At 42.2% G+C, this 121,896-nt stretch overlaps 1 protein-coding gene across 10 annotated transcripts; it reads left to right on the top strand.

The window, feature by feature from the left end:
* The first annotated feature begins 3,820 nt into the window (after window positions 1–3,820).
* On the top strand, window positions 3,821–101,322 carry LOC114644082 (NACHT, LRR and PYD domains-containing protein 3-like). 10 transcript variants are annotated; one of them, XM_051921930.1, is made up of 11 exons: window positions 3,821–3,901; window positions 32,764–32,934; window positions 39,634–39,800; window positions 40,001–40,175; window positions 41,018–41,083; window positions 55,188–56,913; window positions 65,532–65,708; window positions 87,903–88,076; window positions 91,587–91,763; window positions 98,722–98,895; window positions 100,401–101,322. In XM_051921930.1, exons 2-11 carry the CDS (start codon window positions 32,850–32,852, stop codon window positions 100,507–100,509), a joined length of 3,030 nt encoding a protein of 1,009 aa, XP_051777890.1. In that variant the 5' UTR covers window positions 3,821–3,901; window positions 32,764–32,849; the 3' UTR covers window positions 100,510–101,322. The 10 variants fall into 10 exon arrangements, with proteins under 10 accessions (XP_051777890.1, XP_051777894.1, XP_051777889.1 ...); XM_051921929.1 differs by lacking the exon at window positions 3,821–3,901 and adding an exon at window positions 22,464–23,576; XM_051921932.1 differs by lacking the exons at window positions 3,821–3,901; window positions 65,532–65,708 and adding an exon at window positions 22,464–23,576.
* Window positions 101,323–121,896: the final 20,574 nt, after the last annotated feature.

The raw sequence follows: 121,896 nt of genomic DNA, 5'->3' as shown, positions 1-121,896 counted from the left end.
TCAAAACTTAACCCAGGAATATTGTGGTAGTTATGTGTGAAAGGGCCTACAGTGTAAGTGAAGGTGTGTCTCGCAAGTGATGGTCTACAGATAGCTACAGATACATACATCATCATCCTCTGCTTCAGACCCTCAGCCTCTGACTGCAATTCAGCCTCCCTGATTTTTCTCCATCTCTGCTCAGAATTATCTGTTGTAAAAAAATTTTGTGATATAACATGCATACAGACATCATCAGATACAATTATGAATGAAGTTCAAGTTTTAGGAATTCAAACATGTGGCATACACTCCACTGCCTCCAGAGGGTCAGGCAGCATGGCCTGCTTGATGGCATTCACTTGTTGCTTTCCTCTGAATGGCGGCCACCAGCACACACCATCTTTCACTCACACACCACACATTTGCGTCCTCAAATTCCACCCCTGTAAACTTACTGCTCTAAAAAAGCAGAGAACAAACTGACCATAGCCCCATGTCAACGAGTATCAATGGCAGCCTTTCTAACAAACACTTCCAGAATTCAGATTTTCATGTGCTAAAATGGTGGAGGGGCAGAACATCATCATCATCATCTTTATATGACAATCTAGCACACCTTATGTATATTTTCATCCAGGTCAACAGTTTTTCAAGTTGATGAAAGATTACATACTCTATGGATTCCAAAATTGCATGAATTTATGGAGTACTCAAAAATATGTCTTTTCTTTTCTATTCTCTATTCACAATGTTCACTTTGCCTTGTGAGCTCAGGATGTTTACTATTAATGCAATGCTTTCGCCAGTCTCCATACAGTCATCTTCCTCATTCCGTGTTTTAAATATCATGGATTTGCCATCCATGTCTCCTTAATGAAACTAACAAACTCTATGGGGTTGAAAAGGAGAAGTTGGGTGTCCGTCACAGTGTTCTTTTGTCGAGATTGGATTTCCCTCTGTGAGCTCATGACTTGGTGTCATATTCACTTCAGAAATTCACCGTATGATCTGTGCTAATGGACTACGGGGTGCTCTGATCATCTTCTTAATGTGACCCAAGTAATCTTCATTGGGAAATCCAGATATTGAGTCCAAATTGCCAGGCAACATGACATCCTCACACAGACGAGTCGCCGGACACATTGTAGACTACATTTTCAGGACCATATACGTAACTGATTGAAGTGCTCCACAAATTAAGTCAAAGGAATACTGAAGGTCTGTGCAGACCTGTTTAAGAACTATGTGCAGGTTGATTCCTCTTAAATGAAAATACACACACATACAAAATCAATCAAGATTAAGCCCCTAGTTTTGAGCCTTTACTAATCAATAATCTGTGATATTTTAGGTTAAATTGCTCATTATAAGAGTTCTCTTACTAATTTCAAGATGTGTGTTATTTTCATACTTAAGTCTTACCAAGTGTAGTTTCTATTCTTCCACTGGCAATTTTTTTTCATTTACTTTGATTAGAATAAGTTCAAATTAGATTTGTAACTTCATTGCTTATTTTTTGAGTATCATTTTTTGCTGTGCATGGAGTCCACCACTTCATGCTACTTTGGTCCACGTAACACAGCACAGCTACTGACATTTCTCATTGACCTTAGAGATGTGCTGATGGTGTTGGAACAACAGCAGCAGGATCAGCCATGGCAGTCCTGTGTGATTACCTGGGATATGTCAGTTTTCATCGGAGTATTCAAGTCTGTGGATTGTTAAACACTAATGACAGATTCATACTTGTGCTCCTTCCTCCTTATCCTCCATTCTTCAACTCTATTGAGAGACTTTTCTTGGCATGGCAGTGGAAGGAGTATGACAGACATCCCATGAACAGGAAAATCTTCTTCTGACAATGGCGATGGTTTAAAAGACACATCCTTAGAGTCCTTCGAGGGGGGGATTCACCACAGCAGGGGGGATTTTGCATGATGTCTTATGTCACACACACATGATTAGGGGACAACTAAAGGGCTTAAATAAACGTAATTCCACGCCTGACCAGTGGGTGGCAAAGTGCACCGATTCTCTCTCTCAATTCCTTGCAGACCATTCTCGGGAAGTCCCGTCCAGTTCTGGGGCAACCAATGACATCACTTCCAGTTCCAGCCCTGATTTCATCACTTCCTCTACTTGCATTCAAAAGCTGCCATCTTAAGGCAGCAGTCAGTTCTGTTTTGGACTCAGTCGTGTGAATATGTCTGTTCTATTTAATCATTTTTGCAGCCAGTAAATATTATATGGGTGGCTGCCCCAAACCTTACCAATGACTCTTTGTCATTCTTGTGACACTTACTAAGGAGGACACAGCATGGGGGAGATCAATGATGCATTTTGGCCTGACCCAGAGTGACAACATGATGCAAAATTACTCAAATTCTTTTTTGGTACTATTTTTGTATGTTTACTTTTACTTTTGTGATTTTTTTTCTTTATAATTTACTTAATTTACTTTTGTCATATTCTATTGTTTTTTATTTGCTTCTTTCTTCTTATTGCAATAAAAAGAGATGTGTATTCCAAAAACACCTTTACATCTACTGAATAAAAGAGAAACCATTGATGTTTGCCTTCATTGTGTTCCTTCTTCATTCTCATTTTACATCCACATATGGACTTTCCCTTTGTGCAATTTTTATTAATTCATCGTTTTTGCTTTGGCCACAACATTTTCAAGGGACTACTTTTTTAGTCAAGGTGATAGAAGGAGTTTCCATATATGTTTGGATGACAAGTTTTCATTCTGAGAAGAGTCAACGTGGTTTTGAATCAATTGTTGAGTTTTGACAGATGAGGTGCATTTTGGAGAACAGACTTAGAGCTTTAAGATTGGTGTTTATGGTTTGAAAAAAGGAGACGTATTAACAGAATATGCATTTTAGCAGGTCTAAAGCACTGTAAGTTGACAAATATAATCATTAAGGATAAAAGCTGTCATGGCTTTGTCATCTCTATTCAAATCACTGATCACCAGCCATTACAAGATGAATCACACAGAAAAAGGTTAACCTGCTGAGTTAATGGTGCCAGTAGAACAGCCATGTCAGCAAAGCCAATGAGCTGGGCAGAGTCTTGAAGAAGAAGAAGAAGAAGAAGAAGAAGAAGAAGAAGAAGAAGAAGAAGAAGAAGAAGAAGAAGAAGAAGAAAGCAGAGCACTCCGCTGTCTTAGCTTAAAATGTCTAGAAAGTCACTATCACTGATGTGGGAGCAGTGGGGGCAGTGGGAGCAGCACATCTCACTTACCATCACTCAAAATGACAAAGGGAGGTCCACATGTCTTTATTTGTGCTCACCAGCTTTGAAAAAGCACAGTGGAGTCCATTGAGCGTAGCTTTACTGCAGAACATGATGGTACAAAGTCTACTCAGCTCTACTCAGGCCTAGAAGTGCTACAAAAGATGGTGAAGATGGCACAGAATGGGACTGGAACATGGATCCCTGCTGTTCTGCACATGAACTGTAAGTCAGGCATACCCTCTTATTAAAGACCTCGGCCATTCTGTTCCATCACTTTTCTCCTTCCTCTGTTCAGGACCTTTATATTGACGTTGGTTTTATCCCTCAGAACAAAAGGCTTCTCAAAAGCTGCTCATACTGTAAACAGTGTCTCTTATGTTTTATTGTCTGACCCAAAGAACCTTACAAATGTCACTATTATAAGTGTATGCCTGTGAAAGAGGAGCACTGAGTGGTATAGTGGCACCTGTAGGACTACCAAAGACTCATCAGACTTTCATCTGGTTTATTTTTTACTTTACTTTTCACAAAGCTGAACATTCCTTCTCCCATGTTTGTTGTAATGTAGATGAGTAGCCATGGAGCTGAAAGGCAAGCTGGTCCTAGTGCAGTCTTAAGTGTGGCTTCACAACTGACAACATCTACAGGAGTCGAGGTGCCTGCTGCTGCTGCTGCTGTAAGTCAAGTCTTGTAAAGTTTTTTAAGAGGCTGAATGTTCCTTAATTGTGGTGAGTGTGGCACAGATAAGCCAGTGGGACTGAAAATGAAGTTTGTGGTGAAGGGGATGTAAGCAAATGTCAGAAAAAAGAGACTTTGGGCTGTGCAGGCCCTACTGTGTCAGGCTTTGTTACATGTAAAGCGACATTTCAAGGCTCACAGCTTTATTTATAAGTCATGGATGTTCACCTCAACACTACTTTAAAACAAATTGTGTAATGAGAATGTGAGTCAAATTTACAAACCAAGGCTGACGTTGAAATGAGGGATTAAATGCGACATTAAAACATGGACTCTCAACCTTAGTTTATTGTCATATGTGGAGAGTAAAGTACGGTGAAATTCTATCTTGCATGCTTAATTCCGCTCTCTCCCTCCATGATTAGTGCTGCGTATTCTTATGTGGAGAGTAATTAAGCACATCAGCAGGGGTCTCGAGGTCTGCTCTGTCATGAGGTGATGACAAGGTGTTTAATGCTGTCCTTCAGTGAGGTGATCTGTCGATTACAAGTGAGCAGGCAAACCTCCTCGTGTGGTGTCGCACTCATCATTACTAGGGGCGCCCTGTTGAACACCTTTGGCTACTCGCCATTCTGTAAACTCTATAGATTAGTAAAAGGACTCATCTCAAGTACTGCAGATTTGTTGAACTCCAACCCTCTGCATTCTTTAGTTTAATGAATTACGGAGTCCACCTTTTCCTATCATGCCACAACTTACCTGGTGGACCACTTGACAACATTCTGTCAAGTTGGGGGGACAGGAAAATATTAAAAAGGAGCCCCTTTCTTCATTTTGTGTAGGCTGGTTATTTTGTTGTGGACAGAGAGTTGGGGTCCCTTGAGTTAGTTGTTGAGGGTCCTGCCTGTCCATGTCAACAGTATCTTAGTAAATTAGAGATCTTTCAGATTCATTGAAAAACAGAGAACTCACCCATTTGGACCAAGTTTATATTTTAATGGGAATATTCTGGGAGCAGGGAGTACAATACCCTGGTCTGCTGTCATGCCTGACTTTAAACAGCTTTTCCCAATCAGAGGATTTATAACCCAAACTAGAATTTTGACAAGAGAAGAAAGTTGTTCTCTACATTTGTACATCAGTGAGTTAAGATCACATTGCTGTTCTGCTCCTGACATTGTGAGACACAGGGAGAGGGAGAGGCCCTTTAAATCGATAAAGAGGTTGGGAAGCAAAGGCATATCCTAGCAGATGGTTTCCTTACATCAAACGGTTAAACTTGTTGCGGTGGCTCAGAATAAGTGTGGTAGATCATAAATTCCTCTCTGTAACTTGAGACAAAGCCATTTTTTTTTCTTTACATTAGCCGTGTCTTACCTGTACTTCCAGTTCTTCTGGTCTTTTTTCAGTGCAGTTCTGATCAGATTGTGTGATTTCACCTGAAGCCTGCATGGCTGTTACAGACCACCCTGTGCAGTTCTCCTTTCAGTGTATTTCAAGGCAGGCAGTTTCCATGTTTTATTGGCCTTATGTATCTTGTGAAAAATACAACTGTTACACCACAGTGTACTGTAATCTTGCCTCATACAGACAGCCTAACTACATGGAGATTGATGGAATAAAGTGCCATCTTGGTGCAATCTTTCTTCTTTTTGCATGGTGTCATAATATAATAAACTTTAAAGTCTGACGGGCCTCTCCTCTTGTTTCTTTTAGCTCCCATCGTCTGTAAGTATTGTGTTTTATTTCAGCCAAGGTTCCTTGCCTGGCTTGGGTTCAAATTCTTTTTTTATGCAATTTTTGTTTATTGATTTGCCTTTGATTTGTGTTAAAGTCACTTTTGTTTATTATTTAATATGTTTCATATGATTTTTGTTAGGTTCTTGTGTTTTGGGTGCAATCACATGAGCCACATACTGACATATTTACAATGAGACAAATGTTCCCATGTGACCCTTTGGTCAGCTTTTAGGGCTTCCACAATTCAGGTGGTCATCAGGACTTTATGGTTCAGGTTACTTCATCACAGTAGCTGTTTAGACTCTGTGGCAGATGGCTGGAAGGACAGGGGGAGAAATCATTCACAGGGCATTACCTCCTCAGAGCACTAAAGGGCAGACTCCTGGGTTTGCGGCAGCACTATGGTTTCCCACAGGGCTTCATGAGAATTGGAGTTTTGTGATTCAGCCCTATTGGGTGCTGTGGGTGCTTCCAGAGGGTGCTGCGGGGATTGGGGAGGCCTACTTAGTGGGGCTCCAGCCTTACCTGGAAGTGCTCTTGGGCCAAACCTTCAGGACAACAGAAGTACTTCTGGGGATCACTTAAAAGGAGTCACCAGCTTTCATTCCAAGAACCAGAGTCGGGAGGGACAAGGACAAAGCTTACTGGAGGGTTATGTTCTCTGTACTGTAAATGTATTTAAAGTTGTTTAGGTGGGTTTTATTTGCTTTTCATCTTGCTGTTAGGCTCTTCAACAAATAGTGGGAGATCTATTAACTGTACATGTCACTTTGGTCTCCTGTATGACATTTCTGCTTCAGAATGTGTGGTGTATGAACTTCCATTTCAGTTTTTCAGTAATCATATGTTAAAGGATACGTTTGGTATTTTTCAAGACAAAGTGTTTTCTTCGTACACAAACAAATATATGCATTTGCCATGCAAAACTGTGCTCTAAAGTCAAGTATTTTCAAGAAATATTAAAAAATTCAGACTGTTCTCGCATTTTATAATTAAAGAATAGAAGCTTGACTGGAAATCAAAAGCCTAAAAACTTACCAAATACACTTATTTTTCAAGCCAATACAGTTACTGAGCATTGATACATTTCTTGATTAAACACGCATTGAAAATGACACATATAAGCTATTTTACAAACGAAAAAACACCTATATTATGAGATTCAGAACATTTTTAGAATGTGCTCTGCCTCAGGGCTTGTCTTCCTCAGCAACGGCCATCACTGTTGCCTGAAGACGTTTTTCCTGTTCATTGGGATGTTTGTCATAGATCTTCCACCACAATGATGTCATCCTAGATGATCACATGAGATTGTGTTGACTGCGCCATCAGTGCATCTCTAAGGTCATTGAGAGACGCCAGTAGATGTGATGTGTGGCATGCAAGTTATTTATTTTAATAGAAGAGATCCCAGGAACGTCCCCAGCCTTGGAACGACCCACACACACTCACAACAGAGACAATAAAGCACACTGGGAAAGGCAAACAATTACAAATATAATGACCCAAAAATAATTAATGAAAACAGTAATACCACCCCTAACCCCTTCGGCGATATAAACACAAACATCACACAGCAAAGTCCATATAAACCAAACCAGATGAAGATGAAAAGTGACAAAGTTAAGTCCAGCGATCTGTATGTTGAAAGGGTGAAGGAAAAATACAGTCCTACCGGTAGTTACTGATGATGAGGATGAAATCAGATGGTTGATTCAGGAGCACTCCACTCTTCCGGAAAACCAATGAATCCAACACAGTTCTCAGTGCACAAGTAGACAGACAATCCAGACCCCAATGAACGAATACAGTCCAGGACACAATGATTAATTAAAGTTCCAATAACAGCAGGGAGCAATGACAGATAAACGCAACACACACCGCACCCAAACAAAACAAACTTTTTTCTCTTTTTGCCCTCTTCCCTCTTTTAAACCTCCTTTGACCACCTTTGACCCCAGCAGCCCCTGCAAAGACTGCTGGGAGGTGCAGTTCTTATAAAGTAGCACTGCTACATAGTAAAGCACAGGAATGTGAGTTTATAGATGTCATCAAATGTCATTGATTTACCTTAGTATATGAAAACACCAACTGAAAAGAAGTCTGAATTATCTTAATATTATGTAATAATCAATACAGAATCTAGCTTCAAGGAGAAGCATTCAGTATAGTGGCACCCCAAGGTCAAATTGATAGACACCTGCGTAAATTAAAATGTCAAGTTTAAGAAAAACGCTTGTCGTGCAATCCTTGGTGATGTGATCCTGCCTGTTCTTAAGCCCAACAAACATGCCAAGTCTCAAAAACAAAAGCCAGTGCTCTGCTCCACCACAGGTCTGCACCAACAGACTAGACCTCACCACTAAGGGTCACCTAGACATAAACACTAGTTTCAGGCTTATAGCCTGTACAAACCCAAAAGAAAGACAAAGGCTTAAAAGGCAGCATATATCTTTGAAGGGACAGAGGAAAACTGAAACATATTCCATAGAAAAGGTAGGCAGCAGTCATTTTAAGAAAAAAGTGAATAAATCCGAATTCAACTAACCAGTATAGGACCTTCATTTATTAGCAAGGGGTTAAAACAAAGAAATCCAAAATCAAAATTAAAAAACACAAACCACCAAATAGAAACAAAGTCAGTGCTGAAAGAAGCCATAATAAAGTCAGTGACATCTTAAATGCTATTGGGAGCAGCTCCCCAGAAGTAGTGTCAGGAGGCTGCACCCCCTTGATTCAATGCACAGAACACAAGCAACATAATTTAACGAACTGCACACAATTAAGCTTTTCTGGATTTTGTGCTTGTCATAATAGAAGGCTGATACATCACATCTTGGTTATTTTCATCTATCCAAATAGTGTGTTACTCCTTCTAGGGCTGCTCACTCTTGGTGATGTCTCTCCTAAGCTGCCAACATGGTGGATAAGAAGTGTCTGTCTCTCTGCACCAGGTGTCCTGCATCTACTTCACTCACTTTGAATGAAGTCTATACATTTAAAAGCAAAGCAAAATATATTAAAATGTACAGTACTAATAACAATAAAAGTTAGAAAGCTTACAGAATACTTTCCGTTAAGATATGGAAGCTGAACAGCAGCACCAAAAGAGGGAAGAAGAATGAAAGAGAGCAAGCTTGTCTTTCAGGTGGCTTATCGTCTTACTCTTGCACACTTTGGTCAGTCCATTTTTTTATGCCAAATGGGCCATGTAGGGGTTCCACACCTCATAATTTTACACACAGAATTGTTTGACTAATCTGATGATGTGCAGCTTGTTCCAGAGCCTTTGATCAAAAAAACACTAGGTCTTGTCAAAGGTTTTTATCTACACTATATCCAGTACTTTTGGGAGCAGGTACTACCATCTGGTGTTTGAGTTTTAGTCTGGCCACTGTAACATGAGATTGTAATGACAGTTATACTCTAAAATAACATAAAAAGGAAAATAAACAAAATACACAAAATTAACACACTGTCCCACAGCATTACTTACTATAAAAACTTTGGGTAAAGCTGCAAAGTTCAAATGCAGTTCATCTATCCACCTGAAGCTAAGCTTGTACATGCATGGCCAGAACTGGAATGGTTGACTATACTGGAAACCCAATCTCCTGCCACAAGGCTTTATGAAAATGACACAAAACATTAGGTCTTCTACAATTAACAAATGTTTCCTCAAAATAAACTTTGTTGGCTGCTGTTCATACATGCTTACTGGGTAAATAGATGAGGCCAGCTAGCGGTCATATCAGACTAATGTCTGACCTGTGAGCTTCCACCAGTTCTGCAGGTCTTAAGTTTCTTAATCTGTTCTCTTAAATTTCTTAATCTGTTCTCTTAAGTTTCTTAATCTGTTCTCTTTCCATTTCAGGTTTAACACAGAAGTTTCCTAAAGTAATAAAAACCTTCTCTCATGAGGATCTCCTCAAGATCACAGAGTACTACAAGCCCTACCTGGCCTATGTGATTGAATATGACATCACAAGTATCCTGCAGAACCTGGCCACCAAGAACATCCTCACCAAGGTAGGTGGGTCTCTATGTGGTGCAGGAAACTGAGCAGAAATGGTGAGCTCAGGAGAATTTTCTGAAAGTGCCTTTCCATCCATTTGAGAACTTCCAGATAGATAGATAGATAGATAGATAGATAGATAGATAGATAGATAGATAGATAGATAGATAGATAGATAGATAGATAGATAGATAGATAGATAGATAGATAGATAGATAGATAGATAGATAGATAGATAGATAGATAGATAGATAGATAGATAGATAGATAGATACTTTATTAATCCCAAGGGGAAATTCACAAGTTATTATGAGGTCATCAAACCAGACTGACTGCACTGCTGCTTTCCTCCAGTGGTCATCTCATAACCGATCCTCTAGTCACATGTGTGTCTTTCAGAGATTCAAAGACAAGGAAAAATATGAGGGGCAAGCAGGTGTGATGTCTTTCATCAATGACATCATGAAGATGGACAGTGTGGTACTGGTGAGCTTCTGGGAGGTGCTGGCTAAAGAACTTGTGAGATTTCCATCACCAAACATGACAAGAATACTGAAGGAGGTGACAGAGTGTGGTGAGTTAATGGTCTTACCTGACAGAGAACCATTGAATATGTGGACACAAGGAAAAGAAATGGAAGGGAAGGATAAAGGAACACAAAGCACAATGTTACTTTCTGTGGGCCTTTCAGTACACTGCTGTCGGGTCCACCACTGACACAGAGATGTTTATTTGGTGGCTGTAAACACCAACATTTCCTTTGGTTACTCTGATTCTCTTTTGTATGTTATCACTGCACAATTGTTCCTTTCCCAGAGCTTTACAATGATTATTGTATAAAAGAAAAAAAACCCACAGCAGAAAACGATAGCATCCAAAAAGAAAAACTTCTGAATTTTCCAAATCTACACTAATTCATTAAAATCCCCAAATATACACATACCTTATACATTTACACATATGTTCCTAAACCTGATCCACATATACCACAGATAATGTATACAAAATCATGTCTCACAAACCCAAGAAAAAAAATTTACACAAACACGTCCCAAATAACTTGTACACAAATTCAGTCAGTCAGTCAGTCAGTCAGTCATTGTCCAACCTGCTATATCCTAACACAGGGTCACGGGGGTCTGCTGGAGCCAGTCCCAGCCAGCACAGAGCGCAAGGCAGGAACAAATCCCCAGGTAGGGCGCCAGCCCACCGCAGGACACACACACACACACACACACACACACACACACACACACACACACACACACACAACAAGCACACACTACAATTTAGGATCACCAATGCACCTAACCTGCATGTCTTTGGACTATGAGATGAAACTGGAGCACCCGGAGAAAACCCGCGCAGACACAGGGAGAACATGCAAACTCCACACAGGGAGGACCCAGGAAGCGAAGTCAGGTCTTCTTACTGCGAGGCAGCAGCGCTACCACTGCACCACCGTGCTGCCCACACAAATTCAATAACACTTATTATGATTATGTTAGACACAAATCACAACAATATGCCTCCCAAAAACAGCAGCCTCTAACAATGACTCCAAGCAGCATGTGTCACTGTACACATATCTCTTTATACATTATGGAACAACACTTACACAAAGCACAACACGTAACACAAACCCTGAACCTCAATAACCCTCAGTATTACATCAAAATCCAGTTCCACAATATGCAGCAGATCAAACAAGAAAAACAATCAGCAAAGACATCCAGATGCTAAATGCACAGTCCAGTACCTGCTGAATCCAAATGAGGAAAAAGAATGAACAATGTCATCCACGATGAATGGTCCAGTAAAAAGGAAGATATAAACAGAAAAATAAAGGTGAGTTCACGGACCATTTATATGAACTCCTGTTTGCTGATCATTTCTACCCATGATGTCATTAAGGTTTCAAAAACCTTGCAAAAGATATGTCTTCCTTTGACCATCTGCCGGTATAATTATTCCACTTGGTTGGTTCCTAATATTCCATTATGGCTACTGACACACGGCCATCCGGTTAAAACAATTTGTCTTACTTGTTGCACAGAATGCCTTCCTTCTCTTGTCCTCCTCCTAACTGTGTAACATCATTGCTTTTTAAACACATTAAACAATCACTGCATCCTCTATGGAGGCCCTGACATACCAATAAGGACAGAGTTCAATCTTGCAGCATGGGCACATAGAACCGCTCAGGGCACTAGTAGCCTAAACATGTATTGCAGCAAGAGGCGCGGTGAAAGAAAAGTTAAAACAATATACTTTGGACAATGCAGATTTGTTAAATCTATTAAAAGTTTTTCAAAGGTGTAAGTGGTCCCACCAAACTGATGTAGAAACTGGGATGCCACTGTCATCTAAGTGCCACCTATCATGATCTTCCATTTGACATGGCTACCACTCCATCCTTATGCACTTCATAAGCCAACAGCTTACCTGGATGTTCAGTAATAATATTTTTGTCCTTCTTTATCAGGAAGTTACTGATTTCATTGTTTTATTTTGTTTATTTTTTGAGAGGATTCACCATCAAATTCATATGAAGCTTATCATTTCCATGAGGCCTCAGTGGACAGCTCCTGTTTTCTCCAATTTCATAACACAATATGTCTGCTGTACCTAATGCAGTTTAGTTGAGTATCTCCTGGGTCTTCTTTCCTGGACAATTAACCAAACATGGACACACATTACTGGTCTGCTCCAAACAAAGTCCACATTAGCAGCAGTCTTTTAGATTTTTATGTTGATCTTCTGGTGGTTTACCTCACAGTACATTTACTTATAGATGTGTTCATCTGCCCTGTCACTGCTGTGATTGTCTCCTCTCTCATGTTGTATCTCCAGGACCAGACCTCTTGCTGAACATTAAAGCCTGTCTACAGCCCCCTCCCATTAAGGCTCATATTTGAGGTGACTCACTGGTCTCCTGTTTCTAGTCAGCTGCATGTCCATTCTTCTGCTTCACAGTTTCCTTACTTGTTTTCCTTGTGACTTTCAGGACTCCATGAAACACACAGAGGTGGTGTGTCTGAATCCAGTAGAATTCTGGAGGATCAGGCTTCTCTTGGTGACCCAAACACAAGGGCTGTGGGCTTTGAGACTTGATACACAGAGCTGATGGTCATTGGTCAGTACAGAAGGACATACAATGAGAAGCATCATGAACTTGAGAAGACTGGAAGGATGCATACAGAGCTGATACAGGAGTGGACAAAAGAGAAATGCGAGCAAATCTGAACTGAGCAGACTGAGTTTGACTGGGCCAGAGGTACTCAGTACCAGAGGTTTGCATTTGTGTTTCTGTTTAAATTCAGGGAGCTCAATGTACTAGACACAGAGACGGAACCACAGATGCCTCTGACCAGGCTGATTGTAAGGCACTATAAATATCTCAATGACCCAAAACTGAGGGAAATCCTGCAAAAACCTGAATCTCTCCTCTTTATATTTGATGGACTGGATGAGTACAAACACAAACTGGACTTTACAAAGAGGAAGCTCCCTTCAAATCCAGATGACTACTTCCCTGTCCACACCCTGGTCACCAGCCTGGTCAGAGGGACATTACTGAAGGGCTATACAGATCTGATAATAAAAAGACCAACAGCCCTGGAGACACTGGACATGGAGAGAGTTGATTGATTTGCAGAGATCCTGGGGTTCTTCCCTGAACAAAGACTGATGTACTTTAAGAAGTTCTTTGGTGATGCTGATCAGGGCTCTGAGGCTTTTCAGTACGTGGAGGAGAACGTCATCCTGTACACCATGTGCTCCAACCCCTCATACTGCTAGATTACCTGCTCTGTGTTGAAGAGCCACTTCATGACACCTGAAGAAGAGCGAGGAGCTGCCCCCAGAACTGTCACTGAGCTCTTTGTGATGTTCCTACACAACATCCTCACCAATCACAAGCGAGAAGCTGAGGACCAGCAAGAGATTCAGGTCAAACTAGGAAAGATGGCTTATTATGGGGTGATGAACAGGACTCTTGTGTTTTATGACAAGTTTGAGATGTCCACCTTTGGTCTCCGACCAGTCCTGTCCTCTCCATTCCTCTCAAAGTTCCTCAAAGAAATCCTTCAGCGAGAAAGCACTCTGGAGCACACAACGTACACATTCTACCATCTCACCCTGCAGGAGTTCATAGCTACCTGCTCCTTCCACCTCAATTCATCAGGGGGCATTGAATACCTGCTTATGAACCTGGACTCATGTGAAGATGGCCAGTTTGAGATTCTCACTCGATTCCTGGCAGGACTGGCCAGATATTCTGTGTTTAAAACACTGGGGGGAGTCATGGGGGAGTTTGTGAGGAAGACAGCAAAGCGAATACTTGAGTGGGTGAAGCAGAAAGCTGAAGAGGCACTACAGGGACGAGATAAACGTGGAGCTCTGTGAGTGTGTCAGTGGCTCTATGAGACTCAGAATAAGAGATTAATCTGAGAAGACGAAGAATTTAAAGCTGGACTTTAGTGAGATGAGTAAGATGACTTTCTGTCCTCTGGACTGTGCTGTGCTGGGCTCTATCATCTGCTGCTGTTGAGAACTTGAGGAGGTCAACCTGTCAGACACACGTCTCACCTCAGAGTACATCATGAGACAGGCGCTGGGGCTCATCTGCTGCAGACGTTGCAAGTGAGTAATAAAACCTTCATGAGTTTAGTTTGTTCCTAAGTTCACTGTGTATGAACTCATTAGCTCTTTTAAGCCCCACCCTCCTCTCTAGCCCTCCACCCCCTCCACCCTAGCCCTCCACCCTAGAGGAAGTGATGTCACAGCTGTACTATGTCACATGGATATTTTACTCTGCTATCAGCTGTTCTTTACATCACAGTGACACAGTTAAACTCCACTAAGTCTGAGTCCAGGGTCTTCCTGAGTTGAAGTACTACAGTAATTTCTTGCCTCATTGCTTAAAATGTACAAATTTGTAATGCATTTCAGAAAGACTGAAGCAAACTTTGCTTAATTATTGTTAAGGGTGATCCTACTGGTCATTGTCAGGTATTGGATGTGACCACAAGGACAGTGGCCTTTGTGCTGACTTAGATGGCACTCTGTATGATGTCCTTGAACAAAGAGAGGATTAAATAAAGCATTTAATTGTTCTGTCGAGAGGTCAGCACTGCTGCTAGCTACAATATGATCAGAAGAGAAGTTTAGTAATAGTGGACACTGGTCAGGGTCATGGTGGACAAACAGAAGTGAATGCCATTTAAAAAAAACAATAAAACAGCAATAATGGCTAAATATGGTTAATATAACTTAACAGTTAATCAGCCATATAATCAGACCAATGAAAACAGTTCAGCAGTGCAGAGGCTCTTAAATAGCAAAAGCATTTATTTAAACAACACAACATGATAAACATTTAGAGCCATTAACAACAACACAGTCATTGATGCCTTCTTCAACAAGATAAAATTCACAAACACCTCTTAAAGAAGCCATTAGAGGTGATAAACAGCCGAGTGACAGCCATATCTGATGATAGCAGCAATTCTCAGCGAGGTCACAGAGCAGCCTTATCACGTCACCTGTGTGTGTCCTTCAAAATGGACAGCCAGAGCTGGAGGAGTTACCGGTACTCCAGATGATGGCTGGTCCTTCTTCATAGATTGAGCGGCATCCTTTATCTGTGATGTGCTTTAATTCCTCACTTGGCTGATTGTCTTGTTTAGTGACATCTCTGATTCTTACCTCCATCTTTCTGATATTTGATTATGTCAATTATTTCAGCAACACAACTAACTTATGACACAAACTCTCCCTCTGTCTCCATTCTTGTTTCATTGCTGCTTTGTTCTTGTTTGTAAAGAGCCTGCGATAGATGACAGCTGAGCACCACTACCACTGTCTGTACACCCCTGAGCAACAGGGTGCTTTCGTAAGTTGTCAGAGCAGATCCTCTAAAATATAGTGCCCTCTACTGGTCATAGTGTTTATCTGAAGCTTCTTTAACAGATTTATTGCTGTGAAGACCTGCTAAACCCCACCATACTTCTGTATTTAGTGACATATCAGCATGTCCCCTCTCTAACTCCCCCTATAGTTCCCTGACTGACACAGTGGCTCTTTGCCCACAGAGGAGGTCTGTTCTCATGTTGTCCCCTCTGGCAGTTCCTCAGTCTCTGTCCTGTAGATCTTCTGCTGTATCTTCTGTGTCAAAGTGGAAAGGAAGACCAGCAGACCACTGTCTTTCAATGCCCCAGAACTAGACTAAAATCAAGAAATGGTCAGTGAGAGATATTTGAAATGCTGAAGAAATTGTCTCAAAATGGGACTCCAGACATCATACAAAGGTTTGGGGCAGCCACCCATATATTGTGATCCTGGCTGCAAACAGTTGAGAAATAGCACTGGGTAGTTTACACAACTGAGTCCAAAACAGAACTGTCCTCCAGAGGAGGGGAGTGAGGTTTTATAGGGAGTTTTGCAGAAGTGATGTCGTCCTTGGTGCTGGGACAGGAAGTGACGTTTTCTGAGTTGAGGGAGAAGTGACATCTTTGTGGGCTTCAGAACCTGGTGGGATTTCCTGGGAAAAGTCTGCAGGGAAGTGAAAAAGAAAGTCAGCGCACCCCTCCACCCCCTGGTCGGATGTGTTGTTATGATTATTTAAGCCCTTTAGCTGCCTCCTACTCGCACTTGCGTGACAAAGTGAAAATAGATTGTTACATAAATCTACTTTGTAATGGAAATATTTAGCACAAAAATGTGTGTGTGTGTATGTTCTTTATCTCAGGGTCTTACTACTGGTATCATTTTGAGTGACATTATGTGACATAAAGATTTGCACTGTAGAATTATGGAACTGCAAAAAATTATAAATATAAAGTTCCTTTGCTATCAGGCATCAAAGGTAATACTTTAGATACAGAAAAAATGCATTTATTAGTCATGGACTGCTTGCTCTGTGACAAGACCTTTACAAAGGCGTCTTTCACTTATTCTCACTTACAAAGCCTCAAAAAAGTGGTTATTCATCTCCACAATATGGCCTACTAAAATAACTTCTTTTTGGAATGGTCAGAGGTGTCTTTCTCTGGATGTTGTGTGCTTCAATATCAGACCTGTGAATTCCTCAGATTCAAAGTAAAGTCATTTGACCAGCATATCAAAGCTCTTTCATGGACATCGTTAGAATTTAATGAGATAGTGGTCTCAATCCCACCTCTGATTTTCACTTGTAGAATGATCAAAAATAATAATCAAAGAGTCGGGAGGGGGTTTTTTGCATATTTAAGCCCCTGAGCCCCCCTGCCCACCAAAAAAATACAACGCAACTGGGCTCTTTAATATACCACACCTCACAGAGATGAATGACTCCTTTATTGAGTCTTTGTAAGTGTTATCAAGACAAAAAGAAGCCACTTCTAAGGTCTTATTACATGACAGTATATAAGTCATCGATGCAGTACCTAAAGTAACATTTTCCAGGATTGATTTATTGGATTGTAGTGTCTTTACATATTACATTGACATTCATTCAACAGATGTTTTAATCCAAAGTAATTTAAAAAAGAGCCTTTACTCGGGCAGATTTGTAAGGAGCCCCTCTGCATGTCTTTCTGTCTGTCAGTCCTTCTGTTTACACTTATCTCTCTTCATTTTCACAATCTATACTCCTGTCTTGTCATCTCTGCATATTGTTCAGGTTTCTCCTCAGCTCTCTCTGCTCTATAACCCCCCATAACTGGTCTGAGGCTGAGTGATGATAACATGGAAGACTGAGGAATGGACCAGCTGTGTGAGGGGCTGAGGAGTGAAAAGTATAAATCTGAAACACTGCCTAGCCAATCAGTACCGGTCCTTTTCTCCCTTCTTAGTGTCCAACCTCTGATACAACTCATCATACGCCTTTTCTGTAGCTTTCTCCCCCTCTCTCTTCACCTTGCGCCTTATCTCCTTGTACTCTTGTCTACTTTCTACCATCTCTCAGACTCACTTCTTCTTCGCCATCCTCTTCCTCTGTATACTCTCCTGTACTTCCCTATTCCACCACCAGTTTTCCTTTTCCTCCTTCCTCTGTCCAGATGTCACACCAAGCACTCTTTGCTGTCACCCTTACTACTTCTGCTGTAGTTGCCCAGCTGTCTTCACTGCCACCCAGTGCCTGTCTCACCTCCTCCTTAAACTCAACCTTGCAGTCTTCCTTTTTCAACTTCCACCATTTGATCCTTGGCTCTGCCCTCCCTCTTTTCCTCTTCTTGATCTCCAACATCATCCTACAGACCACCATCTTATGCTGCTTAATTACACGTTCCCCTGCCACCACTTTGCAGTCTTTAACCTCCTTCAGATTGACTCTTCTTCATAGGATGTAATCCACCTGTGTGTATCTTCCTCCACTCTTGTACGTAATGGTATATTTCTCCCTCTTCTTAAAATACTGATTCACTACAGCCATGTCCACCCTTTTGGCAAAATCCACTATCCTCTGACCTTCTTTATTCCTCCCCTTGACACCATACCTACCCATCACCTCCTTATCTCCTCTGTTCCCTTCACCAACATGCCCATTGAAATCCGCTCCAATAACCATTTTATGTCCCTTTAGCACATTGTTCATCACTTCATCCAACTCACTCCAGAAATCTTCATTCTCATCCATTGCACACCCAACTTTTGGGACATATGTATTAACAACATCATCATCACACCTCCAATTTCCAGCTTCATAATTATTACTCTGCCTCCGAAACACTCTTGACATACTGTTCCTTCAGAATAACCTCTACTCCGTTTCTTCTCCCATCCATATGTCCCATTCTGTTCTCATCCATACATCCTCCCATCATGACATAAAAAAACTGAATGGTTAAATTAAAATAATTTCATACATAACAAAATATAATCACAATGGAAAAATAAAGAAGAAATGTCCATAATCAATTGGCTTAAAAAAAACCCTTTAGTTGTCCCCTAATCATGTGTATGTGACATAAGACAGCATGCAAAATCCCCCCTGCTGTGGTGATGTGTCTTTTAAACCATCGCCATTGTCAGAAGAAGATTTTCCTGTTCATGGGATGTCTGTCATACTCCTTCCACTGCCATGCCAAGAAAAGTCTCTCAACAGAGTTGAAGAACGGAGGATAAGGAGGATGGCGCACAAGTATGAATCTGTCATTAGTGTTTAACAATCCACAGACTTGAATACTCCGATGAAAACTGACATATCCCAGGTAATCACACAGGACTGCCATGACTGGTCCTGCTGCTGTTGTTCCAACACCATCAGCACATCTCTAAGGTCAATGAGAAATGTCAGTAGCTGTGCTGTGTTACGTGGACCAAAGTAGCATGAAGTGGTGGACTCCATGCACAACAAGAAATGATACTCAAAAAATAGGCAGTGAAGTTACAAATCTAACTTGAATTTATTCTAATCAAAGTAAATGAAAAAATTTGCCAGTGGAAGAATAGAAACTACACTTGGTAAGACTTAAGTATGAAAATAACACGCATCTTGAAATTAGTAGGAGAACTCTTATAATGAGCAATTTAACCTAAAATATCACAGATTATTGATTAGTAAAGGCTCAAAACTAGGGGCTTAATCTTGATTGATTTTGTATGTGTGTGTATTTTCATTTAAGAGGAATCAACCTGCACATAGTTCTTATATAGGTCTGCATAGACCTTCAGTATTCCTTTGACTTAATTTGTGGAGAACTTCAGTCAGTTATATGGTCCTGAAAATGTAGTCTACAATGTGTCCGGGCGACTCGTCTGTGTGAGGATGTCATGTTGCCTGACAATTTGGACTCAATATCTGGATTTCCCAATGAAGATTACTTGGGTCACATTAAGAAGATGATCAGAGCACCCCGTAGTCCATTAGCACAGATCATATGGTGAATTTCTGAAGTGAATATGACACCAAGTCATGAGCTCACAGAGGGAAATCCAATCTTGACAAAGGAACACTGTGATGGACCCCCAACAGCTTCTTTTCAACACCACAGAGTTTGTTAATTTCATTAAGTAGACTTGGATGGCAAATCCATGATATTTAAAACATGGAATGAGGCAGATGACTGTGTTGTGACTGGCAAAAGCATTACATTAATAGCAAATATCCTGAGCTCACAAGGCAAAGTGCACATTGTGAATAGAGAATAGAAAAGAAAAGACACATTTTTTGAGTACTTCATAAATTTATGCAATTTTGGAATCCATAAAGTATGTAATCTTTCATCAACTTGAAAAACTGTTGACCTGTATGAAAATATACAAAGGTGTGCTAGATTGTCATATAAAGATGATGATGGTGATGTTCTGCCCCTCCACCATTTTAGCACATGAAAATCTGACATCTGGAAGTGTTTGTTAGAAAGGCTGCCATTGATACTCTTTGACATGGGGCTATGGTCAGTTTGTTCTCTGCTTTTTTAGAGCAGTAAGTTTACAGGGGTGGAATTTGACAGCACAAATGTGTGGTGTGTGAGTGAAAGATGGTGTGTGCTGGCGGCCACCATTCAGAGGAAAGCAACAAGTGAATGCCATCAAGCAGGCCCTGCTGCCTGACTCTCTGGACACAGTGGAGTGTACGCCAGATGTTTGAATTCCAAAAAGTTGAACTTCAATCATAATTGTATCTGATGATGTCTGTATGCATGCTGTATCACAAAATTGGTTTACAACAGATAATTCTGAGCAGAGACAGAGAAAAATCATGGAGGCTGAATTGCAGTCAGAGGCTGAGGGTCTGAACCAAAGGAAGCAAAGGAGGATGATGTATGCATCGCGTTTTGAAGCAATCTATAGACCATCACTTGTGAGACACACCTTCACTTACACTGTAGGCCCTTTCACACATAACTACCACAATATTTCTGGGTTAGGTTTTCAGGAAATCATCTCATATTCCCCCTTTCACACTGGACTCATTGCCAGAAGCATCACATTCTCGAAATACAATGAAAATCCCAGGAAGGACATAAGTTACGAATACCGGTGCTGTTAGATTTTTAACAAAAGTGCTATTGTTGGTTTTGTTTTCTTGCTTTTCTAGGCTGAGCAGTCAATTCTTAGTGGCTGCTTACCATTCAGCTGGTGACAGTGGGGATGAAGGAGGAGGCAGCAAGGGTCTTTCAATCATAAATCATTCACAGCCCTAAATATGGCTGGACCACAATATAATCACGGTGTCCTATCAGAATGTGACGTGTACAACTTAGTTGAGGACAAGGGGCAGTTAGTGATTTCTGTCATCACCTCCTCAGTTTACCACGGCATCCATGAGCTTTACTCCTGTAAGTAAAGTTGTTGTAGAAAGGGGAGGCTTCTCAAACTGTGTACACTGAGAAACACTCTCCATTTGTTCATACAATGTTGATTTTCACATCCAAATCACTTTTTCCACCTTTACATTTTCACTTTCAAGTGTAATTTTTCTGCACCCCCCGTTTGTTCCTGTGTTCTGTTGAAGTTGATCTTGCAGATCTGTGACCCCAGGAAACATCTCAACTGAGGCATCCAGCACCACCTGCTAGTAAATTTTTGATGGTCAGAAATTATTATTTTGCTGAAATTCTGTCCCAACATGGATGTCTATTGAGTGGCATCTCACACTGTTTAAACTATGCAAGTGCATTGAGAAATGCTGGCCATTTTTTCATGTTGTTTTATTTTTTTCACTTCAGAATAACATTCCACCCTTAAGTTTTCATCATTTATATATTTGGATGTTGCAAGCTTCAGAATTATTGTCAGATGTAAATGTTTTACTGCATTTTATTTATCTTGTAGACTGTTGGCCCCAACAGACACCCCCACAATGGTAACAGGTGCCACCTGCAGGTGGTTTCTTGACGGTGATGAATTATCTACATGATAGACTTAAATAAGAACTCTTGAGGATGATGTACAGTATATTGATACGTCGCACTTCTAGTAGATGTATGTTCTTACACTTTATGTTCACAAAACTACCTGAATAAGCAGATGCATCATCTGCTGAACTTCAGTGAGCCAATGCGTGTAGACATTATTTAAATGCAGAGAGTACGACTGGAATGGTAAATGCAACATATACAAGTGTTGTCTGGGCAGATATCTCTATTCTGTTATTTAAATTGATTGGTATAACTAGAACTGTTGATTTTGTTTTAGTGATAGTTTGTCGATATCAAGGCCAAAGCCAGTGGTTCCACCATTCTCCACAGCAACTTATAAGGCTACTATCAGATGTGTGAAGATAACTTCATTTTCTGAGGATATCTGTAGTTAAGATATAGCGGGTTGGATAATGGATGGATCATGGCAGTCATGAAGTGGAATGCATTGAGTTTAATGGAGGTTTAAGGTACAGAGTATTGCAGTGTGCTCCTTTTTTTTGTGTTTATGTGTTAACATGGCGTTAATTGTTTCTATGAAAAATGACTCAAGGGTTGACTCTATTACTGTGTTTCTTTTAAAAAAATAAAAATAGAATAGGGCAGTGGTAGCCTAAAGTTTAGAGATGCATGCGTTTGGACAGAAGGTCTCTTGGTCGAATACTAGATTAGTGCCCTTCCACTCTCAATCATCCTTGTCCATCCCTCATTATTACAACTGAGGTACGCTTAAGTAAGCACTGAGCCCCCCAAACTGCTCCCTGGGTGCTGCACAACAGCTACTCACTGCTCCTACACTGAGGAGGTGAAATGCAGATGTCACATTTCATTGTAGTGTGCTGTGGTGTGTTTACAATGACCAGTAAAGGATTTCTAATTCTCTGCTATTTAGGGATTATTGTTGTAAAACTGCACTCGAGTTTGACATTTGTTATGCGTCTTACTTCATTTTTTTCTCTTTCAGCTCTGATTAGTGAGATCCTCATTCAGCAGGAAATAATCCTTGAGCAGCAGTCACTCATTCTAAACTGATGCAAGCACAACAGCAGACCTCCACTGACAACACTGAAGAGGGGCTTCTGAAACTAAACTACCTGAAAGCTCTGCACACTCAGGAAGGTCAACTGCACCGTCCAGACATGAAAGGAAAATTGTTCAGTCATCTAGTTTTCATCAAACAGCTTTTCATGCAACTGAGATCAAGTGATGTTCACCTTTACACGCACACAGCCTGCCTATACTGTACATTGGCCACAATCACGTCTCTTCAGATTAATCATTCAGGTCTGACTGGAGGAGTGTGAATGGGGTGTTTTTGGTATCAAACATAATGTTGTACACGGTGGTTTAACAATGGTGCAGTTGTCCTCAACAACACGGAGGCATTCATGAAACGGAATAAAATCAGAAAAATAAAATAACAAGAATAATAAATCACAAGTTAGGACACTTCAAGCAGGATAATTATTAATGGTAAAATAATAACTGTATTGAACCGTGAACACAGCAAACCCAGACCTGTACTGACAGAGTCCTAAGAAATTCTTGGCAATTTGTGACTCACTGAAAAATAATAAATTTCAATAAGAAATAAGCTACTTACTGTAGTTTGAACAAAACATGTCACTCATCTCTGCTTTTTTAATGTGTGTGCTCAGAAGCAATGAATAAGAGAAAATGGACCTGTGAGGGTAAAGAGACAGACGCTGAGTCACAGTGGCCACCACTCTGTGTGTAATCTGAAGAAAGGCCCACACGTCAGTATTGTAATTGTGTCTGTTAACATCTGTTAGTAATGAGCACCGGGTGGTAAAGTGGCCCCCTTGACTGATGAAGACTCACCAGACAGCATTCCTGTTTGTTACTTTATTCACAAACCTGCACTTCCTCATTTCAGTGTGTTTGTAATGTAGAAGATCAGCCAGAGAGCTGACATTAGACACACCGAGTCCTGCTGCAGTCTCAGGTTTGGCCTCACAACTGACAACGTCTGCTGAAGTTGAGGGGCCGCAGCGGCATATTGAATAAAGTCACGTCGTCAGTTCATGGGTCATCAAGGACATAAACAGGTAGGAGAACAGAACTAATAAACTGCTCAGAGTAACTTGTGATATTCTACTCACTCAGGACACTGGAGGGGCTGCAGGTGACTTTCAGAATCTCGTATTTGACTGTAGGTAACAAAGACGTTAAATTATACTGAGCTGGCAGAGCAGGACAGAGTTGCCTGGCCTGGATGTTTTAAAAAACTACGAAATTAATTTCATTCTGTAGCGCAGTTTAAAACCTATGTTTGTGTTTTACAAATAGAAAAAAGAAAAATGAAATTAATGATAGATGTAAAATGTAAACATCCTTGCTTTGTCTGTTTAGTGTAAGTGTACAGGTGCTGGTCATAAAATTAGAATATCATGACAAAGTTGATTTATTTCAGTAATTCCATTCAAAAAGTGAAACTTGTATATTAGATTCATTCATTACACAGACTGATGTATTTCAGATGTTTATTTCTTTTAATGTTGATGATTATAACTGACAACTAATGAAAGTCCCAAATTCAGTATCTCGGAAAATTAGAATATCAATTAAGACCAATGCAAAAAAAGGATTTTTAGAAATGTTGGCCAACTGAAAGGTATGAACATGAAAAGTATGAGCATGTACAGCACTCAATATTTAGTTGGGGCTCCTTTGGCCTGGATTACTGCAGCAATGCGGTGTGGCATGGAGTCGATCAGTCTGTGGCACTGCTCAGGTGTTATGAGAGCCCATGTTGCTCTGATAGTGGTCTTCAGCTCTTCTGATTTGTTGGGTCTGGTGTATTGCATCTTCCTCTTCACAATACCCCATAGATTTTCTATGGGGTTAAGGTCAGGCGAGTTTGCTGGCCAATCAAGAACAGGGATACCATGGTCCTTAAACCAGGTACTGGTAGCTTTGGCACTGTGTACAGGTGCCAGGTCCTGTTGGAAAATGAAATCTGCATCTCCATAAAGTTCGTCAGCAGCAGGAAGCATGAAGTGCTCTAAAACTTCCTGGTAGACGGCTGCATTGACCTTGGACCTCAGAAAACACAATGGACCAACATCAGCAGATGACATGGCACCCCAAACCATCACTGATTGTGGAAACTTTACACTGGACCTCAAGCAACGTGGATTCTGTGCCTCTCCTCTCTTACTCCAGACTCTGGGACCTTGATTTCCAAAGGAAATGCAAAATTTGCTTTCATCAGAGAACATAACTTTGGACCACTCAGCAGCAGTCCAGTCCTTTTTGTCTTTAGCCCAGGCAAGACGCTTCTGACGCTGTCTCTTGTTCAAGAGTGGCTTGACACAAGGAATGCGACAGCTGAAACCCATGTCTTGCATACGTCTGTGCTGGTGGTTCTTGAAGCACTGACTCCAGCTGCAGTCCACTCTTTGTGAATCTCCCCCACATTTTTGAATGGGTTTTATTTCACAATCCTCTCCAGGGTGTGGTTATCCCTATTGCTTGTACACTTTTTTCTACCACATCTTGTCCTTCCCTTCGCCTCTCTATTAATGTGCTTGGACACAGAGCTCTGTGCACAGCCAGCCTCTTTAGCAATGACCTTTTGTGTCTTGCCCTCCTTGTGCAAGGTGTCAATGGTCGTCTTTTGGACAACTGTCAAGTCAGCAGTCTTCCCCATGATTGTGTAGCCTACAGAACTCGACTGAGAGACCATTTAAAGGCTTTTGCAGGTGTTTTGAGTTAATTAGCTGATTAGAGTGTGGCACCAGGTGTCTTCAATATTGAACCTTTTCACAATATTCTAATTTTCAGAGATACTGAATTTGGGACTTTCATTAGTTGTCAGTTATAATCATCAACATTAAAAGAAATAAACATTTGAAATACATCAGTCTGTGTGTAATGAATGCATCTAATATACAAGTTTCATTTTTTGAATGGAATTACTGAAATAAATCAACTTTGTCATGATATTCTAATTTTATGACCAGAACCTGTATGTCACACATACACAGCAGAGTGAAATTCTCATTTTCATGTTTCGTCGTTGCTCTCGGCTGCCATGCTCAGTGTTTCTTTATTTTACTGTTTCTTGTCAGTCCTGATAGCAGTGCATTAAGTCTAAGGACTAATGTGTGATATAAAATTAAATTCGGAATCTCCATCAAGTCAGATTGAGTTTTATCTCATGATTTTCACTTTGTTTACTGCTGCCATAAATTTAAGTTTTATTTTTTCTTGTTTCATTTAAGGCAATTTCTGCTCTTGCATTCTATGTTGCTGGTTGTTAGGATTTGATTTTATTTTGATTTTCTTTGACCCATTTATGTCTTTTTCAGGCCTTTTTACTTGTTTTTTGGTGTGTTGGTCTGTGTATCGCTGAATACACGTCTGCCCTTTTCACTTTTTATTTTAAACATATTTAATGATGTGCCTCTTGGTTCACCTCTTGGCAGGTTTCACATTTTCTTGTTATACAACATTGGATCATAGAGGATTTAATTTGGCTTTTTTGGCAAACACTACCATTTTGTGTTATTTTCATAATTGTGACAGCCATATTGGTTATGGTTATGATATTATTTCTGTCATGTGTCATCATTTAATGGCCTTCTTTAAGATGGCGGCCCAGTGTGCCCTCTGTACTAGGTTAGGGATACATTGCTAGGTGCTTCTTGTTTGATTTGGCAAAGATTTTGTGATGGAAACAAACTTCTCTTTTATTAGGGCTTGTTTGATCAGCTGCATTTTGACACGTGTTTCAGATTTTTAACTGAGAATCTTGGATTTCGTTTTGATCTCTGAAAGCAGATCATTGGCCTTCCAGGGGATTGGTGCAGAGGTCACTAGTAGTTTGTTCTCTTGTTGCCTGTTCATGTTGGTGATTCACTGGACAGATTGGCCTTTATTGAGTGAAGATCAGCAGAGAATCATCAAATTGTAACAAATCTACATAAGTAAAAGTGTGGTATTTTATTTTTATTTCTCTGCACCACTTGCTGAATAACTCGTACCCTGATAGTTTCTATTGCCTACATGGCATGTCAGGGCCACCAGAGAACATCCTGTGATTGAGTGGCATGTTTTAAAAATGGATATTGTTTCATAATCAAAAAAGGGAAAATGAGAGGCGGAAGGCTTACAACTCAACCAGCATCTTGAATTAATCCTGAGGGCAGATTGTCAGATAGCATACGCTGTGGGCTAACTGGAGCAGTTATACTGGTGGGCCTTGAGGGACTGTGTATCTGTGGGAAAGATCTAACTTACCTGCATTAACATTGTGTATTTAATTCATTTGGGTTCAGTTTGTTTTGCATATTTTTGTTTGTTTTGCATATTTTGATCTTTTGTATTTTCAGGGACTGGATTTCTGATGCAATAAAGAGGAGGGTTGAGGTTCTTGGTATGTGTGACATGTTCCTGTGGCTTTATGTATTATGATTCGTGTGTGGGGGGTTTTGTAAAGTATGTGCTGTGAATTGTGATATGTGATTTTTTAAAACTCCTCTATGGTATTCCATGATTTAGCTGAGTAAACTCTGCTTGATTTAAAGTGTTTTCCAATTAATTGTGAGTCAGCTACACGAACACCACGTGTTTGACGTTAACTCAAGGTGGGCCTCGGCAATCCACGATTATGTGAGCACTGTAACTGATAACATCAATCAGAGATCAGAGGAGGGAGAAACATCAGCTTTAAGCCGACTTTAAGTGTGATGTAGTGTATGTATGGTCTATTAGGGGACAGCTCTGAAAACATGAAGAGTTTATTTAATTGTCATAAAACAGAAGAAAAGGTAACAGAGACAATGGCAGTCTTTCCAGCAGTTGATAAGGAAATAATTATTGATAAATAGTAACACAAATTGGAAACACGAAAGAGGACACAAGGCCATCCAGCTCAATGCCTAAGTACATTACAGGTCTGAATCTGTGCACTGCATAATTAAATATTAATGGCATTATTCACATCAAAAAATGTAAACCTATTATTTTATGACCGTCTAACTTGAAACACTTAAAACATGTAACTATTCAATAGCAACATGAAAATCTATTGGCAACATTGCACACGCTTTTTATTTGTCGGCCACTTTTTGCCAGCTGTCTTTTTTGGTTTGGGCTGCTTTTGCAGTGTTTCCCCTTGTGCATATTAAATCTTGAAATCCTTCAATCCTCCACTCAACTTCGAATGAAAGGTCCTGCTCCGCTTGTGTGAAAAAAAAATGTACCCGTTCTTTCGTCATTTTGTTGCAGTCTATCAAAGACTTGCTGATCATGTTTTCTAGACTCAATATATATGGGCTTTTCACTCAGCGTGGGTGCACGCATTCATCTCGGATGATTAGATCCAGCTAGACTAATCTAATACACGACTGTGTTTGAAAAACCAACTTATCTGGATGAGTTTCACTGGCATTAACTCATCCAAGATGAGGCAGCTGATCTCGGATGATTTAAGCGACGTACGAAAAATACCCCCCTGTACATAGACAATGTCTTTGCATCCTCCAAACAATTACACTCCAAATTTTACTTTCCAGCAACACATTTCTTTCACTACCTTCAAATGTAGAAACTTTGTTAAACAGAACCTGCCCAATTTTCTTCACCTCCCACCTACCTCTATGCTGGAAAAATATTGATCAGTCTTGAACACAGTATTTCTGTAATATATAAAAACATTTTACAGTCCCTCCCTTTCAAAGATCCAAGAGGACAGTGGGTTAAGGATCTCTCACTCAACATCTCAGAAAAGGAGTGGAAGGTAGCAATGCACAGAATTCACTTCAGCTCCATATGCACAAAGCATACAATTATTCAGCTTATAATTATATATTGAGCACATCTCTCTTATTTAAAATTGTCCAAAATGTTTCCAGTGCAAGATCCAACCAGCAAACGTTGCAATAAAGTTCCAACCTCACTGGGCCACATGTTTTGGGCCTGCGCCAAATTAACATCATTCTGGACCAAAATCTTTAAATACCTCTCAGACAGCTTTGGAGCCCCAATCCCTCCTAACCACTAACAGCTGTGTTTGGTGGGCTCACAGATGGGCTTAAAGAGGAAAAGGACAAACAAACTGTGATTGCCTTTGCTACACTATTGGCACATGGACTTGTCTCGCTCAACTGGATGAATCCTAACTCTCCTGTTCTAAGCCAGTGTGTAACTGATGTTATATATTATTTGAAATTGGAAAAAATCAAACTCTCACTTAAAGGATCTGTTCAGACCTTTTTCAAAACCTGGCAGGATCTGATCAATAACATTTTAGAATAAGCATTTAAATTGAGGAAGCAGATTCTTCCCCTTTTTTTTCCTTTTTTTTTTTTTTTTCTCTATTTATTTTTACTCATTTATAAATTTATCTATTTACTCATTTTTACTAACTTAAAGTATTATTCTGCTAGCCTAGCTCTCTTTCTCATAGGTGGAGTTTGATTAGTTTTGAACCAAGTCTTGTAAAACTTGACTTATTTCTATGGAATGTTATTTGCTTTTAAAATCAATAAAATAAAAAAAATGATGACTTTGTATTGATTTAGTCTCTTGCTCTAACTGCCCTGTCACTGGGTAAGTTTGCTTCTGCCTCTCCATTTTACAGTGAATTATCTTCTCTTAATGCTTTTGACACAGTTACACATCTATATTTCTGATTACAAGATGAATTCAGTGTACAAGATGGTTATGTGTTCTGTGGTGCTCGCCTCATTGCTCCTTTCTCTCAGAGTCACATGTTGGTTGCATTCACTTGTCTATGTCACCAAAGATATGTGTAAAGTAGACAGTGCGTGTGTGTCATCTCTATTGGTGGCCAGGCATAGACGGCATGGTTGAAGTTCTTGTTAAAAACTGTCAACTGTGTCAATCTTCTCATCAGACAGCCAATTTCCTTTTCTACACCTGTGCCATTTCCATCTGAACCCTGAGAGAAACTGGTAATAGATGTTGGGGGTCTATTTGAAACAGCTGCCTGGCATTATACTTATACACTAACCCTGACTGATTATCATTGCAAGTGGCCAGAAGTTACCTTCACTGTTTCCATTTCCACTCAAAATGTCACACATTTCCTTATCTCAATTTACCAGATTCAGAAATCTGCAGACCCTTCTGTCAGAAAACACCTGTCAATTCACATCTGCAGACTCTGCAGTATTTCTGAACACAAATGATATAATATTCATCACATACATATCTCTGTATACCATCTGACTGCAAACAGGGCATTGAAAGTTTTCAATGTGATCTCAAAGGCTTCATTCAGTCTGTTATCTTGCAAACAAATCCCTGGAGACCTGCACTCTCTCAGAATGTCTTCCAATTTACCATTCAACACCACATGCTATTACTCCACATGTTTTCCCCTTCATCATAGAAATATACAAATACATCTCAATGTCTTTCCTCATCCTCTTCACTGCAAGGCTGATGATCTTCTTTCAAGGGAAAGCAAAAACTTACACTGATGCTAGACGTGGAATGTATAGCCCTCATTTCCAAAAAGAGGACAAGGTCCATCACAACCTGGAAAAGTTAAAAAACATATTGGTTCTTGTAATTATCTTCCAACAGATGAGATGAAACATAATTTTCACAATTATCTAAGTCAAATGCACCTGTGGCAAAGAATGATAAAATGGACTTATCACTCAAACCTTCATTGCCACCTTCTCCTGAGGTTCCTTACAGGATACAAGAATACAAGTTTGGATGTGGCAAGAGTCTTCAAGAATAAATGAGGTGAAAAGGTTCACCAAGGTACAATAAGTCCAAGTGCAATGAGCAAATTCAACCATGCAAAGCACTTGCTATCACTCAGAAAGCCAACTCTTGGTATGGCTTGTAAGTCAATGGAGGGTCAGGGCCAGGAGGCAAACCACAGAGCCCCGGACCTCTTTGCTAAACCTACTCAGAGCACCAGAAGAGATGCTGAATCTGAAGTCACAGAGGCCATGGCCGAATTTACCACCAGTAGCAGATCGTAAATGGGCACAACTGGATGAAGATATACATATTATACTGGATAGCAGCCTGGAAGGAGATGCTACCAAGAAAATTAATGCCATGGTACAGGTTTTGTGTCAGGCATGCGGCGATGCCTTTGGCTTGAAGGAAGGTAAGACAATCGCGCTATCAGCAGGTCCCAGGAGGAGGCAGTGAAAGGCTCCATAAGCTAAGGACACTCAATAAACAGTGTCAAAAAGCAGATGATACAGAAAAGGAAGCCCTGAGCCAGCTAAGCTCTAAGTTAGGGCAGAGGAGGAGGACGTTGGGAGCATTCAATGACGCAGAAATGATCTGGAAAAAGAAAACAGAGGAGTAGCAACAGAGGTAAACCTTTTACAAGAACCCCTTTCAGTTCATAGACAAATTCCTGGAAAAGCCAAGAAGTGGGAAACTGGTGAGCTGTAAGGAAGACGTTGAAGACAAGGTAGCAGCAGCACATGGAGAACCCAGCATGGAATGCTTTCTTTGATTACCAATTTTAAACCACACACCCCTTACAGCACAGCAGATTTTACCAATGAAGAAGTAAGGGAAGTAATGGAAAAAGCCTGTTGAATAAGAATAAAGAAAACCTTCCATTTTGTATTTTGAGTAGAGCACAGCAAAAATCTAACAGTGTGTATGTGACATTTTGAGTAGAGCACAGCAAAAATCTAACAGTGTGTACTTGACATTTAGCATGCACAGCAATTGTTTATTTGTGTGAGCAGTTCAAAAGAATCTGACTTTACCAGGAATATGTATTTTTCGCAACTTGTTCTTCCTGTAAAATGAAGAAGTTTATCTCTGTATTCTGTAACTGCCATATAAATTTAACTTTCAGGCTCTCGCATCAATCCTCTGTACTTCTGCAAAAGTGTGAAGCTTTGCACGCAACCAGCTCATATATAAGAGCTGCAATATCTACTGGAGGGGGGGGGCATTGCAATGCTACTGACACTCCAGTCTAGGTATGCAATAAATAACAATAATTAAAAGAAGGCTTTTGAACATTCTCTTCTGGTGTGAGACCCTGACTCCTTCCATAATCACGGGTTAGTGATTCTCTTCTTCCACAAGCTCAAGCAGGATCTGCAAAAGGACTATCAGGCACCATGTAAAAAATGTACAAAAACTGTCCCCAGGCTCTGAGTAGGATATCTAAGGTGTTGTAGTCACTCTGCCAGTGTTCAAGGCTGATGTTCCTACTTTTTCTTCCAGAGGGACACTTTGCTCCTAAAGAATTGAATTTGGCAGGATTGACCACTTCAGAGAAATCTCACTGCTAGATGTCAAAGGGAAAATATTCTGGTTCATCATTGCCAAAAGATAAACAACAGCGGGGTCTTCACAGCACATTGTATTGAACCTCTATGATTGTCTCAAGGAAGGGACATTTTGGAGGAAGTAAAAAATGAAACGATATTTCTGTTTATGAAGTGAAGTTATTAATAAGATAATGAAATATCAATTAGTGAAAAGTAGTCTATCTGATTTTATAATGCAGATTCTAACAGAGGTTGCTACTTCACCATTTATTGTGATTGACAATGAAAGTGAAGCTTCTCTGTGTAGTTGCAGCAGCTCGGTTTCCACCAAAGATGTTAAGACTGTCATACAACGTGAGGAGAACCTCCTGTGACTTCACCCCTGTTGGCTCCCACATCCACTGAAGAACTTTAAAGGGCTCCAGACTGATCAGAGAGGATACGGCCATTGAGTTGACATGTCACAAAAATGTTTTATTGTTTTCTTCCTTGGGGTTCACAACTGGAGTTCAGCTCCTGAGTCTCTTGTTAAGTTTCTAAAAGCTCAGATGTTTGTAGACCTTCATATGGAGATCATTTCCTTCAAGTGTTCAAATGAGTGACACACCTAAGTCTGCCATCTCCCTACCCAGCTCTTATCCATCCATCCATTATCCAACCCACTATATCCTAACTACAGAGTCACAGGGGTCTGCTGGAACCAAACCCAGGGCACAAGGCAGGAAACAAACCAGTCCACCACAGGGTGCACACACGCACACACCAAGCACACACTAGGGACAATTTAGAATCGCCAATGCACCTAACCTGCATGTCTTTGGACTGTGGGAGGAAACCCACGCAGACACAGGGAGAACATGCAAACTCCACGCAGGGAGGACCCGGGAAGCGAACCTGGGTCTCCTAACCGTGAGGCAGCAGCGCTACCACTGCACCACTCTCTAGCTCTTATCATTATTTTAATTTTAATGTCCTCTCTGTTTTGTTTCCACAGTCCTAGCCTGCTGAGAGCTCACCTAAACTTTGGTGAAAGGAGCCTTTAGAAGAGACAAACGATCATTCAAACTACAAAACCTAAAGATGAGTGAAGACGGCTTCAGTGAGAAGTTTGTGTCCATGATCTCAAGGAAAGGAAGATCTGATGAAGACTTTGTTGCTTTGTCTGGTGAGAAAAACTTGGTGACTTTCTCCTCGAATTTCAAAATTTTCATCCCAAGCAGTTTGAAAGACACACACTTTATGCACAAAACCAAAGTCCTTGTGTGTTTTTTTATTATTTTTTGGCATATTATTTGCTTTGGGAAGGTTCAGTGGGTGGACTGCTGACTTATATCACTGTGTTGGATTCTTGCTGTTTGTGTTTTAATCTTTGTGACTTCACATCTGATTGCCACTGAGCAGTGCTTTTACAACTCCATAGTTGAATGTTGTTTAAATGTTCCATATGTGCTGTTAACAGTAAGTTCATGTCATATTAGTGTGCTCTTTTATCAGCGCTGTTTTACTTTTTTGCTCCTTGTGTTTCTGCAGTGCTCCTTAAAAGACACACATGAAACACCACAACTTTCAAACAAGAGTGAGCTATAAAGACACAGCTCTTTACAAAGCAGGCCTCGGTGCGTGAGCAGTGTGACACCATCAAAGAGGGTCTGGAGTCGGGGGGCTTTGTGCTGCCTCTTTCCACAAGTAATCCACATAAGAAGAGCACGGCATATTAGGCAGGATTACTCAGACATTTTAAAGCACTTTCGTACAGTTTTCTTTTCACCCACTCTTTTTCTTTTTGTGTTACCTGTCTATCTCTCTTTTCTTTAAAATAAGGGGAGACCTTTCTTAGTTTACAAATGAAGCAACTGAATTCTCTACAAGAAATACTGCACTGTAACGACTTTAAAGTATTGTTTACTGATCTTTAGGTTATCACAGTTCATTTTGAAGACGTTTATTCAGAGCATCGTACAAGAAATATGTAAATTGAATTGGAGTGTTTATCATGAAACTGCTAAGAGTAGGCTACAGTTATAGCCATAGATAGATGAGAAATAAAACAAAAAAATAAACACAAAAACACACCTGCTATGAGTGTGGTGGGCTGACTAGTGAGTGTGGTGGGCCTGACTTCAGTTGAGTGTAATGCCTGACATTAGATGGTAAGCTAAACACACTCCCAAAAATGTAATGCAGCTGAAATAAGGATTTGTAATTTAAATTCTGAAAGCCTTCATTTGCATAATCTTAGCAAGTCAGGGACAGTTACAAGAACCTCTCATGATGTCAGTCGTGCAGTTTGACATCCCCAGTGACTCAGTCAGACTGCTCTGAGATTCACCCTGTTGTAGGCCTGGACTCTTCTGTGTATTAGCAAGAGCTGACAATCAATGAAACCTCATCTACAAGTAAAAGGCATACAATGAGACTGCATGTAAAGAAGGAAAGAGAGGCTTGTCTTGTGCTTATCACACCAGCAGAGAATGGAGAAAAGAAAAAGAAAGGACTGTGATTGCTGCAGATCTTACCATACTCATAGACACCAGGCATCACATTATTGGCTTTCAGAATGTGACACATGTCACTCGCAATACTTTGGAAATGGGAAACTGTACTAAAATGTATTTGAGTTGTGTATTTTGCCACCCCCTTCAATGTCCAGCTCAAGGTGATGAGATCCAGCAACTGCAGTCGTTAGGTTTGACTCCCCTCCCAGCTACTTGTGTGGTGGATATAGTGTGTGTTTATGTGTGTATAAATATATATATATATATATATATATATATATATATATATATATATATATATATATATATATATATATTACAAAGTTTTACTGTCAAATAATGCAAAGAGTACACATGTTTCGCCCTAATTCTGGGCAGATGTTAGCCGACTTGCTGACTAACCACAGCATTACCTGGTAGGTAACCACCCATACAATCAGAATCAGATTGTGATTCAGACTATGAATGCCATGAATATATATATATATATATATATATATATATATATATATATATATACTGTATATACTGTATATATGTACAGTATATATACAGTGGTACCTCTGTATACATCCTTAATCCATTCCAGATCCTTGGACTTATACCAATATTCCCATAAGCAATAAAGGGAAAATGATTAATCCGTTCCTATGAAAAAAATCCTATTGTTATTGGCATATTATACATCGATGGGGTTGTATAAAATAATTTAAACACTGCTTAATACTAAAATACATAAATACAAAAGCAATTAGATGAAATAAATGAAAATTTAACCTCTCTTTACTTTTTAATAATGTCTTTGTTTTTCACAATCGTAGATACCGTCGTTCTCGGCATACGGTATGCAGCAGCCATGTCCCGGATACACATGCCACCTTCATACTTTTCAACAACTAATTCAAATTTACGCGAAAAAACACAAAATCACATGAAAATTCCCAGAGTTATAGCGCAGGTTGTTCACTGAATGCTAGCAACTGGTGTACTGATGCTTGTGGGCAGTCGTGGCTTTGTCTCGAGAGAGGTAATACAAGGGTAGCACAGTGTTCTAGCATGCGAGTCATATTCCAAACAAAGGTCATATACCAAGCAAAATTTTTCACGTCCAAACAGGACGTATACCAAGGTACGACTGTATATATATTGTGGACGCTAGAGGCGTTGTTGCCCCGTGAAACCCCACAGACAGACGTCCATTTCACACGTTTAAAAGCATCAAGAAGAATTCTGTAATATTTTCTTCAATACAGTGCACAAAGCACCACACACTCCACAATTCTCCAATACTTATATAATAAACAATAATCAATAATCACAATAACAATCCTCCACGATCCTCCAGTCCCAGCAGCTTCGTCACCCAACCTCCCAACTCCGGCTCTTCTTGCTAGGTTTCCCATAGTCCTTTTTATAGTCCGTGACCCAGAAGTACTCCTTCTTCTCTTCTGGGTCAATGCCACATTCTCAGTTCTCAAATAGCCCGGAAGTACTGCAGGCTTCCGTCCTTGTGCCTCCAGGTCGTAGTAACAGTAGGAGTCCCGGGTTCTTTGTGAGCTCCCCCTGGCAACATCCACGGCACCCAACAGGGCTGAAGAAATGGACTCTGGGGAACCATTGTCATCCAGGTGAGCTCCCACCTAGCGTCCCGGGGGAGGCAGTGTCCCAAAAAGGCTGCTCTTCTCCCTTCTTCCTGTTCTGGGACATCCCAGCCGGACTTAACCTCCGGCCATCCATCACAATATATATATATATATATATATATATATATATATATATATATATATATTTCCATATACCTTGACCTAGACCCAGATAAGTGGCAGAAAATGGATGGATGAAGGGACAACAAAAGCATACTGGAAATAAATTTTTATTACTAGAGATTCCTGGTACTGTTTTGTCAAAGCAGGGATACATTTTCTGCTCAGGTAACAGCGGTGGCCCACACTCCTGCAATCACAACCCAAACAACCCCTAAGTTCTTTCTCCCTCTGCTTCCCACTTGTGTTCTACTTGTTTTCCTGCAGTTCTGTTTCTTGTGTGGTTTTATTCTACCATGGCTTTGAATAACAACACAGATATCCACTAAAATGATATTTTTTTTCCTAAACTGTGCTTACTTCTTTGCTCATTACATGCTGTGTTGTTATTTTCCATAGCTAGCAGATCGAGATTCTCAGTGTGCTGCATGATGAAAAGTGCATATAAGACTTTCATTGTATTTTAAACACATAACAATAAACTTATTGCATTGAATTTCATTTAAAAAAAAAAAAATCAACATATTCCTGAAAGAGCAAAGCTACATGTATATCAAATCACATATGATAAAAAAAAATTATTCTGAGAATGAAAAAGGTAGATTGTGTGATAGAGCCCAGCCATGATGAAACAATTATCAATAAAACATGATGAGTCGCTCTTGAGGTGGATATAATCATAGAAAAGCGAACAACACTTTGTAGTCACACATGTCCACATGGGAAATGGTTTTACTCTTGAATAATGTTGTTTCTTATCCAAACCAGGGGTTGGCACTGTCATTTAATGCTTTCTCCCTTTGTCCCTCTGCACAACAACCAAAGAACCCTCACTTCAGGGCTACAAGTCCTGCCTATAGATAGATAGATAGATAGATAGATAGATAGATAGATAGATAGATAGATAGATAGATAGATAGATAGATAGATAGATAGATAGATAGATAGATAGATAGATAGATAGATAGATACTTTATTAATCCCAAGGTGAAATTCACAATGATGACATCACTTCCGCCTCCAGAACCCTCCTCCTCATGATCTCATTTCCAGTCCATGAATTCCCAGTTCTTCCTGTCTTCTTCATATTAATAGAACAGCCTTCCCAATGTTAGTTCAGTTGTGGACTCCGATCTGTTAAGACGTGTTTTCTTTTTGCCTCTGCTTATTTTTGGTATATATATATATATATATATATATATATATATATATATATATATATATATATATATATATATATATATATAAATAAATACTTATATATATTGGCTGTGTAAGCCTGTGCTGTAAAAAGCACAGGGTCCTAGAAATTTTTGAAATCATAAGAAAAAAAGTTGAAATGTCAAGATGTCAGGTAATTGAAAGTTTTTTCAGAGGTTTCCTTTTGCCAGCATGCTTGCGTCGCTTGTGTATTAGCGGCAGGAGGAAAAGTAAAAAAAGGATACTGTTTCCCAATGTGGTAGCCTCGCTCCTCTATTAGCCGCTAAGCGAGTGACTCTTTCTTTGGAGGTTTTGCTTTGCCCACTTGCTCACCTCGCTTGTGTATCCTCGGATTTGGAGACCTTACCCCAACTCCACTCCTCACTTGGTGAGGATGTTCTTGGTGACCAGGTTCTGCAGGATACTTGTGATGTCGTATTCAATCACATAAGCCAGGTGTGGCTTGTAGAACTCTGTGATCTTGAGGAGACCGGAAGCACACAGCAGCCTTATTGGTCTCAACTTTTAGTTTGTAAAATCATTGAAATGGCGGTGCATGTCTGCCTGATTCTTATGCCTGCCTGTACAATGGCACGGCACTCTGAGCAAACCTTTGTCACACATCACACATATAACTAGTTAAAAAATAAAAATGTGATATCTGTCTCTTTCATGAAGCAATAACAGAAAGCGCTCCAACTTTCAAATTAGTTAATTACAGTTAAATTAAATCAGTTGATCACAAACTGCCTGAAGGACCCTGAGTTGCCTTGAAAGCTGGCATATTGTAATCTGTTCAGTTAGCCAATTAAAGGGGTCATTTTGCTTGACTTCTCATTGCATTCCTAATGGCTGACATGATACAACACCCTACTAAATCAGTTAATTAAGTCGCATCTGAATGTTACGCTATACTTACTAAAACAAGCACCAAGATGGAAAGACGAGACAAACACAGAATGGGAGTTAAGGCCTGTAATGTGAGTGTTTATTTTACAACAGATCTTAGTCTTCTAACTTCTTAAAATAAGAAAGTGTTAATTTTACCACAATTAAAACACACAGAGAAACAGACTTAAAAATATAAGATTTTCTGCCATTTAGATGTTTTTAATGGTAGATGTGTTTTTTTCATGAAGATGACTTAATAGATGATTTAGACATGTTGGAGCCGACATTCCAGAGGCCATCAAAGATGAATGGCTCAATCCCAGTTCAGTTATGGGTTTAGTAGAGTCGGGTATAGAAAACGGATGGATGGATGAATAGACTAACATCACAGTGTGACTGACTCTGCATTCAAAGGTGCAATGAAAAATGATTTTCTGTTCACTTCATTATCCTGCTGCTTAGAACACCTAAAATACCAACAACCACAATAGTTTGAGTGTGATTTACCGATGGTCACATGGTTCTCTAACTTTAACGCAACTTCAACACCAAGTTTTTTTCCATTTTTTCCCTACAAGGGTTTTTTGGGAGTTTTTCCTCGTCTTCTTAGAGAGTCAAGGCTGGGAGGCTGTCAAGAGGCAGGGCCTGTTAAAGCCCATTGCGGCACTTCCTATGTGATTTTGGGCTATACAAAAATAAACTGTATTGTATTGTATTGTAATAAGAAGAGGAGCAGAAAGCCGACAGCATTACCACTACCTGAACAGTAAAATGAAGGGCAAAACTACGGCTCTACTAACATTGTGGTCATCTGAGTCATCTGAGAATGAAGACAAAAGTCAAGGATGAGCTGACATGTCTGTGGAGACACCTTCATTCAACAAAGGAACCAAAAAGGACATTCCTGTTTTAGGCTTGAATTTCCAAACTGAACTCTGGTTAAATCTGATCAGCAAATAAAGCACTGGATCTGTAACTGGAAAGGACCTTTGATTCAGTTTCCTTTAAAGTCAGGTTTGGGCATTTCTTTTGGAGCGGGAAGCTGACCAAACTGCAGTGACCAAGACAGCTATGATCTTTGAGCCTTGGAGAGCTCATTCAGTGTGTCAAAAATCCACTCCGCCAAACCTAAGCTTTGTGCTCAGTGATTGAGTGTCTTGTTAATCATCTTGTTGAATTGGTGGTCCTCTCTTAAAGTGATATTACTAACCGAGCAAACCACACTGGCCATCACAGAGTTGTAGAACATGTTAAGGACGTCACTACTCATATTAAAGGAGCAGAGTCTGCTCAGTAAAAAGTGTCTGCTCTGCCTTTTCTTATATACAGCAGCTCCACTGTGTTATGAGACCAGTCCAGCCTGTCATTGATGTTATTCTCTCATATTTACTGTGTGAATAGATGAGCCTACTAGTTAGGACTGAGAGAGGTGGTCATGTCAGACTGAATTCTCATCCCTGAGCCTCCAACACGCCCACATCTCTGAATTTTCATTTTTTTCTCTTTCCATTTCAGGTTTAACACACAAGTTTCCTAAAGTAATAAAAACCTTCTCTAATGAGGATCTCCTCAAGATCACAGAGTTCTACAAGCCACACCTGGCTTACGTGATTGAATACGACATCACAAGTATCCTGCAGAACCTGGTCACCAAGAACATCCTCACCAACGATGAAGCCAAGGTAGGCAGTTCTCCCTGTCAGTACGAGGCACAGAGAGCTGAGCAGAGATGGTGAGCTCAGGAGAATCATCTGAGACTCTCTGACCCTCCAAAGTAGGTCTTTCTGTTATTGTGAGGTCATCAGACCCTACTGACCACTCTGCTCTGCTTCCCCAGTGGTCTTTTTTAATGTGACCCTCTGGTGGCTTGCTTGCCTTTCAGAGATTCAAAGCCAAAGAAGAGGGTCAGGGGCGGGCAGGTGTGGAGACCTTCATCAGTGACATAATGAAGATGGAGAGTGTGATACTGGTGAGCCTGTGGGTGGCGCTAGCTGAAGAACTTGTGAGATTTCCATCACCAAACCTGACAAGAATACTAGAGGAGGTGACAGAGGGCGGTGAGTTAATGGGGTCTTGAGAGAGAGCAAAACAATGAATGTGGAGAAATCACAAAAGGAAACAAAGTGAGAGTCACAAGAACACAAAACACAACCTTACTGTCTGTAGGCCACTGGACACACATGGCTGTCAGGTCCATCACTTACACGGAGACGCCTGATTGTTGGCCATCAATGCTAACACTTCCTCCAGTTCCCCTCATTTTCTCTTTTATGTGTCTATTAAAGTCTTTAAATGGGTCAGTGGTCCTACCATATTATTTAGTAACTGGTTTGCTACTGTCACCTATATGCCACCTGTCATTTATAAGCCTACACCTACAGCCCACCAGGATGATTAGTAATAATATTTTCTTTTTCTTTACTTTAACAGGAAGTTACAGATTCTGGTGTCTTCTGACACCACTAATGTTGATGTGTGTAAATGTTAGCTTTAGATGCCCCCAGATGTCCACACGCATGCTCATCCGTCTTTGTATTTTCAGAAGTTTCCTCCTCAAATCCCAATGAAGCTTATTATTCTCCTGAGGCCTCAGTAAAGAGTCCCTGCTTTCCACTTTGCCTCCTGCTCTCCTCAGCATGATAAACACACAATATGTCTGTTGTTCCTAATACTATATGGTGTGTAATTTTCTTGGTCTTCTTTCCTGGACAGTTAATTTCAGACTCCCAATATGGACACACATTGCTGGTTTGTTCTTTACTTTCAGACGTTAACTCTTCATTATTGCCAGACAAAGTGCACCTTCGTTTTTGATATTTTTCTGATTGTATACCTCACTGTGTACTTCTGTATACTTCCCCTTTACTGCTGTAACTGACTCTTCTTGTTGTCTCACCAGGACAAGACCTCTTGATGAACATTCAGGCAAGTCTCCAGCCCACTCCCATTGATGATGGTATTAAAGGTAAGCCACTGGTCTTATGTCTCCGGTCATCAGTTCCTCCAGCTCTCTGCTCCTCATTTAGAACAATTGTGATGAGATCAGGCCATTCATCTCATAAAGCTCACTAATCTTATTCAATATTTTTCAAAATAACTGTCAGCTTCTGAAGGGTCCTATAGTCCACACTTTTTCCTTATCTCTGTTGTTCTCTTTCTGGAGAAAAATGTTAACATCTGTGTGATCCATCTAATATAATAAAGTGCATCCACCATAGAAATTACTTTCATAACGTTAAAAACTTAATTTATGACATCTTCATCTTCCTCTGTTTAAGCTGAAAAGGTTCAACTCCTTCAGTCTGTCCTTATAGTGCAGACCTCTCAGTCCTGAATCAGCCTTGTTGATCTTCTCTGGACTTTCTTTAGTGCTACAACAGACTTTATGTGTCCGAAGATCAAAACTGCACACAACACTCCAGATGAGGCCTCACCAGAGTGTCATAAGGCTTTAGTATAACCTAACGTGACTTGTGCTCCACATGGTGGCGCTATATGACCTGGCATTCTGCTAGTCTTATTCATGGCTTCTTTCCACTGTCTTGATGTAATAATGATCATTTTACTACCATTCTCAGGCCTTTCTTCTTTCAAGTTTCAGACCTCTGATTGTGTATTTTAATCTAAAATGTTTACTTCCTACATGTAACACATAAAACATTAATTTACATTAAATCTTATCAGCCACATTTCTTCCAAAAACTCTATACTCTCCAAATCCCTCTGATTCTGCATTATCTACCAACACACCCAGTTTGTTATCTTTGTCAAAGTGAAGTGTCTGATCATTTTTTTTATATTAAAAAGAGCATCACCCCCAACACTGACCCCTGAGGGACACCACTGTTAATGTGATCAAGTTCTGATATGGTTCCTCTCTTCACATCTCTTTGCTTCTTGTGTTTGAGTCAATTCTGTACCCATAGACAGACTGTGCTTTTTATTCTTTTACATGTATCTAGTCTGCTTTTGTTGCTTACTCTTATAATCTCACCTCACTAGTGAGACATGATCTTCTCATCCAAACCCACGCTGACTTTTCACTGGCACTCCTGTTCTTCACATGTGCGGCTGTGATCCAGTGATCCTGAGGACTTCAGTTGCTCATACATCATGAAGATTTCTGAGAGGCTAGTCCTCAGACTGCTCTAACCTCTGGTTTGAGAACATCTCAATCTTCTGCAGTTTGCCTATCAGACACATGTAGGTGTTGAGGATGCTCTGATCTCCATGGTCCACAGAGTCTACTCCAACTTGGACAAAGCTGGCATCACAGTCAGCATAATATTCTTTGATTTATCCATTATCTTTAACACCATTTTGCCTAATTGATTGGGGAAAAGGTCAAGACCTTGCATCTTGATGCCCCCACAATCTCCTGGATCACAGACTACCTGACCAATAGACAGCAGTTTGTGAGGCTGAGGGACTGTGTGTACCAGGTACAGAAATTCTCAGATGACTCCTCCATCACAGGCTGCATTACTAACTGAAATGAGTCGGAGTACAGAAGGCTTATGGAGGACCTTAGAGTTTTTTGTAAAAGAAGAAACCGCATGTGGCTCAGATGATTTAAGATACAGAGTTATAAACAGTCACTTGTTACGTCTATAAACTCCTGTTCTTGTGCTCTTTTATTTGTAGAGTTAGCCCAGTTAATGTTCAGGTAATTAATCTCTCCCAAGACTGTAAAATTCCCCTTTAAACTGGTGTTTTTTAATATTATAAACTAATGTAAATTGAAACTATTGATGTCATTAGGTGGTCTGTAACACACTCCAAATATGAGGCCTTGATCCCTAATGCTGTCTCGTTGTACCAAACATCCTCACTAAGCAGTAGCTCACCATCTAATTGAAGACGCCTTACATTTAAATTGTGTTTTATATACATGGTGACCCCCACACCTTTGTAATCAACATCTTTCATGAAGAAGGGGTCTGAGTTTCCTCGTAAGCCTGCATATTGTAATCTTTCTAGTCAGCCAATAAAGGGGTCATTTTGCTTAACTTCTCACTACTGTTAAAACGGCAGGTGCCGCCGCGAGTGGCAGCCTTTCCAGCAGCTCCGTGTATAACTTTATCTTTTTACCTTTTTTCTGTATTTTTCTCTATTTCACTGTCAACTCCTACCACTTTCTTGTATGTGGACTAGTTCCCTGGACACTTTTTACACTTTTTTACTACTCTTTACTACTTGGGTATTGATTTTTACATGCAGAGACTCATCTATTCAAGTAGTCAACTTCAAGCGCTGAAAACAAATGCCCGCGCTGATAGATAGATAGATAGATAGATAGATAGATAGATAGATAGATAGATAGATAGATAGATAGATAGATAGATAGATAGATAGATAGATAGATAGATAGATAGATAGATAGATAGATAGATAGATAGATAGATAGATACTTTATTAATCCCAATTGACGAGGTACGAAGGCGGTATCGTGGCAGCAGAGCCGGCGCTAAGATAAAAGCCAAGCGTCTAGAGAGAAAGTGGTGATACAAACCTTTGGTGCCTTCTGTGATCCTGGGATATGTGAACTCACTACCAAATAAGATCGACGAACTGGCTGCACTGGTGAAAAATGTCAGGACCTACAGAAAATGCAGTTTGTTGTGTTTTACTGAAACGTGGCTAACAACTAACATCCCAGATGCTAACGTGGAGCTACCCGGGTTTAGCACAGTTAGAGCGGACAGAGACGCAATACCTGTGGGAAGCACAAAGGAGGTGGACTCACACTCTATGTCAATACAAGATGGTGCAACTCTGGACATGTAAATGTTAAAATCTCCACTTGCTGCAGGGACATCGAACTGTTGGCCATAAGTCTGCGTCCCTATTACTTGCCCAGAGAGTTTGGACACGTCATTGTTGTTATTGTATACATCCCTTCTCGGGCGGACATGGAGACAGCGAGTGACATCATCCACTCAGCTGTTGCTAAACTGCAAACGCAGCACCCTGAGGCACTTGTGCTAATCGCTGGAGACTTTAACCATGTGACGCTGGACAAAACATTACCTGCCTTCTCCCAGTATGTGGATTGTAACACCCGGGGAAATAGGACTATTGACCTACTGTATGCAAACGTTAAGGATGCATACAGCACCACCCCGCTGCCTGTGCTTGGGAAAGCAGATCATAACCTGGTTCTGCTTCAGCCTCACTACAAACCAAGAGTGAGGGTCCTACCTACAACCACACGCTTCTGTATGGACATTGTAGTTCCAGTAAGAACAGTACGCTGCTATGCTAACAACAAGCCATGGATTACAAGTGACATCAAAGGCCTTTTGAACCAGAAGAAAAGGGCTTTTAAAGGCAGTGATCAGCATGAGCTCAAGCGCGTGCAGAAGGAACTCCGAGTCCAGCTCAAGGCAACGAAGGAGCAGTACAGGAGAAAGCTGGAGCAGAAGTTGCAGAACAACAGCTTGAAGGAAGTGTGGGATGGGAGGAAGATCATCACTGGCTGCACCTCGAAGCGGGGTGCCACCATTGAGAGAGATGTGGAGAGAGAAAACCAGATGAACAACTTTTTTAACAGGTTTGACCACCCTCCAACCATCCTTCTGCTGATACCAGCATAAGAGAGAGTCCCCCCTCAATCCCCCCCATCCCGCATCCCCCCCCCCCCCCCCCACCACAATTACAGCAGCGCAGGTGAGCAGAGAGCTGAGGAGACTTTGTGCCAGCAAAGCAGCGGGTCCAGATGGAGTATCGCCACGACTGCTGCAGGCCTGTGTGTTGAAGCTGGGGAGTCCTCTACAGCACATCTTCAACCTGAGCCTGGAACAGGGGAGAGTCCCGAGGCTTTGGAAAACATCTTGCATCACCCCAGTCCCAAAGATATCACGTCCTAGTGAGCTGAACGACTTTCCGACCTGTTGCTCTGACGTCACATGTGATGAAGACCATGGAGCAGCTGCTGCTTCACCACCTAAGGCCACAGGTCTGCCACGCCCTCGACCCTCTGCAGTTCGCATACTAGGAGAAGGTGGGAGCGGATGATGCCATCATCTACATACTACACCGATCCCTCTCCCACTTGGACAGAGGCAGTAAGAATTATGTTTCTAGACTTCTCTAGCGCCTTCAACACCATCCAACCTATGTTCCTTAGGGACAAGCTGACAGAGATGGGAGTAGATTCATACCTGGTGGCATGGATCGTGGACTATATTACAGACAGACCTCAGTATGTGCATCTTGGGAACTGCAGGTTTGACATTGTGGTCAGCAACACAGGAGCACCGCAGGGGACTGTACTTTCTCCGGTCCTGTTCAGCCTATATACATCGGATTTCCAATACAACTCGGAGTCCTGCCACGTACAAAAGTTCACTGACGACACTGCTATCGTGGGCTGTATCAGGAATGGGCAGGAGGAGGAGTATAGGAACCTAATCAAGGACTTTGTTAAATGGTGGTGGATTTTAGGAGGACCAGGCCCCTCATGGACCCCGTGATCATCAGAGGTGACTGTGTGCAGAGGGTACAAACCTATAAATACCTGGGAGTGCAGCTGGATGATAAATTGGACTGGACTGCCAATACTGATGCTCTGTGTAAGAAAGGACAGAGCCGACTATACTTCCTTAGAAGGCTGGCATCCTTCAACGTATGCAATAGGATGCTGCAGATGTTCTATCAGTCGGTTGTGGCAAGCGCCCTCTTCTACACAGTGGTGTGCTGGGGAAGCAGCATAAAGAAGAGGGATGCCTCACACCTGGACAAACTGGTGAGGATGGCAGGCTCTATTGTAGGCACAGAGCTGGACAGTTTGACATCTGTGGTGGAGCGACGGGTGCAGAGCAGGCTCCTGTCAATCATGGAGAATCCACTGCATCCACTAAACAGTTTCATCTCCAGACAGAGGAGCAGCTTCAGCGACAGACTGCTGTCACCATCCTGCTCCACTGACAAACTGAGGAGATCGTTCCTCCCCCATACTATGCGACTCTTCAATTCCACCTGGGGGGGTAAACGTTAAAATTATACAAAGTTATTGTCTGTCTGTATACCTGCATTGTTATCACTCTTTTATTTAATATTGTTCTTTATCAGTATGCTGCTGCTGGAGTATCTATCTATCTATCTATCTATCTATCTATCTATCTATCTATCTATCTATCTATCTATCTATCTATCTATCTATCTATCTATCTATCTATCTATCTATCTATCTATCTATCTATCTATCTATCTATCTATCTATCTATCAGTGGCGGGCCTTCAGGATCTTCAGGGCCTTCAAGGCCTTCTCTGCTGGCCTAAAAAAATATCTGAATCACAAGCTGATGTTAATTATATTTTGTCCATGAATACTTATTAAATAATTCCAAATAGTCTGTCATAGCTTTTCCGATGGTTGTGCTGCTTCCAGACATGTATTTTCGTATTAAAGCATTTAATCAATCATATTTCAGCCATCATTTGTTGCCAAGCAGGGTCAAAGTCAAAGAAGTCTGCCAGGAGGCCTTCACAATCCATTCTGCAGGCCCTCTAACACAAAATAGATGTCGATTAAACTGTTGCTTCAACCAATCAGATTTTGAGTTGGTTTCACTAGGGCCCTCTAGCAGGCGTACGGCACCGTATTCAGACCCATTGATTGGATAGGATGGTGTAATAGCTATTTTGTCACGCCGTGGCTGAAGGAGGAGAAGAAATAGATTTGGTGGCAGATTTACTTTCAAGGCCATTTTCAAGACATTTTCAAGCTGGACATTGTTAAGAAAGGTCGGGCAACTCCGAAGCTAGCTAGCCTGTCATAACCAGGAAGAGGATTTGTCCGCCACTTTCAGGTTGCCAACTATGAGCGGTACCCCTGGCTCACAGGGTCCGAGGAACACTGCAAATTGTTTTGCTGGGAGTGCTTGTTATTTGCCACTGGTCGACATGGTGTTTGGAGCCACACTGGGTTTGTAAATTTAACTTGCCTAACCAAGGCAGCAACGAGACATTAAAGCACTGCCGGACACTTACAAGCAATGGTGCTTTCCAAAACTTTTGGGGAAACCAGAGTGGATCTACAGCTGAACGAGCAAGTGCGCAGGGAAACGGAGCTCCACAACGAAAAGGTGAAGAAAAACAGAGAAATCTTAAAAAGACTGATAGACTGTTATTTTTTTGGGCAAACAGGAACTTTCATTTCGGGGACACGATTAAAGTGCGGGATCCAATAACAGAGGGAACTATGTGGAGCTTCTTTCTCTCATTGCTGAGAGCAACACGGATTTACATTACCACCTGTTCACCAATAAAGTGTTTAGTGGGACGTCGGGTAAAATACAAAACGACCTGATCACTGCTATTGCTGAAGTGATGGGAGAAGAGATAAGAAGTGATGTTAGAAAAGCACCGTTTGTCTCTATTATGGTGGATGAGATGACAGACGTGAGTAACGCAGCGCAGCTAGCACTGGTCCTGCGTTATGTAACGGGCACAGGTGTCAAGGAGCGATTTGTCAGATTTGAAGATGTTACCAGTGGGAAGTGAGCCGATGACATTGCAGTTCTTATCATTAGATTTTTGTTGGAAAATGAATGTCTGGGTAAAGTTGTGGCACAGTGTTTTGACGGTGCAGCGGTCATGTCTTCTGGATTAAATGGGGTGCAGGCTAAAGTTAAAGAGAGAGCACCTTTGGCTTTATTCATACACTGCTATGCACATCGGCTCAATTTAGTACTGACTCAAGGGGCTCAAAGCTTAAAGAATGCAAGATCTTTTTCGGCCACCTCAATGGCCTTGCTGCATTTTTGTCTAGATTGCCTCAGCGCACGCAACTACTGGACGAAATCTGCCAGCGGCGTCTCCCTCGTGTGGCACCAACACGGTGGCAGTACACATCCAGAATGGTCAATACGATCTTTTAGAAGAGAGATGCTCTAAAGGAACAGTGCGCTGTGCTGATGGATTTAAAGCACATCTGGATGATTTTGAGTTTTGTTTTTTGCTTCACACATTCAATGGCATTTTTGAGTATTCAGGCGTGCTGTCTTCAATACTACAGGACATAAAACTGGATGTACAGTTTTGTCTGGCTAGGGTAAAGGAGTTCTGTGACACCGTTGAGCGAGATAGAAGCCGATACGAGGAACTATATGAGGCCACTGAACGCACAACAGGCGCTCCAAGCGTACGAAGAGGTCAAGCGCAAGATCCTCGCGCGCACTACTGCCAACTCCATGGCAGGATTCTGGACAATATGATTTGCCAGACACAGACCAGATTTCAAGACCACGAAAAACTGATGTTTATCATGCTCCTCGACCCCGAGATGTTTCGGGAATACAAGAAAAATTTCCCGCATGCAGCCTTCTCCAGTTTAACACAGAGCCATGGAGCACTTTTTGATCTGTCTCGGCTAAAAACAGAACTGACTGTAATGTATGCCATGGATGATTTTGCAGGAAAATCTCCCACTGATCTCCTTGACTTCCTTCATCAGAAAAATCTGAATGAGAGCATCATGGGGCAGCTGTACACATTGGTATGTTTGGCGGTGACCATTCCCGTGTCCACTGCTTCTGTCGAGCGGACATTTTCAGCCCTAAAGCGAATTAAAACTTATGCCAGAAATATGACAGGGCAGGTTCGACTTTCAGCATTAGCTTCGATGGCGATAGAAAGGGACTTCGTGATGGAACTGAAACTCACGGATAATCTGTACGACAGAGTAATTGAACTGTTTTTGAGGAAAGAGAGGAGGATGGATTTTGATTATAAATAATCCGAATTTTTGGTGAGTAAAATGTTGTGATTTTCCTAAATAATATTGCAAGTTTATGAGTTATTATTGATGTTTTTTATGTGTGTCGCGGCTGTAGCTGCAGTAGAAAGGAACTTGTTCACCCCTGGTTTGTCTATTCAATAAAGGCATTTATTGTGGCTACAGGAGTTATCTATCTGTGATACAATGGCTCTTTATACTGTATTTCTGCATATTAAGATGGTTTTTATAACCATAAATTAGTTTTTGAGGGGCGGGTTGATTCAGACGGAGCACTACTGAAGGCCTAGGTGTGAAATGCACGGTCCGCCACTGCTGTCTATCTATCTATCTATCTATCTATCTATCTATCTATCTATCTATCTATCTATCTATCTATCTATCTATCTATCTATCTATCTATCTATCTATCTATCTATCTATCTATCTATCTATCTATCTATCTATCTATCTATCTATCTATCTATCTATCTACTGCTATCTTCTTCTATAATACGCTACCGTGGCTGTTCGTTTGTCTGTCCAGGATTTTAGAATCAACTCTTGGCAGCAGCCAGCAGGGCGACCATGCGGTGCATGTGTATGGTCGCCGTTCTCATTTCCTACCACCTTCGTCATTACTTCCCCTACTTCTTCATATCTTAAATCATTCTTGAGGCAGACTGAAGTGCCAGCTTAAGTGAAAAATTAAGGAAAATGTACTAAGTAATTGCAACACAAACACTGACTTAATCAGTTTTCACGTGAAAAGATGGCGACGAAAGAAAAGATGAAGTGGGCCGCTAGGATGGAGAAAAGAAGAGCTGCTCAGGAAGCAACAAGTGCATTAGCCTCTGAGTCAAGTGTATTCACTGCACGTTAGTAAGTAAGTAAGTAAGTAAGTAAGTAAGTAAGTAAGTAAGTAAGTAAGTAAGTAAGTAAGTGAACTTTATTGTCATTCATACCATACAACAGTACAACAACGGCTGCATAGCTGAACGAAATTGCGTTTCTCCAGGCTCAATGTGCAGGCATAAAAGACAGGTGCATAAAAGACAAGTGCACGCAAGACAACAGACCAACATTACAAACATTTCACTTCTTACACAGAAAGTAGGTAAGACAGCGTAAGACAGCACAAGGCAGCACAGTACAAACTATAAATACAAAAGATATATATAAATGTAATGTTACTGGTAATATTATAAATGCAGTGGATTCCAGGCATATTCAAACCCCTTAACTTTCTGTGCATTTTATTTTGTTGTAGATTTAATTTGAAATGGAGAAACTGGCCATTTCTGAACTTCATTGTACATTCAATAACCCTTAACGAGAAAGTGACCTCATGATTTTTAAAAGGTTTGCAAAAAATATTAAAAATCAAAAACTGAAACCTTTCATTCCTAGAAGTCTTTAGGCCCTTTGCTGTGACACTCCAAGTTGTGCTCAAGTACCTCTTGTTTGCTTTCATTCTCCTTGAGGTGTTTCAAGAACTTGATTAGACTCCACCTGTGGCCCGCTGAATTGATTGGACATCCTTCAGAAAGTCACACGTGTCCCTGTGTATAGAAGATTCAACAAATCACACTGCATATCAGGACAAAAAACAAGCCATGAAGTACAAGGAACTCTCTGTACAATCAAGTTGTGGTGAAACATGGAATGAAGCAAAGGGATTAAACCATCTGTAAAGCTGGAGGAGGAGCACAGTGACCACACTTATTGTGTAATGGAAGAAGTCTAAAAACACCTGGGGCCTCATGTATAATGCTGTGCGTAGAATTCACACTAAAACATGGCGTAAGGACAAAAGTTGAAATGAGCGTACACACAAACAAATCCAGATGGTTAAATCTGTGTGAACGCCAACTTCTATAACTCCACTCCATAAATCCCGGCCAGTCTGAAAAGTAACGCACGTGCATGCGCCTGCTGTCCTGCCCCAACTCCTCCCAGAATTGTGCCTCTTTGAATATGTAAATCAATATAAATAGCCCATAAGCTCAGCATTCTATGAATAGCCAATGGCAAAAGCATGGGAGGGAAATAGAAGAATTTCAGCGAATACCAAGTGGAGGCAAAAAAAAAAAAAAAGTACTATTTGTTGGTTTAAACAGTGATATAATAAACAAAAGGAAGTTGATCGAGTGACATAGAATGCTGGAGAAACTTGAAAACTCAAGTTCAGAAAGTCGCACAGTGCCCGAAATAAAAAAGAAGTTGTCAGATATCAAAGGCGAGTCATAACCCACTATCTAAGTGTCATATGAAAGCTTATTAGGGTACAGAGAAAAAAAAAATAGGGACACAGTGGGTAAAAAAGCACAAAATGTCAACTTTAATCTCGAAAATTCCACTTTAATCACGTAGTTTATTTTGTCATTAAAGTAGAACATCATAAACTTCATCTTAAAATCGTTTAATTTACTAGTTTCTCAAATCCCATCGTAATTAAAGTAGCACGTTAAATGCTTTATTTTGTATGTGTTCTTCTGTGTGCTCTATGTGTGTGAATTACTATATGCTTCTTAAACAGGCTTTCTCTTCATCCGACAGAACACAGAATCCATTACATTCGTGATATTACAGCTCTCTGAATAATTAAAATACTGAGGGATTGGCTCCAGCAGACCCCCGTGACCCTGTGTTCAGATTCAGCGGGTTGGAAAATGGATGGATGGATGGATGTATCATGATAGGAGTTAAGCATTTATTAAACAAGGGAACACGGTAGTGCAGTGATAGTGACGAGTTGGCGCCCTGTCCAGAGATTGTTCCTGCTTCATGCAAGATGCTTGCTGTGCCGTGCGCGACCTTCAATGAAATACTTTATTGCAGCAGTACTGTCTCTTTCTAAAGTACAAACCCCCAATTCCTGTCCTTCCTTTTCTTTCTCCAAGTAACCAATCACCACACAATCAGCTCTGTAATAGACGTTAAGCCAGCTGTAAGCTTAGAACGCCGATTCTTCAAAACTTTTAAGGAACATTGAAATATCTTTGTAGTACATGTTTAATTATTTTATCCATCTATCCTTCCAGGGTCATGCCAATCCCAGCAAGAATACAGTGCGAGGCAGGAACAATCCGTGAACGGAGCGCCAGCTCCTCGCTAGCGCTGTGACACAGTGTCCTCACATGTTTAATTATTAACAGTATAGATTATTTAAATGAAGTTAACATTTTATCTGCATAATGTAATAAACATATTTTGCTGCATTTCATCTTAAAAATGATATCATCATCATATGTAAATACGCGCTGTATGAAGTGCCTCAGGTTGTGCAATATTGTAATTGTATCGCAAGTTTACAGTGAGGTAATTGTTCTTATAAGTACAAACAGATCTACAAGGAGTACTTGATGGACTGATTGAGTGCGTTTATAGTTCTTGGGATGAAACTGTTTCTGAACTGTGATGTCTATACAGGAAAGGCTTTGAAGCGTTTACCGTATGAGAGCAATTCAAATAGACTGTGCACATGGCTGAGGCAGCGTGTGCTTGATGCTGTATACTGATAATTCTCTTTCCAATCAGTTGCTGTAGAGCTGTGATTCCACACTCAGATACAGTGATATTAATACTCCAAGTGGTGCAGTGAGAGTAACAACACTAAAGCGGCTATGGTATTTGGAATAGTTTGGCCATTACATGGACAATTATATTGTTACAGGTGTCACGCACGTGTGTTTTGGAGACAACCAAAGGGCTTGAATACATGTAATTCCATGCCAGACCAGGGGGTGGCGAAGTGCACTAACTTTCCCTCTCAATCTTTTGCAGACCAGTATAGGGAAATCCCGCCCGGCTCTGGGGCAGCCAATGACGTCCCTTCCGGTTCCGGGGCTGATGACATCACTTCCTTTGCTGGCCTTTAAAGCCACCATATTGCCTGAAGAAAGTCAGTTCTGTTGTGGACTCTGTTGAATAAACATGTCGTTACTTTTGAAGCAGTTTTGCAGCCGGGAACTATTAAATGGGTGGCTGCCCCAAACCTTCGCAATGTCTCATGGTCGTTATTGTGACACAGGTTAATTACAATCAGATGCCTTAAACTAATAAACAATATGCAGTTAATTTCAGTGTATTTGATAAAGCCACATCATGGATGTGGATCTAAAAAAGAAAGGGACACCACACTGGAACAGTAGTACTTTGACGCTGGGTGCCACCAGTTTGCAAAACCGAGCAGAGAACTTGCATACACCAGGGTTTGACCTAGCGTGAATATGTGTGTCGCTTTAACCAAGTTTAGGTTTTATACATCGCAATTTGAGCATGGAAACGGGAGTATGCAGCATTTTTGTGCATACGCACCATTTATACATGAGGCCCCAAGATTCTTCATGGAGACTTTTCTATCCATCCACAATGAGAAGGTGGGCAGGAGGTGACCAACAATCCAACAATCACTCTTAGAACTTCAGAAGTCCTCTCCTGAGATGTAAGAACCTGCTAGAAGGATATCCATCTCAGCAGCACTCCATCAATCAGGCATCTTTTGAAGGTTTGCTAGATGGAAGCTCCTGTTAAGCAAAAGGCATATAAGGAACTCTGAGAGCATGAGGGAAAAGAATCTCTGGTCTGGGGAGAGAAAAACTGAACTTTTTGAGCAGAACTCCAAGCACTTTGTTTGGCAAAGACCAGGCACTGCTCATTAGCTGTGTAATACAATCCTATGGTGAAGGTTGGTGGTGACAGTATCTTGCTATGGGGGTACAGGGACAGGGAGACTGGCCAGAATTGAGGAGATGCAGCCAAATCCAGAGAGGTCAATGAAGAAAACCTGCTGCAGAGATCACTCCACCTGAGACTGGGGTGAATGTTCAATGCATAACGTCCACAACACTAGAGTGGCTTCTAGACAAGTTTTTGAGTGCCCTTGAGTGGGCCAACCAAACCTCAGTCTTACACCCCATAGAACATTTGTGGAGAGTCCTGAAGATTGCAGTTTACAGACAGTTACCATCTAATCTAATGGATCTTCATAGGATCTACCAGGAATAATGGGATAAACTCAACAAATCCAGGTGTGCAAAGCTTATAGAGACTCAGCAAGAAGATTTGAAGCTGGAAATGCTGCCAAAGGGGCGTATACAAAGTATTTAGTTAAGTGGCTAAACATGTGTATTAATCAGAGATTACACTTTTCTGAAAACGTTTTTTCACTTTGTCATTATGAGTTATTCACTGTTGATGGACAGGCAAAAATGTCAAATGTATCTATTTAAAATTAAATCTGTAACATAGTAAAATTTGCAGAAAGGGGTGGAGTCAGAATACTTTCTCAGCCCACTGTTTGTTCAGTTACACAGAACTACTCATACAGTTTATTATTTTTTTCATTGCATCTAAGGCCAGTGATTTAAATGTATTGCTCAATTATCTTTGACTTTTAGAGTAGAAACTTCTGAATTGTTTCTGTATTTGTTTTTACATTGTTGTGGGTATCCATTTATGTGAAACCAGGCCTGTTCTAACCTCCCTGCTACCCTCTCCCCCCACCCTGATCTTTGAGTTATCTACTTATATGTCCCACCTAACACCCCCACAACCCTCCACATTGGTGTCCCTCCTGATTAAATACATTTTATCAAGTCATCCCAATGCATCATAAACCTGTGCCCTGCTATCCTACCCCAAGATGAGACATGCGTTTAAACTTTCTAATCCCCTTATTCTTATATGGACTGAAAAGTCAGAACTTCAGAAAAGACCACCATGTCAGTTACACTCCTCAGTTTGGCATTTAACTTCTGGATTGTCAAAGTGTCTCTCTGCTCAGACATTCATTTTCTGTTCCATTATGGCCAATGAAAACTAACCCCCCCCCCCCCCCCCACACACACACACACACTCTTGCCAGCAGACTGTTCATCCTTCCAAGGAGGTGTCCCAACTGTCCATCAGGTAGACAGCACACTCTACAAGAGTCTGACCACACAAGAACACAAACCTAAATCTGTGTCTCATCCACCACAGAATTGTCAGAGTCACCATCAAGCTCCACAAAGACCTGACAATGGTTGGTAACTCTCACCTCTGGGTGGGAGCCCTTGGCCAGTGTGCACCTGTAGCCTTGTGTGTACTGCATGTCCAACAATGACACACCTGTTTCTACCTGTCTGCTTGAAGTCTCCTCTCAGGTTCACGCTATCCCCCTGAAAGACACCTGGTCAAGATCTGTAATCTCCTACTGCACCACAGGTTAGCTGCCACCTCCTGAAGTTCAGTGACCCTGACTACAAGGTGCTGGATCACCTGGCATCTCCCAAACATCAAAGTCAGACTCCAAAAAGTACATTCTTTGTTTTTCTTTTTTCACAAGTGTTCTTTATCACTTCAGGTCTTCATGAGACACACAGAGGTGGTGTGTCTGAATCTACAAGAACTCTGGAGGAGCAGGCTTCTCCTGGAGATCCACGCACCAGAGCTGTGGGTTTTGAGACTCGATACACAGAGCTGTTGGTCATTGGTCAGTACAGAAGGACGTACAGTGAGAGGCATCATGAACTTGAGAAGATGGGGAGAACTCATGCAGAGCTAATAGAGGAGCGGACAAAAGAGAAATGTGAGAGAATCTGGACAGAGCAGCTTTTTAGGAGGAGTCCTGGAAGTGAGACAGACTCTAACATTGTAGTGGTCAGTGGGGTGGCTGGGATTGGGAAGACCACCATGGTCCAGAAGATCATGTTTGACTGGGCCAGAGGCACTCAGTACCAGAGGTTTGCATTTATGTTCCTGTTTAAATTCAGGGAGCTCAACCTACTAGACACGGAGACAGAGCCACAGATGCCTCTGACCAGGCTGATTGTAAGGCACTATAAATATCTCAATGACCCAAAGTTGAGAGAAATCCTTCAGAAACCTGAATCTCTCCTCTTTATATTTGATGGACTGGATGAGTACAAACACAAACTGGACTTTACACAGGAGAAGCTCTGCTCAAATTCAGATGATTACTTTCCTGTCCACACCTTGGTCACCAGCCTGGTCAAAAAGACATTACTGAAGGGCTGTACAGTCCTGATAACCACCAGACCAACAGCCCTGGAGACCCTGCACATGGAGAGAGTTGATCGATTTGCAGAGATCCTGGGGTTCTTCCCTGAACAAAGACTGATGTACTTTAAGAAGTTCTTTGGTGACGCTGAGCAGGGCGTTGAGGCTTTTCAGTATGTGGAGGAGAATGCCGTCCTATACACCATGTGCTTCAACCCCTCGTACTGCTGGATTATCTGCTCTGTGCTGAAGAGCCACTTCATGACACCTGAAGAAGACCGAGGAGCTGAGCCCAAAACTGTCACTGAGCTCTTTGTGATGTTCCTTCACAACATCCTCACCAATCACAAGCGAGAAGACAAGGACCAGCGAGAGGTTCTGGTCAAACTGGGAAAGATGGCTTATTATGGGGTGGCTAACAAGACTCTTGTGTTTTATGACAAGTTTGAGATATCCACCTTTGGTCTCCGGCCAGTCCTGTCCTCTCCATTCCTCTCAGGGTTCCTCAAAGAAATCCTTCAGAGAGAAAGCACTCTGGAACACACAACGTACACATTCTACCATCTCACCCTGCAGGAGTTCATGGCCGCCTGCTCCTTCTACCTCGATCCATCAGAGGGCATCGAAGAGCTGCTTGAGAAGCTGGGCTCATGTAAAGATGGCCGGTTTGAGATTCTCACTCGATTCCTGGCAGGACTGGCAAGATATTCTGTGTTTAAAACACTGGGGGGAGTCATGGGAGAGTTTGAGAGGAAGACAGCAAAACAGATACTGGAGTGGGTGAAGAAGAAAGCTGAAGAGGCACTACAGGGAGGAGATAAAAGTGAAGCTCTGCGAGTGTGTCAGTGGCTCTATGAGACTCAGAATAAAAAATTAATCAGAGATGCCATTGGAAAGGATTTAAAGATGAGCTTTATTCAGATGTCTTTATCTCCTCTGGACTGTGCTGTGCTGGGCTCTGTCATCAACTGCTGTGGAGAACTTGAGGAGCTCAACCTGTCAAAGACACCTCTCACCTCAGAGTGCATCATGAGACTAGCGCCGGGGCTCATCTGCTGCAGACGTGTCATGTGAGTAATAAAACCTTCATGAGTTTAGTTTGACTGTCTGTGGACACTGAGGGTGACATTAGTGTGTCCATCAGGGGGTGTCAAGCCTACAAACAGACGAGGGTCCATGTCAGAACATACACTGATGTGTGTCACAGTGCCACCTAAAAGCCACAACAGCAGCTAAATAACAACAGAAATCAAATAATAATTTATATAGAAATTCACTATTAGACCCTCTTTGTTGAGAAGTGAGAAAAGTACAGCTGATTAGAAAGTTCTAGAAAAGTAATTTTCATGTTATTGTTAGATATGTCTGCGCATTGAAAGCCTGTTTTGTAATTTTTGTAGTGTGTTATTTTTAAAACAATTTTTATTAATAGCTGCAGGAATTAATAACTTTAATCACAATAAGTAAGTTACAAATCTGTAGAATGTTCACTTTTGTCTAAAGAAGCTCACAGGTAATAATGAGACTCTCCTTCATCATGGAGAATGTGAATGATCAAACACACCTCAGTGTCCACAGAACAGTGACAAGTGACGGGGACACAGCCTATGTGGGGTCTTCATCAAAAAATTAACTGCGGAGTGTGCCGTGGCAGGAGATAACCTAGAAAAACACTCCTTAGCCCCCCAGTAGACGTCATCAGGCAGGTGACGGGGTCAGACACTGGTCAGAGATGGCACAATTACTAATTAGGAAAAATGGAGCAACAGACGCATTGCATTCAAAAATAAAGAAAATGTTCATCACAGGAATAAAAAAAATAATAATAAAAAATAATAACCAATAGCAAAACACCAAAGCAAACAATGAATTTTCACCTGTTGCACTCATTCAATTCGATAACTTGGAAAAAAAACATTACATACATACATAAACAAACAAACAAACAAACAAACAAACAAATAAATAAAGCTCTAAGAGCCCAGCAGCCATCAGCTGGCTAAAGTGGCTCCCAATGGCGAGACAAACCACAGCCGTCTAACCTGAGCCACTTCTCCCAAATCAGTTCCCCTCCTGAACTGAACCCCCAAACCCCAGTCTGCTTTCACGGGGTTTGTAAATGAACCAGCTGTCTGCAACACTAAATTAATATGCGGCCATCTTGTTATGCATTCTGGGAGTCCCCCATTAATAAGAATAACACGGTTAGCACTAATGATGATTAACTATGAGAGTGGAAGCCTTTTCAGCAGCTCCGTGTACGGCTTTATTTTTCTACTTTTATTTATTTATTTTTTTTCTACTTTTATTTTTCTCTTTTTATTGATCACTCCTATCACTTTATTTTATGTGGATTCGTTCCCTGGACACACTTACTTTTACAACATGGGCATGGATTTTTACACGCCGAGACTTGTCTATTCAAGTACTCAACTTAGAGCACTGAGAACAAATGCCAGTGCCGGTGTGGTTCCCTATTTACACGATGAGGTAAGAAGGCGGTATCGTGGCAGCAGAGCCGGCACTAAGCTAAAAATGAAGCGGCTTGCGAGAAAGTGGCATTTTAAGCCCTCGGTGCCTTCTGTTATTCTGGGAAATGTGAACTCAATCTCAAATAAGATCGACGAACTGGCTGCGCTGCTGAAAACTGTCAGAACCTACAGAGAATGAAGTTTGTTGTGCTTTTGCGAAACGTGGCTAACTAACACCATCCCAGATGCTAATGTGGAGCTACCCGGGTTTAGCACAGTTAGAGCGGACAGAGATGCAAGTACCTGTGGGAAGCACAAAGGAGGAGGACTCGCTCTCTATGTTAATACACGGTGGTGTAACTCTGGACATGTTAAAGTCAAAATCTCCACTTGCTGCAGGGACATCAAACTGTTGGCCGTAAGTTTACATCCCTACTACTTGCCCAGAGAGTTTGGACACGTCATTGTTGTTATTGTATACATCCCTCCTCAGACGTGGAGACAGCAAGTAACATCATCCATTCTGCTGTTGCTAAGTTACAAACGCAGCACACTGATGCGCTTGTGCTAATCGCTGGAGACTTTAACCATGTGACGCTGGACAAAACATTACCTGCATTCTCCCAGTATGTGGACTGTAACACCCGGAGAAATAAGACTATTGATTTACTGTATGCAAACATTAAAGACGCATACAGCACCACCCCGCTGCCTGCGCTTGGGAAAGCAGATCATAACCTGATTCTGCTTCAGCCTCACTACAAACCAAGAGTGAGGGAGCTACCTACAACCACACGCTCATTCAGGAGGTGATCCCCTGAGACAGAGAAGGCTCTGAGAGACTGGAACTACAGACTGGGATGGAGTATCGCCACGACTGCTGAAGGTCTGTGCATCAGAGCTGGGGGGTCCTCCACAGCGCATCTTCAACCTGAGCCTGGAACAGGGGAGAGTCCCGAGGCTTTGGAAAACATCTTGCATCACCCCACTCCCAAAGGTATCACGTCCTAGTGAGCTGAATGACTTTCGGCCTGTTGCTCTGACATCACATGTGATGAAGACCATGGAGAGGCTGCTGCTTCACCAACTGAGGCCACAGGTTCAACACGCTCTCGACCCTCTGCAGTTTGCATATCAGGAGAAGGTGGGAGCGGAGGATGCAATCATCTACATGCTACACCGATCCCTCTCTCACTTGGACAGAGGCAGTGGTGCTGTAAGAATTATGTTTCTTGACTTCTCTAGCACTTTCAACACCATCCAACCTCTGCTCGTTAGGGACAAGCTGACAGAGATGGGAGTTGATTCATACCTGGTGGCATGGATCGTGGACTATCTTACAGACAGACCTCAGTATGTGCGTCTTGGGAATTGCAGGTCTGACATTGTGGTCAGCAACACAGGAGCGCCACAGGGGACTGTACTTTCTCCGGTCCTGTTCAGCCTATATACATCGGACTTCCAATACAACTCGGAGTCCTGCCATGTGCAAAAGTTCGCTGATGACACTGCTATCGTGGGCTGTATCAGGAATGGGCTGGAGGAGGAGTATAGGGACCTAATCAAGGACTTTGTTAAATGGTGCGACTCAAACCACCTACACCTGAACACCAGCAAAACCAAGGAGCTGGTGGTGGATTTTAGGAGGCCCAGACCCCTCATGGACCCCGTGATCATCAGAGGTGACTGTGTGCAGATGGTGCAGACCTATAAATATCTGGGAGTGCAGCTGGATGATAAATTAGACTGGACTACCAATACTGATGCTCTGTGTAAGGAAGGACAGAGCCGGTTATACTTCCTTAGAAGGCTGGCGTCCTTCAACATCTGCAATAAGATTCTGCAGATGTTCTATCAGACGGTTGTGGCGAGTGCCCTCTTCTACGCGGTGGTGTGCTGGGGTGGCAGCATTAAGAAGAAGGACGCCTCACGCCTGGACAAACTGGTGAGGAAGGCAAGCTCTATTGTTGGCATGGAGCGGGACAGTTTGACATCTGTGGCAGAGCGACGGGCGCTCAGCAGGCTCCTATCAATTATGGAGAATCCACTGCATCCACTGAACAGGATCATCTCCAGACAGAAGAGCAGCTTCAGCGACATACTGCTGTCACTGTCCTGCTCCACTGACACATTGAGGAGATCGTTACTCCCTCACACTATGCAACTCTTTAATTCCACCAGAGGGGGTAAACGTTAACATTTAACATTATACAAAGTTATTGTCTGTTTTTCACCTGTATTATTATCATTCTTTAATTTAATATTATTTATTGTATCAGTATGCTGTTGCTGGAGAATGTGAATTTCCCCTTGGGATTAATAAAGTATCTATCTATCTATCTATCTATCTATCTATCTATCTATCTATCTATCTATCTATCTATCTATCTATCTATCTATCTATCTATCTATCTATCTATCTATCTATCTATCTATCTATCTATCTATCTATCTAATGAACTCCTCTAAGAACAAAAGGGGCAACAAACCAACTTCCTCCGGCTGGTCGTCTCTCCCCGATTGCTGAGTTTGTTTTATTTCACCTCATCACTTGTCAATCACAAATCACCAGCAGCCTCATATTGACGTCCAATGGCAGCAGCTGCGTCCTTCACGTGCACCGTGGGTGTAGTCAGGAATGTGGTGTCCCCCAGGCGTGTAAAGCCAAATCAAATCACAGTGACGCCCCACTTACATCATTCTGACTAATTATGACAACTTAGTAAATACTTTCAAAAATAAATAAAAGAAAGAACTCGCTACTAACTCAAGGTGTTCTCGTTATTTATGGTTGATAAAACATTTTAAGTACAAGTGGGGCTGCAGCCTCTCACACCCAAACACTGGTGCGTCTTTGTATAGAAAAAAAGATTCAAAATGTAATCTTTTTTAATGGAAACACAAGTTCCATAATTACTGTACTTTGTTAACAATTTTTCTGAAAATACAACTTGACATAAAACACACTATGGCTCATCTAATAATTGAAGTGCCAGTCTGAGGCGGCTGCCATTGTGCCAGTGCCCTCCACAGAAGTGTCGTCGTCTGTCGCTGACATCACGTGTGCTGTAGAATGTAAAGTAATCATACGTGAGTGCTCAGTTATTTCACATGTGCTGCGGTCATATTAATACTTTTTTTAAAGTAATTTATATCCTGTGCCCAGTATGTCATGAAAGTGTAAAGTGATATCTTGAAATGCTGATTATAAAGAGCGTAGAGTTAGTGGAGAATAAACAGCCTGTGGCAGAATCTTTATGGTGAGCAGTCGGTGATGAAGGAGTCCGTGCTGATCATGAAGAGGCGCCATGAAGAGACAGCACTGACCCTCAAACACTTCAGAGACCCTTCTGTGCTGCTAAAGTCCGTCAGTCCAAGTGCTCGGCCGCCCGCCCGCCGGTGAGTGGAGGTGAAGGTCCAGCCTTGGAGTGTCTCCCAGAGCTGAGCGGAGTACAATACAATAGCATACAGTGTGTGTGTGTATAGCGCAGGGACAGACTCTCAGGTGAGGATTGATGATCATAAATATACAATTAGCACAAGTAAAGAAACAGATTTGTAAAACACACAGAAAACAACGGAGAGAGTGAGCTACAGGAATGGAAAACAACAAAATCTGTCAAATAATTGATTGTTGAACTCTGGTCTGGTTATTCAAAAAAATGAAAAGAGCAGATTTTTATTTCATTTCAGTTCATTTTCTATTTGCAAGTTTAATTTCATTTTAGTTTTACTTTTCACTCTTTTATTTTCACTTTTATTTTGTTTAACATAACACTTTTTCGCCACTTTAGTTGCAGTTTTCATTAACAATCCTAACCTCTGAACTCCGGCTGTCCGCACTCCTACTGTAGAAATATGGAGTTCACCTCTGGAACTCATTTTAGTCAAAGTGATCCCTTCACGGGGGGCAGCACAGAGGTCAGCACTGCTACCCCACATCTCCAGGCCGCAGGGTCAAATCCCACCCTCTTCACTGACTACTTAAGGTCTTTAGGGTGTAAAGCAGTTCAGAAGTAAACCCCCCGATGATCGTCACGTAGCTGACTGGCCTGTCCATACGACAGCAGGACATTAGCAGCAGATTTGTGATGGAGTCACACCTGAGAGTCGACACCATCAGGACTGGCTGCCCTGACACCATGTGGTGTGCCAGCTTTGTGTGCTCAGCAGTGACATGAAAAGGTCATCAGTCTGACCACTTCATGGGCTCACATGTCACGTGTCACTTTATATTTACTAACTGACTGAATGTCTTGTCTGAATTCTAGTAATCAACTGACTGCCACCTCTAATCTGACAGCCATACTTAAAATGTTTCTAAATTCACAAACCAAATCCTCAATAGATGGACAGCACTGCTGACTTGTCTTGTCATTGTGAATGTCCAGTCAGGTGGCTTCTCATCAAGCAGTGACATCAAATGACCAACATGAGCTGACTTTTAGAATCAGGATTTGGCTGACAATCAAACACGTCCTTTGTTAATTCAAACATCTCCTCCATCTTTAGAGTCTCCAGTAAAGCAAATCACATGAGGACTGGCTGGTCTTTTACGAGACTCCCACCATCTACTGGCTGACCACCAGCACCTTGATTTATGTGAGCACTTGAAGTAGAAAGATCAGTTAGAGTTTGTCACAAAGTAGTTGTGACTTGTGTCATCGGGGTCTTTAAATCTTTAACCTCTCCCTGAAGGTCCTTCATATCTTTGTAAACCCGTCTTCTCTCACTGATTCAGTCTTTTTAAATGATCTGAGTTTAAATCAGAACTACAATCAAATGGCAGAAAGAAATGTGACTGAGAGAAAGATGGGAATCGAGAGCCAGAAGAGGAGATCAGAACTGGAAGATCAAAAAGCCGAGAGTCAAAACTGAAAGTGAAATCCAAACTCGCAGTCCAAACACAAAGCACCAGTTGTGATGTCTGACTTTTACACACACGTGTGCTTATTCTTTATGTCACATCCACAAACTCAGATAACACAGAAGTCCAATGGACTGAACTTTATACTCCTTGATCAAGCTCTTAGTGTGATGCTGAGTGTCACTTTGTAGGAACTCCGTTACAACAGACACACAAAATAGTGACACACAAGACGTGAAGATGGCGTCACAGGAAAACAGAAAATATAATCAAATACCTCAAAACATAAAGAATTCTGAAGAAGTCATAACAGAAATAACACAAAAAAACACACAATAAAAAGAAAACCAGGATCAAATATGCAATATTAACATAATAAAAAAATAAATGAATATCATTACAATAACACACTGTGACCAACATGGGGTACAAGACCACTGAGCAGCTCATCTCGTTTTGAAGCAGTGAAAGTCCAACACCCCCCAGATCCCCTAGTCCTGCAGTTGTCAGCCTGATGAAGCCTGAAATGTAGTGCTGACTTGTTCGCTGACCTCGTCTTTGGCTCATCTTCTCGTGGGCCGTTAAGAAGATTTCAGTCGTCAGTTGAGCACAGAAACTCAGCTCAGTGTTTGTAGATTTGCAGCACTTCAGAGTTTGTCCAATGACATTTGATTTGTGGCCCTTGTCACTTGTATGTCACTCTTATTTGTACACATTTTACTTTAAAAGTTGATTGTCACCACATTTTTGAGTACTTGACTAATAAATGTGAAGTCAGCCAACACCCTAAAGTCTTATCACCATAAAAATGTAAAAAGAATCAGCACCAAGAGCCAAGAGCTCAATCGTGTGTTCAGATTTGTCCTGTTCATGTCACACGTTTGAGTGTCTGTGTGTCACTTCAGCCCTCCTTAGCCTTCACACTTTGACCAAATGTTTAACAACACAATAATCAAACACTCAGTCAGTTGACATTTTTAGGTCATCTAAAGACACCAAAGCGTCCCATTTGATCAAAGGCCTGATAAATCAAATTCACTGAGATGGCCGCCTTCTCTTCACACCTTCTCAGGCTGACTGACAGCTCATGTCCCGCCTCCTCTGTCATTCTGGCCAATCCTGATTCCCAGTTCTGTGCCCAGTGGCTGAGGTGCCACACTTGACATCCCAGTGATGCGGGTTCAGTTCCTGCCTGTCACAAGCTGTGTGACCCTGAGTGAGTCATGTCACCTGTCTGTGCTCAGTGTATGAATACAAGGAGAGAGCTGGACATGTAAAGTGACTTTGAATTGAAAGGCGCTATATAAAATAAAGGGGATGGCTTTGTCTATCTTCATATTTTTTTATCAGGAATGTCTTCATCAATATTTCCTCCCAAATTCTAATTTGTAAACTGCGTCTACTTGTCCACTTTGTCACAGTGACACTCAAACACATTTTTATTCGTTATTTGATTTTGATTTTTCTATGTCTTATTATTTAAGTGTCCATGAAGAGTGGAGGCCTGTCCAGGGTCCAAACTCTCTACTGACCACCAAAGCTCTTCAGTCCACCGTGTCCATGACAGCTGTTGTGTGCAGTGACACTGAGAGAGACCCTCGCTATGATACAACAAGCCCGTCACCTTGAACCCGTGTCACCAGCCGGCTGAGTGGAGTTTGTCCATTGAGCTCAGGTGGCTGATAGGCCTTAGAGAAGACGACTGAACAGAGTGGAGTGTCACTGTGAGCAGCCGGTGACCCTCTGTGTGTCCCTCCTGGACTGTACTGTCATGTCCTCCTGTGTCCCATCACCTCTCCTGTCACCTCTCCCTTGTCACTTATTTATCTTTGGGCTTATTGTGTTTATTTGTTTGTGTTGTTAGTTTGTGACAAGCTCTCTATAAAATAAAGGCTGACTGATTTACAGCTGCTGTCACTGAACATCTGGAGAGGCTGGCATTTGTAAATGGCCTCCTGTCAATCATTTCAGTTGTGTCCTCACCCTGAGTCCTGAAAGATGGACAGAAATCTGAGTTTGTCACTCGGCTGTCACCAACTCAGAGAAGAGCATCTGAATACTCAAGTGGAGGACAATGTCAGTCCTACTATGTGACACTCCTATCCAGTGTGATGGCTGACGTCCTCTCGTCAGTCAGGGTAAGCTGACAGACAGAAGATGCTTCAGGTATATAGCGCCTTGGAGGGCAGCATTGGTGTGGAGTTCAAATTGTGGAGTTCACTGCTGTTCAGTGACCCACCTGAGCATCCAGCTCTGCTTGTAGTCATCATGTCACTTATTGAGATCCTCGATGGTCGGTCTGTCTGTCTGTCATTCCACATGTCCTCATTTCTCTCTCTTCTTTCCACAGCCTGTCTCTTTGTCGTCTCACCTTCAGATGTTGCTCATCTCTCTCCTCAGCTCTTTCTTCTCCACACTCACGACTGACTGAACTGGGCCTGAGCTTCAACGACAACATGGGGGACTCAGGAGTGAATCAGCTGTGTGAGGGGCTGAGGAGTGAAAACTGCAAATTAGAGAAACTGAAGTAAGTGAACAACAAGTGTGTGTGTGTGTGTGTGTGTGTTGAATTTTATTTCTTCTGACTTTATGGCTCTTTATGTTCCACACCCACTATATAAACATTGTGTTTAATCAGGACAGACGTCAGTGTCACACATGGGCAGACAGATGGACGTGACAAGGACACAGCTGCAGATTTCTCTTTAATTGTTAAATTCTTAAAGACAGCATTGTGACCCTGTGACCCTCGTCCACAGTGTCACTTTCATCCTCTAGTTGTCCTTTCTGTTCAGCCTGTTGTTTTATTTCTTGTCCCACTATCCCACGTTGTCCATTCTTTATTTTGGTCTCGACCTTCTCCTTGTCCTCTTGTTATGAACTAGAGAGTCCCAAGCACGTAAGTCCCAAATAATAGAAATCAAAATACTCACCAGAGGGGGCTACCATCAAACTGTGGGTAGGCACCAAAAAGGGCAATGAAGAATCTTTATAAATACAAAGGCTTATTTTAAAAAAAATGCTCTGAGGCACAAAATATACTCCAAAGAGCACAAGAGGAGTTGCTGAAACAACAAAGGGAATCCAAGGCCAACGACGTCCCAGTACACAGAGTCAAAGTATGATAATAAAATAAAAACTCCGGTAATGACGAAAGCACAAGAAAAGTCACAAATGCAACTAAACTCATCACAACAGGAGGAGAATCAAAAGGATTAGAATTTCAAAGAGTGTGGACAGTAAGGTGACACAGGAGGTGACCACAGGTAGACAAACAGCTCTGCAGGAGTCCATCATTACTGGCGAGTCTTCTGTGAAGTCAAAGTCAAAGTGAACTTTATCGTCATCTCAACCATATACAAGTATACAGATAGATGAAATTGCTAAGCTCAGGGCCCACAGTGTAACAACATGAAAAATAAATAAAATAAATTAATAAATTAAAAATAAATTAAAAATAGAATTAAAATTTAAATTTAAAATTAAAACACAAACAAGACAAGACATTGTGCAAAGACAAGACAATGAATTAGCAGCAATATTGATGTGTAGTAAGCAATATGAACACTAATGCAATGTATGGTCTTTGCAATTTAGATGCATAAATATAGTCAATAGATATTTAATATATATATAATAAATAAATAATAGACATACATAATACAGAAATGATCAGTGTATGATAATAGTTGTTTAAGACGTGTGTAAACAATGACAGGTCAGAATGTTTCACAGCAGAAGGATATCAAGAGTTTCAAAATCCTTAAAGGTCAGTATGAGATTTTCAGTTCTTCTCTACCTTGTCTTTACAGGACAGTGGCTCGCATGTATAAATGTTCTGTTTTTAAAGGTGGTTGAGGCCATGTGGAAGATCCCAGGGGCAGCCTGGTGTTAAGGAGTCTAACAGCTTGGGGGAAAACTCTCCTGCAGCCTGGCAGATCTGGCTGTGATGCTGCAGTATCTTCTCTTGGATGGCAGAAATGTGAAAAGTCCATGTGAGGGGTGTAAGGGGTCCTGCACAATGCTGTAGGCCTTGCAGACACTGCGTTTGTAGAATATGTCCTGTAGTGAAGGGAGAGGTACCCTAATAACGTTCTCTGCTGTCTTCACTATCCTCTGCAGATGCTTGCAGTCAGATGTGTTGCAGTTGCCATACCAGACAATGATGCAGCTGGTCAGAACACTCTCAATGGTGCCTCTGTAGAACATGGTGAGGATGGAAGGGGGAAGACTTGCTCGCTTCAGCCACCTCAGGAAGTGTAGTCTCTGCTGGGCTTTCTTGATTATTGATGAGGTGTTATGCATCCACGTACAGTCATATCAAAAAGTTTGGGAACCCCTCTTAATTCTTTGGATTTTTGTTCATCATTGGCTGAGCTTTCAAAGTATCAACTTCCTTTTAATATATGACATGCCTTATGGTAACAGTAGTATTTCAGCAGTGACATTGAATTTATTGGATTAACAAAAAGTATGCAATATACATCAAAATAAAATTAGACAGGTGCATAAATGTGGGGCACCCCAACAGAGATATGACATCAATACTTAGTTGAGCCTCCTTTTGCTCCTTTGAGCCTCTAGACGCTGTCCTTATAGCCTTTGATGAGTGTCTGGATTCTGGATGGAGGTATTTTTGACCATTCTACCATACAAAATCTCTCCAGTTCAGTTCAATTTGATGGACAGCCTGCTTCAAATCATCCCATAGATTTTCGATGATATTCAAGTCAGGGGACTGTGATGGCCATTCCAGAACATTGTACTTCTCCCTCTGCATGAATGCCTTTATAGATTTCAAACTGTGTTTTGGGTCATTGTTTTGTTGGAATATCCAACTAAATAAAAATGGAATATGCGTAACTTCAACTTTGAGACTGATGCTTGAACATTATCCTGAAGAATTTGTTGATATTGGGTTGAATTCATCCAACCTTCGACTTTAACAAGGGCCCCAGTCCCTGAACTAGCCACACAGCCCCACAGCATGATGGAACCTCCACCAAATTTGACAGTAGGTAGCAGGTGTTTTTCTTGGAATGTGCTGTTCTTATTCTGCCATGCAAAGTGCTTTTTGTTATGACCAAATAACTCCATTTTTGTTTCATCAGTCCAAAGCACTTTGTTCCAAAATGAATCTGGCTTGTCTAAATGAGCATTGGCATACAACAAGCGACTCGGTTTGTGGCGTGAGTGCAGAAAGGGCTTCTTTCTCATCACCCTGTCATACAGATGTTCTTTGTGCAAATTGCGCAGAATTGTAGAACAATGTACAGACACACCATCTGCAGCAAGATGTTCTTGCAGGTCTCTGGAGGTGATCTGTGGGTTGTCTGTAACCATTCTCATAATCCTGCTCATATGCCGCTCCTGTATTTTTCTTGGCCTGCCAGACCTGCTGGGTTTAACAGCAACTGTGCCTGTGGCCTTCCATTTCCTGATTCCATTCCTTGCGGGTGAAACTGACAGTTTAAACCTCTGAGATGGCTTTTTGTAGCCTTCCCCTTAACCATGAGACTCAATAATCTTTGTTTTCAGATCTTTTAAGAGTTGCGTTGAGGATCCCATGCTGTCTGTCACTCTTCAGAGGAGAGTCAAAGAGAAGCACAACTTGCAATTGACCACCTTAAATACCTTTATATCTCATGATTGGACACACCTGTCTATGACGTTCAAGGCTTAATGAGTTCATCCAACCAATATGGTTTTGCAAGTAATTAGCATTGAGCAGTGACAGGCATTCAAATCAGCAAAATTACAAGGGGACCCACATTTGAGCACAGCCAGTTTTTCACATTTGATTTAATTTCATACAACTAAATACTGCTTCACTAAAAATCTTTGTTCGGAAAACACCGCAGTAGTCAGATGTTCCTAGGAAATGAAAGACATACCACTGGTGTTTTATTTGTTGAAAGTAGAATAAATTATTATGCAGGCTGAGAGGGGCTTCCAAACTTTTTCATATGACTGTAAGTTCCTCAGTTATGTGCACACTGAACTTGAGGGCTAAACAGTCTTCACATCTAAACTGTTGATGCTGATGTGGGCAGGATGTGATTTTCAGAAGTCCACTATTATCTCTTTTGTCTTGTCGACACTAAGAGATAGATTGTTGTCTTCACACCATGCGGACAGCCGTTCCACCTCACCTCTGTATGCTGTTTCATCATCCCTGCTTATCAGTCCCAGCACCATCGTATCATCCGCAAACTTGATGACGTGGTTGGTGTTGTGCGTGGTTGTGCAGTCGTGAGTCAGCAGGGTGAACCCTGCTGCACTCCAGTGCTCAGTGTGATGATGCTGGATGTGAACTGACTGGGGCCTCTCTGTCAAGAAGTCCAGGATCCAATTGGAGAGGGTGGTGTTCAGGCCCAACCTGCTCAGTTTTACAACCAGCTTTTGAGGGATGATTGTGTTGAAGGTGGAGATAAAGTCTATGAATAGCATCTTGACAGATGTGTCTAGGAAAGGTGAAGGGCAGAGCATATGGCATCCTCAGTTGACCAGTTTGAGCGGTATGCAAACTGAAGAGGGTCAAGGGAGGCAGGGAGATTAGTCTTTATGTGTGACATGACTAACCTTTCAAAGCACTTCATGATGATTGCCGTGAGTGCAACTGGTCGGTAGTCATTCAACCACTTTCTATCAAAAATGATCAGTAAAACAAGACATATTCTACAGATCTGTGGAGGTGGCTCACTGAAAAGCCAGAGGGCTTAGAGACCAAAATGTCTCTATTATGTGACATGTCCAGAGACACTGAGAGGAATTCTGGGAAGGTTATGTGTCACCGAGGTACTGCAGAGTGTGAAGTGGCACCCTCTTGTGTTTCAAACTAATACTTGTGTTTCTTGTGGACATTTAAAAAAAACATCTCCTTGTAAAATAAGTGCAGGCTAACAAGTGACTTTCTAATCAGTCCAGTATATAGCGCCTTTTATGTTTTTATACACATGTTCAGCTGCAGCTTGATGATGTGATTAGAGGTCCAAATCCCCAGCCTCACAAATCCTTCTTTTGTTATTTCAATTCACACATATCAGGTCCTCAATGACAGCAGACGATCAAATGGCCAAATAGAGATGTGAATATTCTGAGTGTCACTCCATGGCTATTAAGGACTCCTGTCACACTCGCCCTGTGTCCCCTGTCACTCTGGTCACTCCATCATAATTCTTAATAAAGTGTCTGCTTTTCCATTTTTATAAACTGAGTGACATGTAATGCAGAAATCATACTTTCTGAAGGATATTGTCCATCTAGCTTGTGTGCTGTTTAATCATTTAGCATGTTTAAATCCTCTAAGTTTTTATAATCAGTGTTTTGTGTTGGTAGAGTGATATTTTACTCTACTTTCCATTTTTGTATTATTAATGTGTAGCCTTTGTCAGAATACCTCAAATCTCACAGACTTACCACTGTTTATAAGGTACTGTACTTTATAACTTCTCCCCACCTTCCCTTCTACATTTATAACCTCAAGCAATTAGGTGTAGTAAACGACAAGCAAGAGTTAAGTTACACTTTAAATAATGGATTATTGATAACATCCATCCATCCATCCATCCATCCATCCATCCATCCATCCATCCATCCATCCATCCATCCATCCATCCATCCATCCATTCATCCATCCATCTATCTATCCATCCTCTTCCGCTTATCTGAGATCGGGTCGCGGGGGCAGCAGATTGAGCAGAGATGCCCAAACTTTTCTCTCCCCGGCCACTTCTTCTAGCCCTTCCGGGGGAATCCCGGGGTGTTCCCAGGCCAGGAGACATAGTCCCTCCAGCATGTCCTGGTTCTTCCTCAGGGCCTCCTCACGGTTAGACGTGCCCGGAACACCTCACCAGTGAGGCATCCAGGAGGCATCCTGATCTGATGCCCAAGCCACCTCATCTGACTCTTCTCGATGCGGAGGAGCAGCGGCTCTACTCTGAGCTCCTCCCAGATGACTGAGCTTCTCACCTTATCTTTAAGGGAAAGCCAAGACACCCTGCGGAGGAAACTCATTTCAGCCACTTGTATTCGCAATCTCGTTCTTTTGGTCACTACCCATAGCTCATGACCATAGGTGAGGGTAGGAACATAGATCGACTGGTAAATTGAGAGCTTCGCCTTGCAGCTCAGCTCCTTTTTCACCACGACAGACCGATGCAGAGCCTGCATTACTGTGGATGCTGCACCAATCCGCCTGTCGATCCCACACTCCATTCTTCCCTCACTTGTGAACAAGACCCTGATATACTTGAACTCCTCCACTTGGAGCAGGATCTCGTCCCCAACCCTGAGAGGGCACTCCACCCTTTTCTGGCTGAGGATCATGGTCTCAGATTTGGAGGTGCTGATTCCCATCCCAGCTGCTTCACGCTCAGCTGCGATCCGATTCAGAGAAAGCTGGAGATCACGGCCTGATGAAGCAAACAGGACAACATCATCTGCAAAAATCAGTTACCCAATCCTGAGACCACCAAACCGGACCCCGTCAATGCCCTGACTGTGACTAGAAATTCTGTCCATAAAAGTTATGAACAGAATTGGTCACAAAGGGCAACTCTCGACTTACTGCTGGCAATGCGGACCAAGGTCTGACACTGATTGTACAGGGACCAAACAGCCCTTATCAGGGGGTCCGGTACCCCATACTCCCAGAGCACCCCCCACAGGATTCCCTGATGGACACGGTCGAATGCCTTTTCCAAGTCCACAAAACACATGTAGACTGGTTGGGTAAACTCCCATGCACCCTCCAGGACCCTGCTAAGGGTGTAGAGCTGGTCCACTATTCCGCAACCAGGACGAAATCCAGACAGTTCCTCCTGAATCTGAGGTTCAAGTATCTGATGGACCCTCCTCTCCATGACCCCAGAATAGACTTTTCCAGGGAGGCAGAGGAGTGTGATCCCTCTGTAGTTGGAACACACCCTCCACTCCCCCTTCTTAAAAAGGGGGAGCACCACCCCGGTCTGCCAATCCAGAGGCACTGTCCCTAAGGTCCATGCGATGTTGCAGAGGCGTGTCAACCAAGACAGCCCTACAACATCCAGAGCCTTGAGGAACTCCGGGCATATCTCATCCACGCCCTGCCACCAAAGAGTTTTTTGACCACCTCGGTGACCTCAGTCCCAGAGATGGGGGAGCCCATCTCCGAGTCCCCAGGCTCTGCTTCCTCATTGGAAGGCATGTTAGTGGGATTGAGGAGGTCTTCGAAGTACTCCCCCCACCGACCCACAACGTCCCGAGTCGAGGTCAGCAGTGCACCATCCCCACCATATACAGTGTTGACACTGCACTGCTTCCCCTTCCTGAGACGCCGGATGGTGGACCAGAATCTCCTCGAAGCCGTCCGAAAGTCGTTCTCCATGGTCTCCCCAAACTCCTCCCACGCCAGAGTTTTTGCCTCAGCGACCACCGAAGCCGCATTCCACTTGGCCTGCCAGTACCTATTAGGTGCCTCCAGAGTCCCACAGGACAAAGGGGTCCTGTAGGACTCCTTCAGCTTGACGGCATCCCTCACCGCCGGTGTCCACCAACGAGTTCGGGGATTGCTGCCACAACAGGCACCGACCACCTTACAGCCACAGCTCCGGTCAGCCGCCTCAACAATAGAGACACGAAACATGGCCCATTCGGACTCAATGTCCCCCACCTCCCTCGGGACATGGTCGAAGTTTTACCGGAGGTGGGAGGTGAAGCTACTTCTGACAGGGGACTCTGCCTGATGTTCCCAGCAGACCCTCACAATACGTTTGGGCCTACCAGGCCTGACCGGCATCCTCCCCCACCATTGAAGCCTACACACCACCAGGTGGTAATTAGTTGACAGCTCTGCCCCTCTCCTCACCCGAGTGTCCAAGACATCTGGCCACAGGTCCGACGACATGACCACAAAGTTGATCATCAAACTGAGGCCTAGGGTGTCCTGGTGCCAAGCACACATATGAACACCCATATGCTTGAACATGGTATTTGTTATGGACAATCCGTGACGAGCACAGAAGTCCAATAACAAATCACTGCTCGGGTTGAGATCGGGGGGGGGGGCATTCCTCCAATCACGCCCTTCCAGGTCTCACTGTCATTGCCCACGTGAGCATTAAAGTCTCCCAGCAGTACGAGGGAGTCTACAGAAGGTATGCCCTCTAGCACTCCCTCCAGGGACTCCAAAAAGGGTGAGTACTCCAAACTGCTGTTCGGTGCATACGCACAAACAACAGTTAGGACCCGTCCCTCCACTCAAAGGTGGAGGGAGGCTACCTTCTCATCCACCAGGGTAAACCCCAATGTACAGGCTCCAAGTCGGGGGGCAATAAGTATGCCCACAGCCGCTGGGCACCTCTCACCGGGGGCAACTCCAGAGTGGTAGAGAGTCCAGCCCATCTCAAGGAGATTGGTTCCAGAGTCCAAGCTATGCGACGAGGTGAGCCCGACTATATCTAGCCAGAACCTCTCAACCTCGAGCACAAGCTCAGGCTCCTTCCCCTTCAGAGAATTGACATTCCACGTCCCAAGAGCCAGCTTCTGTAGCCGAGGATCAGACCGCCAAGGTCCCCGCCTTCAGCCACCACCCAACTCACACTGCACCTGACCTCCTTGGCCCCTCCCATAGGTGGTGAGCCCATGAGAAGGGGGACCCACGTTGCCTCTTCGGGCTGTGCCCGGCCGAGCCCCATGGGTGCAGGAGCGGCCACCAGGCGCTTGCCAACAAACTTTGAACAACAAACCTCCTATTGATAATATTGATAAATAATAACAATATGCAAAGTTCAAGTGAATTCTGGCAACCATACAACCTGATAAATGGTGCTGTGTAGTTTCAGGCGGCACACAGACTAGTTAGTTACTTTAAGTGTCTCTAGTTAAGTTCTCATTTGTGGTCAGCTTCCTTCAGAACAAGCCACTTGTCTGTCTCAATATGGCTGCCGAGCTGTGCTCTTCATTGTGTTGTCTTTTTCAGTTCATGGTGTGTGTGAGATGCTCCTTCATCAGTTGGTCAGAGAGAGAGAAGTGTAAAGTAAACAAATTTATAGTTTTTCTGTCCAAACCCTACAGCCAATAGGGCATCATGGGACTTAAAGGCTTCTGATACAGCCACACTTCAGAACAATAAGGCACAGAATATCTTTACACCTGCCACCCCCCAAAACCATCTGTTGAGCTGATGTTTGCCATCTAGGCCATCTGGCTTTCCTGTGGATGTGGACTGAGAGAGCCCTGCTGAGAATCACTGGCCAAACTTGTTTTAGGCATTTCCCCCAACCCTGTCGTAAAATTCACTATCCTGACTTAGTCCTGAGTTTAAACATGAATGCTTCTTACTAATGAATTACTAATATTACATTTGCTTTGCCTAAGTTACAACTAAAGACACACAAAATATTTATCAACTTGTATGCAAAATTTCACATCACAACAGTCAGTGTGTATAATAAAAGGACACACAACACCTTCAAGACAATGATGACAATCTTTAAACAGTCAAAGGCTTCTTGAGCTTCAGGATTTCACACAAATTTCGAGGAGTTTATTAGTGGACTGGTAATTGGAGAGATAACAGCACTGGAGATGTTTATGAAGTGATGATAAGAATTCACTAAGTCGACAAATTGTAGGAATTTTAAACAAAAAACTAACAAGCAGGTGTGTCTTCAGAAAACTACCATGAGAAAAAGCCATCATTAATTTAAATTAAAAAATTAAATGTGTAGTTTTAGACAGTTATATTGAAAATAAAATTACATTTCACTACAGTCTTATGTTACTAAAAAGAAAAACATGAATTTGTTATACTCTGTACACAATGAGTTTATATGTAAAAGGCAAAATGGCGGAGGTTCATTCAAAAAGATAAAATGTTGAAAATAAGTTTTGGTGATGTGAGCTTCGCTTATTTCAAAAGTGTGAAACTAGACTACCAGATTTGACACCAACAATAACTCATAGATAGATAGAACAAACGAATGAACTCACTTACTTACTTACCCCTACACACCCTGCCCAAGGGGGGAAATGTGGCTTTGTACAGAAGCTCTTAAATAAATGAATACATAAATAGATAAATGAATATATGTGCGCAAACACACTGTGGTCTAAACACACTCCAGAATGAGTTAAAAAGCAAGAAAATAAAAAAGAAAGAAAACTTCTGACTTGGCAGTCCCCGTGAGGAGCTATATAGACATGCAGCTGTGTTGCTGTGACCTAGGCACGCCTCACTTCTCATCTGCCAGCTTTGCTTGGTCCTTTTATGCGGCTTCTCTCTCTCGCTGGACCCACAACTGGCGTCTCATTGTGGAGCTGTCTCTTCCTCCCTGGAAGTACAGTAAGTGTTGCCGTCCTTGTGCCTCACGACGTGCCAGCCATGTACCCTTGTCTGCCTGCAAGCCCCTGTGCTCTGTCCGAGTGTCTTGGCAGCGTTCTCAGTGGACTGTCCCTCTCTTTGCCTTCTCCTGGCCAGAAGTTTAAATCTCCTTTAGTCCCTGCAATTATCAGTTCTGGACAATCGGATTAAACAATGGCACATCTAAATTTCCTGGGTTGAACAAATAATGAAAACACAAGTTAACAAAATGTATTGTTGCCAACCATTAATGAGTACAGATCTGCTGGTTAGCAACTAATATTGTCAAACATGTTCATTTCCAAGTCAGGTAAATACAGACATCCTCCAAGGAAGGAGCAGTTCTGTTATCACAACTTGGTATTGTTTGTAATCTCAACCAGCCAAAAACTTCAAAGTTCTGACTCCTTTGCAAAACAGCAAACACTAACATCCTGCAGACAGCCTTTTAACTTCTCACCCCCAGTCCCAACAATTGGTGCCTATTGCCTGTTCATCTGCTGGGTTTTAAATGTAATATTTACATGTTTCTTTTCCTAAGAGAGAAATGGAATGACCCAGTGTACAAAAAATGTCCACCTCTGACACATATTCCTAAATCCTCTCTTTTTGTCAAATGTGTGAATTCTATATAACTGATGGGCTTTGGTCTGCATTCACAATTTGAACCCATGTCTATTGATTTAATGTCTTTTAACATTGTATCTGAATATTTATATTGTTTGTAAAAGTTTAAAAAGCCCCTGCCATCTTTAGTCCACCCTCTTTCTGTCCACTGGCCTGCACAGCTTGATTTACTGAAAAAGAGACATCAGAGAAAACAAAAAAGTCAGTCCTGAAGAAATGATCAGCTGTTGTGAGAAATACAAACAGTGAGGACACAAAGATGACAGTCATGTGACCCCCAAACATCCTGTCTAATCATGTGATGAAGTGCTCTGTATTTCCAGTTCCTTCCAGCAGATGGTGATGTCAGCATGTCACCCATTCATTTGGTCAAATCTCTTCAGCTGAATGTGCAGAGCTGGGAGTGGACAGCAGTGGCCAGCAGTCTTGGTGGTCATTTCACAGTCTACTCAGACAAAGAGACTCCCACACCATCTCTGTGCTGGGCTTTGGAATGCTGACCATCAGTAGAAAGAGTAAGAAAACTGAGCTCAACACCACTGAGGCCTTTATTGGACAGAGGTCAGCTGGTCAATGGCACCAGTCAGTATATCAGGTCTGAATGGGTGAGGATAGAAGTGTCACATATCAGTCTTGTCCTCACTGTCCATTATGTCATTGATCGTAGAGTTCAGTCCAGTCTGTGTCTTTAATGGTGTCACAATAAACACACAGAGTGTCCTCATTGTCTGGTTAGTGTGACATCAGGAGAGTCCATCTGGATAAACAGTCGAGTATCAAGCTCTCTAGTGTCCAGCATTGACCCTCATGCTGCATGGTGTCCTACAAATCAGACAAAGTGTCTTCAATTCAATTCAGTTTTATTGTCCTAAGATGGAAATTTAGTTTTTTATCAGGTTGAACTGAAGAGACCACAACATAATGTTAAGAACACATCACAAAGTACACAGCCATCAAATTTGTAGATTCTCTGTCCACACCCTACAGCCAATAGGGTGATGTGGTACTTAAAAGCTTTTGATACAATCCAGTTCCAAACAGCCGCACTTCAGAACAATGGGGCAGAGAACACTTTCACACCTGCCCCCGTGAAACTTGGCCATTAGGCAGCCTGGCTTTCCTGTGGGGATTGACTGAGAGACTTCAGCAGAGAAACACTCACTAAACTTGTTTAAGGTGCTTCCTCCAACCCTGTCGTAAAATTCCTAAAAGGGCGGGAATGGGTTCTTAAACCATCAAACCATTGCTGTTCTTATCAATAACGTAACACTAATTTTCCATTTGCTTTGTCTTAGTTACAAATAAAGACATACAAAATCTTTATCAACTTGTATGCAAAATTTCACATCACAACAGCATCTATTTCAAGATATCTGAAATGCATTTAAAGTTCTCTTGAAATCACCTCTTATTATTCTTTCACTAGGACTTCCTGTCTATGTTAAGATATCTCCAGTTGTATGTGAGATATTGCAGATTGCAGAGTAAGTTATTTTAAGATATCTGAAAATATAATTAAGATATCTTAAAAAGCATTTGAGAAATATTGAAATTCACTGTTGTTTGAGTTAAGCAAAATACATTTTTAGATATCTCAAATTCATTTCATGATACAGTATCTTAAATTGGGTCTTTGCTGCACTTGAGAAATCTTAGAATGCATTTCATGATATCTCAGATTGAGATTATTTGAGATATCTTTAAAAAGACATTAAATTGTTTCCAGATATCTCAATAGCATTTTCAGATATCTACAATACAACTTAAGATACCTGAAATAAATTTACAGATACCTTGAAACAGCTTCCTGTTTACTTTCAGATATCTGAAATACATTTCAAAATATCTCAAAATGACATCATGTACATTTTAAAATATCTCAAATACATTTTCAGATATCTCAAATAATTTCCTGTGCATTTCAAGATTTCTCAGATGCATTTTGAGATATCTTAAAATAGACTGGATGTCCCATTAAAAGAATAAAACATTTTGCAGGAAGCGATTTTGAGTTTTCTTGAAAGGATTTTGAGATGTCATGATATACCCAGGAAATTATTTTGAGATTTCTGAAAATGTATTTGAGATATCTTGAAATTGGTGTCAGATAACCCAAATTTTATTACAGATATCTTAAAATGTTAAGAAACTTATTTTAAGATATCTGAAGATGAGTTTTAGACATCTTAAAAAGTAAATTGCATTTTAAGATATATGAAATGTATTTTGAGATATCCCTAAATGTTATTTTGGCTTGTCATATTAAAATAGACAGGTAGTTCCATTGAAAGAATAAGAAATTTTGCAAAAGAGGAGTTTGAGATATCTTGAAATGCACAAGGAGTTATTTTAAGATATTTGAAAATGTATTTTGGATGTCTTGAAAGGCATGTGTGGTATCTTAAATTTTATTACAGATATCTCATAATGTTAAAGAATTTATTTTAAGATATCTCAGAATGACTTTTAGATATCTTAGAAAGTAAATTGCATTTTAAGATATCTGAAATTAATTTTCAAATATCTTTAAACGTTAATTTGGCTTGCCATATGTAAATGTATTTTAAGATATCTTGAATTGCATTTCATCCATCCATCCATCCATCCATGCATCCATCCATTATCCAACCGTTATATTCTAACTACAGGGTCACGGGGGTCTGCTGGAGCCAATCCCAGCCAACACAGGGTGTAAGGCAGGAAACAAACCCCAAGCAGGGCGCCAACCCACCGCAGTGAATTACATTTCAGATACCTTGAAATCAGTCAGTCATTTGCCAAATCGCTTTGTCCTGAATACGGTTGCAGGGAGTTCTGGAGCCTATGCCAGCTTGCACAGGGCACAAGGAATAAACCATGAACAGGATGCCATTCCATTGTAGGGTTAACACCACCCACCCCAACCACACACACAGGCCAATTTATTATCACCAATGCACCTAACATGCACATCTTTGGACTGTGTTGGGAACCAAAGCACCCAAAGGAAACCTACACAGACACAGGAAGAGCATACAAACTGTATGCAGGGGGGACCCCCCGATGTGAACCCTGGTCTCCATACTGAGTGGCAACAGTGTTACCGCTGTGTCACCGTGCTACACATATCCTGAAATGCATTTCAGATATTTCAGATTACACTGCATATTACTTCAAGATAGCTTGAAATCTATTTAAGATATCATAAAATGCATTTCCAGATTTCTTAAAAAGCATTTAGAGTTATTTCTAAATGTTAATTTGGCTTGTCATAGTAGTTGCATATATTACCCAGGTTGGTGAATCTCCAATTCTTTGACACAAGGATACTTATCCCTTACCACCCACAACAAAAACACCCCATTGTGCACATTACTGGGTTATCTCAGTAAACTCAGAACATGGAAAGTCTCTGATTAAACAACAACCCTCTGCACCAGCAGCAACCACCTAGCTGAGGTTATAAAGACTTTTTCATTTTTTTAAAGACTTTTAGTTAAAAAGTAAATAACAGGCAGAAACTTTCAGAATTAATGCAAGAAAAGGTCACCAGTTGGACTAAACATATTTCTTCTTGTGTGAATGGAGTGAATTCAGCTGAGAGAAAAACACAATTTATTATTTTTTGTTGTTATAAGAGAAACATTGAGATTTACTTGAAATTCAATTGTTCAAATCATTTCACTCCTCACTATATGACACTAATGTCAAAATGTGTCTGAAATTTACCAAAAGTAATCCTCGTGAATGAAGAGTGGTTTAGAAACTCAAAGAGCCAACTGCTGATTGTGAGCTCAATGGCTTGATGGACTCTCAAGAACTGGAGGGCATGTCGGTATCACTTATGCCCTGTTGTCCCGCCAGCGGAGAGTACATTGAATTTCACACAAATGTGTGTTGTTACATGACATTACATGGCAATTGGACTGGACGTAGTGCTCAGATTGAGACGTACTGACATCATCCTTGAAAATGGAAGAGAAGCAGCTGAGAAATCTGTGCTCTGATGTGTGAGAGTTAATTAAAAATACATTTTGACCCTAAAAACTTTGTGTTCTGGTTTCCACTAAGAAGCCATGCAGGAATTTTTAAAGTTTTTTTCCCTGTAAAAAGATTTATTTATGCCTTTCTTTCACCCACACAAAAGAGAGAAGTGCTGAGAATTTGGGGTGGGGGGGGGGGGCATTTGGAAAAGTTACTTGTACTTGTTCTTGTTATTTGTATTCCAACTTCTGTCACCAAGGCAGGGCAGTAAGCAGCAGTAGCTGACACTGACATCTCTGTAAGTAAATAACTGGCGACGTATAAATAACAGAAAAAACAATTCATTAGTGGGGAAAAAAGGCAGTGGCTGACTTGAAAGCAATAAAGAGAAGAGCTCATCTGACAGGCGAGTAGCAGTAAGACGTCTATCAGACACAAGTGGTTGTAGGAGTAGACAAGACAATAAGAAATGAACCAGCAGTGGATATTCAGTAAGTGTGTTTCTCTAGATTGAACAGTTCTTAGCAGTCAATAAAGTAGAGCAGTTAAGAGGGAAACAGTTTAAGGACAATTTAATATAACAAAATACGAAGGAATACAAATAGTGCGAGTGGGGAGCTTGTAAGTAAGGAATAAGAGGAGCGCAAAGTTAAGAGAAAAGAGAGGGAAAAGTAAAAAAAAAAAAAATTAGTAATCCACAGTCAAATTTTAATGATGAGGTCAGTGCAGTGTAACCCCTGTTAGATGCTGGACTTTTTAGAGGACTGGTTGGAGGATCCTGTAGTCTTCTATGATGGCTACATCTGCTGGAGATGCCAGCTGATCCAGCACCTCAAGCTCAGGCTCGCTGAACTGGAGGAGGAAATGGCTGGCCTGTGTTGTAGTAGAGAATTGTTGGACCTGGCCCAGGTGTCCTTTAGAGAGATAGTGTGCACTAGGTGATGCTGAAGGAGACTCCAGACCAGAGAAGTAGAGAAAGGTGGATCACAGTCACAAGGTGAAAGGTAAAGAGTGCACACTGTCTGGGGGCATCAACCCTAGAACTGGAAGTGTGAAATTGTTTTCAGGGCCTTGCAGAGCTAGACGGCGCATCTGAAGATTCTAAGGTAGTAGACAGGCATGAGGATCCCCAACGGTCCACCTCAATAACAGTTTCTGGAAAGAGAGAGGTTGTGACAGTTGGAGACTCAGTCATTAGGGAGATTGAAGCGCCTTGCATACGATGTGATTCCTGATTTTAAGAAAGTCCTCCCCTTCCTTTTGATTGCTTTGGTAAAGTGCATTATGGGGTACTTGGTGTTAAGAGTTTTTAATTTAAAATGGTGTGTCAGGCTGGAGCAGATTGTTTGTTACATGCAGGCAGATTTAGCTCATCTCTTTTAACATTATGCAGGTTGTTTGGTGGGAACCTGTGCCCAATGGGATAAAGGAGCTTGAGTAGGTTAGATTGGGAGGAAAGAGTGAAAAAGAGAATGGAGGGAAGTGATTTTAGAGGAAAGAAAAAAGAAATGTCAGGTTCAAGACAGAGCTGGTGCAGTGGAGAGGAAGCCTGGTGATCAATGAAGCCGGCCCATTGTTGAGCCACAAAGGGAGGCAGGCATGACCAGCCATTCGGAGAAGTCCTTCGGACGCTGAGTGACAAAGATAAAACACCATTGATGTTAGAAACAAACTTTTATTACTCACTTATCAGCACACAGATATGTGTTACCAAAAAAAAGCCGACTTACTCTTCACAAGGGCCTTAATACTCTCAATAGGGACACAACACCACAATGCTACAAATAGGAGTGCAAGATTAAGAACTTAACAACATCATCTCTTTTGGATAAGAAAAAACAATTAAATGGCATAACACACCAAATATCCATTTAAATGCACAGAACTAATAATTACTCTTCTTCAAATCAAAAAAAAAATGTGGCTATGCTAATCACTTACGGTGATATATTCTGTCTTTAATGCTTTTAAATGTACAAAAGGAGACGTCTCTTTGTTCTTAAGACAGTCAGCAAGTTGGTCCTTTGCAGACGACCACAAAACACATTGGACTTTTTGATCCTGAAGACGTTCTTTTATTCCACTTAAGTCTTGATGAAGTCTTTTCTCTGTTACAGACTTGATGGATTGAATCACCTCAAGAAAGCAGTAGGTGTCTGTAACACAAATGACCTGAAGACCATTGTCTCTTGAGGCACTGACTGTAAACTATGAAAAATGTTTACAAAGACAGATTGCACTTATGATACATTCAGACATTGCTTGGGTGTCTCCTCCCCAGGTACCTCATTCTGCTCTTTTGATTCTTTCTGACTGCCAACAAAGGGGTGAGAATCATCCTCCACCTCCTGCCAAAATAATCAGGCATCCTCCTTGTGTGCCACCATCAGGAAGATTCCCAAGTGAGACATCTCCAAAAAAAGTTGTTCCATTTTTAAGGATCTAGAAGAGACTATAGCAGTGGGCTGAAGATTCTCTATGTAGCTTTTTTGGTGTATACATATTGCTCCATTGACACTTAGAACTTCCTGTCCCACATAGACAAAGTGTTCATACCCTTCATCACCATCCTGGAAAGTTGATCTGAGGTATGGAATGACTGACATAGAAAAGTTATGTGCACCCACCCATTTAAAATTATCAACATGGCATACAAGAATTCCATTCACAGTATCATCTTCATCTAATCAGTAAAAAACTGCAGGATCCACTTGTGGCACATTTCCACCCATCTTCAGCATGATCTCCTCGACTTTATTATACCAGGAGAGTGGCACATCTATGAGGTCACACACACATTTTCTGAGCCTTCACAGTTTTTCCCCGACACAGAGTCATAACCTGTAGAAAAGCACATTTGACGTCCAAGGAATGAACTTTCCATTGTCTCTGACAGACGACAGCTAAAAGAATTTGGAGAAGCTCTGATGAACATGTCGCTGAATCACTTTTGAGCTCATTTCTATTTAGTTCCTCAAACTCTCTTGCCACTTTGCTGTGCTTTGGGTTTCACTCCTTCTGAAGTCTGTTTTGAAGTGTGTATCCATTAGCGGGTGACCAGCTAAGGTGACTGGGGCAGAAGCCGATGTGAAGGAAGACTGCTGTTGATGGTGGTCTCTTGGCTTGCTGACGAGAACTTAAATGGCAAGCAGAGGAGATGTCAGTTTTAGAAGGTGGCACAAAACTCTTGTTGTGTTTAATGGACCGAATCTGACTGTGATGTTCCCCTTATTTTAATCTATGGATTATTTAATGACTGTTTACTGTGATTTTAACCTCTAACAAAGAACACTCTTTGTAACAGGATGTGTTTATTTATTTATTGAAGAAGTACTGCACTTTGTTTTGGTTTTGAACACTTTGTTTTTTGTATAATAAGACTACTAAGTACTTAGGCATCTAAACTTAGATAGATAGATAGATAGATAGATAGATAGATAGATAGATAGATAGATAGATAGATAGATAGATAGATAGATAGATAGATAGATAGATAGATAGATAGATAGAACTTTACTTGTCCGCACGGGGAAATTTGGCAATAGAGATGATTGAATATAGCACAAGGGGAATTACAATAATAATCTGTGAAAATATTAAATGATAACACAGCACTTCTAGCATATTAAAATGTAAAGAGTACTGATTAGATAAAACAAAAGTAATAGAACAAAAAAAACATATATAATCAGTAACAAACCTACATTTTTGTGCCCTATTATGTGGAACCCTTCACAATCAGCAATTTTATCAAATATTTTGTATTCAATAACACTATCTAATAATTATTATAATGTTTTAAAACCCCTTCTCATACAGTAGACATCCAAACTAAACTAAAGTCCCATCTGAATCCCGAAGCTTAAACTTCATTATTTCCATAGTAGTTCCACATGTATATATAATAGAATTTAATTGGCAAAGTGAAATGCATAGAAATATAAAGAAATAACCAAAAAGAAAGAAAACACTTTTAACCTGATAATGAAGAAAACTAAAAATAGGTAAAAAGTAAAGTTATATTAAACTTTCTATAAAGTGATAGTTAAATGTAATGGTAAAGATATATAATGGATGTAATTAAGGACAATACACATAATCCAAACAGACAATATTGGTCTGCTGATATGGTGACTGGAGGACAGACCTGCACAAGTTGCTTTGTAATGTCGGGGCACCAACTGGGTGTCCCCCTTTAATGAAGTCAAATGAAACAAAACAAAAGTGGATGTGATGGCCCAACAAAACACACCTTTACAGCGCAATAGACACATTGACTGTGCAGTTGTGTGAACACGAGGGCGCTTACTTCATGTCAAGTTTCTGGGTCTAACAGCAGACTCCATCCTCTTCGGGGCCAGCAGCTTTTCAAGACCCCCACCCAAAAAGACAGGGGCAGCTCTGGGCACTGTGACTGAGTCAGTTCCCCTCATTTGGTTTCTTCTCAGAGCTGCAGGTGGATAAGGAGAGACAGTCAGTGTGAGCGCCCCCTCTCGTCTCAGAGTGGTATCACTTACCTCACAGAGACAGGAAGGTCATCTCCAGGTGGGCACACATGTGTGACAATACATAGAACTGTCTGTTATGTTTACATGTATTCTTCATAACTTTTTTCATTATATATGTTTTTTATTTATTGTTGCATTTATCTGGAAGTTTTTGTTGTGATGTAACTGTGTTCTTCTTCATTATTTAAAAATATTCATGATTGTTTATATTGTATTCTTTTTGGTTTATTATTTCTTTACATGTATATGCATTCTCCTTAATAATTAATATCTATTTTATGTTTTTTGCTATTTTATTTAATTATTACTCTTTACAATTTTGTTATGATACCACTGCATTTTATGAGTTATTCTAATTTCATTTGTGTTCATTTCGTTTATTTTGTCTGTCATTGGTGACACAGTACCAGTGCTGGTGCCTTGTAGTATGGAGATGACCGTTCAAGTCCCGAGTGCTTTTTCTGTGTAGCTCATGTGTTCTCTGCTTGGTTTTCTTCCACAGTCAAAGAACATGCAGGTTATGGGACTTGATGTTGTTGAATTAGACCGTGTGTGTGTTTGTGTGTGTGTGTGTGTGTGTGTGTGTGTGTGTGTGTGTGTGTGTGTGTGTGTGTGTGTGTTCACCCTGTGATGGACTGGCACCCTGTGTGGAATGTGGAATGTGGAGCTCATTAGGAAAGGCTGACATGGTGTGTGATGGGCGCTCATTGCTGCCCTGAGACTCAGCTCAGAATAAGAAGGTGTGGAAAATGAATGTTTATTTCAATGTTCTTTTGAGTTAAACAAACATCAGAAACTTCACTCAAACTAATAAACAAATTATTGACTGGTCAGCAGAGACACACAGCATGTTGAGAGGTCATTAAGATTGAACTGTCCAGACCTTGTTATTTTACTTCTCCATTTTCCAGTTTGGTTTAATGTTTTTTTTTATTTTTGACATTAAGATTTCCAAACCAGGCTAGCAGTTTATAAATACAAACAGACTAAATACAAGATTTATAAAAGAGTGTCATCATGGAAGGACTCACATTACAAAGACTCGGATTCCTTAAACAGTGGAGCTGCTGCTGTCCCTTTGTGCTGATGGCTTCTGTGCTTCCCTTAAAAGTCAGCTGTGAGTCTTTGATTGTCCTCAGATATTTATGACTGTCAATGATCTCCACTGCCTGCTCTTTGGTGATTGTTTCTTGTTGGTGACTGGTGCTGCTTCTAAGTTTGATTATTAGTAGAAAAGACTCATCACACCAGTTCACAAAGTCATCTTCCACTGGACCAGGACTGGTTTCATTCACACTCAGTAGGCTAACAATCACGGAGTCATCAGCACATATTAAGATGAACCTGTCCTCAAATTTACTGAGACCACCATTAGTGTAGAGGAGTACAAAAGAGGAGAAAGAACAGACATGAGTTGACCTGTGCATGAGGGCAACATGTCACACAGACAGCCATTGGCATTCACTCTTCAAGTCCTGTCTGTTAAAAAGTCAATCAGCCATCCTATCAAACTGAAGTCGAAATGAAATTCTTTAATAGGTTTCTGTTCAAGAAGGTGAGGCTGAATGGTGTTAAAGGCTGAAGTGAAGTCTACAAACAGGAGCCTCACATGAGTCTTGGTGCTCTACAAGGGGTCATACAAGAGATGAAGTAAAGTGACATAAGAACAGAAGACATTTGACAAACAAAATGAGACTATTCAGTCCATCAAGTCTCTTTGTTTAGCTACTGTAACTTCATGCAGATTCTTCTTAAATGTTCTCAAGGTTTCTGCTTCAACTCCATGTCTTGGTAGTTTGTTCAGAGTCCCACAACTCCTTCTGCTTTCTTGCTTCAATTTTAAATGCACTTTCTGTTAATTGCCACTAATGTCCTTGAGTATGTGATTACACTTAACTTGTAAGAATTCTGCAGAATCTCCTTTATCGATGCCTTTGACGATTTTAAATACCTGGATGAGGTCCCCACACAGTCTCCTCTGCTCAGAATAAGCAGGTTGAATTCTCTGAGTATGTCACAGTAGGACATGTCCTTACCACAATAACAACATTTATTTCTATAGTATATTTTCATACAAATAATGGAGCTCAAAGTGCTTTACATGATGAACAAGGAGAAAAAAGATGAAATAAATAAGAATTAAAATTAGGGAACACTAATTAACTTAGAATAAAAGTAAGGTCCAATGCCAGGGAGGACAGAAAAAACAAAAAAAACTCCAGACGGCTGGAGAAAAAAAATAAAATCTGCAGGGGGTCCGAGGCCACGAGACCACCCAGCCCCCTCTAGGCATTCTACCTAACATCAATGACCTCAGTCAGTCCTCGTGGTATTCAGGGTTCACATGGAAGAACTTGATGACGATGGTCCCATAATGCACTTGGTTGCTCTGCTCTTCATATCTTCAAGTGCTGTTATGTCTTTCTTGTACTGAGGAGACCAGAACTGCACTCAGTACTCCAGATGTGCTCTCACTAGTGTATCATAAAGTAAGAGTATAATGTCACTTAATTTAAATTCAACAGTTTTTATGATATAACCTCACATTTTATATTATCTTTTTAATTGCTTCTGTACATTACTTAGTCATTGAAAATGTTGTGTCAACATAAACCCCTAAATGCTCTTCAGAGGTCTCCTCCTGTAGCTCAGTGTCTCCCATTTTGTATTTATATTTGGCTGAACTGAATCACTCAGGTGAATAGAAGACGCATCAGGACGACAGCAAGTGAAGTGAAAAAGTATCACAAAATAATACAAACAAATAAAAGAGGAGACTCCATAACACTTCAGGGACACAAATATTCCTTTATTCCTGTTCAGAAAATGAACCCATGACTAAAATAAAAAAAACCTTCAAGAAAGACAGAGACAAAAGGACCTACTGCTGGTCACCACTAGAGCTGCCAGTCCTGAGTGGTACATGACAGACAAGAATTCCAGTTTGTCATCCTCACCCCGTGGTCACCTGTGACAAGTCCATCTGGTCACATGAGTGCAGGACACCATCAGTCTCATGTCTGTGATGTTCTTATCCAGTGTTGATGTCCACATGTCAGTCTGAATGACTTGGCACCAGTCAGTCCAGCGTGAAGGCAGGAGACCCTGTCAGGTATATAGCGCCTTACTTTATACTTTATATGGCAGTGGTCTCGTGTTCACACTGCACTTCAGTGAAATGTCAGAATACAAGTGGCCATTGAACCTTTGTGTTGTTTGTCCTTCTGTCTGTCTGTCTGTCTCTCCTCATGTCCTCACTTCTCTCTCTTTATCTCCACAGCCTGCCTCGTTGTGGTCTCACCTCCAGATGTTGCTCAGCTCTCTCCTCAGCTCTTTCTTCTCCACACTCACGACTGACTGAACTGAACCTGAGAGACAACAACATGGAGGATTCAGGAGTGGATCAGCTGTGTGAGGGGCTGAGGAGTGAAAACTGCAAATTAGAGAAACTGAAGTAAGTGAACAACAAGTGTGTGTGTGTGTGTGTGTGTGTGCGTGTGTGTGTGTGTATGTCTGTGTGTGTCTGTGTGTGTGTGTGTGTGTGTGTGTATGTCATGAATTTTATTTCTTGTCACATTATGGCTCTGACTTTTCCACTCCCACAACACAAACACTGTGTTTAATCATGACAGACTGCAGTGTCCCTTATGGACAGACAGATGGACGTGAGGTGACACAACTGCAGATTTCCTTTAATAATTCAATTCATAAAGACAGCATTGTGACCCTGAGCCCCTCCACCACACTGGTCACTCTCCTCATCCTCTCTGTCCAGACTGTTGTTTTATTTCTTGTCCCACAAGCCCACGCTGTCCATTCTTTATTTTAATCTCGTACTTGTTCCTGTCCTCCATTGTCACTTTCCCCCTTACACTCCTCTGATGTCCTCACTAAAGTTTATTAAAATCACTTAAATAGAATAAGGAGGAGAAACACAGTCAGTGTGAGGAGAAGAGGCGACTAAAGTGACAGAAGACAAAGAGGAGTGGACAGCTAGAGCTGGACTGAAGTGACAGATAAGGACAAGGAGAACAGAATAGCAAAGATAAGGAGAGACAAGAGAAGGAGATGAACAGAATGAAGAAAAGGACGAATAAAAGAGGAGGACAAGGCAGAGGATAAGGAGAAGGACAGAGAGGAGGACAGAGAGAGGAACAGGAGGAAAGGTGGACAGCAGCAGTAGAAATGACCAGCCAGCCATACACAGAAAGAGGTGACAGGGAGGAGAGGAATAGGACTAAAGGCAGTGTGGACAGTAAGGGGGGAGACACAGGAAGTGACCGCCATTATAGCCAAGTGGACTGAACAGGCCGACATCTTTCTACAAGACATAACTCCCAGGCCTACACAAGACATCGACATATATCTGTCAGTGGGCTTAGTGACCGACAGGTGGACACACACATCATGAGCAGTAGACGTCAGAGACACTGAGAGGACTCTAGGAAGGTGACCTCAGTGGGCGTGTCAGTGAGATACTCCAGTGTGAGGAGTGGCGCCCTCTTGTGTTTGTAACTCACACTTGTGTCTCTTGTGGGACATTAAAACAAGAATCTCACCACATGATCAGTGTAGGCTGTCACATGACTTTCTCAATAATCCAGTATATAGCGCCTTTTTGATATTTTATACACACATGGTCTTCACTGATGTCATCACAGGTCCAAACCCTCTGCCTCACAAATCCTTCTTTTGTCATTTCAATCAGTCAGGGTCTTCCTCAATGCCAGCAGACAATCAAATGGCTGACTGGAGATGTGAATAATTTGACGTCACTAAGGACACCTGTCACAGTAGTCCCGTGCTCGACTGGTCACTCTGGTCACTGCATGATTCTCTTTACTACTAAATACAAAGCTGTGTGGTGACACATGTCAGGGGTCAATGGTTGTTTGCAGGTTTTTAAATTAAAATGGTGGACTCAGAGGGGCATAGGTGGATGTGGTAGTGTGGGGGAGCAGAGCAGCCCTGGAGTGTTGGTGGTGAATTGGCGGAGCGCACTTTACACCTGCAGACACGTGTGGTTCAGCCAGTGTCCTCATTAGTGTTCTGGGGTGTGGAATTAGACACCTGCACCCCAGTGAGATTAAAATGAGAAAAATGAAAAGATGAAGACGGAGATTAAATGAGAAATAAAGTAAATGCAGAATTGTGGCTGAGCTGATGCAGTGGAGTGGAGGTCAAGAAGTGGCTGTGAGAGGAGTGAGCACACGGAACTCAAGGGGTAAGGTCAAAACCAACTTTGTGCCCAAGGAGCAAGAGTTACCCACCACACCGAGTGGGCTTCTGCTGAAGGCTGAGGGATGGCATTAGGAGAAAGGAGAAGGTCTCATGTGGCACCCTGCTAAAGGCCATGCATAGTTCTTAATTACTTTGGCTGTATGTTTGGGGTCGTTGTCCTGCTGCAGAATAAATTTGGGGCCAATCATACGCCTCCCTGATGGTATTGCATGATGGATAAGTATCTGTCTGTATTTCTCAGCATTGAGAACACCATTAATCCTGACCAAATCTCCAACTACATTTGCAGAAATGCAGCCCCAAACGTTCAAGGAACCTCCACCATGCTTCACTGTTGCCTGCAGACACTCATTATTGTACCGCTCTCCAGCCCTTCGACGAACAAAGTGCCTTCTGCTACAGCCAAATATTTCAAATTTTGACTCATCAGTCCAGAGCACTTGCTTCCATTTTTCTGTACCCCAGTTCCTATGTTTTCATGCATACTTGAGTCGTTTGGCCTTGTTTCCACGTCGGAGGTATGGCTTTTTGGCTGCAACTCTTCCATGAAGACACTTCTGGCCAGACTTCTCCGGACAGTAGATGGGTGTACCTGGGTCCCACTGGTTTCTGCCAGTTCTGAGCTGATGGCACTGCTGGACATCTTCCGATTTCTAATGGTAATAAGCTTGATGTGTCTTTCATCTACTGCACTAAGCTTCCTTGGGCGACCACTGCGTTTACGATCCTCAACATTGCCCATTTCTTTGTGCTTCTTCAACAGAGCTTGAACAGCACATCTTGAAACCCCAGTCTACTTTGAAATCTTTGTCTGGGAGAGACCTTGCTGGTGCAGTAGAACTACCTTGTGTCTTGTTGCTGTGCTCAATCTTGTCATGACATGAAACTGTCTTCCACAACCTTACCTTGGTAGCAGAGTTTGGGTGTTCCTCACCCAGTTTTAAGCCTCCTACACAGCTGTTTCTGTTTCAGTTAATGACTGTGTTTCAACCTACGTGTGACATTGATGATCATTAGCACCTGTTTGGTAGAATTGGTTGATCAGACACCTGACTAGAATCCTACAAAATCCCTGACTTTGTGCAAGTGGACCTGTAAGAATTGGTGCTGATTGAAGGCAAAAGGTAGTAACACCAAATATTGATTTGATTTAGATTTGTCTTTTGTTCGCTCACTTTGCATTTTGTAAACTGATAAAAATAAACAATCATTATTTATATTTCTGAAAGCATTCTTTGTTTACGGCATTTTTTCACACCTGCCTAAAACTATTGCACAGTACTGTATAACTAAAATAAAAAAAACTTTGAGAAAGACAGAGACAAAAGGACCTACTGCTGGTCACCACTAGAGCTGCCAGTCCTGAGTGGTAAATGACAGACAAGAATTCCAGTTTGTCATCCTCACCCCATGGTCACCTGTGACAAGTTCATCTGGTCACCTGAGTGCAGGACGCAATCAGTCTCATGTCTGTGATGTTCTTATCCAGTGTTGATGTCCACATGTCAGTCTGAATGACTTGGCACCAGTCAGTCCAGCGTGAATGCAGGAGACCCTGTTAGGTATATAGCGCCTTACTTTGCAATGATGGCAGTGGTCTCGTGTTCACACTGCACTTCAGTGAAAAGTCAGAATACAAGTGGCCATTGAACCTTTGTGTTGTTTGTCCTTCTCTCTGTCTGTCTCTCCTCATGTCCTTGCTTCTCTTTCTTCTTCTCCACAGCCTCAAGTATTGTGGTCTCACCTCCAGATGTTGCTCAGCTCTCTCCTCAGCTCTTTCTGCTCCACACTCACAGCTGACCGAACTGAACCTGAGCAGCAACAACAACATGGGGGATTCAGGAGTAGATCAGCTGTGTGAGGGGCTGAGGAGTGAAAACTGCAAATTAGAGAAACTGAAGTAAGTGAACAAGTGTGTGTGTCTGTGTGTGTGTGTGTGTGTGTGTGTGTGTGTGTGTGTGTGTGTGTGTGTGTGTGTGTGTGTGTCTGTGTGTGTGTGTGTGTGTCTGTGTGTGTCTGTGTATGTCATGAATTTTATTTCTTGTCACATTATGGTACTTACTTTTCCACTCCCACAACACAAACGCTGTGTTTAATCAGGACAGACTGAAGTGTCCCTTATGGACAGACAGAGTGACGTGAGGTGACACAACTGCAGATTTCCTTTAATAATTCAATTCATAAAGACAGCATTGTGACCCTGAGCCCCTCCACCACACTGGTCACTCTCCTCATCCTCTCTGCCCAGACTGTTGTTTTATTTCTTGTCCCACAAGCCCATGCTGTCCATTCTTTATTTTAATCTCATACTTGTTCCTGTCCTCCATTGTCACTTTCCCTCTTACACTCCTCTGATGTCCTCACTAAAATTTGTTAAAAATCATTAAAATAGAATAAGGAGGAGAAACACAGTCAGTGTGAGGAGAAGAGCTGACTAAAGTGACAGAAGACAAAGAGGAGTGGACAGCTAGAGCTGGACTGGAGTGACAGATAAGGACAAAGAGAACAGAATATCAAAGATAAGGAGAGACAAGAGAAGGAGATGAACAGAATGAAGAAAGGATGAATAAAAGAGGAGGACGAGGCAGAGGATAAGGAGAAGGAGAGAGAGGAGGACAGACAGAGGAACAGGAGGAAAGGTGGACAGCAGCAGTAGAAATGACCAGCCAGCCATACACAGAAAGAGAAGGTGACAGGGAGGAGAGGATTAGGACTGAAGGCAGTGTGGACAGTAAGGTGGGAGACACAGGAAGTGACCGCCATTATAGCCAAGTGGACTGAAAAGGCCGACATCTTTCTACAAGACATGACCCCCAGGTCTACACAGGACATCGACATATATCTGTCAGTGGGCTTAGTGACCGACAGGTGGACACACACATCATGTGCAGTAGACGTCCAGAGACACAGAGAGGATTCTGGGAAGGTGACCTCAGTGGGCGTGTCAGTTAGATACTCCAGTGTGAGGAGTGGCGTCCTCTTGTGTTTTAACTCACACTTGTGTCTCTTGTGGGACATTAAAACAAGAATCTCACCACATGATCAGTGTAGACTGTCACATGACTTTCTCAATAATCCAGTATATAGTGCCTTTTTGATATTTTTATACACACATGGTCTTCCCTGATGTCATCACAGGTCCAAACCCTCTGCTTAACAAATCCTTCTTTGTCATTTCACTCAGTCAGGGTCTTCCTCGATGCCAGCAGACAATCAAATGGCCGACTGGAGATGTGAATAATTTGACGTCACTTAGTTCACCTGTCGGGCGGCACGGTGGCGCAGTGGGTAGAGCTGCTGCCTCGCAGTTGGGAGACCTGGGGACCTGGGTTCGCTTCCCGGGTCCTCCCTGCGTGGAGTTTGCATGTTCTCCCCGTGTCTGCGTGGGTTTCCTCCGGGCGCTCCGGTTTCCTCCCACAGTCCAAAGACATGCAGGTTAGGTGGATTGGCGATTCTAAATTGGCCCTAGTGTGTGCTTGGTGTGTGTTTGTGTGTGTCCTGCGGTGGGTTGGCACCCTGCCCTGGATTGGTTCCTGCCTTGTGCCCTGTGTTGGCTGGGATTGGCTCCAGCAGACCCCCGTGACCCTGTGTTCGGATTCAGCGGGTTGGATAATGGATGGATAGTTCACCTGTCACACTAGTCCTGTACTCCACTGGTCACTCTGGTCACTGCGTGATTTTCTTTACTACTAAATACAAAGCTGTGTGGTGACAAATGTCAGGGGTCAGTGGTTGTGTGCAGGTTTTTAAATTAAAATGGTGGACTCAGAGGGGCGTAGGTGGATGTGGTAGTGTGGGGGAGCAGAGCAGCCCTGGAGTGTTGGTGGTGAATTGGTGGAGCGCACTTTACACCTGCAGACACGTGTGGTTCAGCCAGTGTCCTCATTGGTGTTCTGGGGTGTGGAATTAGACACCTGCACCCCAGTGAGTTTAAAATGAGCTGAGCAGGATAGTCAAGAACAAAACTGAACAGGAAAGAAAAATGAAAAGATGGAGATGGAGGTTAAATAAAAAATAAAGTAAATGAAGAATTGTGGCTGAGCTGATACAGTGGAGAGGAGGTCTAGAAGTGGCTGTGAGAGGAGTGAGCACACAGCACTCAAGGGGTAAGGTCAAAACCTACTATGTGCCCAAGGAGCAAGAGTGACCAACTGCACCGAGTGGGCTTCTGCTGAAGGCTGATGGATGGCGTTAGGAGACAGGAGAAGGTCTCACGAGGCACCCTGCTGATGGTCATGGGATTGTGGTGGGAACACAAGCTGAGTTTAGGGTCCTCAGCGGTGACCAGCTAAGGTGGCTGGGGCAGAAGCCGATGTGAAGGATGACTGCCCTTGCTGGTGGTCTCTTGGCTTGCTGAGTAGAACTTAAATGGTAAGCAGAGGAGATGTCAGTTTAGGTGGCACAGAAACTCTTGTTGTTTTTATATACAATAATGCCAGTGCAGTGAGAATTGTGCCAGTAATACTACTATCAAAGTGACAGGTGGTACAAGATATTAAACATAACATTAATGTGACAAATAGTACAGTGACATATCATTAAAGTAAAATAAAATAAAGCGACATGACTTATGCTGATAGGATAACATGTTTGAAGTGACCCATAACAAAAATAAAACAAAATAAAACTTCTAGAGCAGTGAGCCAATAGTGAGATATCAGATGTGGTGCCCAGCTAATCCAGTCAATACAGCTTAGGAGGAGAGAAGGAGCGTCAGGACCAGAACTCAACCACCACCCCTGTTATGAAGAGTTAAAGAGTCTAATGGCTCTGAGAACTAAAGATCTCTGGTATCTGTCCATATCGCAGTTCTGTGATAGCAGCCTACCACTAAACAAACTCCTCTGATTAATTATGGTGGTGTATAGTGGGTGATGTTCATCGTCCATAACAGATAGCAGCTTGCACAGTGTCCTTCTCTCTGCCACCGTCACCAGAGAGTCCATTTCCATGCCAGCCACAGATCCTGCTCACCTGATCAGCTTGTCAATACACTCACCATCTCTCTTCTTCAAGCTACCACACTTGTTCACTAAATATAAAGTGATAGATAATTACAACGGTGAACAGATATAATGGACATAATTAAGGACAATACACATAATCCAAACAGACAATATTGGTCTGCTGATATGGTGACTGGAGGACAGACCTGCACAAGTTGCTTTGTAATGTCGGGGCACCAACTGGGTGTCCCCCTTTAATGAAGTCAAATGAAACAAAACAAAAGTGGACGCGATGACCCAACAAAACACACCTTTACAGCGCAATAGACACATTTCTTTTGAAGTTGTGTGAACACGATGGCGCTTGCTTCATGTTGAGTTTTCAGGTCCAACAGCAGACTCCATCCTCTGGGGGTCAACAGCTTTTCAAGAGTCCCACCCAGAAGGACAGGGGCAGCTCTGGGCACTGCGGCTCAGTTAGTTCCCCTCATTTGGTTTCTTCTCAGAGCTGCAGGTGGATAAGGAGAGACAGTCAGTGTGAGCGCCCCCTCTCGTCTCAGAGTGGTATCACTTACCTCACAGAGACAGGAAGGTCATCTCCAGGTGGGCACACATGTGTGACAATACATAGAACTGGCCGCTCATTTGTTTGCACTGCTTGTATTGTTGCATTCAGCAACACTTTGGGAATTGATTCTCATTGACGCTGGACAAAACATTACCTGCCTTCTCCCAGTATGTGGATTGTAAAACCCGGGAAAATAGGACTATTGACCTACTGTATGCAAACGTTAAAGATGCATACAGCGCCACCCCGCTGCATGCGCTTGGGAAAGCAGATCATAACGTGGTTCTACTTCAGCCTCACTACAAACCAAGAGTGAGGGAGCTCCCTACAGCCACACGCTCATTCAGGAAGTGGTCCCCTGAGGCAAAGCAGGCTCTGAGAGACTGCTTTGGAACTATGGACTGGGATATCCTGCAGGGATCTTATAGTGAGAACATTGGAGGAGGTAATTGCACTACTGACTACACCAACTTCTGTATGGACATTGTAGTTCCAGTAAGAACCGCACGCTGCTATGCTAACAACAAGCCATGGATTACAAGTGACATCAAGTACCTTTTCAACCAGAAGAAAAGGGCTTTTAAAGGCGGTGATCAGCATGAGCTCAAGCGCGTGCAGAAGGAGAAAGCTGGAGCAGAAGTTACAGAATAACAGCATAAAGGATGTGTGGGATGGTATGAAGATTTCACTGGCTGCAGCTCGAAGTGGGGTGCCACCATCGAGAGAGACATGGAGAGAGCAAACCAGATCAACAACTTCTTTAACAGGTTTGATCACCCTAACCCACTCTCAGCTTGGAGTACTGCACCCTCCACCCATCCTTTTGCTCATACCAGCATAGGAGACAGTTTCCCCCAACCCACAATTACAGCAGCCCAGGTAAGAAGAGAGCTGAGGAGACTTTGTGCCAGCAAAGCAGTGGGTCCAGATGGTGTATCGCCACGACTGCTGAAGGCCTGTGCGTTGGAGCTGGGGAGTCCTCTACAGTGCATCTTCAACATGAGCCTGGAACAGGGGAAAGTACCGAGGCTTTGGAAAACATCTTGCATCACCCCAGTCCCAAAGGTATCACGTCCTAGTGAGCTGAACGACTTCCGACCTGTCGCTCTGACTTCACATATGATGAAGACCATGGAGCGACTGCTGCTTCACCACCTGAGGCCACAGGTCCGCCACGCCCATGACCCTCTGCAGTTCACATACCAGGAGAAGGTGGGAGCGGAGAATGCCATCATCTACATGCTACACCGATCCCTCTCCCACTTGGACAGAGGCAGTGGTCCTGTAAGAATTATGTTTCTGGACTTCTCTAGCACCTTCAACACCATCCAACCTCTGCTTCTTAGGGACAAGCTGACAGAGATGGGAGTAGATTCATAACTAGTATCATGGATCGTGGACTATCTTAAAGACAGACCTCAGTATGTGCATCTTGGGAACTGCAAGTCTGACATTGTGGTCAGCAACACAGGAGCGCTGCAGGGGACTGTACTTACTATGGTCCTGTTCGGCCTATATACATCGGACTTTCAATACAACTCGGAGTCCTGCCACATGCAAAAGTTCGCTGACGACACTGCTATCGTGGGCAGCATCAGGAGTGGTCAGGAGGAGGAGTATAGGAACCACATCAAGGACTTTGTTAAATGGTGCAACTCAAACCACCTACACCTGAACACCAGCAAAACCAAGGAGCCGACTGAGCGATTTCATGCATGTGTTTGTATGATTTAGTGAAGGGGTTGACGGTTCTGAGCATGGACTCTAGCTGGAGAAGTACATTTTCGCTGCATGCGGAGTTTGCTTTATTTTATAAGCGTACTTCAGTAGCTTGCACTGTGTCAGAAACATACAACTGTCCATATCCTGGAGATGTAGAAGTGTTAGCGTATAGTGGAGAGATTTGGTGATAAATCTGCCCGTGTATTTTAAAACAGTATGGTCCGTGGCCAGGAGGTTGAGTTATCTGTGCACCCATGGAAGCAAACGCTAGAGAAGAGTTGTATTCTCGAATGTGTTCACGATAATTTTTAGCTTCTGATGTTTGCTGTGTGAGAAGCTGTTGTAAAGACACAGGTGGCTCCCGCAAAGGTGGAAAAGCTACTTTATCGTTGTGGCAGCACCTCGAGTACTTGTTGGATGTATTACGCTCAGCTGGCCAGTATAGTGGATGACATGGAAGACAACGAATAGGAATTGAGAAATGCCGTGTGGGCTGCGTGTGGCCGGAACCAGTTTTGATGTGGAAGCAGGACGAACCAGAAGAGAAATATATAGAAGAGATTTCTGGTATTACTTATAAAAGCCTGTAAAGGCCCCACCATCTTTATTCCACCCCCTTAATGTCCACTGGCCTTTTCTGACTTTTATAAAACAGACGTCACTGAAAAGGCAGGACATAAAGAAATGAGCTGCTGTTGTGACAAATTCAAACTGTGAGGACACAAACATGTCACTCCTGTGACCCCCACACGTCCTGTGAAGTCAGCTGATAAAGTGCTGTGGATTTCCTTTGCCATCATTTTCATCAAATCACTTATGGACAGTGCTGGGAATGGACAGCAGTGGTCAGCAGTCTTGGGGGTCTCTTTATGGCCCACTCAGACCACCTCTGTGCCCACTGGACTGGACTTTGGGACACTGACAGTCCATTTGAAGCTCGTCCTCCTGCTTGATTACAAATTAGTAGAAGGAATAAGAAAACTGAGCTCAACACCACTGAGGTGTTTAGTGGTCAAAGGTCAGCTGGTCAATATGTGAGGTCTGAGTGGCCGAGGACAGAAGTGTCACATGTCAGTCTTGTCCTCCATGTCCATTATGTCATCACTCCTAAAGTCAGGCCCAGTGTTTGTCCTTTTAAACCAACAGAGTGTCATTGTCACCATCTAATTACTGTGACATGAGGAGAGTTCCTCATGACAGACAGCTGACTGTTAAGTTCTGCAGTGACCAGAATGTCTAACAGTTGTCTTTGCATGATGTCCTACAAATCAGACAAAATGTCTACACATCATGAGAAATCCCACTTTGTCACACCTGCCCTACAAGTCCATATGGCCTCTCAAGTGCAGGACACTGTCAGTCTCATTTCTTTGAGGTTCATCTCTAATATTAATGTCCGTGTGTCCGTTTCAATGACTTCTCACCTGTCAGTACAGCATGAAGGCAGGAGACCCTCTCAGGTGTTTGGTGTCTTACTTATAAGAACAGCGGTGGTCTCGGGTTCAAACAGGCTCAGTAAAATGTAAAAATGCCAGCAGTCATTGAGCCTTTGAGCTCTGTGGCCTTCTTTCTGTCTGTCTGCCCCTCCTCAAGTCCTCAATTCTCTCTTTTTATCTCCACAGCCTGTGGTCATGTGGTCTCACCTCCAGATGTTCCTCATCTCTCTCCTCATTCCTCACTTCTCCACACTCACAGATGACTGAACTGGACCTGAGCAGAAACAACCTGGAAGATTCAGGAGCTCGTCAGCTGTGTGAGGGTCTGCGGTCCCCAAACTGTAAATTAGAGACACTGAGGTGAGTAAACAGGGTGAGGTGTGTAGGGTTATGAAGTCACAGTCAGATGGACGGACTGATCACAGGACACCACATTGACTGACTGAAGGAAGGAGAAGGACAGGCAGTGGGATGAGAAGGACAAAGAGCAGTGGACAAGTGGAGCTGGACGGAGGTGACAGACAGGGAGGAGAACAAAGATAATGAAATGACAGAAGGAGAACAACAAAGAGGAGGAGTGTGAGATGAGCTGAGAAAAGGAAGAGCAGAAAAGGTGGACAGACAGAGGGACAAGGACACAGGGAGGAGAGGTGACAGGATCAGGACAGCAGGCAAAGTGGACAGGAGGAGAGGGTGGACAGGGTTATGGGGGTAACAATGGAACTAACAAGACGGAGAAGAGCCAATGTCAGAGGACAGGGTGGTGAGGGGACAACAGGAAGAAGCAAGAGGACAGAAAATGAGAGAAGACAGGAGAGTGAGGAGGGGTGGGAAAGATAATAATAAAGAGAGAGACTGAACATTAATTAAGAGAGCAGGACACAGGAATTGACCACAGAGGGGTCAACACCATGTCACCTGGACAGACCACCTTCTGTTGTGATTGCTCTAACAGCACAATATAACAAAGGGGTGAAGCCTGTAGAATAGCCCAGCAAACAAATGTCATCCCCAGGCAGGCCCACCCCAGGCAAACAGGAGGCTTCAGGCCTGACTAGGCCTCAGAAAGGAGCTCAGGTTTTTAAATTCAAAATAAAATCAAAAAGAGTCTCTGAGGCATGAAGTGAATCTGACCAGAGGGAGAACCATGAAAACTCCAGCTGGAGCAGAGACAAGTCCACAAGTGGTCTTTATAAAAGATGAGGTTTATTAACAAAAGAGCCAAAGGGGCTGCCAAAGGCAATCCAAAGCTAACAACATTCAAAAAGCACAAACTGTAAGAGAATGTGAACTCAAGAGCCAAAGGTCCAAAGACAATAATCAGAATTAAAAACTAAAGAGCAAAATACTCACAAAGACCACCAATCACCAGAGCAGTCAAATGAGCCGCAGCCTTTAGAGAGTTGGGGGGCAGGTGGTCCTGCGTCTTGGGATCAAACCACAAAATACAAGAAACATGAGAGAACTGCGAGAAGCACACAGAGATACTAAATAATAACTGAATACAATAAAAATAACAGATAATACAGAATTAAACAAAAAAATGAACAGAACAATGTTATAAAAACAATGGAAAACAATGAAGGATAACGAAAAAAATAAAACTGTCAGCAGGAGCCATGGAGGACCCCCGGCCTGACTAGAACACCTTCACTGAGATGAGATGAAACCAAAAGGCCTTCAGAGGACGGTGACCTGACTGGACAGTGAACTGAGTGACCAGCAGGGTGACACACATACCATGTGACTTAGGGACACTGAGGAGAATTCTGGGAAGTTGACCTGAGTGGGCGTGTCACTGTGATAGTACAGTGTGTGAGGTGGGGTCCTCTTATGTTTGTAACTCACACTTGTGTCCTTCACAGGCTGTCTGATAATGAGATCAGTGAGAGTGAGAGGATGAACCTGTGGTCACTACAGGAGGAGCTGAACAGGACTGGATGGCAGGTGGATATCCACACTGGAGAATACTGAACATGCTGATCAACTGACCCCAGTGATGGTGCCCCCTGTCCACTCCCTCTAAATTCCCCTCTTTATTCTTTTATTATCTCCTCAGCTCTCCTCCACATTTAATAACCTCTCCATGTCTTCTTCTCAGCCTGTGTGCTTCTTCTTTAAACTCACTTGTGTTTCTCCACCCTAACACACTGAACTGGTTATCAGACTCCACAAGTTCAGACCAGAGACCTCTGAGTTTCACCAGCCAGAGAACCACAGTGAGAATTGTCCTCTAAAACCAGCGGGGGTCACAAAGCCCACCGAGGGGAGGAGCAGAAGCAAACCTGGGTGGACAGTCCAGTTGTAGGGTGATGGAGAGTGAGGCTAATCCTGGCATTGGTGACAAATTCTGGACAGGCACCAGGCCATCACAGGTCAAGCTGATGGTGGTCTGAGCAGAAACCTCCTAAACCTACTGCTCCCCAACATCATGTGGTGTTTTTTGAACCCATGTCTGCTCCACTCCTTCTTCTAATAATAATAATAATTCATTACATTTATATAGCGCTTTTCTCAGTACTCAAAGCGCTATCCACACAGGGAGGAACCGGGAAGCGGACCCACAATCTTCAACAGTCTCCTTACTGCAAAGCAACAGCACTACCACTGCGCCACCTGCCTCATTTGCACACATTTCATGTCATCTTCTGTTTGTGACTGAATAGACTCTACCATGTGCTGGTTTGGACTTCTGTGACACTTCAACACACACAAAGCTCAGGTCTCTTTTTTTCATTTCATTTTCATTTCTCTTTTCAGGTCTTTTTTGTCATTCCGTCATTGTCACCTTGCTGTCACCTCCTCTCATGTCCTCTTTAGAGAGCAGTGGCCTGAACAAGACAGCCATTTAATCAATCAATCAATCAAATCAAAATCTTTATTGTCATTGTGGCAATGAGACATTGTACAACAAAATTTTTAGGTGTAATTTTCCAGTGCAGAAAAATAAAATAAAAACAAAACAAAACACAATTACTCAAGTTAAAACTAAAATAGAAAGGGAATAAAATACTGTAGGTACCAAAACTGTTGATAACAGTAGAACAATGTTTTCCACTCATACATACGTCATATTGCACTTGTCCATTATCCAATGTTACCTTAGAGCTGTGTTGTAAACATGAGAGTGTATTGTATTGTAAACATGAAGGTACACTCGGTCAGATTGACCACTTAGCAGCATTCGGCATGGTGATGGCTGAAGGACAGAAACTGTTTCTCAGTCTATTTGTCTTAGTCTTTATGGATCTGAAACATCTGCCTGAAGGCAGGCATTGAAACAATGCATGTCCTGGGTGTGATGGGTTCTGAAGAATTTTCTTGACGTTCCTGAGGCAACAAGAACTATGTAGTTCTTCTAGTGAGGGGAGAGGACAGCTGACTATATGCTGGGTGACCTTAATGACCTGTGGAGCTCTTTCTTCTGTGCTACTGTGCAGCTGGAGATCCACACACAGAGACAGTAGGCCAGGATGCACTCTACTGTGCAGTGATAAAAGGACACCAGCAGTTTCTCAGGAATGTTGTTCTTCCTTAGAACCCTCAGGAAGTAGAGTCTCTTTTGGTCCTTCTTCACTGTCTCAGCAGTGTGTGTTCCCCAGGTCAAGTTCTCCGTAATGGTGACTCCCAAGAAGCGGAAGTCTGAGACCCTCTCCACACAGTCCCCATTGATGATGAGTGGCTGGATGTTGTCTGCCTTCTTCCTGAACTCCACGGTGAGCTCCTTGGTCTTGGCTGTACTTAGGAGCAAGTTGTTATTTCTACACCACGTTGTCAGCCACTCCACTTCATCCCTGTAGGTGGACTCATCCCCCCCCCCAGAGATGAGCCCTACTACCATGTTATCGTCAGTGAACTTAACAATGGCGACACTGTGATGGGCAGGAATGCAAGCATGGTTGTAGAGGGTATAGAGCAGGGGGCTCATCACACAGCCCTGTGGGGAGCCAGTGCTGAGGCTCATGGGTGTGGAGAAGTAGGGGCCCACCTTAACCCTCTGAGTGTGATCACTCAGGAAGAACTTGATCCAAAGGCAAGTGGAGTGTGGAAGTCCTATGTCTGACAGTTTGGTCACCAGTCTGTGGGGTAAGATGGTGTTAAAGGCAGAGCTGAAGTCTATGAAAAGCAGCCATGTGTAGCTCCCCTGCTGCTCCAGATGGGACAGAACAGCATGGAGAATTTTCTCTGTAGGCAAACTGGTGCAGATGAAGCATGGGAGGAATGAATGACATGATGTGGTTCCTGATGAACTTCTCGAAGCACTTCATAACCACAGGGGTCAGTGCAACTGGCCTGTAGCCATTAAGACTGGTGATGGTCTGTTTCTTGGCCACAGGCACTATGACAGATGACTTCAGGCAGGATGGCACAGTGGATTGAAACAGAGACTAGTTGAATATCCTGGTGAAGACCCCAGCCAGTTGGTCCTGAAATGCTGCCAGCACGCGTCCTGAAATGCTGTCAGGTCCAGCTGCTTTCCGTGGGTTGACAGCCCGCAGCGTGAGTCTCACCTCGTGCTCCCCAACTGTGAAGATGGTGCTGTTGTTGGTATCTGGATGGGGTCTGGCTGTCTCTGGTGGATCCACTTCAAAAAGAAATGAGAGCCAAAGGACAAGACGAGGAGAACTCAGGCCTGCTGGCCTAGAAAGTGTGAGGGACTGGCGGCCCACCCAGGGTTGAATCTCATGCATTGAACCCGATATTGACCTTGAACTGGACTGAGTGGGTTCAGAAAAAGGGATGGAGGACACCAAACACATAATAAGAAATAAGAGTGGAACTGGGATGAGAGTCCAGTTACTGAGGGCCTGGATGATGGAGCGTGAGACCTCAGCTTGAAGGTGGGCATCTCCTGGACAGCTGGGCAAGGAGCAGAGTGTGAACAGATGGACTTTGCGTGTGACAGAGAAGAAGAGACAGAGAGACAAGCAATGGTGCAAGAAGAAGAGCTACAAAGAGAAAGATGGTTAGAGAGACAGGAAAGATAGGGGACAGATGGAGACAGTGAAACAGAGAAAAGCTGAGTCACACTAGAATGGAGCAGAGAGTTTGATTTCCTTGAAGGAGACATGATGGCCATCTGCACCTTCTTCTGTGCTGAGAAGGCTGAAGATCTTTGCGGACAAGAAGACTATGCTCTTACTCAGTTGTGGTTCAAGCAAATCCGTGACATTTCATAGCCATTAAAGGTTATGCAGTCAAAAGATCCAAATAAAGGCCACAGTCGCATCATGGGGTATACCAGTCCAAGAAGCACAAGGCATGTGTGGTATTCGATTGTGTAGCTTCTTTTCAAAGGACCACACTAAATGAGCAGCTTCTTCAGAGACCAGACCTTACCAGCACACTGATTGGTGTCATTATGGGTTTCCACCAAGAATCTATGGCATTAATGGCTGATGTGGAAGCCATGTTCCTCCAGGTTAGTGTTCCTTCAGAGGATGTTGATTTACTCCGATTCTTACGGTGGCCAGATAGTTATATTAAAGGAATGTAAGTGCCATTGTTTGGTGCCACCTCCTCACCAAGCTGTGCTAGTTATGCTCTCATACAATGTGCAGAGGACAGCAGGCATTTATTTGATGCTCCATTAGTAGACACAGTTATGCACAATTTTTTTGTTGATGTCTGCATAAAGTGTTGAAGCAGATCAGGCAGCTCGGGCACCCTCAGCCCAAAAGAAGGCACTTGTGTTGAGTCTCGGGACAGGCAGCAGAATCAGACTTTATTGTACGGCGCACATACAAACTCAGCTCAGATGACTTGAGACCCGAGCATTCAGTGAACTTCAGATTTAAGATAGATACTTTATTAATCCCAATGGGAAATTCACATTGGGATTAATAAAGTATCTATCTATCTATCTATTACAATTCTCATCACAAAATATCCCCCCTTCACACAGATTCCCATCATCTGCTTTCCAGGGTTTCTCATGATGATGACCTCGCTCAGCACCTTTTCTCAAAACAATCACCAGATGTTGCCGACTTTCTCATAACAATATCCTGCCATCATAAACTTTCTCATAATAATTTACCCTTCACTATCTGTTTCTTCATTAAAATCCCTTTGGCTCATAAGACGTATTTGTCTCTTTGAGGTGAGCGTCACCTGATCACTCCTCCCTAATCCTGAGCTGTTAAAGATTGACGGCTTTTAGTTAATTAGTTCTCACCACTACTTTGGACTCCGTAGAGCCCACCTGTGTATATCTGGACTGCTTAATTAATAATTCAGTTAATGTTTACTTATTGCACTAACATCTCTTATGGCTGACATAATGGATAGCCATGCAAGTTAGGTGGCAGTGCGCAGCTTCACTGGTAAGGACTACGCTGTGGACAGCTTGGCGTGGTGCTTCTTGACTACTAGAAATAAAAGCACTGGCCCATAACAATTAATACTTACATAGTTTAAAACTGGTTTAGTATACACTTCTGTAACTTTATTATTATTCATAAAGAGGCACAAACATATAAACTTAAATGCTTCTTTAACCTACATATATATATATATATATGAGCGTAGCAGTGAAACAGGACAAACTTTAAAAATCAAACAGGTATCTCTAGGTAAGCGGAGGTAAGGTACGCTCGTAAACGTGACCAGAGGAAGAGAGATTTGAACGGAGGCTGGTGTGTGAGTGAGGAGGGCCCGCCTGGCTCCCCACTGCTGACATCACGTGTCCCCCCCACCGTCGACCCACAGCCTCTGTCTCAGATTAGCAGAATATATCCCTCCTACATGTGAACTATGATTCTTAGCGCCATGAGACAAGTCACAGAATTAACTAGAATGTTCAAGCAAATTATAGAAAAAAGCCCGATCTAAATCTGTTAAGTAGTTCTCTCGTTCGCTAGCTAAGCGTCGGCAAGATAAGCTCAGAGGCTGGCACGTGAGTGAGGAGGACCCTGCATCTCTCCCCTCAGATTCGCACAAATAAATTGGTACAGCAAGCGAATTATGATACTTAGCGCAATGAGTGACATCACAAAATCAATCGGAATGTTGAAGCAAATTATAGAAAAAAACCTGATCTAAATCCATTAAGTAGTTCTCTCGTGAAAAGTGGACAGACATACAGACAGACGTTGGATTTTATGTATTGTGGCAAAAGCGCTCTCTTGGTATTGACCCAACACAGACTGACAGTGGAGGAACATATTTAAATGAACAGAAAGATTTTATTTTTGTCTTCAGCCATCACATGTCTAGTTCAACAGAACTGTAGCAAACTACTTTGTCAGTGAAAACGCTAGAGTTGGGCCAGTCAAGCCCATAGCCATCTCATGATTAGAATTAACAGCATCAACTTTAGCAGTACACATGGACAGTATGCTAAGGAAGGGACTACAGCTGCCATTACAACATTCTGTGTTTTGGACAGACAATAACTAAATATGTTAACAATGAGACAACAAGATTCTGCACATTTGTGGCTAATAAGGGATCAGCTATTCTACAAACGTCAAAGGTGTCTCAATGGAAGTATGTGAGCTCTCAAATCATTCCTGCTGATTATGCATCTAATGGCCAAAATGTGGATGTGTTTATGCAGAACAAGGTTTGACTGTTTGGGCCTGACTTTCATACCAAACCAAACAATGAAGGGCAGAATGTCGAGATCCCCTGGCAGACCTTACTACAACAGACCCTGAGATAAAGAGAAGTGTCCTGGTTAATTCAGTTGTGTCTAATGAAAGGGTAGATAGAGTTAATCAACTGATAGAGTACTTCTTCTTATGGATGACACTTAAAAGAACAGTGGCATGGTCCTTTAGATTAAAAATGATATTACTTAACCAATCCACAATGAGAGAGGAGCTGAGTGCAAACAGAGCACAGAGTGAAACTGACAAAGTCCCACAACAACGCCAGCTGCACCAAGGAAGGTTGTCTTCTCAAATGAAACTAAAGAAGAACTGAGGAGCTTAAGCAAGCTAAGTTGGAATGACCCGTCATTGTCAGTATCAAGAGGAAATCTCAGCTCTACAAAAGAAGAAGAGTAGCTGGGAGCCTGCGCTGATAGACGTAACATCTACAATCTAAATCTGACAAGGGGGCTCCGCCCCCTGCTCGCTTCGCTCGCCTACCCCCGGCGTTTTGAACCCGTGCCCGCTGGGCAGCCACGTGTCCGGATGACGCACGTTTAATACGGAGCGTTTGCCCGTGTCATTCTGGAGTCCCCCACTGGTAATACAGAGCTTCGTCCGTACTATTACGCGGTGCATTTTGGACTACTGCCGACCCCGTAGTTTTTCTCGTTTCAGTTTGTATCTTTGGTCAGTTGAGCTCATGTTTTTCAAGCTTTTGAATTCCGGTCTTCATTATCTGTAACCTGCTGTCCATGTGCGTGGCCCCCTTGTTCAACCTGTTTATGACGTTTTACTTTGCTTTCTACTCTGTCTTTAATTTCTGACCTAGCTTTATTCCGGTTTTGTTTCAATGACACTGGGTCCGTGGTGATTATATGTAAAGGAGGCAGTCTAATTTTACCATTTTGACAACTACGTGTAAATTCATTATTTGTATTGCCAGTTGTTTCTTCTGGGAAGTTAAGTGAATGACAATGATTGCAAATGACATTCATTAATCCCAATGAATTTTCCTCAATAGTGGACTCATTATTGAAGGCGTTGTCAGCCAACTGGCGTAAGCATTTAGCAGGTGTCTGGCGTTGATGTCCGCGACGGGCATGTTTTGCTTGTGGCGTTTGACTGACGCGTTGTTGCATGTACATTATTTGTGACGCGCTATTTTGTAGTTTTAATTGATTTGCTACCGCTTTGCGAAATAAGGAGGATCGCACTCACTGTTAATATGTATCCTTTTCTGCAGTTGAACGGTTAATAGTGCTTTATTGTAAGGAGATACACCTATGCTCACACCTATGCTGCCTAGTGTGAAGGTGTTCAGATGACGTATGTTTAATATGGACGTTTACTTTAGAAATGTGGTTTTGGGTGTCACTTCTTATTGAGGGGGGGTTGAGGATTGTTGTTCCGCGAGCGTCTTCTTTATTTTTGTGTCCCATGGGCTTGACACCTACGCCGACACCCATGCTGCCTAGTGTGAAGGTGTCGACGTTCACTTTAGAATATGTGGCTTTGGATGTCACTTCTTATGGATGGGGGGGGGGGGGGGGGGGATTGTTGTTGCGCGAGCGTCTTCTTTCTTTTTGTGTGCCTGTGTCTTGTTTGAATCCCCCTCTTTGTGTGTGTCCCGTCCCTTGCTTGTAGGGTCTGTGGGGTGGTTTTGTGTTCTGTTTTATTGTCTTCCATGGGCTTGTTGAATCCCCCTCTTGGTGTGTGTCCCGTCCCGTGCCTGTGGGGGGGGGGGTCGTGCCTTGCCGTTGTGCGCTCGTTTGTTCTTTTTTTTTTTGTTGTGTTTAGTTTCGTGTGCAATGTGTTTTGTGCTTTGCCCGCGGTTGAGTACTTTTTTATGTGCCTTTTCCTTTTTTCGGTGCTTGTGTGACTCCTTTTTGTATGTGCTCACTCCTTTTTTCTGTGGTCTTGTCCGCCACTCGCGGCCCCTCATCCGCCTTTGTCGCCCTCTTTTGTCCGCCTTTCTCCGACTCTCGCGGACTCTTTTTGCGCCTGCGCCTCTCGCGGACCCTCATCCGCCTCTCTCGCCCTCTTTTGTCCGCCCTCTTTTGTCCGCCTTTCTCGGCTCCTCAGCCGACTCTCGCGGACTCTTTTTGCGCCTGCGCAGTACGTCTTTTTGCAGCTACGGCCCATGGCCGGATGTGCCTGCGTCCATCATCCGGTTTAGCATTCTCGGTTAGTAATATAGACTAGGGGGCTCCGCCCCCTGCTCGCTTCGCTCGCCAACCCCTGGCGTTGGGACATGAGAAAGAGTCAGATGTATGAATTAGATATAGAATAGTGTGCAGCTTTGGATGATGCCCATAGAAATAACAAATAGAGTGTTTGTCATATATTAATGTTTTATTGGAATATTTCTTTGTATACAACATTAGTAGTAAAGATGGTGTCTTGTCCTTGAATGAGTCTTCCTTGGCATGGATTATTTATAATTTTAACTTTAACGTCAGATGAACGGCGAACATGTGAGAAGGCAACATAAAGTTGTCCATGTCCAAAAACGGGTTCAGAGAGGTAGATGCCAACCTTGTCCATGGTTTGTCCTTGTGATTTGTTGATGGTCATGGCAAATGCAGGTTTAATGGGGAACTGTCGGCATTTCAATGTAAAAGGTAATTCTAGCTCAGAACTTGTAAGGTCAATTCTAGGAATGAGAACAGTATTGTTAGCATGTGATCCTGTAAGAACTGTCGCTTGAATAACATTGCGTGTCATGGTGTTGACGACTAACCGTGTGCCATTGCATAAACCCTGTTTTGTGTTAAGGTTTCTTAATAGCATGATTATTGTTCCGTTTTTAAGGGCAAGGTCGTGTTGTGGTAATCCGGCAGGGTTAATAGTGTTCAAATATTCTAAGGGGAAATTTATATGTTCATTGTTGTCATCAGAGTCAACTTTGTCTGAGCTTAGAAAGATCTGTGTCTCTCCAGGAAGTAATGAAATGACTTGGTTATTAATGTTTTTTGGACATAATATAGTGCGTTGTGTTAACAGGGGTATTTGGTCTAATGTGATTGCTGTTCCAAATATCTCTTTTACTAAGTCGTCTGAGATAAAGGATTGTGGAATGGAAATAATATCTGGGTGAAGTCCATCTGTATTTGTGAGTGTACCATTTCCATGTTGTATTAGCCAACTGTTATATTCTGGATCTGGACATCGCATGTTTTGTACCAACTGTATTGTTTTAAAGCAATGCCAATTGTCTGCGTATTTTAAGGTGGACTGAACAATAGCTGAGCGCATGGCATGTGGAACAATAGCTAAGCATTGTCTAAAATCTCCTCCTAATAAAAGAACTTTTCCTCCAAAGGGAATATTATTATTCATCAACGTTTGTAGAAGTTTATCAATGGTGTTGAGTAAGTGACTGGATGCCATTGTACATTCATCAATAATTATCAGTTTTGCAAGACGGATGTCTCGGGCATTGCTACTGTGAATGTTCATAGTGGATACTGATGTCTCTGTGATTGGGACCGGTATTTTGAATATTGAGTGACATGTCCGACCATTTATTAACAGATTTGCTGCCACTCTGGAGGATCGCAGTCACTGTTAATATGTTTCCTTTTCTGCAGTTGAACGGTTAATAGTGCTTTATTGTAAGGAGATCCACCAATGCTGACACCTATGCTGTCTAGTGTGAAGGTGTTGACGTTCACTTTAGAATATGTGGCTTTGGGTGTCACTTCTTATGGATGTGTGTGTGGGGGGGGGGGGGGGGGTGAGGATTGTTGTTGCGCGAGCGTCTTCTTTCTTTTTGTGTTCCTGTGTCTTGTTTGAATCCCCCTGTTTGTGTGTGTCCCGTCCGTTGCTTGTAGGGTCTGTGGGGTGGGCTTCGCTCGCCAACCCCTGGTGTTGGGAATGACAAAGAGCGTGATGTATGAATGAGATAGAATAGTGTGACGGTGTAGATGATGCAAATAGAAATCAAACAATAAAGTGTGTGGCACAGTGTAAAGGTTTATTTGAAAATTTCTTTGTACACGCCGTTTAAGTGTAAAAGGTAATTCCAGCTCAGAACTTGTAAGGTCAATGAAGATGGTTATTGTTGTGATCAGAGTCAAGTTTGTCAGAGCTTAGAAAGAGTTGTGTCTCTCCAGGAAGTAATGGAATGACTTGGGTATTTATGTTTTCCACATTAATATTTTTTGGACATAATATAGTGCGTTGTGTTAAAAGGGGCATTTGGTCTAATGAGATTGCTGTTCCAAATGTCTCTGTAACTAAGTCGTCGCAGATAAAGGCTTGAGGAATTGTAATAATATGTGGCTGAAGTCCATCTGTATTGGTGAGTGTACCATCTCTGTTGTAATAAGCAATTGTTATGATCTGGTTCTGGACATCGTATCTTTTTTACTAACTGTATCTTTTGAAAGTAATGCCAATTGTCTGCGTATTTTAAGGTGCACTGAACAATAGCTGAGTGCATGGCATCTGGAAGAATAGCTAATCACTGTCTAAAATCTCCTCCTCATAAAAGTACCTTTCCTCCAAATCGAATATTATTATTCATAAACGTTTGTAGAAGTTTATGAATGGTGTTGAGTAAGTGACTTCATGTCATTGAACATTCATCAATAAACAACATTTTTTCAAGACGGATGTCACGTGCAGTGCCACCGTTAATGTTCATAGTGGATACCGATTTGTAGGATCTAATGCAGTTGATAAAGATTTAACTTTCAGGTACATCGTCAGTTATAAGCTTCTGTAGATATTCAGTATATGAATGTAAAGAAGGCAGTCTAATTTGACCCTTTTGACAACAACGTGTAAATGTATAACTTGTATTGCCAGTTGTTTCTTCAGGGAAGTGAACTGAATGACAATGATTGCAATTGACATTCATTAATCCGAATGAATTTTCCTGGTGTATGTTTTCCTTGTGCCGTTTGAGAGGCGCGTTGTTGCATGTGTAGTATTTGGGACGTGTTGTTTTGGAGCTGTAATCGATTTGCCTGTGCTGTGTGAGAAGCCCGTTGTAGCCTTCGCTGCCATTAACGTATGTCTGAGACGGGAGGTGTTTCGTTTTGAATCCGTGCCTGTTGCGATGCAGCACTTTGATTGATAGATTGCGTCATGTGGATCTAGGATGTAGATTTGTGCATATTTGCCTTGTTGATTTGTTTCAGGGTGCACTGTTCCAATGCGATGCAGTATTTGTGCACATATGCGAAAGCAGTATGGTCCATTGCCTTTTGGTGGCCTGATATTTACTCCGGTATATGCAAAAGCAAATGAACTATTGTAGGATCTAATGCAGTTCATAAAGTTTTTACTTTTAGGTACATCGTTAGTTAGAAGCTTTAGTTGAGCTTTGCGTTTTTGGAGTCGAGACATTTTTTCTTATGGATGTGTGGGGGGGGGGATCGTTGTTGCGCGAGCGTTTTGTTTCTTTTTGTGTTCCTGTGTCTTGTTTGAATCCCCCTCTTTGTGTGTGTCCCGTCCCTTGCTTGTAGGGTCTGTGGGGTGGTTTTGTGTTCTTTTTTTTGGTCTTCCATGGGCTTGTTGAATCCCCCTCTTGGTGTGTGTCCCGTCCCGTGCCTGTAGGGTGGCGGGGGTATGGTCGTGCCTTGCTATTGTGCGCTCGTCTGTTCTTTTTTTTTGGTGTGTTTAGTTTCGTGTGCAATGTGTTTCGTGCTTTCCCCTCGTTTGAGTGCTCTTTAATGTTTTTTTTCCTTATTTTGGTGCTTGTTGAGCCTCATTTTTGTGACTCCTTTCTGTATGTGCTCACTCCTGTTTTCTGTGCTCTTGTCGGACTCTTTTTGCGCCTGTGTCTCTCGCGGACCCTCATCCGCCTCTCTCGCCCTCTTTTGTCTGCCTTTCTCGGGTCCTCAGCCGACTCTCGCGGACTGTTTGTTGCGCCGGCGCAGTACGTCTTTTTGCAGCTACGGCCCATGGCCGGATGTGCCTGCGTCTTTTTGCGCCTGCGTCTCTCGCGGACCCTCATCCGCCTCTCTCGCCCTCTTTTGTCCGCCTTTCTCGGGTCCTCAGCCGACTCTCGCGGACTGTTTGTTGCGCCGGCGCAGTACGTCTTTTTGCAGCTACGGCCCATGGCCGGATGTGCCTGCGTCCATCATCCGGTTTAGCATTCTCGGTTAGTAATATGGATACCTCAAGATGGAACTCTTTGTGTTGGAGGGAGACTCAGTCTATCGGCCATGCCAGAGAAAGCCAAGTACCCTGCTGTCATGGCAAAAGACCATCATGTGTCACAGTTAATACTACAAGAGATTCCTAAAGAAATACGTCACGTTGGGTGCTATCATATACTTCTCAACTGCATCAATGGTCCCAGATTCCCAATGCTAATTCTTGAAACAGGAGAGTCCTGTCCGAGTGTAAAACTTGTCACAGGCTGCATAGCACAACTGGTCACCAACTAATGGTGGACCTACCTAGAAACAGAGTCCTTCCAGATGAACATGGATTTGTCTGTAAAGTTAGTGTGAAGACGATAACAATGACATTTGGTAGACAAATCACTAAGATCTGTCTTCTGCAAGAAGGAGAATGAGACATATTTCTTAATTTTCTAATGACTTTGATTTGTGTGTTATGGTAATTGTTTATAGGAGCAGAAAACGATTAGGGTCGGGTATGTGTGAGTCAGGCTTTGCATTGACGTTTGTTAAGTCCTGTTAAGTTGAAGATATGTTAAATTTACTTTGTAGTTCAAGATTAGCTTTTGTATTAAGAATAGGGGTCGATAATGATTCTGTTTTAATGAGATATTATTTCTTTGGGATGGGATGTTGGGTTGCAGGGGTTAATGTGAACAGAAAGCTTTATGAATTAGTGTGTGTGGATTAATAAAGCTGTGGAAATACGCAGTTTTCTTACTGTGTCTGTCTTAAAGTTTCATATTATACCTGTGAAAATATAAAACTTAGAAAATAAACGTTGTTTGATTTACACAACAGTGGAGTGGATAAATGTGAAGCCCCAAGGACTGGACATGTGTAAATTATAGCAGCAGCCACACGTTGTTTCTAACCTACACTCGGCTCATTTCTGATCTGCCATCCCACCTGTTTCATTATTTGACTTTGTTACGTTAACTTTTGTTTTCTGAGATTGGGTTGTAAGCCCTGTGCTCAACGCACCTGGAGTGACCTGGAACACTGATTTTGGGGTGTTCTTCCCCTAGGGAGTTGTCTGCACCATGGCTTGGCCACCATTTTGGAAATGGGAAAATATGTGCAAAGAAACAAGAGATGATGTTTTAGCAAAGTTTGGGTTTTCTTGTAAAGTTATAGCAGCCCTTTCTTCATCCATCTCAACCACGGCAGAATGTTTCTATGGACTTTATCACAGATCTGTCTCCTTCTAAGGGTTTTACATCTTTACTGATAGTAGTTAATCACTTTTCTTCATACATTCATTTCATTCCCCCTAAAAACTACCTTCATGGATTTACATCAGTTTCCTTCATCAATCATTGCAGGTTCCATCCATCCATTCATTATCCACTGCTTATCCTAGGTCAGGTTGCGGGGGCAGCAGCATAAGCAGGGAAGATCAGACCTCCCTCTCCCCGGCCACCTTCTCCAGCTCCTCTGGGAGGACCCCGAGGTGTTCCCAGGCCAGCCGGGAGATATAATCCCTCCAGCATGTCCTGGTTCTGCCCCGTGGCCTTCTCTTAGTGGAACATGCCCAGAACACCCCCCCAGGGAGGCATTCAGGGATAACTGAACTCCTCACCCTATCTCTATGGAAAAGTCCAGCCACCCTGCGGAGAAAACTAATTTCGGTCACTTGTATCCACGATCTTGCTCTTTTGGTCACTACCTAAAGCTTGTGGCCATAGGGTAAGAACGTAGATCGACTGGTAAATCGACAGCCTCACCTTTTGGCAGTACTGTGTTCCCAACCTGTAGAGAGCATTCTACCTTTTCTGGCTGAGAACCATGGCCTCAGATTTAGAGGTGCTGACTCTCATCCCCGCCGCTTCACACTCGGCTGTGAACCGCTCCAGTGAGAGCTGGAGGTCACTGTCCGATGAAGCCAACAGAACCACATCATCCACAAATAGCAGAGACGAGATTCTGATGTCACCAAACTAGACTCCCTCCGCTCCTTGGCTGTGCCTAGAAATTCTGTCCATAAAACTTATAAACAGAATTGGTGACAAAGGACAGCCCTGGCGGAGTCCAAACCTCAACAGGAAACGAGTTTGACTTATTACCGGGAATGTGGACCAAGCTCCTGCTCCTCCTGCACTGGGACTGACTGGCTCATAACAACGAGCCTTGTACCCTGTACCCTTGGAGCACACCCCACAGGATGCTTTGAAGGACACGGTCGAATGCCTTCTCCAAATCCACAAAACACATGTGGACTGGTTGGGCAAACTCCTATGCCCCCTCCAGGATCCTGGCCAGGGTGTAGAGCTGGTCCAGTGTTCCACGGCCGGGATGGAATCTGCATTGTTCTTCTTGAATCCAACATTCGACCATCGACCAAACTCTCTTCTCCAGCACCCCTGAATAGACCTTACCAGGGAGGCTGAGGAGTGTGACCCCCTATAGTTGGAGCACATCCTCCGATCACCCTTCTTCAAAAAGGGGGACTCATTGCAGATTGTAGATCACAATTCATGTCTTGGTTTTGGAGAAATGTTTGCGATTGCTTGAGTTGTAACAAATAACTGAAGAGTCAAAGCATCACTGGGAAATGTCCAGTCGTTATCACCAAGTAGTCACAGTCCAATGTGTGTTTAATGGAGAATGCAAAAATGATAGAAATGAAAGAATTCATGGACACATTTAGCATAAAAGCCCACCAAAGCACTATACAGTATGTACCTCACTCTAGTGTCTCATCAAACACAAAAGCCAGAAAAACTGTCACATTCTTGTGTCACATTCGTTATTTTCATGTCAGCATTTCTGACTTGCACTGTGGTCCTTTCTTCTCACAATCTTGTCTCTGGCATTCCCTCCATGTCACCTTTCTCATAAATGTCACCTCACTTTAATTATCTTCACAGGTTTTGAGATGGATTTGGGGGGAATATCGATTATATTTTCATACCACAGAAATTACATCTCTCTGTAATGTAACAACCGTGTCAAATTTGTGTTGAGAAAAATAAAGAATAGAAACATAAATATTATTATTATTATAAGGGCATACTGATACTCTGTGTTTTTACTTGACAAGGTATAAAAGGTTTAGAATAATATTTTTCACACTATGTGCAAACAAAGACTTGTGATATTAAAATGTGTGTGGTGAGAATATAATATTATTAGATGAAATTATTACTGTAGATGAGATGCAGCTTGTAAATGGATAAAATATGAGCCACCCTGCCGCGATGAAGCAATGAAGAGGAAGTTTAAACACTTAAGAGACAAGCCGACCGGGGGATTCAGTCGAGTTCAAGATCACCTACAAGTGATCACCGCTGCTGCTCCTCTGCTACTCCATACTTGTTAGAGCGTTCTGTTCAGCGTTTGATTCCAAACCCGCTAACTGATTGTTGTCCGTTGCTGAAGTTTTCTGTCTCCTTTAGTCATTAACACGTTTAGTGCACTTTAACTTTATAACCAACACTTCAACGTCTAATAACATGTTGTTCTCGTATATGTGAGTGCGCCATGATAACCCCGTTTCAGGTTATTAATAATAATCACTGATAACACTGAAGAGCAATACGTTGTACTCAATTTGATCTCAGAAGCTAATTTCGATTTGTTTCAATTGTACAGATTTGTATTTAAACGTAAGGCATTTCACTTTTAGTAGATGAACGCCGTCCTGAGCCTCACGGAGTGACCACATTGGGAAATTGGAGTAACACCGCCATCTACTGGTCACTTTAACAAACAGCAGTTTAGGTTAAAAGAACTGAAAATGTGGTGGTTGTAATTTGTCTTCCTGGGTAATCTGTAATGGATCAGTGCTGCCATTTTGATTGTTTATGCTCATTGGTATTTATGTATTTAATTAATTAATTTGTTTGTTTCTGTTTAGATACCACACACACACACACACATTATCTATTATCTTTTCTCCAGAGTCCATTTTGGTGTCCACACTACTCTCTGGTGTGGCTGCTGCTCTTTCTATCTGAAGAGTTAGTCCAGCTGGGATTCGATCAGCCCAGTAACGTCTAGCGGTCCCTCACAACGGGAGTGTATGAATATACCGAGGCATGTTTAGCATACAGCTGATGACGTGTTCATCTAATATAAATAAGGCCATATATGGACATCCTGTATTAAGTTACAGAGAGTAGCGTATTGCTGCAGTGTTTAAATCAGCATCTATATTTTGTAAAATTTTGCTAAGTTTATTAACAGTTATGAGTATTTCGTAAAATATAACTGTTGCCAAACAAATTTGTAATTTAATTCATATTGAATCAAAGATTGGGGCTCGTGTTTTATTTTTGCATCTTTGGTCGATTCACTGATTTCTTCAAATATTTTACAAATTTGACTTTAATGAAAACGAATCGGCTTCACAGACTGAAAATTACATTCCCATCTAGTTGGTGCCAACGGCTTTTGCGTTAATTCCGGCAAATGTTTCGTGAGAACAGACCATCTGTCCACTGACGCGGAACATATCGGATAAAGTCTTTGAATTGTCCTGAAAAAGTCAGAGCAATAGGAATACACGAGGCCATATCTCTCAAGAATAAAGTTAAACGATGAGCCGTACATGGAACTAAAAGGCCCAGGATGTTCATTCAAATTCTCGTTTGCACTCCTTGGTGCTTCCCAACCACATTGGCGCCGTTATCTTCATCTTGTCCCCTGCAGTCTTGGACAGATAACCCCGTATCGGCAAGATGGCCTCTGAGCCCTTCAGTTAGATCCTGTAGTTTAATAACTGATAGAAAATCAGGGAAATAGTCTTTTATTGTGACGCCATCGTTTGGAAATTCCTCAATTCTTATTATAAATGTTAACTGTTCGTCATGACTGATATCTGTTAATGTCCAAAAGAACAGAAAGATATTTATGTTTCTTGTTGCGCTCCTTTATTTCGGTTTTATTTTTTAATCGATCGCTTCATGCTGAATTTCACAACTCCGATATTCCCTTATTCGAAACTCTTCTCAAATGCTCATCCATAGGAGGATCAAATGTGGCTATCATTTCAATACGTCCAAGGAGTTTGCCATTATTTTCTGTAAATGATTTGTTGCTGGACCCACGAAAGGCGTCATTATGTTTTCCTAAATATTGAACACAATATTTGCTTACATGGCCGCAGTGAAAGACTTCACTTCCTCGGATTCAGCACGTCTATCAAATGGTAGTTCAGATTGTTGTCATTTCTATTCGGCCGCACATATAAAATACAAATAGTGATCTTATGCATCTGCCTTGTAGCTTACGGCGGCTCTGCTGTCAGGTAGCGTGCAGTGACGACTCCCTAATATGATGTCAGAATTCTACGAAATAGACGATTATTACCTCAGCATTATTCCAGTTTGCAGCATCTTCAGTAATTTATGTAAAGAATACAACATGACCACTCCAGTAACGCACGGTGTCAGTTTCTAAGTGAGATGGCAGCTACCGCGATATTTCTTTACGTGCCAGGAACACTAATGTAGGTAGAGCAGCATTTCCAGCCGTTTTTCTATGTCGGCACACTTTTTGTAACCCAAATAATTCCCCAGACAGACCGCGATTCTACCACCGACAAAAGCAGTAAATGTCACACACGTGCTAAACTGGTCGAAGCGTCGGGTCGGCCGGAGACGCCGTCAAAAGAAAATCAGTTTGGAGATCGGCGCTCGCAGACACAGCACTGCACTCGTATGGCCCTGGCAGTCGGCTCTGCGAGAGTCACAGGCGAACAGGCCACCTGGCAGCTGGACCCCCGGCACGTCTCCTGGCCGCTACTGTGCACACTTAGTGCTGCGTCTGTAAAACGGAGATGGCAGAGCTGCTTTTCTGTCGGCTTCTCCAGGGAGTCCCGTCCTTCTCAGACAGGTCTCGACCACCTGAGCAGCGCGTCTCTCTCAGGTCAGGACTCAGGGGGCGCTACATTATTATTACCACAGCGCACCAGTCAACGAGCACTTTCTGTACACGGAAATGACTACTGCAGCACACGTGCATCGCCTTCGTTTATTTTAACATCCCATCTTGCGCTCTCGTGCATGCTGGGAGGTGCACCTTGAAATGTGAGCCGTGTCTCCTTATTATTGATATCTCTCTAACAAGCAGATCTCCACCTCTCCAGGGTCTCCTCAACCTGCTCGCTACTATCGCTACAGATCACAATGTCATCAGCAAACATCACAGTCCACGGGGACTCCTGTCTAATGTCGTCTGTCTGTCAGCCTGTCCATCACCACTGCAAATAAGAATGGAATAAGAATTGCAAAATAAGAATTGTGTTCATATTAAATTGTTTGCGCATATATGGTTTATTTTAGAACCAATAAGCTATTATTATATTATAGTATATTTTTGAGAACTTTGTTTCTGTAGTTCTTATAAGGCACCGTTAACTCAGAATATTTAATTTATTAATAACGTTATTTTTTGTTAATTTCATTAATTCTGTGAAAAGCTTCTCAATAGTGTCTGTAGTTACAATGGTGCCATCTAGTGACCAACTTTAGTATTGTCATTTTCTGAGTCATATTTTTGCAAGATTTTGCAACGTTATCTATTTTCCTTTATGTGTAATTTGGGATCTGAGACTCGTTCTACTTTAACTTTTAATTGTATAACCACACACACACACACACGTATAAGTACGTTTATATCTGCATATTAGAGTTTGGATCTGAAATCTACTTTCCAAGTGTTTTAATCGACACCCTGCTGCGAATGCCAACTATTCCTGCACAACCAGAAGTTCTTCAGTTGTTTCTCTCCAATGTGTTTCTTTAATATCGGAAGGTGAATTTTGAACGCCATCACCTCTTGTTTTTATGGTTGGCACAAAAGGCGACGCATTCACCACCAAGGCTCGTTTTTGTGCCAACCACTTGTTAAGGGGCGTATTTTGTGACCTCCTTGTATCTTCGATATCATTAATAAGCCCAGCGTTGCTTCACTTTGGTTTGACGATATCTTCGCCCTTTAAATCATCACAGTTGCTGCCTTTGCTGTTCCTTTCGCTTCTCTCCCGTGTGCTTAATGTTTTGTATTCACAGAAATGAAAGACATACATTGTGCAAATAAATATAACTAGCCGACACCCGCCGTAGCACACAGCAGTGTGAGAATAGGAACGGAAAACGGTGAGAAAGGAATTCAGAAATCAAGAAGAAATAAATACTCCTTGAAAGACGCAGTTGTGAATATTGTAGGTGTTTTGGTGGAGACGACAGATAATGAGTCGAAAGATCTAACCCTAGAAAAAGCCACGAACAACTGACCGGGGCTGAAGAGTGTTTGTTAGAATTATTGTGACGAGTAAACAGCATGTGGACATGAGGAAGGCCGCGCTTCTGAAATTCGATTACGTAATCAATAACAACCCCAAAAAGATGTTGTTGTAGAATGTCTCTAAGTAATTCCTTCATCTTAATCCAAACGACTCGTACTACAATATCAGGTCTGTGCTCCGGTCTTTGGCTATCCGACAGTCCATGTAGAATTACATGTGAAAGTGATAAATAAATCAGGCTTTCCGAACTTACGTACTATGGCCATGGCATCCTGGTAGTTTTGTTTCATGTATCTTGGACTTCCTCGAAATGTGGACGGTAATCTGATCATTATTCCTACACGTATGTTGTTATTTTCAGCCTTTTCTTGCGGTGTGTCTGATAGTCCTTTGTGTTGTTCCACTCGCAGATCTTGTTGATGTGATCTGAGATCGTTGAGACGCGCGCCCTCTGTTTTAACATACGCATCTACGACGGACTGTTGGAATAGTTTACCGCTGGAGTGTAAAATACTAAATGTATTCCTCATTGATAATCTGTACGCGTACAATTGACGTTGAGTAATCCTGATTCGCTTGGCGGTTCTTTTATCAGAAACATGTTGTAAATCTTTATGCCAGCCAATGTCTCCATAAGGGAATAAAAGTGTGTAAACCACAGGATCGCAATTCATATTGAGCGTGGAAATCTGTTTACAGGAGTTGCTTATGGGATAGATGGAAATGTCCCTTTCGGCAGGCGGTTCTCCATCTTCTCCGACGAAAATCTCTGCAACATCGGTGTGACATGTCGGGACATTGTATCGTCGTAAATCCTGCTTAGGGTATTCCTTGAAAACCATTCGTACAGATGCTGTTGGATTGGACTGAGCGATTTCATGCGTGTGTTTGTGTGATTTAGCGAAGGGGTTGAAGGTCCTGAGCATGGAATCTAGCTGGACTCTGGAGAAGTACATTTGCGCTGCATGTAGAGTTTGATTTATTTTGTAAGCGGACTTCAGTAGCTTGCCGAGAAATGCCATGTCGGCTGGGGACCGGTTTTGAAATGGAAGTAGGACGATCCGGAAGAGAAATATATCTAAGAGATGGAATAGTCCTTCAATTTTGCATATACATGCGAATAATTTAATAAAATTATTGACTTTAAAATACTGCTTATGGTTTACAAAGCCTTAAATAATCTCGCCCAATCTTATATATCGGAATGTCTGACACCTTATACTCCAAATCGTAACCTCAGATCCTCAAATGAGTGTCTGCTTAGAATTCCAAGAGCAAAACTTAAAAGAAGTGGCGAGGCGGCCTTCTGCTGTTATGCACCTCAAATCTGGAAAAGCCTGCAAGTAGGAATTCGCCAGGCTGATACAGTGGAGCACTTTAACAAACTGCTGAAAACACATTACTGTAACATGACTTTCTGATAAGTTCACCTTCATTTAATCCTGATACTCTGTGTATTCAGTTCATTATCATAACTATTCATGGTGGCTCTACAATCCGTACTAACCCCTACTCTCTCTTCTGTTTCTTTTCCCAGTTTTCTGTGGTGTTGACCTGCACCTCCACCACCTGATCAAAGCACCGTGATGTTCCTACATTGATGGATTAAAAGCCAGAAGTCTACATGACCGTCATCATCAAGTCCTTCCATGAGAACCCTAAATAGAAAGAGGACTGATCATTCATGTGAGGTAGAATGTCCAGAGGGGGCTGGGTGGTCTCGTGGCCTTGAACTCCTGCAGATTTGATTTTCTCTCCAGCCGTCTGGAGTTTTTTTTTTTTGTTTTTTTCTGTCCTCCCTGGCCATCGGACCTTAGTCTTATTCTATGTTAATTAGTGTTCTCTTATTCTAATTCTTACTTTGTCTTTTAGTTCTCTTTTCTTCATTATGTAAAGCACTTTGAGCTACATTATTTATATGATAATGTGCTATAGAAATAAATGTTGTTGAGGTTACATAGTAAGTTGCAGATGTTTTATTGATTTATTTATGTTGTAGGGAACAGATTTTTTTCCTTTTAAATGCAATGAGTTCAAGTAAAAAGTCTCAAATAAATAAAATACCCAAGTAAAGATACAGATAACCTACCTGAAAATTCTACTCAAGCACAGTAACGAAGTTGTTTTATTTCTATTCTTCCCACCTCTGATCCATCGCATCATCGTTAACAAATGCTTTACCTTCATTCTGAGCACATTCTCTCTTCAAGTTTCTTCTTTTTACGTTTTTCATGCCATCTTAGGTATCAATGTGACTTTCGCTCCTGTTATTGTCCTCCTGACTCTCAGTCAGCCTTCCCATCATTCCTGTCGGTAGACGTCACTCATTGTGCGACACGACTGTCTGGTGATAATCATTGATTTTGAATTAATT

This window comes from Erpetoichthys calabaricus, assembly GCF_900747795.2.
Source record: "Erpetoichthys calabaricus chromosome 1 unlocalized genomic scaffold, fErpCal1.3 SUPER_1_unloc_6, whole genome shotgun sequence".
Taxonomy (NCBI): Eukaryota; Metazoa; Chordata; class Cladistia; order Polypteriformes; family Polypteridae; genus Erpetoichthys; species Erpetoichthys calabaricus.
This window is presented reverse-complemented; position numbering and strand designations above follow the sequence as displayed.

What these genes read in the sequence shown, in the direction of transcription:
- LOC114644082 (XM_051921930.1), top strand. Translation starts at nt 32,850, where the DNA reads ATGAGTGAAGACGGCTTCAGTGAGAAGTTTGTGTCCATGATCTCAAGG. An exon ending in TCACCAACGATGAAGCCAAG is followed by an intron (nt 39,801 to 40,000) that starts GTAGGCAGTTCT and finishes CTTGCCTTTCAG; the next exon opens with AGATTCAAAGCCAAAGAAGA. An exon ending in TGTAAATTAGAGACACTGAG is followed by an intron (nt 98,896 to 100,400) that starts GTGAGTAAACAG and finishes TGTCCTTCACAG; the next exon opens with GCTGTCTGATAATGAGATCA.